The sequence below is a fragment of the Cebus imitator genome, unplaced genomic scaffold (assembly GCF_001604975.1).
Source record: "Cebus imitator isolate Cc_AM_T3 unplaced genomic scaffold, Cebus_imitator-1.0 Scaffold285, whole genome shotgun sequence".
NCBI classification, from domain to species: Eukaryota; Metazoa; Chordata; class Mammalia; order Primates; family Cebidae; genus Cebus; species Cebus imitator.
In genome coordinates, this window is record NW_016107600.1 from 1,546,360 (window position 1) to 1,683,536 (window position 137,177).

At 51.7% G+C, this 137,177-nt stretch overlaps 10 protein-coding genes and 1 long non-coding RNA gene across 12 annotated transcripts; 9 read left to right on the top strand and 2 right to left on the bottom strand.

Annotated features, from left to right (window-relative positions):
• Positions 1–668: 668 nt before the first annotated feature.
• On the top strand, positions 669–8,373 carry HOXC13 (homeobox C13). Its single transcript, XM_017501914.1, has 2 exons — positions 669–1,515; positions 6,849–8,373. Exons 1-2 carry the CDS (start codon positions 783–785, stop codon positions 7,103–7,105), a joined length of 990 nt encoding a protein of 329 aa, XP_017357403.1. The 5' UTR covers positions 669–782; the 3' UTR covers positions 7,106–8,373.
• Positions 8,374–16,684: 8,311 nt separating this feature from the next.
• On the top strand, positions 16,685–20,706 carry HOXC12 (homeobox C12). The gene is made up of 2 exons (XM_017501915.2): positions 16,685–17,309; positions 18,089–20,706. Exons 1-2 carry the CDS (start codon positions 16,706–16,708, stop codon positions 18,325–18,327), a joined length of 843 nt encoding a protein of 280 aa, XP_017357404.1. The 5' UTR covers positions 16,685–16,705; the 3' UTR covers positions 18,328–20,706.
• Positions 20,707–35,078: 14,372 nt separating this feature from the next.
• On the top strand, positions 35,079–38,474 carry HOXC11 (homeobox C11). Its single transcript, XM_017501858.2, has 2 exons — positions 35,079–35,952; positions 37,211–38,474. The coding sequence occupies exons 1-2, from the start codon at positions 35,271–35,273 to the stop codon at positions 37,441–37,443; spliced, it is 915 nt and encodes a 304-aa protein (XP_017357347.1). The 5' UTR covers positions 35,079–35,270; the 3' UTR covers positions 37,444–38,474.
• An 8,660-nt stretch (positions 38,475–47,134) lies between these two features.
• HOXC10 (homeobox C10) lies at positions 47,135–52,252 on the top strand. The gene is made up of 2 exons (XM_017501859.1): positions 47,135–48,001; positions 51,147–52,252. Exons 1-2 carry the CDS (start codon positions 47,251–47,253, stop codon positions 51,422–51,424), a joined length of 1,029 nt encoding a protein of 342 aa, XP_017357348.1. The 5' UTR covers positions 47,135–47,250; the 3' UTR covers positions 51,425–52,252.
• A 3,512-nt stretch (positions 52,253–55,764) lies between these two features.
• On the bottom strand, positions 55,765–57,910 carry LOC108284902 (atherin-like). Its single transcript, XM_017501868.2, has one exon. It carries the CDS (start codon positions 56,612–56,614, stop codon positions 56,048–56,050), a length of 567 nt encoding a protein of 188 aa, XP_017357357.1. The 5' UTR covers positions 56,615–57,910; the 3' UTR covers positions 55,765–56,047.
• A 3,037-nt stretch (positions 57,911–60,947) lies between these two features.
• LOC108284903 lies at positions 60,948–61,990 on the bottom strand. Its single transcript, XR_001817380.2, has 2 exons — positions 61,637–61,990; positions 60,948–61,196 (listed from the first exon to the last, which is right to left on the bottom strand). It is a non-coding gene; the product is annotated as an uncharacterized LOC108284903 (long non-coding RNA).
• A 7-nt stretch (positions 61,991–61,997) lies between these two features.
• On the top strand, positions 61,998–65,279 carry HOXC9 (homeobox C9). Its single transcript, XM_017501863.2, has 2 exons — positions 61,998–62,655; positions 64,367–65,279. The coding sequence occupies exons 1-2, from the start codon at positions 62,118–62,120 to the stop codon at positions 64,609–64,611; spliced, it is 783 nt and encodes a 260-aa protein (XP_017357352.1). The 5' UTR covers positions 61,998–62,117; the 3' UTR covers positions 64,612–65,279.
• Positions 65,280–70,907: 5,628 nt separating this feature from the next.
• HOXC8 (homeobox C8) lies at positions 70,908–74,263 on the top strand. Its single transcript, XM_017501864.2, has 2 exons — positions 70,908–71,626; positions 72,996–74,263. Exons 1-2 carry the CDS (start codon positions 71,191–71,193, stop codon positions 73,286–73,288), a joined length of 729 nt encoding a protein of 242 aa, XP_017357353.1. The 5' UTR covers positions 70,908–71,190; the 3' UTR covers positions 73,289–74,263.
• Positions 74,264–89,171: 14,908 nt separating this feature from the next.
• On the top strand, positions 89,172–92,595 carry HOXC6 (homeobox C6). The gene is made up of 2 exons (XM_017501865.2): positions 89,172–90,834; positions 91,564–92,595. Exons 1-2 carry the CDS (start codon positions 90,435–90,437, stop codon positions 91,869–91,871), a joined length of 708 nt encoding a protein of 235 aa, XP_017357354.1. The 5' UTR covers positions 89,172–90,434; the 3' UTR covers positions 91,872–92,595.
• Positions 92,596–94,810: 2,215 nt separating this feature from the next.
• HOXC5 (homeobox C5) lies at positions 94,811–97,330 on the top strand. Its single transcript, XM_017501867.2, has 2 exons — positions 94,811–95,528; positions 96,237–97,330. The coding sequence occupies exons 1-2, from the start codon at positions 95,075–95,077 to the stop codon at positions 96,449–96,451; spliced, it is 669 nt and encodes a 222-aa protein (XP_017357356.1). The 5' UTR covers positions 94,811–95,074; the 3' UTR covers positions 96,452–97,330.
• A 2,534-nt stretch (positions 97,331–99,864) lies between these two features.
• HOXC4 (homeobox C4) lies at positions 99,865–117,645 on the top strand. 2 transcript variants are annotated; one of them, XM_017501861.2, is made up of 4 exons: positions 99,865–99,953; positions 114,786–114,902; positions 115,019–115,981; positions 116,474–117,645. In XM_017501861.2, the coding sequence occupies exons 3-4, from the start codon at positions 115,543–115,545 to the stop codon at positions 116,827–116,829; spliced, it is 795 nt and encodes a 264-aa protein (XP_017357350.1). In that variant the 5' UTR covers positions 99,865–99,953; positions 114,786–114,902; positions 115,019–115,542; the 3' UTR covers positions 116,830–117,645. The 2 variants fall into 2 exon arrangements, with proteins under 2 accessions (XP_017357350.1, XP_017357351.1); XM_017501862.2 differs by having other exon boundaries at positions 115,049–115,981.
• The last annotated feature ends 19,532 nt before the right edge of the window (positions 117,646–137,177 follow it).

The following is a 137,177-nucleotide window of genomic DNA, read 5'->3' on the forward strand; positions in this document are numbered from 1 at the left end:
CATCTGGGATTTTGGGTACAGTGGCTGAAGGTAGGAACTGGAAACACAATCCCGGCATCAAAGGCTTGCTACGCGGCATCGGGTTCTTTCCATCCGCTAGCTGAGGGGAGCTGCCAGGGCCGGAGCGCTTCTGCCTGTTTTCTATTATCTTCATTTATTATTTTTTAAAATCTGGTTTCTTTCCCACCCCTAGCTTCAAGCCCCAATCCAGAGACTTGGGCAGTCATAGTGATCGGTTTGGGGGTAGGGGTCTGTCTCCCTCGTGCACATCCTTTGCCTAGGGAGAGGCGCCCAGTTACAGCCCTCTCCTCCCCGACCCCTTTGCGTCGGCCAAATTCAGCATCGCCCCCCTCCTCCTTTTTTCTCTCTGGGGCCTGCCAGGGGGGCGTCTCCCTGTCCCTTTAAATTTCCCAGCTCACGCCTCCTTTAGCTCAATCATCAGAGACCTGATCCAACCATCAGAGACCTTTTTCTTTTCGCCCCGCCCCACCTCGAGGGGAGGGAACCCCAGGAGACCTGGCAGGGGCATCACGTGCGCAGAGCGCGTCACGTGGGCGCGGGAGGGGTGCTCAGGGGTGGAGGGCGGGAGTCGGCGGATTTCTTAATGAAGTATCTCCGCATGCGTAGATGGAATGTAGGGAGGGAGGTGGAAGCACCAGGAGGAGGGGAGGGGTGGAGAGAAAAGGGGGGAGGGATGGGGGAGGGGAAACAGGAGCGAGGTGTCTCCCTAGCTCGCTGCCTCTGGCAAGTGGAGTTTTTAAAAAGCTCCAACAGATCATGTCATGACGACTTCGCTGCTCCTGCATCCACGCTGGCCGGAGAGCCTTATGTACGTCTATGAGGACAGCGCGGCGGAGAGCGGCAGCGGCGGCGGCGGAGGAGGAGGCGGCGGCGCGGGCGGAGCGGGGGGCGGCTGCAGCGGAGCGAGCCCCGGCAAAGCCCCGAGCATGGATGGTCTGGGCAGCAGCTGCCCGGCCAGCCACTGCCGCGATCTGCTTTCGCACCCCGTGCTGGGCCGCCCGCCGGCTCCCCTGGGCGCCCCTCAGGGCGCCGTCTACACGGACATCCCGGCCCCCGAGGCGGCGCGCCAGTGTGCCCCGCCGCCCGCGCCCCCCACCTCGTCCAGCGCCACCCTGGGCTACGGCTACCCCTTCGGGGGCAGCTACTACGGCTGCCGCCTGTCGCACAACGTGAACCTGCAGCAGAAGCCTTGCGCCTACCACCCGGGTGATAAATACCCGGAGCCGTCGGGCGCCCTGCCCGGTGACGACCTGTCCTCCAGGGCCAAGGAGTTCGCCTTCTACCCCAGCTTCGCCAGCTCGTACCAGGCGATGCCCGGCTACCTGGACGTGTCGGTGGTGCCCGGGATCAGCGGGCACCCGGAGCCGCGACACGACGCGCTCATCCCCGTCGAAGGCTACCAGCACTGGGCTCTCTCCAATGGCTGGGACAGTCAGGTGTACTGCTCCAAGGAGCAGTCGCAGTCCGCCCACCTCTGGAAGTCTCCCTTCCCAGGTAAGGAAGGGACCCGAGCGCCGCCGCCGCCGGGGACTCCTCCCTGCCCTGCCTGCCCCGGGGTTCCGCGCCCCAGCCACCCCCGCCGTCTGGCCCCGGCGCGCCCGCTCGGCTGGGCTGCCTAAGGAGCCGGCCGGGCAAGCTGCACTGAGGAATGCGCCGGGGAAGAAATCTGCTCCGACACGTTCTCTGTAGCTGCCCGTCAGAGAATGAAGCAATCACAGGCGCCCAAACGCCGGGCCGCGGGCCCTGCTTAGTTCAGTAGCTCGCCTCCGCCTCCCCTCGCCGGCTCCAGCCTCCTGCCGGGCTCCTGGCCCCTAATCCCGCTTCTGGCCAGGGATGGAGGCAGAGTGGGCCTATAGTGCCTTAGAATCCAGGACAAAACCCCCAACCCACCGAATAACTGGGGGGCGGGGAATAAGAACCCCCACTTTCTTTGAATTTGCAGGATAGTTCAGGCACTAGACAGTATTTTTAAAATAGGGGACTAATTTGCTGGGGTCTACAGAAACGTGGAATTTCTTTTTTTCCTTTCTTGACTTATTTAAAAAATCTGGCCATGAATTTCCTGACTGTTGAGAGAAGAGAAAATCCAAAATCTCTGGAGAGGGAATGGAGAGGAGGCTCGAATCCCTCCCCAGCGATGTAAAATTTTCCTTGCCCCTCTGGTATATTGAGCTCAAACCTACAGACATTTCCACTGCCAACTCCCCCAAATGTGGTTGAGAGAGTTAGTTATTGGTGCTCCAAACACAGAAAGAGGGGCGTGGGGATGAGACATGGAAGAGGAAGACCTGTTCAGGGGCATCTGGGGTCCAGGCCCAGGCTGGGGACCCGCTGGTCTTGTCTGGCTAAGTATGGGAAGGGAGAATTCATTCCCCTCTTGTTCCGTCTCCAGTTGAAGAGAGAAAGGATCCTGCAAGTCCCACCACTCTCCGTGGGGGAAAGACCAGTCCCAGGTTTCCCAAAACCACATCAAGAGCTTTGGATCCTGCCTTGTGCTGAGAAATCAGGATTCGGTCTAAGGAGTCCAGCATTTGAGTCTGTTCTCCCTGTAAGCAGAGCTCGGTGGGAGAGCGTTCTTCCTTCTGATGCCTACAGAGATGTTTGGGGTGGGGGTCCTGGGCAGCCACAGATGTCTTCCGACACTGGCCAGCTTCCCTGCCAGCTCCACATGCCAAGCTCAGGGATGTTTTCCTTGGAAAGCATAGACCTGGAGACCTCCTAAGGGCGGGTCTGAAATTCCTCTGCATCCGGGATTGGAATTAGAGGTAGGTGGTAAAAAAAAATTACTGAATGATGTTAGAGAGTGTAGCAAATAACATTCTTGTGAATATTATGAAATATTATTAAATACTTAGTATGACACACTCAGTACCAGGGTATGACCTACACTAGGCACCCTGACTTCTGATTACCAGAATTAAGGATGGTACAATTTTATTATGCATCATCTACCCTGCATTGGCTATAATATTTTTATATAATGTGATTTATTTTATTAACTACCTAATATGTAATATACAATAATACATTTTTAGAAGATAGGCAATTCACATGTTCATGATACAGCAATGTATTTTTAGGGAGATGGCCCTTTAATTCTCTATCTCACCAAAACACGAAGCTTCTTAGGATATTGGGGTCCATCAGGAATTCCTGGGGCAGGGGAGCCAATGGGCCATGCCAAGGGGTGAAGGGGTAAGGGAGCAAGTGCCCACCAAACCCACTGTGGCTGGGGGCACAGACCCAGAGCAATGGGCAATGGGTTTACAGAGAAGAGGTAGAAGAGAAGGAGCTGTTCTGTGTAGGCATGTGATGTGGAGTAGGGGTGAAGGATTGGAGAGAAGCTGAGAAATCTTTGAACAAAATAAACATCTCAAAGATTCCCAGAAAAAAAAAAAAAAAAAAAAAAAAACACGCCTCCACTAAAAATAAATACATTTTTGATCACAGCCTCCTAGAGAAAAATATCTTTGAAATAAAAAATACAGCCCAATTGAGATTTAATACACTTGCAAATTATGGCATGGAAATGGATATAAAACCCAGCATGCCTCAGCAGATATGTGCTCCCACAATCCCCGTGTGGAAATAGAATTGGGCTGATGTATCTCAGTGAGTGCAGAGGTACAGGCAAGAGGCAGGCAGACGAGCAAGAAATTATCTTCAGACACCCTCCATCTTTCTACCCACTCAGAGATCTTTTAGAAGTAGTGAGATTTCAAGATAACTCTGTCTATGCAATTGTGGTTTGTTCGGCAACATGTAGGTATAAACACTGCTGTCTCTCTTCAGTGCCTCTGGCTCTGAGAAACCTCATCTGTGGCAGTCTGGGCTGGTGTGGGAGATGGAGGCAATTGTTCAGCAAGATCCAGATAATTAGGGCCAAGATGTGTTGTGGCTTCTTCCTTCTCCCAATTATACAGACCCTTGCTTTATTGTTATGTTTTTTTTTTCTTCCTCCCTGTGGTGAGCATAGACTTTTTTTTTTTTTTTTTTTTTTTGAGGCAGAAATTCCAGGAGAGAATCAGAAAGGGAGAAAAAGAGAGATGGGGTTCAGGAGAAAGAGGGAGAAAGAAACAGTGGGCTCTTTGAGCCATACTAGAAGTCCGTACTGACAAGCCTTTGGATTTGGGTTGGGAAGAGTAGCAAACTAGATTTCTAGCTGGACAAGGTGCTCTTCAGAGCCCAGAGCTCACTCATAAGGGGCGGGTGGTCAAGAGTGGGTGGGCTGTGGGAAGCTGTTCACAGGGGTCCCCAAGCCCAAAGAGAAAGCCATAGCTGAGCATTGATATGATTTTTATTTGCTCCTCCAAGGTGTCTATTAGGTTCCCAGGTATGAAGTCATTTGTGTATGTGATCTGGAGGGAGACTAGGGAAGGGCTGATTGTAAAACTAATAAGTAAGTCCCACTCACTTTAGGCAGTGTACATACATCTCGAGGTCTAAGCTACCAGATGTTTCTACATCTCTGCATACCACTTCCTTTCCAGATAAGGCAGCAGACAAAGAAAGGGGGCTTATTTGAGAAGGTAAGACTGGAGTTATTTCCCCAGGAGGCCGAAACAACCTACAGTTGGTCTGATCCAGGACAAATTGGCTAAATCAATCCTGTTATCCTGTAGAGAAAAATAACCAGTTTAAACCAGTTGTCTACTTTTTAAACATTTTTTTTTAGGGTTGCTTAAATCTCACTGGAAATTTGGAGCTAGAGTTTAGGAAACCAAAATTGGATAGGTCATTGTGAGAGTTTAAAGAAAGTGAAGTAAAAAATTAAGGACAATTATCTGGGTAATTCAGAAAGGAAACCCTACCTTTACCCTACTTTGCTCTCCAGGGGAAAGGAGGTGTTTTAAAGCTAGATTGTACCAGATGGCCTATTTCCATTTTAAAAACTTACTGTATCATTTTAAGAGTCAGAAAGTCTGGCTTTAAAATCTGGTTCTGCCATTTAAGTTATTTTACCCACTCTGAGCCTCAGATTCCTGACCTTATAAAATGGATTTAACAAAGTAAGCCTGAAAAAATGTTCTGAGGATTTAAAAACAACCACTACAAATTCATGGTATCACTACTTACCCTCTTCATTGTATTCTTGTCCACAAATCATCAATTTCCCAAATCATGGTTACATCTATAAGAGTAAAACAAATTTAATAACTGAGAGATTTAAAAACAAAGGTCTTGTTCAAAAACAAATCCTTTTTAATCTAAAGGATCCGTACTATTTAAATAAAGTTATTTTGTTTTCCAGATTTTTTTTTTTAAAAATCTTGGTTTATTCACACAGAGGCAGAGAAAAATGCCAGGTCCGACATTGGACCAAAAATGCCTGAGAAATTGTCACCAGAAGACAGTCAAATGAGGCCATTGGACCCCCTGTCTCTCATTTTCTTCCTGAACATTTTCTCTTCCTCTGCATCTCACTGTGACCACTACTTTCCCATTGTGTATAGATACTCTGAAAGAAAGCAGACCCAATAGGGATGGGTGCAGGAAAAGTGTTTTGGGGGGGTGGGATGGGAACAAACATTTGAGGAAGAAATTTGTGTCCTCCCTCTGGGTTGTGTCTATAGTTTCAAAAGGCTGTAAGAATGAAGGGGAGACCCAAATATTCAGTCCTCCCCATTAGCTTTCACCTGAAGAAGTCTAATAATTCATGGGAAAAAAAAAATGAGGGCTGAGCTATCCAGATAATCTCCCTAGCTCCCCCACTTCCCCTTGAAAGTGTTGCTATGACCTTTATTGACAGGGATGAGGGTGGAGTAGAAAATGAAGTTCTAAGTGTTATATATTAGTTGCAGTTTTTGTGAAATTCTCAGAGCCTGAAGAAACTGAACTGGTGGTAGTGGCTTGGATGACAGGTATTGGCTAGGGTTTAGGGTTATAGTTGGCGCTTGGGATGTAGACAGTTTCCTTCAACTGTGAAGGAATGGAGAGGGAAGGGGGTTGGAATAGAATTTGCCGCGATTTGGTGGGACTGCGGTGTGGAACCCCTACTTCCGGGGACACCTGATTCCCTATATCTCAGGATCAGGACCTCCCACCTTGGGTGTTGTTAAGTGATTCACAACATTGGACCTCAATTCCTAGAATGGACCCCAATTCCTACAGTGTGGACCTCCAAGCAGGCTGGCTTCACCTGAACACTTCTCTTCTATCTATGCTTCACATCCCTAGCGTAGGGCCAGTGTCTCAAGGCAGGAAAAGCCATCTGGTAGTCTGGGCCCACTGAAGCTGACCCCCTGCCTGCTGCACCATATATGTCCCTGAAACATATAACAGAACGCCTTCCTCTGACAATGGGGCAGAATATAAACTAATAAGCACCCAAATGATCTAACTGCAGGAAGGAGGGATTTTTCTGAATATCTGAAATTCTGCAAGCATGGCAGGCCAGGCTGGAATTTGGAGGGCCCCCTCTAATCAGACAAGGATCCTAATATTGAGTGCTGTGCAGAGCCATATTGAGGCCTGAAACAAAAGGGAAAATCGGTAATACTGATCCCATGTTTATTTTTTTAATTGATATTTTGTTCATCATGAATGTTTTTGTATTGTTTTGCTTTTTTAAACATTGCTTTCGAATATTGTCTTGATTACTGAGTTTTTGGCGCCCCCTCCCTTAAACTTCGAGCCCAGTGGTCTCACCCTAGTTGTGGTCTTGCTAAAATAACAGAAATGAAAAGCATTAAGGGGCTTCACTATGCAGAGCAATCCTCTGGCCCCGGTGAGCCCCTGCCAGAACTCTGTGCCTAGGCAGCCTCGGGTCTCCTAGCCCAGCCCAGCTGCGCGCCTCACTTCTTCCCTCTTTCCTTATCTTCCCGCAGACGTGGTTCCCCTGCAGCCCGAGGTGAGCAGCTACCGGCGCGGGCGCAAGAAACGCGTGCCCTACACTAAGTTACAGCTGAAGGAGCTAGAGAAGGAATACGCGGCTAGCAAGTTCATCACCAAAGAGAAGCGCCGGCGCATCTCCGCCACCACGAACCTCTCTGAGCGCCAGGTAACCATCTGGTTCCAGAACCGGCGGGTCAAAGAGAAGAAAGTGGTCAGCAAATCGAAAGCGCCTCATCTCCATTCCACCTGACCACCCACCCGCTGCTTGCCCCATCTATTTATGTCACCGCTTTGTACCATAACCGAACCCACGGAAAGACGCTGCGCGGGTGCAGAAGAGTATTTAATGTTAACGAGAAAGAAGAACCGCGCTGCCCGGAGGCAGAGGCTCCAAGGCCGAGCTAGGCCGCCCCCAACTCCCTATTCCATCCCCAGCCTCCACCCCCAGCCAGAGGAAACTCACCCGACTTCAGCGGCTTTGGAAATGGGTCCGGGTGGGCCATGGGAGGAAGGCTGGCGGCCTGTACTCCTCCTTATGCTCACCCTGCCAGAAAGTCCAGTGGCAGCGGAGAGCCCAATCATACCAACCAAAGCAGGGTTGGGGAATCCCAAATGGCCCCAATTCTTGCCTCATCCTATGACCAGGCTGGTAGAGGACCCTCCCTAAGGGTGCAGCTTCGGTGCAGGATCTGGCCAGCTCATATTTTCCTTCCCTGTCCCTCCTTCTCGCACTCCTTAAGCAAGATTTCCCAGTAAAGATTTTCTGTGCATATTTTAAAAGTCGTGTTAATATTCATGATAATTATTAGGGATCTGGCAGCGTGATTGGAGTACGGATGTTTCAGTAAAAGCTGGAATCAGCACAGCCCCTTACCTCCCATCCCAACTAAGAAACTGCATTTCTTCGAGCTGGATCGGGGCTGCCTTTGCCCCACGGGCTCCCCTGTTCTGCTCTCTCAGTCAACATGTGGAAATCAAAGGAGGACAAAGACTCCAGCCACGCTGCTAAATAGGGCTTCTCTCTCCTCTCTCTTTCTCTCTCTAGGTGGTAAGGTTGGGGATTAGGCTAGGCACAGAAGCAGAACTTTTTTTCTGAGGATAAACATCTCTTCCAAGGAGAGGGAGAGTCAGTTCCTCAACAAAGTCCCTTTCCTCAAGGCACTAGCCCAGGAGGGACTCCTCACACTTTCACTTTTACTGACTTCCAGAGGAAAGCTAGAGGGTCTAGTGCAGAAGGCAAGAATATCTGGCCCTCAATTAGGTAAATGTAGATGCTGCCTAACATTGTCCTCCTCAAAGGCCACCTTGGTGCTGTGGGGGCCCTTTGCCTCTTCCCTTCCCACTGGTGCATTACAAAACAGTGTTCTTTTCAAATGTTCATCAGAAATAGGCTCTTTTTTTTAAATGTTATGTATCTGTATATAGTATTGTGATGTCTGAATGACAATGTACTGAATGCAAAAAGGAAAAAAACCCACAAACATGTTTTTAAAATAAAATATCTTTTTTTTGCCTTGATTTTATTGCTCAGATTCTTTCTGAAATCTTTTCTGTCCACTGGCTCCTCAGGACAGTCTAGTATGCCCTGACTTGGCCGGAATATATCAGGTGGAAGAGTATACACATCACTCCCAGCTGAGTTGATTCCAAACCCTCATTTTGCTCCACTTAAGTCTTTAAGTTATCTATACCGTCTAGATAGGAGAAAACTTCCCATCCTGATGCCCAACTCGGTTGAGTGTATGTTGAGGAAGGAAAGATGTAATCAGCGCCTGAAAGGTCTGGAAGCAGGTGAGTGATAAAAACACACCAGTGGCCACTTCAGTTAATAATTGGGGCTCAGCTCTGGTTCTGGGTACTGAGAAAGTAGCATCCCCACTGGGAACTAGGTGAGGTAAACGTGGTGGTGGCTGGTGGCAGTGGGAAACTAACCTTCAGTTCCTGGTGCCCTATTGCCCCCAGAGGGCCCCAAATACATTCAGCTAGTTCAGGACTGGAGGTGGGGCTGGGATGGGGTCAGCACAGCCTGCCAGGGGAGCTTCAAGCTCAGCTTTTCCTGGCTGCACTCTCTTCTTTCCCCCACTTAACCTATGCAGAGAGGCTGAGCTGCTAGGATCCCTTTGGCTCCCAGTCTGCTAAACCAACACTACTTTTACTCTCTAGCATTCCTGGGATCCTCAGTCTTCCAGGCAGCGAGAAGCCTGTGTAGATGCTGCCACTAATTTGTTTTCCTTGTCGTGTCAGTGCCTATCTCCCTATCTGGCAGAGTTAATGAGATCGTTAAGTTGTCAGGTTAAGAGACTTTTTAAAAGCAATACAGCCTAAAACAATGTTATCTCAGATTAAATCTTTACTGCAGCAATTTTTATTTATATATAATATTTTTCCTCTCCTGAGACGCAGAAACACTGGAGATGTCAGATTGGAAATCAGAGTTCTTCGTTCTCCCTTTACTTGATGGGGCTGACACTTTAAAATTTTGATTTAAATAAATGTTCCTGGGGATTAAACCCATGTGAGCACGCGTGTGAGCACGCGCGCTCGCACACGCACGCACACACACACACACACACACACACACACACACGGAGTCTGAGAAACAAAGAGCCTGAAGAATTTGCCCTTTGCGGAGGTTCTGCTACTGATGTGGCTGCCAGTGCTGTTCTTCTGGGTCTCAACTTTACGTTAACTACCAGAGAGCTGCACACAGGGCAGTGGAGATTTGAGGGAGAATAGGTGAATTTCCAGGAATAAGGTTCATTCTTAGTTCCATCTCTCCTTTTTCTCTCCACCCACTGCCCCAACCTCTCTCCCAAAATTCCTGGGTTTCCCCTGAGATGAAAGGAGTTGGAGACTGAGTGTGTGTGTTTGGTCAGAAACAAACAAAGAAAAAACTGAGTGGACAAGAGGCCTAGGGCTCCCTTATTATGACCCCATTCTTTCTGACTGCTTTGGGTAGTCCCAAGCACAGCTGTAGGCAAACTGGAAATTGGGGACTCTGTGATCAAAGAGAAGTCTGGAGTTCTCCGAGGAATCCCTCTGCTTCTGCACACAAGCCCACACATAATCATATGAGGTAGTTATCCCACACTGAGGGAACCACTCTAAGGCCCCAGAAGGGAATAACGAAAAAAAGAAGAGGAGCCAGGCACGGTGGCTCATGCCTGTAATCGCAACATTTTGGGAAGCTGAAGCAGGTGGATCGCTTGAGCTCAAGAATTCAAGACCAGCCTGGACAACATGGTGAAACCCTGTCTACCAAAAATAGAAAAACTTAGCCTGGCATGGTGGTAAGTATCTGTAAAGGCTGAGGTAAGAGGATTTCTTGAGCCCCAGTAGTGGGTGGGGGGTGGAGGTTGCAAGGAGCTGATGTCGCCAGAGAAGAGGAAGGTCTGTGCAGGCTGTCACTACTGGTGCATCCGGACACTGGTAAGCCTGACAAGGACTGTAGTTCCTCTGAGCACCTGTAAGCCCTCACGCGGTGCATTAAATACACCCAGATTTATTTTGGAGGAGTATCATGCCTGAATTTATTTGAAAATGTCTTTCCCATAAGAGTAAGCAAACACTGTGAGTGTGTGTGAGCATGTGTTTTGAGGAGGCACATTGGGAAGATGTATTATTCTTTCCCTGAATAAGGATTTCTTCTTCAACACAACATGGTGATTGTGTTGATTTCTTACCTTTCCTTCTCCCAAGAATTGGCATAGCCTTTGGGGACTCTATGAGGTAGTTCACCTCTTACTTGCATTTCTGATGTGTCTTTCTCTCCAAGGCCAGTCTCCTAGTGTTTGTGTTAAAAGTAAGACCGAATGTGAAGGCAAATATGAGGTACCAGGGGTACAGGGTGATCTGAAGAGCTGGGGAAACCTCTGTGTGGAAACACAGACACACAGAGGGACTGAGATTCCTGCTATCTTTCTCATAATCTGATGGCACTCCCACTCCCCCTATCTCCCTAGGCCAGAGCTGGGAGGCCCAGACAGCCTAGGGCCTCACAGGACTCTCCATCTGGTGGTCACTCTCTGGGGCTGCCAGAGAGGGCTTAGCGAGGTCCTTTGCTGAGCTTGGGGGAAAAACCCTTCCCCACCCACATCTTAGTCTCCAGACCTAGGCCCGCCAGAACGGGTCTTTCAGCCAGCAGCCCCACAGCCCAAACCCACCTGAGAGAACAGCACAGCAGTTCTTTCTGCAGACCCCTCCATGACAGTCTGCTCCTGAAACCATCTGCTCCTGGGGTTGATCCACAGGCGGCTGGGTCAGCAGTGTGGGGACAGCAGGCCAGTGTGGGTGCCAGGAAGGGGCAGGCCCTTGGGGCAGCCGCTAGCTCTCTGAACAGCCTTCCCATTGGAGCTGGGGTGCATGCAGCAGGCAGCCCCCTCAGTGGCTCCGTCTGTTCAAAAGAGAACTCCCCACCCTAGGATCTGCCTGGTTGGGTCTTGGATGATATTGGAGCCCACCCCCAAGAAAACTCCAAGAGTGGTTCAGGCAGATGTGTATCTAGACCTGCACTGGTGGAGAATTGAGGGGCCCTGGGGAGCCAGGGGCTTCTGGGAGGAGGAGGAGGGGGCCAGAGCCTTTTCACAACCAACCAGGCGCTTCCTCTTTTAGCCTTGACCGTGACTAGGTCTTTCTGACCTTGACATCACAGGGAGCACAGAGGAGGGGGGAGGGTGGAAAAGGCCTTGATCTTCCGGTGGCCATCGAAGGGGAGGGCTGCTTGCCCCCTTGACGCGCCGTCCCCCTTCCCGCCGGAGCCCGCCGCCTCTGTTTACACACAGAGGAGGTGTCGTCTCCAGTCTAGACAAGGGCGCTAATAACGCCCATAAAAGGCGGCCTCTCCAGAGATGCTCTGGCAACTCCGCTCCCGCGCGCCTGCCGCTGGCCGCTTTCTCCACCACCCCCCGCCCCGCCCTCCTCTGATACCTTGGCGAGGTCGGCGCGCGGCCTTGGGGTGGGGGAATCCAGAAGGCTTCTAGAGGCTGAGAACTCCTGTCCTTCACCCTTCTGAACCTCTTCTGTCTCCAAAGGTAAGTGGAACCCTCGGTTCTGTCCTCGCTTACCCAGCGCGGGGAGCCCCGGGGTTATAGTCCATTCCCCACCCCACCCGCCTCCCGGGCCGGTTGCTCCCACCCCAACCTGCTCGGCCCCCCTCCTCTGCCTGGAACTGGGGTCCCGGGTTTGGAAAGCAGTTGTGTATGGGTGCTGAGCAGACCCTAAGCAGATCTCAGCTCCTCCTCAGAGCTAGGCCTGGCCAGGGGACAGTGTCAGAGCCAGAAAAGGAGGCCGAGGGACAAGGGCACACGGAGTAGTCCTCACCCCGACCCAGCTTAGATAGAGGTCGGTGGAGACATCTCTCCGTTGCGTTGCAAGCGGCTGTGGGTGTGGCATTTGATGCAATTTTTTTTTAACTTGGTTCCCACACCTTGCCTGACACTCAGTAATTCACTAGGTGGAGGAGATCCTCTGCTGGTGGAGGGGAAAAATGTCAGAGCTGCGGCCCTATTTAACTGTTAGCGCACCACCAAAGGAACAGACAAAACGGGGGAAGGTGGTCCATTTAGGGATGCTCAGGTTGGAGTGGAGATATGGTTTTCTAGATGTCCTTGCCTGGGGGCTCTCACCTCCCCCGCATTTTCTGAGAGGTGATCGGGCTGGGATCTTCTGGTAACAGAGGACTAGAGGAGCCGCAGGAGAATTGGAGGAGGTAGGGGCTCCGTTGGCCCCAGGCTATTTGCCTGAGCCTAAAAGCCTGACTGGGCTCCATCACCTAGTCTTCCTACAGGCCCCTCTCCTCCAGGCTGCAAATCCCTAGAAGGCAGTACCTGGAAAAGGGATTTCCCAATCTGCTCCTTACCTCCCGGGCACCCGCAGGGAGGGCTGGGAGACAGTTGGGCTCCAATCCCTGAAGGAGCCTGGAGGCCACGAAATAGGAGACTGATCTCCCTCCTCAACCTTCCAGCCTTGTTTGAACTCTGCAAAAGTCAGGTCCCAAGCCCAAGTTGCCCCAAAAGGGCAAGATAGGGAGGGCTGCAGGGTTGGGCGGGGGCCCAGGCACTCCCACTCAGCCCCCCTTTCCTCTTCCCTTCTCTCCGCCGGCCAAACCTCAGCTCACACCCCTTCTAGGGCTGAGGCCCGGCCTAATTTGCATACGAGGCAGAACCGCTTTCTGCATACTAGACAGTGACCTTGAACTGGGCCACTGCGGTCTCTGGACAGACCAGGGAGAAGGCAGCACTGCGTGGTATCATCACCGACCCTGGGTCGGCGGAGGAGCCAGAATACAGTAGCTCACAGCTGACTCCCCGCGGCCTAAGCCGCCAGCAGCCGCGTTGCCTCTGTCACCAGAATCGGCGTAGATTTTATAATTAACTCCTTTCGCCGGGCTCAGCCGCAGTGGAGGCCGCTAAGATGCGGGAGGGATGGAGGCACAGAGAAGGTGTGAGAGAGGCAGCAGGGCAACCAGCTGGCGGACGAGCAGGCTGCCTTGGTCTTCAAGGAAAGCCTTGGACCGCATCCTTGCCTTCAGCTTTAATTAACCCCCGAGTTAATGAGCGAGGCTTAGTTGAGCCCGGCCAGCTGCGGCGGGAACCAGTGGCTCAGGGGCCAGAAGGCAGGCCACCGCTCTAGCCTTGTGATTTGATAAATGTGTGGAAGAGTTCGCACCAATCGCTCCACGGTTCGGCTGCCTCGGCCCGACCACCTATAGTTTTGTGTGTGGTCAGCGAAGTGCCGGCGGGTTAAGCCTGGCTGTACACGGCTGCCCAACGCCTTGGGCTGCGAGTTCCTCCCAGTCTTCTAACCTAGCCCCAGCCTGCTCCCAGCGAGCAGTTCTCGCTGAGACTGCATTTAGATTTGAAGCGTTTCACCCGAGCCTCCTGCCGGCCCCGGGGACCCAGGTTGGGAGCGGCGTTTTTGTCCAAGCCCGGTTAAAAAACGGGTGCCTGAGCTGCGTGTGTCGCGGGGTTCCTCAACCGCAAACAGAGCCTCGGTGGCGCACCGGAAGGCTGGACGCTTAGATTGCTTGGGTCCTTGCCAGGGTCCTGAAAACCCCTAGGTTCACAGTGGGTCTCGGGGAGCAGGACACTGGGGATGCGAATTTTGCTAGTGGTTGTCGGCAGCTCTCCCTGAGAGGAATCGGGGTCAGCTGCACGGAAGGAAGAGGGGTTTGTGAGTGCCTCTTTGAATCCAAAACCTGGGGGAAATGGCCCGCTTTGGTGGGGCTAAATCAGGCTAGGAGAAATGCATGTCTGGAAGAAGGAAGTCTTCACCCAATCTTCATTTCTCCTGCGTTGCACCCGCCGCCCTGTGGCCGCTGCTCCTCCAGCTCAGCGGCCTGGCCCTGGAGGGCAGCGAGCAGAGCTCCAGGCCTGGGATTTGCCTGCTGGGGTGCAGGGAATGGGAAGAGGCTGAGACCTTCCACCTGGGGTCTCCCTTCTAGGAGATTGGAGTTATCTGGAAAGGGAAAAGAGAATAGGGAGAATTCTCTACCCCACAAAGGCTAGTGATTATTGGGCATAGCCCAAGCTCGGCATCCCTCACACCAACAACAGCATCTGAGTGCAGAGGCCTGGAGAGCCTGGGCAGAAACCTCGCTGCCGGCACAGTGTTCTAATTGAAATCAGCAGCAATATTAAAGTCACACCCTGTTTATTTTTATGACCAAAAAAAACCACCAAATAAAATGTTTTTAAAAAACTAGAATTTCAGTGGCACTCATCAATGCAGCTTGAAAAGGAAAAATAAGATGTTAGAGATGTTGTGACATGGAATTTGCAGCGGAGGGATGCTTCTCTCCGCAGCCTCGCGGCTCCTTGTCAATTAGACACAAAAAGGCCAATCCAGGCTGAATCTCCTGCTCATTCCTTGGCGCCACCGGCTCTAACTGAAGGTGACCGCTTCAATTTGCAGCCCACCGCTTGCCCTGGGTACCAGCCTAATGCGGGGCTGGCTCCTGGGCGCAGGAGGGGCCGGGCCAGGCCCGGCAGCTAGGAGAGCAGGGGCGGGGAATGGGAACCGGCCAAGCGGGGCGAGGGGCAGGCGCCGAGTTGCGAGCTTCGTATTGCTTCGGGCAGGGCGGCGCCCGCGGGGACACATTTCTGTCGGAGTGAGCAGCTACGTTTGGGATAAGAAATCGCCCGGGGAGCGGTGGAATTCAAAGAATCTGCGTTTCTCTTTGCTGCGTCCTGCAGAGGAGAGAGGGGAGGGAGAGGAAAAAAAGAGAATCTTCTCTGCTTCGGTCTGCTTGGTAGCTTAGGCTTATTCTCAAGCTGTCTCTGATATTTAACTTTGACCTAAATGGGTCTCTTTCGCATTCTTTCCGGCTCTCTGTCTCCAATTTTCTTTCAATATTCTGGTATTTTTTCGTATTTAGACGTTCACTAAACTATTTACCCAACCCTGTACTACTTAAGGCGTGCATTGGTTAGCAGCTCGAAATAATCACATGGAAATAGTGTTTTCTCTGTTAGACCCCAAAAGGATACATCTGGTTTGGGGGAGTTTAATTTTGCCTTCCTTTTTAATACGCTTGGCTGTATTCTGTGGACCTAGTTGAGATCTGATTGTGGTTTTGCAGATGTTGATTATCTCACCAATGGCCAGCGTTGGCTTCTGGCCTTCTCTGGAGGGAGCTTCTGAGTTTGCACCATAAATATAATTTCACCCCCAATAAGATAATTCTTCAAGGATTTTTTCCCTTGAAGAATTATCCCTCAGGAGGCAACCTACTGCTGGCTTCTGCACTGCTATCTGATGGTCCCGGGGCAGGCTAGGCGGGTTATGGGGTGCGGGCGTCTCCTCCGCAGTGAGAATTAGGCCCCTCTCAGGCCAGTCAAGCCCTGTTAGGGGTCCAAAGCTTCCGGCTGCAAAGACTCCAGGAGGCCCCCAGAAGCTTCTCAGTGTCCCGGAAATGACAGCGGAAGAGTAGGTCGAGCCCCCAGATGTTCAGGAGCAGGCAGACAGGTCCATGCGGAGCTAGGCACCTCCTTTTGCTGCATTCTCTGCCTCCCTTCTGCATCTTTCCTCTAACCGTAAGTGGAGGTGTGAGGCTGGATGGCTCCCGGCTCCGGAGGAAAACCCGGCATTATCAATTATCCTTGAGTATTTCTTGGCGAAGAGGACTCCAAATGTCTCTCCAAATTCCTGAGGATAAAGAGCTGATAAAGAAGCGTGTGGCAGCAGCTGGGGCTGGGAGAGATAACGGCAGGGAAACCTGTCCTTACCCCCACTTCGCCTCTACTGTAAATAAACCCCGAGCCAAAGGGCTCATCCGTCTCCTTAAACAGCCAGTAAACTTTATATGACACAATATCTAATAGTAATTTATTGGGGAGATATTGTAAATTCCAACGGTTTTAGTTAATAAAGAAGCTAATTAAAGAGGGACGGGCCGTGCTTGGCCAGCTGTTGGCGATAGGATAATACTGGGGTGGGGGCGAAATGCACGTTATAGTGGTGTATATATGCGGGCATTTTTTGGTGTGTTTTTTTCCCTTTTGCCCCGTGTTGGGCAATTGCTTTACTCTCTGCGTTAGGTTATGTGTATATATATATATATATATATGTGTGTGTGTGTGTGTGTGTGTGTATTTTAAATCAGAATTCGGCAAATAAACCTGCTCCCGCCATTTGTTCCCCCCGCCCCAGGACTGGGGAAGGGGGAAGTTGGAGTTGGTGCGGGATGGTGGCAGGGGCGGGGGTCGGGGGGGGGGGAGTCGGTAGTCCCCACCCCTCCCCCTGGCGGCGGCGCCCACGTGAGCGGGGCGGCCAATGGGTGGCCGGTGCAGGTTTAACTATGTTTAATGTCAGATAGCAATAAAGTAGAAGCTGCCGGTCGGGCCCCGCGGAAATGGGCGAGCATAATCTCCTGAATCCCGGGTTTGTGGGGCCGCTGGTAAACATCCACACGGGAGACACCTTCTACTTCCCCAACTTCCGCGCGTCCGGGGCGCAGCTTCCCGGGCTGCCTTCGCTGTCCTACCCACGCCGCGACAACGTGTGCTCCCTGCCCTGGCCGTCGGCGGAGCCGTGCAATGGCTACCCGCAGCCCTACCTCGGCAGCCCAGTGTCTCTCAACCCTCCTTTCGGCCGCACGTGCGAGCTGGCGCGCGTGGAGGACAGCAAGGGTTACTACCGGGAGCCGTGCGCCGAGGGTGGCGGCGGGGGCCTGAAGCGCGAGGAGCGCGGGCGCGACCCAGGAGCCGGGCCCGGGGCAGCGCTGCTCCCGCTGGAGCCGTCGGGGCCGCCTGCGCTCGGCTTCAAGTACGACTACGCGGCGGGCGGCGGCGGTGGGGACGGCGGCGCGGGACCTCCGCACGACCCACCCTCCTGCCAGTCGCTGGAATCCGACTCCAGTTCGTCCCTTCTCAACGAGGGCAACAAGGGCGCCGGCGCGGGCGACCCTGGCAGCTTGGTATCGCCGTTGAACCCCGGCGGCGGGCTCTCGGCCAGCGGTAAGGACCCCCGCCACTCGCGCGGCGGACTCAAACCAGACATCTTACCAGGTCGGGCAGAGCAGGACTGAGTTAGGGCCGCCTGGGGTGACAGAATGTGTGGTGAGGAAGAGCTTCTTTTAAAATGAAGTGCGGGTGGGGGGAGCCTATAAACATGTAAATATCCCTATAAAGGAACTAGAGAAATTTCCTTTTTTGTCCGCCAGGGCCGGAGGCGGCGGGGAATCGGGAGTTGGGAGATCGTGACCAGGACTCCCCAGGCCTGGGGGTGAGAAGGTGGGGACAGAGAGCCCGGCCCTAGTTCTCCCAGGCGCCTGTCCCTCCACCTTCCCACAGGCCCCCTTTACCTACATTTCAAAAGAAATGCCAGTGGACACGTTTACTCTTTGCCACTCGCCCATGTCTATTCTGACTGATACGGGATGCAGTCCTGAAGGACGTGAGAGGAAGGGACCAGGAAATAGGGAAGAAGAAAACTGGAAAGAGGTCTGGGGAGAAAAGAGGGGACGCCGACATAGAAGGGTCGTGAATTCTGCAGCAGGAGGTAGGGTTGAGAAGGTAAGGGCAAGGAATGAAAGGAAAAAAAGAGTAATGAAGTAGGTGGGGATGGGGTCTGGGTAGGAAAGGCTATTCAGGTGACTGGCCGCAAGGAGAAGGGAGAGGAAGAGCCTGGAGTTCAGGCGTAAGGCCAAGGTGAAAGGGTCTGGGGAAGGGCCTAGGGCACTGGACTGGTCACCCTTTGATCCTCTGGCCAACCCCTGCCATTCATCTCCACCCAGGCGCGCCCTGGTACCCGATCCACAGCCGCTCTCGGAAGAAGCGCAAGCCCTATTCGAAGTTGCAACTGGCAGAGCTGGAGGGCGAGTTTCTGGTCAACGAGTTCATCACACGCCAGCGCCGGAGGGAACTCTCAGACCGCTTGAATCTTAGTGACCAGCAGGTCAAGATCTGGTTTCAGAACCGGAGAATGAAAAAGAAAAGACTTCTGTTGAGGGAGCAAGCTCTCTCCTTCTTTTAAGGGGCAGGACATGAGCACCAGCCCCAGACTGAGCCTGTCCCTGGCAGAGAGCAAAAGAGGGCGCCGCCTAGAACACAGTCCCCGCTTAGAACGCCAGTCGTCTCTGGCAGGCCCTCTTTGGACATCCTCTTGTCTGTTTTGTTCGTGGTTCCCTCCCATACACCCCTAAAAGACCCTGCCAGGTCCCAGAGAGAAGGGAAGAAACCTAGCCAGGGAGAGCAAAAGCCCGCAGCTGCCCGAGTGTGGCAGGGACAGGAAGGCTGAGGTGGTCCAGGCTAGTTTATCTGAGGCGGGACTGGGGCGCTGCGCCTCCGCGGAGGATCTGGAGAAGCCTCGGCCCAGATGTCCCCTTCCTCTACTTCCCTTCCATGGTCTTAAGTCTCTTTGCCTGCAGGAGCAGAGAGCAGGGCCAGTGGAACCAAGGCGCCCTGAACTTGGTGGGATTAGAAGAGGCTGGGAGGAGAGAGGAAGGGTGGAGAGTCAGCTGAGAGAGCTGAGGGAGTCAGGTGGCTCTGGCAGGACTGGAGGAAGTGGGGAACCAAGGAGGAAGGGTGGTTTGTGAGAAAATGATCAGCAAGACCCAGAGTTTGCTTGGGTCTGGGTTCCCCAGGACATCCAGTGGGCCAAAGCTTGGGCATTTGGCTGGCTGGGCTGTGGACAAGGACCATCAGCCTCATGTTCCCTCTAGGATGGGTGGCCAGAACAGTCTCCTGGTCCCCAGCCCTCTCCCGAGTCCCCTGCCTGCCCCAAGTGAACGTCCATTCACAGATGTGCTGCCATCCACTCTTCCGCCGCCTAGGCAGCTGTGGGCCTGGTGCAGCAAGCAGGGACCTGAGAGCCCAGCCGACACAGCCTCAGGCTCGGTAGCCACCCCAGAGGTCCCCACCTGGCTCTCCAGAAAGAAAGTCTAAGAGGCTATAGATGGGGCTACGGAGCACCACACTGATTGGCCGGGAGAGTTTCTGGCAGCCACAGCTGAGGCCTCTGATTCTCCCTTCCCTGCTGGCACTGGCGTTCATGGTCACGGCCGGCCAGAGGCTGGACCAGCGTAATTTATGAGGCAGGAGGAGAATTCGCCCTTAAAGGGGCTACCAGCCATTGAGGCCCCACTCAGCCCCAGTTTCCCAGGCTGGTGACAATGAAGGAGGGGGGATACTGCAGCCCCCCACCCAACTCCCTTCTCTCTTTTCCCTGCCCACCCCCCAACATTGCCTTTTGTCTCCAGACCGGTTGCCTCCGCCTACCGTCCAGCACAAGGACCAGAGCAGAGGGAGGGGCACAGTCCTAGAACCCACTGGAGGTCTGAGAGTTGCTTCTCTGAGCGGGAAGGCCTTTCATCCAGACTTCTTCAGACCCCAGCCTCAGCCCAGTAGATCCTGGGCTGACTTTGGAGAGAAGCAGTGAGAGAACCCACCAACCTTTCTGCACTTCATTTTTATCCTTCTCCCCAAGAGTCCTGCAGCCTCCCATCTGCTGTCCCGCCCTTTCCAGGAGCAAGAAGCGTGAGAAGCAGGGCACTGATGGGAGTTCACTGCAGCCTAGACAGTGTGAAACTGGCCTGCTGGCTTGGAGTGTTTCCCACATGGGGAGAGTCTCCTCTAACAAGCTCTCCAAAGGCCATCCACAGAGCTCTTTACTCTCCCACCAGCACACAGCTTCAAGTTTCTGTACAGGCAGAGGCATGGGCAAACACATACACACAGCTGGACACAGCACAGCACTGGGCCCACCCCAGTCTCCCTAGTGCACTTGCAGGCAGGGAAGTGTCTATAGTCCCCATAGAACCCAGCAGAGTGGAGACACAATCACATGCCTCCATCCCCACTGGGTATCTGACACCTGACACTTCCCCATCCACACATACTTGTTTCACCCATGTACAAGTTCTCCCAAATTACCACCATTCCAGCTGTCTGCAGTCTCCTGTGGGCTTGTCCTAGGCATGAAGCACTCCCCACCTTGCCTAGTCACCCACTGTGCCCCCTTTATGCAGCCCTTCCTGTGATCTCTGGGCTCTAGGGTGCTGGATTTGAGCTCCACCATTCCTAACTAACCTGATTCCCAGCCTAATACAGAAGAGAGACCAGAACGCTCCAAAAGGAGTGGGGGGACAAAGATATGCAATATTCTCTTTCCATTTGCTTTAAACTTGACTTCTGTGAGCTTCTCTGTCAATCTGTGTCTTGTTCTCTGTGTCTGTCGCTGGTACCTAGTGTAGTCCCCGTGGATAGTTGCCCTTCCCCTACCTGCCTCCCCAGCTCTCTGTAGTGTACCCTCCTATTCAAACATCTGTCTTTAGCACGTTTTCCCTTTATATAGTCCTTGTACAGAGTTGCTTCATCATATTAATATTGATAATAATAATAATTAAAACATGAATTATGATTGTGATTTTTTGAAAACAACAATTCTACCCCAAAAGAATGGGAGTCCCAGCCTCCTAGCTGTTCTCCACTTTTTTTTCTCCAGCTCAGGTGAATAATAAAAATAATAAATGTATAATAATAATCAAGGAAGAGTGGTTGCAGGGGCAACAAAAATATACAAGCAACCAAGATCTGTTGATGAGCTACCATCTGCGGTACAAAGCAATTATAGCAGAGAGAAAATTGGGGGGTGGTAGACTTGGGGAAGGAGAGGGAGATTTGAGGAGTCATGGGGCCATAAAAATAACGTGGGCAGACTAAACGAGGTTGAAACCAGCTTCAGAATAGGAGGTCTGTGCTGCAGGAACTTGACAAATAGAAGCTGGGAGAGGGGCACTGGTGGTCTGTACTGGGATACTGGGGCAGTAAGAGTAACCAGTAATCCAGGGACTGAGATGGAGCAGGGTTGGTGGGCTTAGAGCTTCAACCCTGTGATCTTAATCCTGTGGCTTCACTCTGAGATGAAACTTGTGTATTGCAAGATGTTGAGAGGGGGCTAAAGACCCCTTGGAACTAGCAAAATAGGCTCCACCTTTTGAAGCCAGCGACCCCCTCCAGGCCAAGCCAGAGGTAAACTCAGGCCCAGGCCAGTGGTAGAGTACAGATGTGCCCATGAGCCCTCTGCACATCCAACAACCCCTACCTTCTGTAAGAAATGCCCTCTCTCTTTCTCTCTCTTTTGCCTCTTCCTTCCTCTCTCCCCAGTTACCTTTTCTAGCTGTTTGGCTCCCATCAAAGGAGTCTCCTCCAAATTCCCCTTCCACTCTCAGGAATACGAGGGGTCCCCACCAAGTCCAGCCTCTGAGCCACACCTCCTGCCCTGAAATCTTCCTTTCTCTCTTTCCCTCCCTTTCTTTATTCCTATAATTAGAGAAACTAGCAAATTTAGATCAAATACCATTTTTTAAAACCCTAGTCCTAGCTGCTTGTGAAGCTGAGGGGTATGGACAGAAAGGAGACCCAAAGTCTTAGGGTGCTCGCATAAATGCCCCACAGAGTGCAGCATCGATCGAAGACGGGCAGCTTGGGCAGCCATGAGCTGGGGGAGGGGCTTAGTGGTTGAGCCTGGGTCTGAATAAAGGAGGATAGGAGGAGTCTGAGTTCCAGGGAACCCAGGCAAAAGACTATCTGATTCTCAAGACGCGTCTTCACAGGAAGGGTCAACAATAGGGACATCTCTGGCAAAAGAAAAAGAGGGATTTAGGAAGGCCGCAAATAACTGGCCTTTAAATTTATTCCCAGAGACTCTCCCAATTTGAGAGAGAAGACACCTAGTTGGGTGATGTCTCTGCAGATCCAAAGACTCAACGCAAACACTGGGGATGTTGCCAGAGAAGGAAAGACACTAGCCTCCTCCTTATGACTGAAAAACAAATCGCTGGGTCTCCTGGCCAAAGAGGAGGTCATGGCTGGAACCGCGATCCAAATACTTAGGGCGCAGCTGAGCCCTGGATCTGGGTGAGGATTTCCTCTATGTTGCAACTATTTGCCCAGTTTAAGCCCCCAAACTACAATCGACTCTACTAACTTTAAGACAAAGCACTCCGTGTCTCTAGCCGGGTTTTGAGGAGCAAGAAAAGGTAGGAAATAATCCGGATAATTTAGGTAGACAACAATTCTGCTGTTGTGCGTGTATAGTCTTATATCGCCGAATGAGTTCTGTATTTGGACCTGGTTATTCTCGCAGTTATTCTGCTCCACTCTGAACGTGCACAGATGAAACTGGGTATTTCAAGCCACTAAGCCGCTATCGAGCGGGCAGGAGATGGGTCTGGCAGTCTGGGTTCTGTGGATGCTAATGCAGCCGGAAATCCGGCGCGATCGATGGCTCAGACCCAGAGCGGAGCAGGGACCGCTGGCCCCGATCCGAGAACAAAGCAAACCCCGGGGACTTGGGGTTCCGGCCAGGCCGGAGCCCCTACCCATCCTCCCCGCTATATCCAGGAAAGCAGGAGAGGTTTTTTCGGCCCCAGGCCGCGCGGGAAACGCACTCTGGAGCCGCCAATCCTCTCCGCACCGCACCTGGAGGCGCGGAAAGTTCCGGTGCAATTCAGAGGGAGGTGGAAGGCAGGCCCGATCCCACAGCGCGCCTATGCCGAGCCTCGGTCCGAGCGGCCGCCTTTCTGCGTGTGCCTGGGTCGAGACTGCGCTGCTGGTTTAGCGCAGAGAGGCCGTGGCCGGCGCCCGCCGCTGCAGGACTCCCCAGCTTCGCCCTCCGCTCCGCGCTGCAGCCCTGCGCGGTGCTCGCCGTTGCCACTTTAGGAGAGGCCCCGAAACAAAGACGCGCCGGCCACTGGTGGACGACGCGGGCGCCTGGGCCACTCCCTGACTCGCGCCTGAAGTCCACAGCGCCCAGCCCTATAGCGAGGGCTGTGAGACCTAGGTCCAATTCCCCGGCCGTCGCGGCTCCGGCTGCGGTCATCTCCAGGGTCCAGGGAGAGGAAACCCTGCGCGCCCGCAGCCCCGGCTGACCCAAGCAGCTCCAGCGCCCGACAGCGCCGGCAGCGCTGGTCTCCTCCCGAGGGTTGCTGGGCCCCCGCGAAGGACGAGATGACCCCTGCTGGCCGGAGCTGTGGAGGCTGCCTCGCCGAGATCCGGACCTGTCCAGTCGCCTGTTCCTGAGCACCCGAGGCCTGGCGGGGGACGCCCTGTGAGTGTAATAGACCTCCAAGAGCAGCCAGAGTCTGTTGCACTGCCCGGGTTGCGGGAACCAGACCTTTCTCCTAAGCGCCTTCCCTCTGCTGGGCGCGCGGTGTCTCCACGGCGGCGGCAGCGGCGGCCCGCCCTCCTCCCTGGCTTCTCATCGCTGGAGGCTCTGCCCTGGAGGCTCCTAAGACCTGTGCTGCCCGCTGGAGCCTGGCACAGGAGCCAAGAAACTGGGCCTCGACAAGACCAAACACAGCTGGACCTTTAGCCAATCTAAACCAGCCCGTTGCCAGCAGGTGATTTCTCCTCTTCCAGCCAGAGCCGCTTAGGAGGCAAGTCTTCACTTTGTCAGTTTACCTGGCCCAGAGTGGAGAGTTTTCTTCAAAGACAGGTCTGTGAGGATGGAACCCACCAGCAGCCCTTGCTTGGGAAGCTCTCTTTGAAAGGTGCATAGTCCCCATGCATAGCATGGAAACGATATTCCATAAAGCACACACTTGGTCATAGTGCTGCTAATAAATTGAAACACAGTCTAAAATGTACAGATATCTATACTACAGGTACACTCTAGGCATAGAAAATATTTTCTCTATAAAATATAAACACAGAGGCACTTTTATCTACTGTATGTGAAAGCAACCCACTGGGAAAGGATTACATACAGCACGTATATTCACCACATGTAAAACTTTATTTACACATATAACCACTACACACACATCCTACACAAGGAATGTGCAGTCCTGAGTCTATTTAGCGACATGTGAGTATATACTCCATAAGGCATATAAAACCAATAGATAGAAAATGCACCTAGATATTAATATGTCTACATTTTAAAACTGCACGGGAAATACTATATATACAGAAGGTGCATATCTACCCAATGTATGGAAAATACATTCTGAGTTATGTTTATAAATATGCTGTGTGTGTGCTAAATACATTGAAAGTGCATTCCTCTGGGTTTGTGAACTGTTTAAGACACATTTCTCTAGCAATCTTACTAGCAGGAGGAAGTTCAGGCATTGGCAATGGTAATCTCCATCTGCTGGGTCTTTTTTTTTCTGTTCTTCTGTACTTCCATTATTTCTGTCTTTTAAATCCCCCTTCTATGTCTACATGCGTTACTTACATAAGTGTTCTCCTATGTCTATTTCTCTGTTGCAACTTTTGTCCCAAGCTGGGGTCTATATTTAGAGTGCAAAGTCCCTTTTGCACCAGGGTCCCACTGCATAATCATGCCTGTATGGAATAAGCATGATATAATTAGGTTACCCATGTGTCTCAAGATGCATTCTTCTAGACCTAATATAAGTATATTATAGTTTCTCTGCACTACCTGTTAGAAAAGGGTGGCACCGTGGCTTGGCAAGGCATGTAACAGGCAGATGGATTCCTGAGTGGGTGCTGAGCCTTCAAGGGCTTCCAAAGTCTAGGGCTGGTTTCATTTTTATTTTTTATTTATTTTATTTTTCATTGTTTTCTGAGACTGAGTCTCACTCTGTCACCAGGCTGGGGTGCAGTAGCGCAATCTCAGCTCACTACAACCTTTGCCTCCCAGGTTCTAGCTATTCTCCTTCCTCAGCCTCCCCAGTAGCTAGGACTATAGGCGCACACCACACCCAGCTAATTTTTGTATTTTTAGTTTTTGTATTTTTAGTAGAGACGGGGCTTCACCAAGTTGGCCAGGATGGTCTCGATCTTTTGACCTCGTGATCCGCCCCCTCGGCCTCCCGAAGCGCTGGTATTACAGGCATGAGCCACTGCACCCTGCCTGGTTTCATTTTTTATAAATTATTTTTGAATCATGAGCATAGAAAGCAGCATGAAGCAAAGGCTGGACCTCTGCTTCTATGTCCCTCTCACATCCCAGACGGAGCAGCTCAAGTCCCCCGCATCCAGCTGGGACAGAGAGGTTTCTGGGTCACACAGCCCCTTAGCTTCCTTGTAATTCTTAAACTGGCCTGGGTCTTCACAAGTAGCAGGGAAGGCTTTCCTATAACCCAAGCTTTTTTCCAACAAAACACGCTCCCAACCCCTTTGGGGAAGCATTTTCTGGCACTGAACGAACTGTTTTGGCCCCCTAAAATTAGTCCCATTTGGGTCTCTCCTTAGCAACTAAAAATCCGGAACCCTCTGACACATGCCTATGGAAAAATTCTTTGAGAGACAGTGCACTCACGCCCAACAGAGATATTGTTTATGAGTCCTTGGGTTCGGTGTAGACGCCGCCATATTTTACAGTCCAAAGGAATCAATTAATTAGCGCCTCCCAGTCCCCCCGCCGGCCCGCTGCTCAACTGAGCGGGCGCGGCTGAGATAGATGTGCGTGGCCAGCTCGCTGGTCTTGTTAACAAGCCTCGTCATAAAGATGGAGATGATAAGACCAAGGAAGCCCGGGTGGCCGCGAGGGGGGGCTTCGTGGGTCCTGCCCGGCAGCGTAAGGGCCAGCGGCTGACTGGAGCCGGGTGCTGTCCCGACACCCGCTCAGGTTTTTCCAGCGCTCCCTCCTTCTGGGCGTTCATGTGGTGAGCTAGGACCCGGATAATTCCCTCTGTATTCCCGTTCCCGAGATTTTCCCTTTTTCTCATAGAACACCAAATCAGATTTTTTTAAAAATAAAAATACATAAACCTCTGTCTGTGAGTGCCCGTGTTGCCCTCTGCCACGTTTGTTCGGGGAACTGCCGCCTTGCTCCCTTGCCTGCATTCCTCTGCGTGGTTCACTTTCACCTCCGTCTGGCGCTCTCTTCCCTCGTCTGGCTCTCTTTAGTTTCGCGGTTGCTTTCTCTACCATGTCGGCGCTGGCTCAGGCCCCAACGAGCTTGTAAAAAAATACAAATACCCCCTGGTTATCTCTTGCCAAAGTGAACATCCCCAGATAAGCCAGATCCAATGAAAATAAAAAACACACACACGAAAAAAACCTTGGGTATAATTGCTGGTTTGGGTTGCAGCACTTAATTCTGTTTATTCTCGCCTATGTGCATACTTAACGGAAAGATATTGATATTAAAGGGCAGGGGGGAATTAATTTTACTTTTATAGTCATCTATTAAGAGCAGATGATCTGAATCTCCTTTAAAGGGACTCAAAAAAGGGGGATGGGGAAGCGAAAGAAAGGGAGGGGGAAGGGAGAAATATGACTGAAGGCGAACAAAGATCTTTGCCTGAAGAAACAATGTAACACTAGACAGAACTATAAAGTCTGGGAATGTAAGAACGCAGGACTCTCTCAGCTTCCCCCATTTGGAATTCTGTCCCCTGCACTTCCTGCTGAAATCCTGACCCTGACTGCACAGTGGTATTCCAGGAAGAATTCATGCAATTATTTAGATAATTGTAGGGGGAGAGAGAGAAAGCATTTCTCTTTTATTGTCTGACCCTCTCTGATGTCTGTGCAGAGGAGGAGGGGCCAGGGGTTGTATGGGATGTAGAGGAAAAGGAGATGGTAGGGTCTCCCAACATCACCCTAAACCCTACAAAATGGCTACTCCTAAATCCAGCAGGCCCTATGCAGGAGCTTATAGATTTTGGAACATACTTAAAAACACACAAGAGATCACTTTTGAATGCTCCGATCCAGTTTCATTTTCCAGGATATTTGCTTGGCTTTACTTTGTCCGCATAGACCTACCTCCCTAGTATTATAATCATTACAAGTAAGGGGATAATAGATAATTATAGGGGTGTCAATAATATTACTTTATAGCCACACAAGATACGATTAGAGTTAATGTCGGAGGCTCTGCTGGAGCCTGGGAGGCAGCAAGAGACAAGGTAGAGGGCCCTCATAGTCTTTCTCTATCCTATTTTTACATGTGTGTGAATCTCTATAAATCCCTAATTCTCTAAGTCTCCTCTCCAGGTGTCTTAAGGGAAAGTTCTAGGATTTTAGGGGTTGAAAGCCAGAGAAGGGTGAGCCACAATTTGGTATTTGAACTCCACTCCCCTCCCCATAGTTTCAGGAGCTGTGGGATCTGCTCTCCCCATGCCCCCACAGCCTGAGGCTTTGCTGTCAGTCCAACCCCACTAGGGTCACAGAGACTTTGCAGGGGGGGCCAATGTGAGGAAGACAGGGTCTTATCATCCCCAAGCGGGCCCTGGGCCCAAAGTGAAACCCCTTTTGATCCCCTTTTGGCCTTCCCCCTCTCCCCCAGGAAAACCTGGGTGGGGCAAAGGCCAGGCTGGGGCTGTGAAGGTCAGTTCAGAGTGGGGATGAAGGAAGGACTGAAAATATTTTTGTCGTTGTTGTTTCTGGGATTTGAGACCAGAAGGGACCAGAAGGTTGTGGAAGAGAGAGAAAGATCAAGGAAGTGCCTGAGAGCAAGGCAAGAGAGAACTCAGGGAAGCTATGAAACAGCCGGGCAAGGGTAAAAGGAATGAGTGAAAGAAAGGGAGCGAGGAGAACAGCAGGAGAAAAAGAAGAAAGAAAGAAAATGAAAAAGGAAAGACACAAAAAAGAGGAAGAAAAAGACAGAAGGAAGGAAATGAAAGTAAGAAAAAAGAGAGAGAAAGATTGAAAGAGAAAAAGAGGCGGGAGGGAGGCAGAAACAAGGGTCGGCAGTTGCTCTTCCTCGCCCGGTCGCCTGCAGCAGTCTGGGTGGGCGGGGGCGCCAAGACAAAGTGAAGGTCAAGTTAGCATCGTACCTTATAAGGAAGGCGCCGGTCCTCCATTTCAGCCTTTTCTCTGCCAGGACGCGGCGGTGGCATTTCTGGTCTTGTAAACATCGGGTTCTTTGGGGCCTTAAAAAAATAACACCCCCCCCCCTTTTTTTACTGGGGATGAACCGGCAGGGGAAAGCGGTGGGCAGAGAAATCAACTAATGAAGACTCCGGGAAACTTTTCTCTCTTTTTCTCTCTCTCTGGCTCCGCTCCTTGCCAGCTGGGGACCCCTCCCTCCCTCCTTCCTCCTCCACCCTCCCCTCCCCCCCCCTCTCTTTTTCTCAGTATCTCCCGGTCTTCCGTACCTCTCGCGGCTGTCTGTAACTCTGGGCTCCCTCTCTCCACTCCCTCCTCCCCTACTGCAGGCTTCTAAATCCGTTCCATTCCACTGCGAAGCGGAGGAGGACCTAAGAACTGGAGAGAAAATTAAACATCATAAAGAAAAGTTCATTTACAGCTTAAATGTCTGAATGTTACGGTTTCCTTCAGAAAACAAGGCGGTACACTCGGTAAGGAGCAGAAGTGAGGCAGCAGGGGTGGGGAGGGCTGGTGCGGTAGGAGACTTGATTTTATTTATTTCTCAGATCCAGAGGCGGAAAGAAAGGGGGAGAGGCAGGAAAGTGCGACAGAAGCGTTTTACCCGGGCAGCTAGCAAAGAAGGAGGCTGCAGTCGGTGGGATTGGAAGCAGAACGCGTAAGGACCCAGTGCGGGGGCCGCGACTCCCGAGCGCGGAGCCGGCTGCGCGGAGGCCCGGGGTGCGGAGAAACAAGCATTTTGTATATTTGTTGGTCTAGGGGGAGGGAGAAGGCAAGAATGGAGGGACCCAGGGAGACCCGGAGCGTAGGGCAGCGCCGCAGCCTTCCGGCGAGATGGAAAGAGCTCCGGATCCGCCGCGGCAGCCTTCGGCGGTGGGCCACGCACAGGCTCTGGGAGGAAGGATCCCGAACTGAGATCTTTGATCCTTTTCCTCCAGGGTAGCTCCGGGGGTGTACAGAGAGAAAGAAGGAGAGAAAATTAATTGGTGTGGGATATCTGCGGAGGATTTACCTTTTCCCTGGACCTCACAGCTCGCTTTCCCCTCCTCTGGGCTCTTGGAACCATTTTAAGGCCTTCTTAAATTGGAATTATAATTGCAAGGAAGGGAAGAATGCACAGAAAACAATGATGGGAAATTCTGGTTCAATCCGAAGCTCCCAAAGCCTCTAATTTTTGTCACCTCCACCCTCCCCAACTAGAAAGCTGGCCTCTGGGATCTGCCCCCTCCCACTTTACCTTTCTGGTTGAGAGCACCTCAGGGATATTAGGGACATGAGGGTCTAGGTCCCGGGTGGGAGCCCACAGGAGCAGGGGGGTTGGTTGGTGGAACTCCCAGGCCTTCTCCTACCCTTGTATTCTCATCACCCAAACACAAAGGGGGAGGATTTGATTATTTCTGGTGATGTTAAATGATCCTGGCTTTCAAAGCAGCTCTGCCCCCAAGATCTAAGGTGATAAGTGTCCCTGCCATAGATGTTTAATCTGGGCAAAGTGCCACTTATGTTACAAAATGCCTGGGCTCAAGGGGCTGAAGGAGTAGCCAGGAAGCCCCAGGGAGGGAACAGCAGGCTCTCTTTGGCAGTATCTAGAGCTCCGTGGATAGTATTTTAAACAGTTGAAATGGACTGGGTAGGCCCTATCTTATGTTCCCTCAGCCTGGGAAGGGGAGTCCCAGATAGTGAGGTGGCTTATGAGCGGGACCCTTCCTCCTAGTGTGGGAAAGATAGAGATAGCCAGACCTCACCCTGCAAAAAATGTGCTTCACGTCTGTGACATAAAATTGGCAGGCACTTTGGAGATTTAGGGACTTGCAGAGAGCGGGGTAGGGCCAGACACCCTGGTGGAGGCAGAAGCTGAGGTGTGACTCAGGGTGGGTGGGGGAATCTGAGGGAGTAAGACTGGGAAGGTATCACCCAAAACCATTTCCTGAGAGAAGCCAAATACACACAATGCACTCCAATATTGAAAAACACCAGATGATCTGCTTGGAAGGGACATAAACAGGCCAAGCGGATGCAAGTTAATAAAACCCGAAAAAGCCCAGGCAGGAACACTTAAAATGCCCCAGAAACAAAGCATACCGTGACAAATTCTCACCCAACACACAAGTACACGCACCGGAATGTTCCCAGACACAGAGAAAAAGCAACTTCCCTACCTTGGGCCTCCACTCGAGAACACTCAGGCGTACCTGCCCAGCTCCAAGAGCGTACACAAATTTGTGCACTCTCATAAACTGACCCAAAGAAACCCTTGGGGCCTGGGGCAGGCACTGGCTGCATGCACACCCCACAGAGCCAGCCCCATATCTCCTGAGCCTCACTAATGCACGATCCATACCCAGAGATAAAAGTCTAGACAATAGACGGCTGTTTATGACAACCAGGCTCTCCAAGTTTGGGGCCAGGCGATAAATCTCTGGCGAATCTTCCTGTAGCTCAACTTCTGGCTACAGTGAGGAGAAAACCACTGAGCCCGCAGAGAGGAAAGCAGCGAAATGGGGGAGACTTGTAAATCCTGAGCAGAAGGCACCTTCCCTGCTGGGGTAAGGAGGCATAGGCCACCACACTCACCCCACGCAGCAGTCCTCACTGTGGAATCTTTCGGAGCAAGCTTCAGAGCTCAGGCGAGTCAGAGTTCCCCACTGCCCGCCCAGGCTTCCAGGTTCCGGAAATCAGGGCAGAATGTGCAGGCAGAAGGCAGGGCCTGGAGGCTGGAACAAATCCACAAACAAATGATTCTTGCTGGAGCCAAAGAATCTTTTTTTGTTTTTGGTGACAGGACACTTTTTGCTCTGTGTCACCTGAATTTTTTCACCCCATGCCTCCTCAATCCCCCCCCCCTTTTTTTTCCTTTTCCTTTTTGGATTGATTAGCTGTTTGTTCCCTTTTGCATTTTCAACCTAGGCATCTGATTGCTAGTAAAGAGCCACTGAGGTTGATCTCATAAAAATGCCGCGAGCTCACTTTGATCAGCACGGACTAGGTCCGAGCCTTAAAGTAGGAGCTAAATCCAGAGAATCAGGGCTCTGGCCAACTGGCCTCTGCTCTGAGGCGAGGCGGGAGATCTGGGTGGCCCAACAGAGTAATCCCATCCAGAAAAGGTATTTTCTGTGCCACGGCCACTGGCTTAGGAAACTAAAGCCCAATAGCAGCGGCTCCATTTCCAGACTGCTTTTAAGACATTTCCTTCATTTTGGAGCATTTGGTGAGGGGGCCAGTGAAACGGGCTCGTAAAATGGGGCTTTTATGGGAAGAAATAGGGTCGGGTTGCTAGCCTCCTGGGACAATCTCTCCACAGAGGAAGCTGGGTGGGGCCTGTGGGGGCAAGGAAGCTGCCCTTCTCCCTCCCCACTACCTCCTCCAAAGGTCCCAGGAAGCTCTGAGCAGCGTCCAGCAGCTTAGGTGGCCTGACTTGGGGACTCAGGCTTGGGGCAATGGCCAAGTCTGAGAAGAGGTGGAAGCCAGGAACTAGCAGTCCCACCCCCTTCTTTTTCCCTGGCTGGGGCTGGGGTATCCCGGGTGCATGATAAACTGCTGACCTGAAAATCCCAAAGCATACTAAAGGGATTATTGCAGGCAGTGGTATTACTCTAAGGGAGAGAAATATAGGCAAGAAGGTGAAAGCCAATTTCTAATGAGTGTTCCTTGCTGGCCCAGCATGTGAACAAATGAAGGTGTCTATCCATGGGACTCTCTCTGCTTATCTTTTTATTGACTCCACACAGGCTGAATTTATAATCCAAGCCCACTGGAGCTCATGCAGGCCCCATTTCTCCTTTCAGCATTTTCCTTCCCAGCTCATGGTCTGTGGGATGGATCTTTCCCTACCAAGATCTGCTCTCTAGAACCCAGATCAGCAGGAGGAAATAGACAAGCTACCAGGAGGCTCCAACACTGTATGCAGGAGTTTGATCTGGGAGCCACCCAGGCCAGAATTTGGGAGACACTGCTGCCTCCTTCTGAAGCCGCCCCTGTTGTCCGTGTGTGGGAGGGAAGGGTGCTGGAGTCTGCCTTAGCCAGGGTCAGGCTACCGGGAGAGCCGCCCAAACCGCAGCCGCCTGCTAATGGCCAGGCTGACTGGTGGCGCTGACTGAGGACACCAACATCCAGTGGGGAGGGCGGGATGGCCCTGCTGCAGAGAATTTCAGATGAATTTCGGAATTTCAGGACTCAAAGCAGTTGGAGAGGCCACAGGTACCCACCAGATAAGGTACAAATAAGCAACCTGGAGCGGGCTTGACAAGGAAGGGATTGGGGGCCAGGGATGGGTCTTGTGTGGGGAGACATTGAGGCTTTGGCCAGACTCAGCAGGCAGAGAGGGTGTAGCCTGGAGCAAGCAGCTCAGCTGAAGCTTCCAGGTAGCCTGGACCCAGGGCTGGGCAGGGAGGCTATTTCACACCGTGGGCATTTTTGCCCACAAATGTCTAGCTGACCTCAGTGGCCAGGGCCTTCTTTCCTTTACCCTAGCAGCAACTTCCAGTTGCTAGCGGTTTTTTGAGTTGTTGAAAAACTAAGTCTTATCAACACCAGAGAACATTTTAAACTTCATGCCTTCCTTTTATTATTTTCCAGATGTCTCTGTTGGGAGACCCCAGAGTTTCCTAGACATCAACTCTTTGACATTCTTTTTTGCCTTTCTTTTTTGTTTCAAGGAAATAGGGCCGCCAGCAGCTCCTTGTTGCCGCCTGGCTCACTTTTATGGTGGCCCGGGAATAAACTTTGGTGGTCAAATTCAAGTGCTCAGGCCAGCAGCTGTCTCTTCACAGGAAGCAGCCCCTACCCCCACTGCAGCCCGGGCTGTGCTGAATCTGCCTTGGGGGATTGGGCCCCACTTCACCCTGGAGGGCCACGAGCGGGAAGGAAGCAGAGCCTTGGGTGGAAGTGGAGAAAGGAGGAGCTGAGACTTGAGCCCTCATTCACACCTCTGCAAGGATAGGGGTACCTCTCCCTTCCCTCTTGCTGGTTCCTATCATTGTTTGGGGAGCATTTTGCCTCCAATAAACTCGAATTTAATGAGGTCAGTGCAAACCCCATTAAAAGCCACAGTCCATAGTTCCCCACCATTGTAATTAAAAATGCTGGCCCAGCTCACCCTATAAAAAGGGCTGGGGAAAAAGGAAACAACAGATTTTCTTTTTGTGGTCCCTTCCCGACAGAGAAGCCTCACACTTTAGCAAAGCCCAAATCTAGTTCTTCTTTGCTTCAGTTTAAGATCTGACCAGAACTAAAGAAGAAGCGCCCAGCATTGAGTAGGTAGGCGGGCGCCTGAGTCCTATCCCTGAATATTCCAGAACCACCCCGAGAATGGGACCCATGGTGGAGGCAGACTCCACCCAGGTGTCGCTGTAAATGCTGGGGAGGCAGGAGGGCTGAGGAGGAATGGATTTTAGAGGTTACATATGGAGATAAGCTACATTTTTTTGTGTCCTTACTATCTGGTTTGGGAGCCACAGCACCTGATCATGTTCCATGAAAACAAATCCAGTCTAATTTTTTTAAGTGGACACTAATTTTAAGTAAGGGTTATGGGTGTAAAGAGAGTTTGGGCTATTTTTTGTTTTCCCTGAGTGTGCATTGGGCTGAGCCCTTAGGGGCTTTGGTTCTTCCCCTCCTTCCCAAGCAAATCATGCCCTGGCAGCTCCTCTTTGGGTCTAAGGTTGCTTTCAGCTCATGCTGGTTGCTTTTGGCCCCTTGGACCGTTCAGTAAAGTGATTTTCAGCCACATGTGTCCTGTGGTGCTCGGAGGGATGGAAGGCAAGGGGTTGGGGATGCAGAATCTGGAACTTACTTCTTGGGCTACAGCTACCAAGGAGGCTGACAGACTTGAAGGAGAGCAGGGAAGGACTGAGAAATAGGAAGGAGGCACTAAGATCTGGTCACAGCCCCAGGGACAGCAGCAGGGGGCTTTGACTAGGGAGTGGCCCCTGGCCCTGCCCTGATGCCATAGCATCCACTGCTCCTTTCCACTGTCCTGCTAGTCTCTTCTGGAGACCCATACCTGGCCCCACCACCCACCTTACATTCCTTGCAATCATCCAAGGATAAGAACCCCAAACCTAGTCCCCCCACCATATTCTTCCTGGACCCCGACACTAGGCTTCTTTTCAACCCACTAGCTGAGGCTGAGTCGCTAAGCCAAAAGGCCCTGACATAGAAGATACATGGCTCTCATTCCAATCCTTTTCTTTGGGGTTTGGGATTTGAAAATCCACAGTGGATGTAGCTTTCTTCACATTGATTGACAATAAAGGCAGGCATGAAATATTCACCCAGCGCCACTCTCTCATACTAAATATTTAACACAACATTAGAGAAGGTTTTTCCCAGACTTCGCCAGGCACCGGCTGGGCGGCTGGCGCACTGCTCACCACTCGTTTATGACTAATCCGACTCCCTAGCCAACGGCAGCACAGCAAGCCAGACAAAGTTGGGACACTGGCTTGCAGCTGGGCTGCCTCACCTTTGGGAAACTTCAGATACTCTTCCAGGAGTCTCTCTAAGGACTCCAAAAAGGTAGTCTTGACACCCAGCTCTGGCCAGGAAAAGAGCGGACTTCTTCAAACTCTTGTGAACAGGCGATGATTCTGCAGGTTGGAGGGGTAAGAGTCCCTGAGATTTAAGGGAAAGGATTCACTTCTCTGGGGAAATCAGGCAGTGGGAAAGAAGTCCTCACTCCCACCCTTCTGGTGCTGATCACAGGGAGGAGGCAAGACCCCCATACGTGAGAGCCCTCCTCCTTCCCCCAATCCTGGGGGAAAAAAGAGCAGCAGCTAGAAAAAAATACAGTTACCCCCTCCCAGCCACCACCCTCGCCCATCCCACCGCCCACCCCACCCCAACCCTCTCTCTCCTCCTTTGCTCGGGCTGTGGTATGGAGAGAAGGGGAGTGACGAGAGAAAAACGAATACAAATCTGCAATTGATTTTCATAATGTTTCTGCGGTGTTTGCAAACCAATCGCCTGAACGTCCCCGATCTTACCTAAGAGAGAACCCCTCCTACGTCTGCGAAGTGCTCCGAACTGATATATGACAATATCTACTTTGGATCACGTGCTCGGGGAGAGAGACTAAGACGGATAACGCGTCATCTCGCCTTCCCAAATTTTCCCCCCTCGCTACACCGGTCCAAAACCTCCATCCGGAGCCGGCAGGAGAGGAGAACGATGTTTAACTCGGTCAACCTGGGCAACTTCTGCTCGCCGTCGCGCAAGGAGAGGGGCGCTGATTTCGGCGAGCGAGGGAGCTGCGCCTCCAACCTCTATCTGCCCAGTTGCACTTACTACATGCCCGAGTTCTCCACGGTCTCCTCCTTCCTGCCCCAGGCCCCCTCTCGTCAGATCTCCTATCCCTACTCTGCCCAAGTGCCCCCGGTCCGGGAGGTCTCCTACGGCCTGGAGCCATCCAGCAAGTGGCACCATCGGAACAGCTACTCCTCCTGCTATGCGGCGGCCGACGAGCTTATGCACCGGGAGTGCCTGCCTCCTTCCACCGTCACCGAGATCCTCATGAAAAACGAAGGCTCCTACGGCGGCCACCACCACCCCAGCGCCCCGCATGCAGCCCCCGCCGGCTTCTACTCCTCAGTCAACAAGAACAGCGTCCTGCCTCAAGCCTTCGACCGTTTCTTCGACAACGCCTACTGCGGTGGCGGCGACGCGCCCGCCGAGCCCCCCTGCTCCGGCAAGGGCGAGGCCAAGGGGGAGCCCGAGGCGCCCCCGGCCTCGGGACTGGCGTCCCAGGCTGAGGCGGGTGCCGAGGCGGAGGCTGAGGAGGAGAACACAAATCCCAGCTCGTCCGGTTCATCCCACTCTGCGGCCAAGGAGCCGGCCAAAGGAGCCGCCCCCAGTAGGTAGCAGCGGCCGGGAACGGGCGGGCAGCGAGGGAGGGAGCGAGGGAGGGAGGGCGAGAGCAGGGGGGAGGCCAGGGGAGCAGGAATGGCCTCGTGTTTTGGGTCAGTCCGATTTTATGTGGAGTTTTATAAGCATTCAAAGGATTTTATTATAACCTACAAAGCCCTCTCTCCCAACGACTCGACTTTTTACGATGGAGAAGGGGTGGGGAGGGAGGGAAAAGGGCTCTTTGGAAAAGCCGGGTGAACCCCCCTCCCCCGTTATCTCCCTCGGTCTGTGAAATTTTTAAAAGCGCCACCATTGCGGGCGATATTAACTTTGATCGTGAACTTAGAGGAGCATTTAAAGAAGGATGGGGAGCCGGGCTGCCGGGGAGTGGGAGGGAGGGGAGGGGTGGAGGGGGAGAAAGGGGAGGGCGAGGGAAAGACAGGGAGAGATCCACAGAGGGGGAGAGGTGGGGGAGAGGAGCAATGGAGCAGAACCTGAGACCGGGGAGGCAAGCCAGGGCCCCTCCGATCCTTTTAAAAACTATTTTTGAAAATGCTGAAACTATGTGCTTGCGGGTCCTCGAGCAGAAACCCAAGTAACCTTGGGGTCAGCGGCGACAGGAGAACGGGGAGAGGCGGCTCAGGGCTCCACTGCACTCCAGGCGGGGGTCTAGGCGTTTCTCCTGGGTCCGCGGCCTCCATGCCGGCCTAGAACTGCGACGTGGAAGGCGCGGCCCCGCGGGCGTCCCGGGGCGCTAGGGCCCCGGAAGCGGCTCTCTGGAGTCCCGGTGCCTGCTGTCCGGCTTCTTCCCCGCCTCTCCACTGCTCTCGCCAGATCTCACCGCTTCGCGCCAGTTCTCGGCTTTCCCCCACAGATTTCTGAGGGAGGGGGTGGTGGGCTTTCCGAACCTCTAGAAGAGCTGCGCAGGAAGGGCCTGAGGGCCGTGGGGAGCAGGCAGGGGGTCCCCGAGGGGACGCACGTGGCCCCGGCAGCTTTCCTCCCCTTCTATACCCTGTCAGCGGCGGCTCTGGCCTGAGGACCGGGGACGCTGTCGCTCAGTGGCCTGGGGTCGGGACCCGCTAGACCTGGCAGGGGGTCGAGGCTTGCCCGGGCGCCGGGGCCGCAGGAGAGGCGGCCGCCTGGCGGGAGGGCTGCCAGCGGGGGCTGGGAGAAGGGCCGCGGAGCGCTGAGCGGGCTTGGGTCGCCCGGGTCTCACGTGTCTCTCTCCCCCCTCTCCTCGAACTTGCCCCCTCCCCTCCCTCCAGACGCCCCTCGCACCCGCAAGAAGCGCTGCCCTTATTCGAAATTCCAGATCCGGGAACTGGAGCGAGAGTTTTTCTTCAACGTGTATATCAACAAAGAGAAGCGGCTGCAGCTGTCCCGGATGCTGAACCTGACGGACCGACAAGTGAAAATTTGGTTTCAGAACAGAAGGATGAAAGAAAAAAAACTGAGCAGAGACCGGCTGCAGTATTTCTCGGGAAATCCGCTGCTGTAACCCGCAGACCGGGCCCTTTTGGGGGCAGGGGGAGGGGAAAATTATTTTATTTTATCTTTATTTTTTATTTTCTAAGTCGTCTTCTTTCCGCTGGTGGAAAACTGGACTGGGCCAGGGCTGGCCCCCACCGCCGTGGCCGGCACTCCATTCCGGAACCTCCTGGACCCTCGGCCTGACTCGCGCTGTGGGACAGGGACCGGGCCTGGAAAGGGGGTGAAGGGAAGTGTCTGATGCACGGCGAGTGAACACCGTTGGCGCCGAGGCCAAGACTTTTATTTAAAAGAAAACACACCTCGGCGACAAGGTCTTGCTGCTCGGATTGGGTGGGGGAGGGGCGACAGTAGTAAGCGCCTGAGCCGAACAATCCTCAAACTAAAAGCCTTCCCTTGCCCAAGTGAAAAGATCCGCTAAGACAGCCTGTCTGCCAGCGGAAATTTCTCGGGCTCCCCACTCCCACCCCACCTTGCCCCACTCCTTAGGGGGCAGCTAAATGTGATCCTGCCTTGCTGTGAAATTTCCGTACCTTCGACCTGGTGTTAGGTGTGCAAAGTCCGTGTCCTACCTCCGTCTTCGCCAAGGCCCCGCCCGAGCCTAGTTGTTCTCCCTGTGAATGTGTAGAACCTTCCTTTGAAATTTCTTAATCGGTGCATTGAGGTTTCCAAACCTTTTTCGAAGCAGTGCCCCACTTCATGGATTTATAGCTATAGTCTATGCAGTTGTTACCGCTTTTTTTTTTTTTTTTTTTTTTTTTTCTTTTTTAAGAAAAAAGATTGGGGTGGTGGAGGCAGTAGGGAGATGGGATTGGGCGCCTCCCCCGTGCTGGGGCCTGGATTTTTGTAAATAAGTTTCCCAAGCGTTTCTTTCCATCTGGAGGGGAAGGGGGGATGCCCCAATGAGATTCGAGTCACCCATCTCTCTCCCTGTGCGTGAGTGCATGTGTCCATGTGCACTCCCCACCCTGCTCCCATCCCAGAGGGATTGCTGTGAACATTTTTTTGGTGGCAAATAAAGATAAATTTCATTCTGTTCAATATTATGATTTTATTTAATCCTTTTATTAACCCCTCTCCTCTTAAAATCCTCCATCCTCCCAAGGCAGCTGCGGAGGAGGAGGCAGGCGGGCAGAGCCCAGCGGGTGAGAACAGGCACACTGAGGTGAGGTAGGCCAGTGCTGGCCGCACGGGCCTGGAGCTCCTGTCTGCTGGCAGGGCCAAGAGTATGGCCATAGTTTCCTCAAGCTCTCAAGCTGAGGACATTCCACAGCTACTCTTAAGCTCTCCTTTCTCACGTGCAGCTCGAGCTGTGTCCAAACGCCCAGCAACGGCTTTCCGTTTAAGTACACGTTTGTTGTGGAGTTAATTGTAACCATCATCGAATTTAAATTTATAGGAATTTTTTTGGCTCCACCACCCTTCTGCCAGATGTCTCCGTCTGTCGCAGTTAAATGTGTAGTGTTGAGGGTAGGGCTTTTTTTTTTTTTTTTCCTCTATGAGAAGTCTGTATTGGAATTTTTATATACTGTTTTTAAGGAAGGAGGGGACAGAAGGGGAAACCAGCCCCCTCCCTCTCCTCTCCACAGCTCCTGGGGGTGGGAAGGTGGGGCCTGGCTGCTTTCCCTCTGGCACAAATGGCCAGGCTTTCCCAGACACAACAAGACGCCTAGGCTGGGGCCACCCTGATGTTTATACATTGGGTATCCCACAGTAGAAAGCCCCAGAGATTTGTTTTGTAGGCGTTGGCACTGGGGATGGAGATGACCTGTGGGGATGGTCACCATAACCATCTATATTTGCGCATGTTTCTTCTGTGTAAAGATAATCATGGCCCTTGTAGTGCTTTCAGTGAGGGCACTTCATTGGTCTCTGTTTCAAATTCGTTATTTGGGGGCAGACATTCGGGACCAATTATCTCATCTTTTCCCCCTCTTTCTGTCTTTGTATAATTCAAAGAAAATATTTTTGTTGATACAATTTTGTTGGATGAAAGGAAAAAGCATCATGACTATCAAATCTAGGTTCTGTCATTTTTGATGGTAGGAATCCCTGCAGCTTAGGCATCTGAATCTTAATTTGTAAACGTGGATCGTGAGACAAGGTTTGCAAACTAGGATGTATATGCAGCCCACAATCCTCCCATGTGCTCATACACCCACATTTTATTTGACTCAGTGCGCCTATAGGCACAGATGAGAAGGAATATTATTGGTATGCTTTGTCTGTTTTATGGAGTAAACCTGACCACATGCACATCTAGAGCTTGTGTCTCTGTGGTTTGTGATCACTGGCAGTCTTTGCTGATTGTGAGCACAAATGCAACTGAGGGACCTCTGTATGTTTGTGTGTGTGTGACACTTCTTAGGATGATGTTTATCCACTGGCCACATTAGGAAACATTAGCCTGCTGGTCATGTTTCCTGGAAAATTAGGATAGAAGAACCTATTTATAAAGCAAAATATTAACCTCAAAATGCCTCCTGATTTTGGAGAAAAATAGTTAAAACCCGCAGGTAGTACTTTCTCTGCAATGTGCAGTCCAGAAAATGTCCTCAACTCCAGAAGAGATTTCTGGTAGATGAGAGGAGAAGGTCATCATGAAAGAAAAACAAAGGCTTCTGTGACCCAAGCCAGGAACCTGCCAGTCCTTGGTGACCCTCTAAAAAGGGGGGAAATGGGGTTTTTGGCCCCCAAACAAACCCACCTTCGGACTCCCAAGATGCCCCACCCCCCTTGCAGGTCAGGGGCACTCTGGGCGCAACCTCTTGGGGTAATCCCCTCCAGCCACAGCACTGCCCAGGAACAAAAGATCCTCGTCTAGACGCTGCCATAAAGCACCCCCCCCCCAACCACCCGCGTCTCTAAACTCAGTTTCATTTCGACCTTAACGACCCAGTCTGGCCTGTATTAGAATCCGCTTCCGCCCTAAATAGTAAACAAACCTGTAGTGGAGGGTCTTGGCTCTCCCCACACCCCAGATCCCCACCTCCTCAGTCTCTTGCCCCACATTTTTCCTCTTTTCTCCAGCCTTTCTCAGTTCCCAGCTCCCCAGTTCCTTTCCTCCCCACCCTCCCCCCCCCACAGTAAATAAACCTGAGGCCGAGTTCAAAGTTTCCCGGAGCTAAGGAGGAATGTTGGTTGTAAAAATCCAAGTTTATAGCGCACGTGGGAGTTTACAAGGGTATTAAGTGGTGTGGGCTGAGAGAGCACTCTGGGCTCCTCCCCCTCCCACCATGGGCTTTAGGGGTGCAGGAGGAATCAAGGGCACTCAAAATGAGAAATGGGTTTGGGAGTAGCCTTGAGTTTGGGATTTCTTTGTCACTCAGACTCTTAGATTGCTGAGCAATGGCGATGCAAGGGCCCTTTGTAAGAAGGCTCAAAATCCCTGCCAAGCACCTCTAATAGAAAGCCCCCTGGCTCTAGGTGTCCCAGATGGAAACATTGGGCAGCCCTGTTGGGGGAGAGCAAAAAGGTGCAAACCAGGTATCTGAAAGGTGAACAGAGTTGGGGATACTAGAGCCAGTTCTTAACCAGAGTGGGGAGAAACTACCTTGGGCTAATTTCTCGAGTGGGCTGAGAGCAGAGAGGGCTCTTCTCTTAAGGGCAAAGAAGAACTTTGAACTTCAAGGGAGTCAAGGGCACCACCCCTTCGCTTTCCCCGCCTCTCTCAGGAATCCGTAGGGCAATTGTTTCTGGGCCACTGTTCCCTGAAGGGGGCAGCCACTGGGGTTTTCTGGTGCCCCAAGGTTGGATAACGCTGTTTGCTAACCCCTCCCTACTCAGAGCCCGCCAGAACCAGTGCACGCGACTACACTCTTTATTATTCATATAAACCTTTAGAAAAGGCAACGCCCGGGAAGTTTTTATAACTTTGTTTGGCATAAAAATTTTACAAGATTCTCCATCCCTTTAAAAAAAAAAAAAAACTTAAAAGTTTTGGTCTTGCCATAGGATGAAATCTCAAGTCTTTGAGAGGCAAGGGAGAGAGGGGCTGAGGGGGGTGTTACAGTGTAGGGAAGGGAGCGGATGGAGCTGTCTTTCTCTGTCTAAGGCAAAAAGCCTTGAAGGTCTGAGTCAGTCCTACCTGAGGCCCATATTGGACTCAGCTTTGAGGCATCTTTGTACAGAGTCCTGTCCACTCTGCTCTTGAGTCACACTCTTACAGACTCCAAAAGTTGGGACAATATCGCATGTCAAGATCTTCCCTCATTACACCCTGTCGTTCTCCTGCAGGCACTTTCTCTCTCTCTGTCTCTCTCTCTCTCTCTCCACACACACACACACACACACACACACACACACACACACACGCATTTCTGCACGCTCCCCCTTCTAACCCACTGCACAAAGCAGAGACCCATAACCTTGACTCAGACTGCTGACTGGGGAGGGTCTCTGCACACGCAGCCCTGCATGCCTGCCTGCCGCCTGTGAAGTCAACAATGGGTTTGAAGAAAGAACCCAAAACACCAAGAAACTCCTGCCAGAGGCTGGAGTGGTTGCAGGACCAAAGGAGACAGAGGGCCCGCAGGGCTGCAGTCCAGGAACAGAGAACAAAGGCAGCCATGTGGGAGATGGCCTTGCCCATGGATGACCCCCGGATCTGCCCCTCAGCCTAGGACTGACAGAATCCCACTCGCTCATTTCTCCTGACTCCAGCCTTGGGAGCACCAACTGGGCTCACCTTTGGAGCCATTTTAATGTTTCAGCTCCGGAGGTCAGGACGGCTTCTCCAAAGGTAGGCCTGGTAGACAAGGCTCCTTTGGGGTGATGGAAGTGAAGATGTACGATCCCTGAATCCTGGCACTTCAAGAAGCCATCAGCATTAGTGTGAATGTGCCCCAGAATCCGATTTTTCCTCCCGTAATGACAACTGCTGGGGCCTGGCCGCTGGTGGCTGGCAGCCCTACACTTCGCCTTGTGAGGTGGAGCTGAACTAAGGCTGTAGGCGGGAGAAGGTCAACTCCAAGCCTTAGCAGCTAGGCTGGGGAGGCATGCGACGGAGCCTGATGCTGTCCCCTTCACTAAGCCCAGGACGCCAGAGAAAAATAAGAAAGCTTAGGAAAGAAAGTCAAGGGGAAGGAAATAATTGGCGAGAAAAAAAGAGCAAAGATTGAATTGTATAATAAAGAAGGAAACGAGGAAATGTGGAAAGTAAGGAAGACAATTGAAAAAGGATTGGAAAAAGAAGGAAATAATGTATTACAGGGAGAAAGGAAGAAAGAGAAAAACAGAAAGACGCAAATCAAGAGGAAAAAGGACAAAACAAGAAGGAAAGAAAGAAGAAAGACAGAAAAGGGGGAAAAAAAAAGAAGGGAAAGGAAAGCAAACAGAGATCTTTGAGAAGGAAATTAACCGGTAAGAAAGGATCGGTATTTTTCTCCGGAGCAAGCCAGCCCAACCACAGCCCTGACTCGCTAGAAACCTGACACACTGGGGCAACTTAGAAGCAAACCATTAAAGTGGGGAGCAGGGCCTGCCCCCTCAGGCATCTTTCCACCTGCCTCCTTCCCCCAAGGCTTCCCTCGGAGGTGTCTGCAGTCTGGTTTCAATTCAGGGGACAAAAATTAAATAACTGGCTAGCTTCAGCAGGGCCAGGAAGCAGTCAGGTTGGCGCGGGGTATCAGGCTTTGGGATTCGGAGATCTCAGACAGTGCTTTGGGTAAAAGTGAATATTTGTGGCTGTGTACACACATTTAAGTGCAAGTTAGACATGTGTATAGATGCTGAGCTCCGTAGTATCTGTGTGCAAGTGTGTACAATGTCAAGATGTGAGAGATTCTGTTGGCCGAGCTGTCCCAGAGGCTGTGAGGACCAGAGCAGACCAGAGGCCCCGCTAAGCGTCCTCAGCCTCCTACCTCTCTCTAGTACCTGTTTGTAAATATTTTACTTTTCTGGGTCTCTGGGCATTCTGAATTTTGCCTGGAATTTCCCTGCTTTCAATTCAGCTGGGGCAGAGCCTGGTGCTAGTGAAGAAGAAAAGCAAATCTTTTCCACAAGTTTTAGGAAGAGAAGGCTTTATCTTGGCCTCCAAAGTGAGAGGAAAAATCCTGCAATCTCTGGTGTGATTCTGTTTTCTCTGCTTAAAAAGATTTCAACACACACACTTTATTTTTCTTTTATTATTTAACCCCAAAGGGAAAGACCTTTTTCCTTTTTCGCTTCATCCTCAAAATTTCCCAGGTGACTTTCTTAACCTCTTGGGGAAATTCTGATCATTTTTGCTGGTGAATCCAGGGTGCTCCTGGGGTGTGTTGAGGGCTACAGCCAGGAAAGTAACCAAAGTCCCTTTTTGTTCATTAAGCATATTTTCCTTCTGCTTTCATGTGGGGACCCCTAGCGCCCCAGCCCTTGGGCTGCCCTGTGGAACCCGCTGGATCCTCCCGGAGTATTCACGGAGCTCCTGAACCCTCCTCCTCTGCATTGCTCACAGCCCCACAGGCGGAAGGAGGCCCAGCCCCGTCCTTGCTGCCTTTCCAGGATCTGGGTACCCAGGAAGGGTGAAAGGGGCCAGGGCACTGGGGTGGGTGGGATTTGTCAGGAGGAAAGCAAAGTCTGAGCCCCATTGTGGCCTGCAGCCCTGAATTTTCATGTTCCCAAGTTGAGGTAAGAAGGGGGAGCCCCAGACCTAGGCGTAGGCACAGGTCTCTCGGCACTCTGGGAAAGTTGGGGAAATGGATTAATAACAGTCCATATGTGGGTGATTCTAGCAACACAGACTTCCCCTGGATCCCAATTCAGTTGCCAAGGGCACAGGCCGAAGGGTCTTGGCCCTGTGGGGCAGGGAGGTGGGTGCCTGGCAGTGGCGGCAGGCGGGGTGGCTGTGGCGGCCCGCATGCCTTTGAACGCCAGGCCCGGACAATAGGACAGGAACAGCCTTTGCTCGTGGCCTCAGGAAAGACCGAGCCCAAGGGGGCAGGGCTGGGACTCAGACCCGCACAAATGCTCCCTTCGCCAAGTTCCAACACTCACTTTTTCCTTCCTTTTACCTCCACTGAAGCAGAATCCCAAAGTCTGTGAAAACCCAACAAGTTATTCAGGTCTGCGTCCGAGCGGGCTCTAGTTTAACAGCTCCGGGTTTTCGTTTATCTTGCGTAATTAGAGGCAAACATTTGTCCCACCGGGGGTCCCACTTAGGCTGATGAATTTGATTTCTTTTTTCATTAATGAGCCGTGTTTATCATACTTCTAATTATTTCAACTTTAAACACTATTCGTTCTTGTGAGGAGGTGGGAGTCGAGGCGGGAGGCTCCTTCTCCCGGGAGTATTATTTTCATTAATAATGGCAAGGATTCCGAAGCGACTCCGTCCTCTCCCTTGACTAAGGTGAGAGGTGGGCTTGGAGAGAAGTTGGGCTGGTGGGCCCCCGAGGCCGACGGCTCTGCTCCCTTTCTGCTGGTTCCCCAGGTTACGCCTTGGGGCTTGTCTGAAATTTATCTCCTTCACCCCCTCCCCAGACTTAGCTCAGACCCTTTGACGCTCTTCCCTGCAAACCTTTCTCTGATCCCAGCCTGGCCTGGCTGGCCTGGGCAGAGGCTCTGGCAGCTGCCCTGGCCCCCAGCTACTAACATTCAGAGGAAAAAAAGGAAAGGCTGAGGTGGCAGAGGGGCACTTGGCCGTGGGGAAAAGGTCCCACCAGACTCCAAAATGGGGGGTAAGGGTAGAGAACTGGGACACTAAACTCCTGGGAAAAGCACACCAGGCAGGAAAATAAAGAAGCCGTGAAAGAGGGGGGAGGGAACCCCCAAAGCCATATAATTCTCAATTGCTTTGGTATTTAATTTCATCGTCCCATAAATGAGGAAATATCAGTTCCCATACTAAATTTTTATTCCTGGCTGATAAATATGACGGGAAATTTTCGTTGGGTCCTCGTAAAAGGGAACGGTTTCGATCAAACTGGTGGGGAAAGACTTATGCAGATAATACAAACAGAGTGGCCATAAAGTCTCGCCCGTTTCCCGCGGGATGGGCGGTGGGACAAATGGCTCCCTGGATTGACTGCTGCCCGGACTGTCCCAAGTCTCGTCTGGGGCCTAAACAGCCTAACCTTGCCCTGGATAACCCCCATGCTGAGGCCACGGTGACCCTGCAAATGAAAATACAAAACCATTCCATATCTCCGCTGGCCGGTCCTGCAAGCAAATCACACACTCTACATTTCCTTCCTGTTTTCCCGAGGTTCAGGAACCCCTGCGTCTTCTCTCTCCACCCCTGATTGGGGGGATTCCGCAGATTTCTTTCCACAGTCTTTTAGCAGCAGCGGGCTTGGGCCTCCCTGGAAGCTGTCTAGCCTCCTCACTCCTCCATGCCAGGGCGCTGGGCTCCAGTCCTTTCCCCGCCAGCCTCCAGCGCTTCGGAAAGTCTGAACCCCAGGATCTGTCCAGGGAAAAATGTGGGGCGACCGGAAAGACAAGTTGTTCTGCAGATTCCGTTTCCTGAGGAAGGGGTGGAGAGTTTAGTTCGCTTTGGAAGAAGGCGATGGAGAAACGGAAAGAGCTGTTTGAAACATACGGTTCCCCTGATTTCTTCCTTTTATTTAAAAACAACCACAAAAATAAACTGGTCTGTCTTCTTTCAAACATGCTCCCAGCCCATTCGCTCTGTAAAAGACACTTCTCTGGGTCGGGTTTTGTTGCGTCTTGTATGCTGGTTTCCCGTGTGATACGTGACTCCTCCAAACTGGCCGAGGTTCCGCGGGTTCCCTCTTTCTTCCCCGGAAGATTCCCTGTTTTAGTGGGGGCAAGGTCAAGCGGAAAGCGAGGGCCGCCAGGGCCTGAAGTAAAGCAGCCGAACCGACTCCAAGGCCAAAGCCTTGCGGGGCCCTGAGATGGTGACCCAGGAGCCGCCACCCTGCCAGGCCCAGGCTGCAGCTCCCGGGTCGGGGATCGGGTGCCTCTGGTCTCTGGCTTCCTCCTCCCCCTACCCCGCGTCCATGCGGAACCTCCTTTCCCTAGCAGCCATGAAGTGACCGTGACCCCCTCCCTGGCCCTCCCCGCAACCCCCACAGGGAACTTGCAACTCCACCAACCTCCAGCGCCTCGGCCCCCAAGCTTCCAGCCCCGAGGGCCAAGCCCGAGGAATGAGGAGGCGGGAGAGCAGAAACTTTAGTCCTGTTTGGGATTCCTTAACTTTTTTCCCCTTTCTCTGCTCATCCGATTCCCCACCGCTCCCCCCCAAAAAACTTCACCCCACTCCCACCCCCAAGGGAAGAAGCGGGGGCAGGGGCCGGGGAGATGAAAAAGGGAGATGAAGAGGGGGGAGAAGTACCTGGTACGTGTCTCGACCTTTTAATTTGAATTTGACTGTTTTGAGCCCGGTTGCCTCGCTCTCTCCCTCTCTCCCGCATTTTCCCCCTCTCCGCCCCCTTCTCCCCAGGAGTTACAGGCTGGTTCCCGGGTAAACAAACCCCACTCTCCCCAGAACCCCCACCCCCAACCCTTTCCACCCCTCTACCGCCCCTGCCGCCCGGGGGACGCTTCCTTTGTTCGCGGGGAAGGGCTCCGATGCCCCTACCCCGAGGCAGCTGCTAGGTGGCGCTGTTACTCCACTCTGCGCGCTCCGCCTGCCGACAACTTGACCCCGCTGACGTCACGGCCGTCTGAATCATCAAGGCCATTTTCAAATCCCATTGGTCTAGCCGTCACATGGTGAGAACCGAATGCACGGATAATTATGGAGCTGATATTTCCCCCCTCCCCTTCTTCTTCCTCCCTCCCCTCCAACCGCGCCCCCCCCTCCCGGATGGGGGAAAAAAAAAGATGTCAGCTCCTCCGCTGTAGTATTGCTCCTTAAAAACCCCTCTCTCTGAAAATGACATGCCCTCGCAATGTAACTCCGAACTCGTACGCGGAGCCCTTGGCTGCGCCGGGCGGAGGAGAGCGCTATAGCCGGAGCGCAGGCATGTATATGCAATCTGGGAGTGACTTCAACTGCGGGGTGATGAGGGGCTGCGGGCTCGCGCCCTCGCTCTCCAAGAGGGACGAGGGCGGCAGCCCCAGCCTCGCCCTCAACACCTATCCGTCCTACCTCTCGCAGCTGGACTCCTGGGGCGACCCTAAAGCCGCCTATCGCCTGGAACAACCTGTTGGCAGGCCGCTGTCCTCCTGCTCCTACCCACCTAGTGTCAAGGAGGAGAATGTCTGCTGCATGTACAGCGCAGAGAAGCGGGCGAAAAGTGGCCCCGAGGCAGCTCTCTACTCCCACCCCCTGCCGGAGTCCTGCCTCGGGGAGCACGAGGTACCCGTGCCCAGCTACTACCGCGCCAGCCCGAGCTACTCGCCGCTGGACAAGACGCCCCACTGTGCCGGGGCCAACGACTTTGAAGCCCCTTTCGAGCAGCGGGCCAGTCTCAACCCGCGCGCCGAACATCTGGAATCGCCTCAGCTGGGGGGCAAAGTGAGTTTCCCTGAGACCCCCAAGTCCGACAGCCAGGCCCCCAGCCCCAATGAGATCAAGACGGAGCAGAGCCTAGCCGGCCCAAAAGGCAGCCCCTCGGAGAACGAAAAGGAGAGGGCCAAAACTGCCGACTCCAGCCCAGACACCTCGGATAACGAAGCGAAAGGTAAGGCTGCCTGGGCCGCGGGCGCCACTGGGACGTTCGGGCACTTGGTCTTCGCGGCCGGGGAGGGGGGCAGGGGAGAGGGTTGGGCCCAGGAGGCCCCTGACGATTTCGGGAATGCGACCCGGCTTGAGACTAGTGTCTGCTGAGCTCCAGGCTGGTGGCGCGTCACTTAGCTGGGGAAGGTAAGCGGCGACTTGGAGGTGCCGGCCCGGCCCCGGCCGGGGGTGCTAAGGCGCAGGCGGTGCGCACCGCGGGCAGCCTGCAGTCGCAGTGTGCTGCCCGGGAAGGGTGGCTGCTTCTGGGCGCGTGCTGACTGTGCTTTGCTTTCTCAGTGCTGGTGTCCTGGGGAGCTGATGTCCCCCAGCTCAGGTCAGAGGCTTGCAAAAAGCTTAAAATGGCGATCTTGGGCCAGGGACTAGAAAAGGCTGGGGAGATGAAGGGTTCCTCTTTACTGCGTTTTCCCAGTTGAAAATTGTTTCCTGCGAAACGAGATTTGTTGTTTGTGGGTCTGAATTGTGCGTGCGGTTTGGGCTCCTGCGGCTTTTGGCTCCGCCGGGGGCCTTGGGCAGCGAGGCTGGGGCCGGAAGAGGTGGAGGTGAAGGGCTGCCTGCCACGTCCCTCCCTCCTCCAGATGCCTGGCTTGGATGGCGTTGGAACAGGGCATTTGGAATGTTGTAAGTTTTCTGTTTCCTCTTTTAATTTTTTTCTAGTTAAATTATCTTTTTTCATTGGTTTCCAAAAACAGCTTACAAATGAGTGGTTGGGAAATTTCTGTGTGCGTGGTAAGAGGTTTTCTCCTGAAAGAGAATGTGGCTTTGGTTGGATTTCATTGTAATTTTGGTTGGAGGGAGAAAGCCCAGCCAGAGTTCAAGCTCAGGGTTCAAGATTCATTTCTGCTGTAGGAGCTGGGGGCCTCCAAGATCTTTCTCTGACACTTGGGGAAAGAATGTGGAGGAAACGGGGGCAGGGGAGGGAAGACGACGGGAAACGACTTTTCCTGAAAAGTTGGAGAAAAGAGAATCAGAAAAAGGCCCAACCAACGGGGAAGAATAAACCTGTTCCCCACAACACTGGCTACTGGCGACAATATATGAGGGGCTCATTGGGTGTAAAGGTAGATGAAATATGGAGAGCAGAGCAGGCTGGGGGCGGCCTGGATCTCCTGGTGCTTTGTATATGGATGCGACGCACACGCATGCCTACGGGCGACCTGTGTCACACTCACACACACCCATATTGCATGCTCCTCGCACACTCACGCATGCCCGCTCACACATGCACAAGCACTCTTTTGGCGGGCAAGGGCAGAGCGTCATCCTCTTGAGTCTGCAAAGGTGGCCTTGGCAAATCAGCCCCGTAGAGACACTGACTGAAGATGAGCACGGGTGTGTTCCTGAGGATGAGGGGGACAGTGAGGTGCCCACAGCCTCAAAGGCTTTTCTGTGGCACGTGTACAATGTGAAGGTTTTCATCTTATACCCTCTCTACAGACCCTGAGCTTGGTTAGGGAGCAGATTTGGGGCAGGAAAAGCTGCATTCTAGCCCTACCAAAAGCAAAGTCAAGGTTAACAAGTTCACCTCTTAACTCGACCTGCACCCATTCCCACATGTTCTCCTTTTCCTCTAGCTGTCCCCACAACAACCTAATCCCTCCCACCCCAAGGAATCCCTCTTGCCCTGTACCCTGTCTGTACCCTTCTTTCCCCTCCTCGTGTTTTGGTGTCTCCACCAGGCCAAAGGCAAGAGAGCTTTTGGCTAAACTTCTCCATTTATAATTTCTCTTGCCCCCCCCACCTCCAAATCTAACAACCCCACTAAGAAATTAAACAGGACATAGTTAGATGTGGAGAGCCTGTAAACAATCTGGCAAGAAGCTGCAGGTGCAGAGGCAGGAGAGAAAATTAAGGATATTCAGATTCTTTAGACTGCAGCCTCAAGTTTGCATTTTTGGTGTGTTTTCTGGTTCCTCTTAGGCCACTGCCCCCAAACCACCCCCATCAAGATAAGATCCAAGAACCTGACAGCCTCATTTGGCATAGGGAGGAGAGAGAGCTCAGAGCCATCAGGAGGGTCCTTTGCTGGGTGCCCTCTTGGGTTTTTGGACTCTGTGTTTTACCCTTAAAAAGATGATCAGGTTCCCTTCTGCTGCTTGAGAAGCAAGGCTGGTCCATTTCAGCAAGAATGTGTGTCAGGGAGAGGGGCTGTCAAGATCATGGGAAATACACAGTATTCTATAGTATCTCCTTAATAAATAGACACGTGTACATATCTATGGGTGTGTACTTACGTGTATAGGTGTGTGTATCTCCACAGGTACACATATGTACTTGCAGGCATACATATCTATGTATGCACAGACTGGGCAGGGGGTTTCTAGGAGGCTGCATTTCCTCAGGATATGTCTCTCCCTTGACCTTAGATCCCTTGGCCAGGAAAGTTGTTTGAGAACCCCTCGGGATACCCCAGCTCTGTTTCCCCTGACCTCTGCTGCTCTCACAAGCTCCCCTGCCTCAGCTACACATACCTGGGGAAAATTATTAAGAGAGGAAGAGATGGCAGTGAGAGACTTAAGGAAGCAGAGTCACACTGTGGCAGCTCAGGTTGGGGTCAGAGCTGGGGTCCCAGTGTAGGGACCACTGCAGTGGCCTCTGGCCACAGATTCTGGAACAAAGTCCCTCCAGTGAGTTGAAACAGGTCAAAGCTCCCTGGGAATTTCTCTGTGCTGTAGGTGGACTCTGCTCTGGTCTGGGGCCTGGAGAATGCTTTTCCATCTGGTTGGATTTTTCCAGACCTGGAATGGAGCAGAGAGAAGGGGTGACCTGGCAAGATTTAGGGAATCCGCCAGGGTCAGCCAGCTGGGGGAAAATGAGGGTACTCAGGATCTTTTAGGTTAAGGTGAACTTGGGTAATTTAAATATAATAAACACTTGGAGGCAAGAACTTCCTCGCTTTATCTCCCTACGTCTAAACCCCAAAGCAATTGTAAGAACCCTGAGCCTAAGAGGACCCCACAGCCAGGCCCCTGGGGCAAGAGCAGCTCCCCTGTGCTCCCTCAGCCACCCCACAGCAGGCTGGCAAAGGCTGCAGCACTAAGAGGGTTTTCGTCTTCGAGGGATACTTATGTAAATAATGTTATTTTTAACAGAGGAGATAAAGGCAGAAAACACCACAGGAAATTGGCTGACAGCAAAGAGCGGAAGGAAGAAGAGGTGCCCCTATACTAAACACCAGACGCTGGAATTGGAGAAAGAATTTCTGTTCAATATGTATTTGACGCGAGAGCGCCGCCTGGAGATTAGCAAGACCATTAACCTTACAGACAGACAAGTCAAAATCTGGTTTCAAAATCGCAGAATGAAACTCAAGAAAATGAACCGAGAGAATCGGATCCGGGAACTGACCTCCAATTTTAATTTCACCTGAGCGCGCGGCCTCTCCTCCTCCCTTCCCCCTCCTTCCTTTCCCCGCCCCTCCTCCCTTTGTGCCTGGTGATATTTTTTTTTCCTCCCTGAGTATAAATGCAACGCGCCTGCAAAAAAGGCAAAGACCTCAGACTCTCCTTCCAAGGGACCTATGGTTCGTGCTTCGAAGATGCTTCCACTTAAAGCATGAGAAATGGGGTGCCGGGGTGTGGGGTGTGGGGTGTGCCCTCATAGATGGGGGTGGGAGTGTGGCTGGTGTGTGTGTCAAACCCTCACTCACCCACGCACTCACACACAGCATTCTGTTCTCCATGCAAAGTTAAGATCGAATCCACCCGCTTGAGGGGAAAAGAGAAAAAAAATTAACCAGAGAGGGTCTGTAATCTCGCAGAGCACAGGCAGAATTGTTCCTTCCTTGCTGCATTTCCTCCTTAGAATAATAGACGTTTTGGAGAGTTCGGCTAGTGTTCCTGTGTTTGTCGTAGCACCCAGAGCCTCCGCCAAACCCTCTCCATATCTTTACCTCCCAGTCGCTCTGAGAATCTGCTTGAAGTCTCGTATTTGTACTGCTTTCTGCTTTTCTCCCACCCCTCCCAGCACCCCACGTCCTCCATCTACTAACATCTCAGAAATTTCATCCAGAGGAACAAAAAAATTAAAAATAGAACATAGCAAAGCAAAGACAGAATGCCCCCCCCCCCAATATTGCCCCGTCCCTGTCTGGGAGTTGTGTTATTTAAAGATATTCTGTATGTTGTATCTTTTGCATGTAACTTCCTTAATGGAGAAAAAAAAATCCTAATAAATTTCCAGAATCATAATCCTCAAATGGGTGGTTTTTTGTTTTTAGTGTTTTTAGCGACACCCCCTCCCCCGAAGAGGCTGAGTGTGTGGATGTGTGTGTTTTGTGTTTGACTCATCTCCTAGAGCCTTTCTAGAACGTCTCTTGGCGGGTTTAATGTAAGTGAGAGACCATAACGTTGATTTAAATATTATCCAGGTGACCACAATAAGTCAAGGTCATAAAACAGTAATGTCAGGACGGTCTTGGTGCGCGCGAGAGGTGGATTTTATGATCTGCAAATATAATGTGGTGCTGCAGTAAAAGATGCATTTAAAGGTGACTGGAGGAGGGAAGAGGCAGAGAGCAAACTGCAATCTTGAGGAGCAGACGGATCTGATTGCCCGGGGTGCTGTGCAGGGCACACCCCACTGCTGCTGGGGGGCACCCCAAGAACCCCCACCCATCCAAGGAGAGGAATAAACTTAACCGCTGGAGGGGCAGGAGGAGCTCAACCCCCCCAACCTCGACAGCAGCTAACAGAAACGCCAGCAGCAGCAGGAGGAGGAGGCAGCGGCAAGGTAAGAGAATCGGTTTCTTGTTCTTCTCTTGGCGGCGGAGTGGGGACGAGCGGTGTCCCCAGGTGCCCGGCGTGCAGCGGACAGAGCCTGGAGCAAGGTGTTTAGGGCATCCGTGCTTGCCGAGAGCCCAGGCTTTCCTTGTGGCCGCTGGCAGTTGAGGGCAGCGACTGGGAGCTCCCTCTCCTCCCCTCCCTGGCCCATTGCCGTGGGGGTTCCACAGTTAAAGGGATAAATTGATGGTTTTTGGCTTCTTTATCTTTTCGGGCACTTTGGGTCTCCTCGAGGTCGACATTCCGGTCTAGGTGTTGCTCAGTCTGGTCGTCTGTTGGTGGGGGAGGGGGAGTACAGAGGATTGAAGCTTGAAGCTTAGGTTTTCCTGCTTTTTGCTGGTTTGGGTGTGAGCCTCGTCCAGGCTCTTGTTCCCTGTGCTCCCTGGCTGCAGGGCTTTGCCAGGCAAGTGGCCTGATTGGAAGTGGCTCCAGAGCACAGGGCTGTGATTCAGTCGCCCATATTCGCTGAGAAGCCTAAACCGAGCTGAGAGAGAGCGGATCAGAGGAGTCTAGGAGGGAAGCGCAGGAGAGCCAGATGGACAAGACAGGGGACCCAGCTCCAGAGTGGGAGGAAGATCCAGCTTCCCCCAGGGCCAGGGCCAGATGCAGGGGAATAACTCCACTGCGGTGCTGGGGGTGGGGCAGGGATTTGGCAGCTATCAGTCCCATTTTACCAGATTTTTCCTGAGCGATTTGCTTAGACCAGAAACTAATGAAGGCAGTCAGACCCCCTACCCACCCAGCAATCCAAAGTCTACTCTCGAGTCCTTAGGGAGGTTGTGGGGGCGGAAAGGGGGACGGGGCTGAATTTCTTCCTTCCCCAACCCCCTTCCCTTCTCCTCCGGATAGATGCAAAGCTGAATCTCCCGCCCTGCTTGCTCAGCTGATCTGTGGCTTAGGTAGTTTCATGTTGTTGGGATTGAGTTTTGAACTCGGCAACAAGAAACTGCCTGAGTTACATCAGTCGGTTTTCGTCGAGGGCCCCAACCCACCTCTCCCGCTCCTATCCTCCCCAGTGGGACTGCCCCACTGCCCCCTCCCAGGTAGGGCAAAGTGGGTGCAGACCAAGGAGGGCAAGCTGAGTGGGGCCGCAGAACAAGTCTGGAGAACCCTGCTTTATTCGATCCTCTCCTCAACCTGTCCCAATCCCTGTGACTAAGGGAGAGGAGTTTTCCTGCAGCTATTGTCTCCTGGGCCCAGCTGATGGAGACAGACAAAGAGGGTCCAGCCAATTCCAAGGAAATTCAGGAGTTTGAGTAAGAGGTGGCCTGGTGGGCCAGCTCAGTTGGGCAGCAGGGTGGGGCAGAGTCATTAGCAGAGAGAGGAGCACAAAAAGAGAAGAGGGTCTCTGGCATGGCTAGCTTCTCCCACCTACTACCTCCAGGCGACTGGAGATTCCCCTTAGAAAAGTGGGGTACCTGGAGGTCCCAAGAGTTGGGGAACTCCGAGTGCCTGCCCAGCCATTTTCCTTTCCCCTTCTATAGCTCCATCTCCAGGGGAAAGATCTATTTGGGGTGTTAGTAGGTTAGAGGAAAGCCATCAAGTCCAAATAGAACCCCTCATACACGAACATGCAACTGGGAAACATCAGGGCAAAAACCTGACTCTGGTCTCTGTTGAGTCATCTGTGGCCCGTAGGCCTCAGTCTCTGTGTCTGTGACTGTCAGGCAGCTGCCTGTCTTTGCACTCTGTGGAAACGTCTGGGTGAACTGAGGCTGCCCGTGCCCACCATTGCCATGTTGGTGGAAAGGTTGTTGGCTGATGCCAGGGCGAGGAGGGGAGGAGAATGGGGTAGAGGAAAATCTGAGCAGTGAGAAACTTTGCAAAGCTTCTTCTAATCCTTTCTGCCTCTGGTTCTTCAATTCTGGCCCTGGTTGCTACACAGAAAGTTCTCAAAAGAGGTTTCTTTGCCTTCGGGAGAGGGGGGAATAAATGGGGGAAGGGTTAGGAAGACTGAGGAGACACACCCCTGTTCACAGAGATACTGGGGAAAAGAAGCCAAAAGAAAGAGGTCAGGTTCTTGGTTCTATTACTTTGAAATTATTATGATTATTAAAACATTATAAACTTCTAAACAGGGAAACAAAATTATGTCCCTGTAACAAAATATATACATGGAGTTCTATATTCTCACAGTCCTCTGCTGGGAGGGATATATGTGACCTTGTATTAGTATAGGGCTCTGTGCCTATCTGTCTGCCCTAGGCTCTCTTAAATACCCTATATATATTTATATGCGTACACATTTATTTTTTCTCTCTCTCTTATGCAAACATTTATTTTGACTCTCAAAGAAGCTGGAGGAGAAAATGGGAATAGAGCTTCTCAGTCTCCCTAGCTGAATTGTTGGTCTGTCTGTCCCCCATCCCTTTGTGGGAGAAAAAATTTCTTCTCTTGGAGAGAAGTATTCAAACCTCTCTATGGCTCCCAGGGAAATGGGGAAGTTTCCAGAGAGTCAGGCCAGCCAGTGGGAGGTAAGCAAGGGGCTCCCCTGGTTTGGGAGCTCCTAGAAGCCTCTGAGTCTTCAGGCTGCCCCAGGCACCCAGTCAGTCGGGGTGAAGGGTGGCCCAGGCAGGGACTGGGTGCTCAGGAGCATTTGGCTTGGAGATAGTGTCCCTGATGGGCCGAAATTCACCAATGAACGACGTCTGTGCTTTGGGTCTCTGTGTCCCCATTTCGGTTTCAGAGCTGTTGGGCTTATGGGTAGGAGGTTATAGAGCCAGGGGTTGAGGTGTCTCCTCCCCAAATCCGGAGAAATGGAGCGAGGTCTCACAGGGCCAAGGTGAGGGCCAGTCTGGTGGTCAGAGTCCACCTCCGGCCGTGGATCACGGCGAAGGCGATGGTAATTATTTATTCGCTTCGCTAGAAGGGAGTCTTCAGAAGGAACAGCCTGAGGAAAAGGGAAAAAATTATCTCTCTCGTCTGCGGATATTAAGATGGATTTTTATTTCTTAAAGGACCCTCCCCACCGAGAGCGCATAAGCGTAAACTTAATATATGCTCCGCAGCCCAACTCCAGAAATCGCAATAAAAGTTAAAACCTCCCCTACTGGTTTTTTTTAATTATGATATGGGAAAGAGGAGCAGGATTTATAGAGCTGAACTCTCGGTGTGTGAGTGTTTGAGACTTGCGGGAGAAGGAGGAAAAGGCAAGAGCTCGCCAAGGCAAGCCTTGGTCTCTGAGATCTCTAGTCGGCTGCTGGGGCTCGGGCTTAGCCCGGAAGATCCGCTGTGGCCTCTGTGGGACCTGGCACCAGCCCACCGCCTAGCTCCGGCTCGGAGATGCTGCACTTCCCGAGAACAGGTGAAGGAGGCGGCGGCAGCAGGGACTGGGGGCTGCGGGTGGGAATGCCAGGGCTCAGGGCTTTGTGTGGGTCGTGCAAGGGGCGAGGTTCGAAGTCCTGGGCCGGGCCGCAGCCCGCGTGTGGCCCGGAGGGCGGCGTGGCCAGGAGGGGTGTCCGAGCCGGGCGCGAGAGCACCGGCAAGGTGGATTGTGTATGGACTTTGGCCGCAGACAGAGCAGAGCGGGCTCCCGGGCTGTGGCCGGGGGCGAGGCGGGCAACCGGATGTTGAGTCTGTAGGAAGGACCTTGAGGTCTGCTGGGTGTTTGGGCTGCGCTGGGGGACGGCGGCCCAGAGTGTGGAGCACGCGGCGCGTGGGGCGCGGCGGTCAGCGTGGGCGAGGCAGCAGGCCCCGCGCACCTCTGCAACTGCCTGGCCTTGTCCGGGGCGTCTGAACTGAGGCCGACCAATAGTCAGAGCATGAAAAATAAATGCCATAGAAGGTCTTTCTTTCTTTTCTTTTCCACTTAAGAGGTCCTTTCTTTTTTCTACCTTTCGGAGATACCTGGATTTGGTCCAGAGCAGGTTGCCCGCGGGAGGGCCCCGCGAGCGGCAGCGCGCGAGGGAGGGAGAGAGAGGGAGGGCGAGAAGGAGGGAGGGAGGGAGGGAAGGAGGGCGGGCGGCGGCGGCCGTGGTGGCCCGGGCTTCCCTCCCCAGGCGGGAGGCGGCTGCCCTGCAACTGTGGCCGTGGGGAGCGGAGGAGCAGGTAACGAAGGAGCTTCCGAAGCGGGATTGGACCAAGCCAGAGGGACCGAGTCTTCTGGGTCTCTCTGCCTGAGGCCTTGGAGGGAGAGAAGGTAGGGAGATCGGCGCTCGCCGGGCCTGGCAAAGAGGCTTCGGGAAATGTTGAACCTGTCTGTGATCTCAGGCTCACACTCATGTTGTGGGTCTGTCTGCCTCAGGAGATGCTGTTTGCCTTTCTGTCTGAGACGCCCCAAACCCTGGGCTCTCCTTCCCAAGGCTGGAAAAAATCGGGAAAATACGGCGGAATTTGCACTTTCATTCATTGGATTCGCTGCAACTCAGCAGGGCTGGTTAAGTCGCCCCCAAGTTGGAAGGGCGCTTTGCTTCTGTTTTCTGGATGCAGAGTCCTCTGACTCCCTCCGCCACGGGGTGAGTTTCCGGCTCCAGGTTCGCGTGTCGCCCAGAGGTTTGAGGCCAGACAGCTCGCAGTCGGGCAGGGAGGGCGGGGGAGAGACGAGCGGCTCTGGCCCCTTAATTGTACTTCGGACCCGTATTGTCTCTCCTTTCGCCACCTCCGCTTCCTCAGTCTGGGCTCCAAAGTCACTGCAAATTTCCTTGCGACACATACATCACACAAAAGATCAGGTAACAAGGCGCTCAGGGCCATTGGGGCTCCGGGCAGGGCAGGGAGCGGCTGTAGCTCTGGGGCGGCTCCCCCTCCAGCCACTCCCCAGGCTGGAAAGCCAGATCGTGTAGGGGGAGCCGGAAATAGCCCCGTTTGCTGTGGAGTGGCAGGGCGGGGGCGCCGGCGGGAATGCAGGGCCGGCAGGCCGTGGCGTTGAGAGGGCCACGTTCACAGGCCCTAGGGATTTCACTCCTGCTGGGCTTGGGGACCTGACTCCTGGTGTGTAGGGATCCCGGATACCCACCTGGGGTGGGGGCAGGACGCGGGTCTCCTCGCCGCGGGCCAGGAGAACTCAGTTTCTGCTTCCAGCGCAGGCCTTAGCTAGGAGGAGTTGTGTGTGGGTGTGTTTTTCCCAACAAAGAGGGATCAGGAGAGAGAAGGGGGGAAAGTAGAGGGGAACCGGGGAGGGGGCGGGGAGGGGGAAAGGGCAGTGGAGAGGTGAAATGAGCCCATTTCAGGGGGAGAAGGAAAATGAAAGCAAATGGAGTACGGCCTTCTCCGCGCAGGGCGGGTGCTGACGAGCCGGGAGCGGGCTCCCTGCCTGAGGCAGCCGGGATGGCCAGCTGGGGGCACCGGGAAAAGCCTGTTTTAAATTTAATCCGAACTTGACGGTGTGGATTGAACCGGAGGGAATTTAAATCACTAAAAGGAAGGCGCGGGGCAGGGGGAGGGGACGACTCTAACCTGTCTGTCTTTCTGTCTGTCCTTCCCACGGTGCTAGTTTGGTTGTGGCCGCAGCTGCCCAGGTTTCAGGTGATGGAGTAAGGGTGCCCCTCCCTCTCAGGGGTCTCTCCGGTGCCCAGTGAAGTCTTCTGGGGGCGGGAGGGTACTCTAGGAACCAGAGTGACTGCACAGCTGCGAGCTAAAGCTGGGGTTTCCCCCTCCCCAACAAGAACTCCCAGGGGCCTTCAGTTTCTCAGTTTGCCCCAGCGGCGCTGAGGAAAAAATTGAAGTGAGTGGTGTGGGTGAGGGGGAGTCTGGCGTATGGCAGAAGATTCAGAAGTAACTGAACCCCAGGAAGACAGAACTTCCTTCTTGGTACCCCAATATCCTTTGTGCCCCGCCCCCCACCTACAAACCTGGATTTGAGGGAAATCTGCAGGTCCGCTTCAAAGCCCTGGTCTGCCACCCCCCCTGCAAATGTGGAGAATGGGGGCTACAGGCCACATGCAGTTGTGGACCTGGGAGACCTCCGCCCAGTGGACTCCGGGACTCCCAGCCTCTTCTAGCCCCCCTTCCCAAGGCTGCCTCTCTCTGCAAGGCACAGGGAAAATGAGGCATTGGCTGGGAGGGGGCTGTGGGCGAGGCCTGCTTCCTGATCCACAGCCGTGCCTGCCTCTGAGTGGGAAGGGTTCGGAGTTCCTACTCCCGGAAAAAAAAAAAAGAAAGCGACAATCTCCTCCTTGGTTTCACAGGGGATTTGATGGCAGCAGGGATCCTTACTGCCCGCTGCTGCCGCCTCCGCAGAGTGGGCAGGCAGGGTGCGCAGGCAGCTCGAGAGTTGAAAAGAAGGCGATGTTCCAAGGGGTAGGAGAGAAGGGGGCATCTCTTTACGGCCCCAATGTCTTCTTGAGGAACTCTCCCAAATAGCAGAGGCCCATAGGAGAGGCTCCTTAGGGACTGTTTCCCCCAGGAAAGCTGAGGCTGGGGCAGCTGGCCCTGTCGCCTGGAGAAGACGTGAAGGAGGAGCAGGCGTGAAACCTCTTTCCTCTTCTGTTTCTTCGCTCCTTGACTAGAGCATGGCTCAGCCCCCAGCCGCCTGGGTGGCTGTCTGGGCCAACACGGGGTTCTATATCCCGCAGGCTTAGTGTACCCACCAGAGCAGGTCTCTTGGGAGGGGCCGGAGAGGAGGCCTCTTCCGCCTTTGTGTCCAGACAGAAGTGGCCGCCGCGCCCGGAGCCGGTCCCGCGGCAAAGGCCCGGCAAGCCAGAGGACTGCACAATGCCACGGCTGCTCCGCCAGCTCGCCCCCTGCCCCGTCCTGCCTGCGTACGGCCGCCCTTCCTCCGCCTCCCCCTCTGCACGCCTGCCTTTCTGGCCTCTCCTATCTCTTTTCATCTTGCCTTCCTTCTTTTCTTTAATTCGCTCCCCTTTTTCTTTCTATTCTGATGCTCCGTTTCCTTCTTTCCTCTCTTGGGCCTGCCTCCGCGTTTCAGTTGGTCTGTCTCAGGCTGTCTCGGGTTCAGTCTCTCTCAGGCTCTGTCCCTTGATGTCCTCTTGGTCGCAGTCTGGCCCCGGGCCCCGCTGAGGGCTAAACGTCTCTGCTCAACGCTGCCAGCAGCCGCCCAAGAGCCGGCCAGGTCCTCAGCTGCCCTGGGCTGGGGGAGGTGCTGGCTGCACTGGGGATTTGGAGAAAGCCTCGGCAGGGGGACTGGAACCTCCTGTCTTTTCCTTGAACTAGTGAGGAAGATTTTTTGATTGACAGCTAACCCAACTCCATCAAGGCCAAAGAGATATTCTGTTTCTTGTTGTAAGTTGGGTTTCCCAGCTCAGTCCAGCTCAAGGGAGGGGAAGACAGTGGCGCCAAGGATCTGAACCCCCAAGTCGCCTCTCCCCAACCAAACACATCCCTCATGCTCCCCCATGCGTTGAAATCCCAGCCCCGTTAAACCACCCGGTTAGACCGAAAAGGAAAAGGAAAGAACGGGCCAGGGGGAGGAGCAGGGACTTGGGAGGGGGCCTATGGAGCTGAGGTCGGTGCTGCCAGCTGCAGCTGTCTCCCCCCAACTTTCCTCCCGCAAACACACATACTATGCACACTCTCCCCAGCCCTTCTCCACCCCAGAGGAGAAAGATCCACAGAGATGCAGGAGAAAACTAGCCCCCACCCCCACCCCCACCCCTGGCATTTGGTCCCCTCCTGGGGACAGGAGGGGGAAAGAAGGGCAGGCGTGGCCGGGTCTGGGAAGCCTCCTACCCTGCTTGCTCAGAGCCTGCATCTCAGTCCCAGCCTATTTTCCCTGGCCACAGACTGGGACTCTTCCTTTCTGACCCTGAAATTGCACCCCTCCTTCAAACTCACTCTGCCCTGCCTAAATGCACCATATCTCTGGGGACATCACCTGTTCCCCCCCCAGTCAACCTCCCATGCCCCTCTTCTGCATCCACACTGAGAATTTCCTGCTTGGCTAAAGCCCCCCTTTACTATACCACCATGGGGCAGTCTGATGGAAAGCAAAGGGCTGGGCACAAACTCCCAGTTGAAGGAGGAGGGTAGCAACCAACTTATTGGGGGGAGGAATCCAAGTTGTCTGATATTCCTCTACAATCACACTGCCCCCTCTGGAATTCCTGCATCCGACCCCAAAGAAATTGCTTTCTCCGGTCCCTCCGTTGCTTTTTTCCCGTTCCAAAAACAGCCTACAATTTTATTTAATGAAAGACACATTTATGAACAATCAAATGATCCTCATAAAAATTTTATTGAAGGATGTAAAAACAAGCTACTTGCCCACGACCGAGGTCGCTCTCTCGCCTTGCCCGCTCTCACCCTGGCTCTCTGTAGACAGAGCCCGGGAGTGACTTCTTTTTTGGGGGGTTGGGGTGGGGGAAGTGTCGCAGAGATGGAGCTGGGGGCAAAGGAGACTGAGCAGGAAGATGGAATGGGGACACCCCACTCAAGTTGTGTAGATCTCTCCTCCACTTCTTCAAGCTGGCAAAGAAAGATAAATAGATATAGACAATAAATTTAAAATACAGGCGCCTGTGTATCTGTGCCAAAGCAAAGAGAAGACTTCTGAGGCTGCTGTAAAGGTGTATGAGATCCTGAGGTTCTACCCCTCCCACCCAGGAGCCACCTTCCCCAGGCTTCCCCTGCCCCAGATTTGGGGGGCTGAGTTGGCCAGTGGCAGAAGAACGCTCCCCTTCCCTCCTTCCCTCCCTCCATTCCAGCTTCCCCAGTCCCCTCCCACCCTCCCTCCCTCACCGCTGCTGCTGCTCCTGAAAGAAATACATACATACACGCTATTTAAAAACGCATTTTTAAAAGCCACGTTCCGAACTGACAATCGCTGATCTCGGCTCGCGCAGAGACTGCGGGAGCGTCGGGGCCGACAGAGACAGATTACGTCAAGAAATAGTTCCTCCACCTACCTCGGTCGGCCTCCCCGCCCCTGCGGGGCTCCAGCGCCCAGCTCGGCCCTGGGGGTCCGGGAACCCTGGCTTCTGGGACTGGCATTTTCACCCCATTAAAAAATCCTCATGGTTGGGGGGAGGCCAACTGCTTATGGGTGGGCATGGGCACAGGGGCTTCCCAGATGAGCTACGAGCCGTCCTGAGGGGGTGACTGGTGCCTTGGGTCCAGAGTTCCGGACCCCCAGGAAATCGTAGGTCGCGGGGAGCAGCGGAGAGAAGGGGGTGGGAGAGGGGGAAAAAAAAACCAGGGGAAAAAAAGCCCCTGCGCATTGATCCGCGCCGTATTTTTGGGTAAATACGATCACGTGGGGGCCGGGGAGCCAATGAGCTGCGGGGAAAAGGCTGGAAAAATAATTACCTGCCTTGATTGTTCTGTGAGCAGATAAAAAGTACATATACAGTTCATACAATAATCTTATGTATGTAAAACCCCGTTACGATGTCGGCGACGGGGCCCATCAGTAACTATTACGTGGACTCGCTCATCTCTCACGACAATGAAGACCTCCTAGCGTCCAGGTTTCCGGCCACGGGGGCTCACCCCGCCGCCGCCAGACCCAGCGGTTTGGTGCCGGACTGTAGCGATTTTCCGTCCTGTAGCTTCGCGCCCAAGCCGGCAGTGTTCAGCACGTCGTGGGCGCCCGTGCCCTCGCAGTCGTCCGTGGTATATCACCCGTACGGCCCCCAGCCCCACCTCGGCGCCGACACGCGCTACATGCGGACTTGGCTCGAGCCGCTGTCCGGCGCCGTCTCCTTCCCCAGCTTCCCGGCCGGGGGCCGTCACTACGCCCTGAAGCCGGACGCCTACCCCGGGCGCCGCGCGGACTGCGGCCCGGGCGACGGCCGCAGCTACCCGGACTACATGTACGGCTCGCCCGGGGAGCTGCGCGACCGCGCCCCGCAGACACTGCCCTCGCCCGAGGCGGACGCGCTCGCCGGCAGCAAGCACAAAGAGGAGAAGGCCGACCTGGACCCCAGTAAGTTGGGAGCAATTTTCCTTTACAACCGGCGCGGGAGGGGGGGGGAGGACGGGCGGGGGCAGCCGGATTACAGCCCTCCCGAAACGTGCAGGGAGCGCGGGAGAGGGGCGAGGGCGAGGGGGCGAGAACTCAATAAAAGCGAATTACCTTGGGGAGCTTTCAGGAGCAGGAAGGTCTGAGAAGGGGGCCCAGAGAGACAGGTTGGGAGAGGGCTGAAGGGAGCTCCTCTCTCAGGAGCTGGCTTTGATGAGAGACCCCTGCCCCCTCCTCCCAGCCCAGGCTTTTTGGCTCAGTCACCACTTTCGAAGAAATGCAGGCAGGGCCAGGGAATGGGGCTGGGGGCGAGGTTCAGTTTCTGATTTGAGATGGGATGGGGAAGAGGTGAGGAGGACACTGGGGGCACAGAGGAGATACCCCCAGCGAAAAGAAGTACCCCTGCTTCCCAGTCAGCATGGAGGTCCTCACCCCACTAGAGAGTCATAAAACAGAAGGTCCATGGACTTCTTCCCCAGGAGGACTGGGTGAGGGGTCTGGGGTATTTCGAAGCCTGGGAACTTGGAGAGATCAGGACTTTCAGGGAGAAGTGGGGACAAAAGTGGGGTCTGAGTCTCCTTAAACTTGAGAACCCTCTTCTGAGGGTCTTGGAGGGGAAGGGTTGAGAATGGGGGTCAGGGATGAGGAGTGGGCATCTCCCCAGATTGGAAAATTCTTCACACACACACACACACACACACACACACACACACAGACACTCCAATCAGGGAGACAGGCACCTTCTAAGGGTTGCACAGGAGGGCTAGGGTTGGGGGCAGGTGGGAGCTGCAGGGCCAGAAAAAAGGGAAAGAAGGAGAAACAGCAGGAGAGGGGGTGCAGCCCCCGGGTGTGAGGAAGTGTCTAGGGGAGTCTCAGGAGGGGGCTGCAGGAAATCTTTTCCTCCAGCCCCATCAGGGGCCAGGGCCTAATTATACCCCTCAGAAGGCTTCCCTGCTTGCCCTCAGCAACTCCCATAAACCTGAAATTGGAGGCTTGGCTCCTGCAGAGCCTGTCCTGGGGCTGGCAGGAGGGGGCACTTGAGGCCAAACAGGAAAACTAAGATATAGGGGAGCCTGTCCCCAAGGCCAGCAGCTCTCTGGGGAGAGGAGAAAGACTTTTCCCTTGTCAGCATCACCCTGAGAATTCGCCTCAGCAGGGTTGAACTCCGAGCGAGCGGGAGGAGGGTGCTGCACAGGGTGGTGAGGGGCTTAGGGACTCTCAGGGTCAGGAAGCAGAACTGCTAAAATTTCAGGACTTGGTCGTGGGCTGGGAAGATGGGAGGGGGCAGAGGAGGAGGGAGGTGGGGAGGAGAGAGACCTTGCTATAAAAATAAAAAACAAGAGAGAAGCGTTTATGGGCCTATGAAACGGTTGGGAATTTGGACTTTTTATGAGGATATTCTCAAATTACTACTCTTGAAGCTGAGGACCAGACTGGAGGGGCTTTGATAGCTTCGGATTTCCTACAGTTTTAGGTGCTGGAAACTGAAAAGGGGGAAGCTGGGGAGGGGACAGAATGCAAAATGAGGAAGGAGGAAAATTCCTAAAGCAAAATGTGTCCAAATTCAGGTTCAGTTGTTGCGTTTGGGGAGCCTGGTTAAGTCTGGGGGTAGAGCAGCAGAAGTCTTGGGCTGGAAAGGGGCCCCACTGACCCCTGCTTGTGTTTGGCCCTCCAGGCAACCCCGTGGCCAACTGGATTCACGCCCGTTCCACGAGGAAGAAGCGCTGCCCCTATACCAAGTACCAGACGCTGGAACTGGAGAAGGAGTTTCTCTTCAATATGTATTTAACCAGGGACCGTCGGTATGAGGTGGCCCGGGTTCTCAATCTCACTGAGCGGCAGGTCAAAATCTGGTTTCAGAACCGAAGGATGAAGATGAAAAAGATGAATAAAGAGAAAACCGACAAGGAGCAGTCCTAAACCCTGCCCAGCCTGCTGCCTCAGCACAGCCAAGGGAAAAACAAAAACCCCACAAAATACCCCAACCCAGGCGGGAGAGAGACGAAAAAGAAAAGGAAAGAAAAAAATAAAAAAAAAACAGAAAAAAAAAAAAAAAAAAAAAAAAAAAAAAGGAAGGGGAAAAGAAAACTCTTGCGATTTGGGAGGGTTCAGTGTTGAGATATTGGTGTTTTAGAGTTAGTTCTACCCAGCAGGGAGGAGGCAGGGAGAGAAACTGCGTTCTCTTTCCCCAGCGCAACCGAAATAAATGACACACACAAATGTGATTTTTTTTCTCCTTTCTTCAGAGAAGCCAGTACTTGAATCGCTATATTTCTATTTTTCCCCCTGTATCGTGTTTGGTCCAGGCCATCCCTCCACGGGCCTGGGGCGCTCTGCGTGCAGATTTNAAAAAAAAAAAAAAAAAAAAAAAGACACACACATACATAATAATGATTCCCAGCCCAGGAGCTGAGGGGCAGGGCTGGGGACCGTGCCGCGGGCTGGGTCGGGCGTGCAGGCCGGCGCCTTGGGCTGTACATAGCAGTGTTTCCTCTCACCCTCAGCGTTCGTCCCCAGCGTCCATCCTGTAACGTGCTTCTGTTTGTTATGGTAGAACAGCCCTGTGTTAATATATCGAAGTCACTTAAAAAAACAGAAACGCAACTGTATCCAGTTCTCGTTATTTCTCTTCCCTTTGGTTCCCAGTCTGCTGCTGTGGAGGAGGCAAGTGCTCAGGTCTACCGGAGGCTGGAGCCAGAGAATGGGCTCCCTCTACTTTGGAAGGGCAGATGCCTGCTGCTTCTCTCCAGTCAGGGAGGGGTGGGGGGGTCCTGGGGGCGGGGTGGAGGCTGCTGAGGCCCAGGCCCAGCTAGTGCTTGCCCCGGCTGGCTGCCTACAAGTTTCCTGGTGGCTAGATGGAGTGCGGGGGAGAGGCACGGCATGAATGGCTTTCCCTGGCTGTAATTAATTGTAATAATTTATGAGTACATGAGATCGGAGGGAAGAGATAGGTGAAGATGAAAGTTGGGTGCTGGGTGAGGGCCCAGGCTGGCTTCTTGCCTGGCTGCATTGGTGCTTTGGTGCTTCCAGTGATGGCTGGGAATGAAGGCTGGGAGGGGGTGTGGGACTAGGAGGAAGGCCAGGCAGGCCTCAGGGAGCAGGACAGGCACTGGGGACTGTGGTGGGAGAAGAAGAAAAACAGAGTGAGTGAGAAGAGAAGGGACATGGAAGGAGACAGGAAAGAATAGTATGAAAGGAAAGAAGGAAGGAAGGGAGGAAGGAGAAAGATGGCAAAACCAATACAATCAGAATAAGATGCAGTTTCTCCTTCATGCAGTCTCAGCTCCTCACTCCTTCTCCTAGTTCTTTACTTCCCAATCTATCTCCCCTACTCTGGTATTTAGTTTGAATATTTGTCTGGGGGTGACTGGGTCACGCTGTGCAGTTACAGCATTTCTGGGGGATTGTGCGCCCAAGGCCCAAGAAAACTGGCCAGACATTAGCCAGGAGTGGGGTGCTGCCTGGTGGTTTTGGGACCTGAAGCACAAATGTATGGGGATGTGTGTGTGTAACAGCCCGGTGGGGCTGATCGGCTGCACTGCACCCCAGAGCGCCTTTCTAGAACCAGCAGTTTTCATCTGCTAATCAGAAGCAGACACAAGCTGCCGGGTATGCCTCGGCCCGGCGCCCCCTTTCTCGGAAATCCCCCAATCTGGAAACTATTAAAATCAGACTGCTTGAAATATAGTCCTTTAATATCTCAAGCTGCCCATTCTGCCAAGGGTGCAGGGTGTCGCTCTAAATACTTGGGGGATACCTTCGTGAAAGAAAATAATTGGGGACCCCAGCTGATCCCCCATAGCATCACCTTACAGGGCGGTGAGACACTTGTAGGGACCAGCCCCTTCCCCATCATTTGAATCTCCTACCCTCTACTTCTATTAAACACTCCCATTTAGGGGGGTGGAGGAAGGTAGGAACGGGTGAAATTTTTGTTTCGATAATATTGGGGGGCAGTCAAGTCGAAACAAGGGACTTCACAGTCGCTGAAGCACCAGCTCCTCTTTCGAGCTTTGGAGACCTCTTCCCCGTTTCCAGGAGCATTGTTTTTTTGATCCGTTTGAAAGGTGCTTTGCTTCTAGTTTTATCTCCTTCCTGACGACTCTCTGGCTATTTTGCTCTTCTGGAACCCTGACTCCTGTTTCCCACCCAGTGGAGGCCAAGATACCCCTCTCTTCCCTGGTCCGGAGCGCCGGGATGCGGGCTTCTTTCCCAGCCCCAGAGCGGTGTTTCCGGGCTTCCACCCCGCCCCTGCTCCCAGGCCCTGTCGCCTCCCCTCAGCGTCCATCAGCGCGGCCTGCTTCCTGCAGCCGGCCTGAGCCGGCCTCACTGCGGGCAGGAAGGAGGGCCGCGGGCTTGGAGGACCCTGAGGAGACCATGGGATGCAGAGCAGGCCCACCCGGCCCGGCCCACTGTTCAATCCCAGCCCAGCCTGCAGGTCAGGATTGGAACCAATTTTTAGTCGCTTTCATTTACGAATTAAAACAGCACAACACCCATCTGGGGAAAGAAATGAAAGCTAGGGGTACAGAGGGGCTAGCAAACGCCCTCCTACCCTAATCTTCCCCTCCCACCTCTCCTCTGCTCCTTTGTCAGAATCACAAAACCCTAAAGGTTGTTCCACTTGGGAAGGCAGCGGATAGGTACATTTCCGCAGCCCCGAAATGCCACTTTTATGGCGCTGTTTGTCTCCCTGTTCTGGGTTCTGAATGGGGCCGAACAAAACAGCAGCGCGGAGCTGGCTAGACGTCTGGGCTTAATTGTTTTATGGTTTAAATAAGGTGGACACTCTTTCCTTTGAAATCGGATTATAGGAATGTTTTGTCTATGGCCCACGGAGAACAGGACCTCACTGGCTGAGAGGGAGAGGTGGAGAGCGCGCGCGCGAGAGGGATGGGCTACAAACCAGGGGTCAAACAGCCTGGAGAAGTCAGAGTCCCACCCCAAAGTCCTGCAGGCGGCGGCGGAATAGGCGGTGCGGGGCCAGCATCAGGGTAAGAGGAGCGAGGACTTTAGGGTGCGCGCCGCGGGCAGGCGGTCGTGGGAGCCTTGGAGCTTGCATCCGCTTTTGCGGAGAGGTTTCAAGCCCAGAAATGCGCCTGAATGGGGGGAGGAGATCGCGGCAGTTGCTTTGCTTAGTGTCTCTTAATTGTTGAAGGGAGGGTAACAAAAAAAGAAAACAGTGTGGAACCTTTCAAAGCTTTTATTTCAAAGAACTTAGAAAACAAAAGAACAGCAGTCCTGGGGCAACTCCCTTCCAGGGAATCTCTCTCCTGCGCACCCCTTTGGAGGCTCCTTCCTCCCACTTCCCACCTTTGGGCCAGGCCGGGGACCTCTGTTAGCTTTTTCCCAGCCGGACTGCATTGGAGCAAATGGACGCGAGGTGGCGCTGTTGCTCAATGTTAGAGGCGGCGGTTCCCCAGGCCGCCCTGGCAGCATTGACATTTGAGGCCCGGCCCGCAGCGGCTGCGAGAAGGCCCCACGCCTCGGCCGGCCCGGCCCCACTGGCTCTGAGCAAATCAATTCTCTCACCTGCGAGGTGTAAATAATTCGCGAGTGGCAGCGGGAGATGGGCCCTCGCTCTGGCAGCGGGCTCGGAAGGCTCAGGAGGGCAGGCGTCAAAAATAATCGCTTTGTGGAGGAGATAAGTGCGAAGCAGGCAGCGCGTAATTAACACAAAAAGGCAGAATGACCCGGACAAACGAACATAAATCCGTGGTACCTATGAGGGCGGTGCAGGCCTCGGGGAGAGGGACAGAGACGGCCTCGGCGAGGATGGCTGCTTTCGGTTCCTTTATTTCCAGGCTCAGGGAGCGGAATAAACCAGATAACGTGTAAAAGAAGACAAACAAACAAATGAAAGAAGGGCGAGCGACCCCCCAAAGGGGAAACCAAGTCCGGCCTGGGTTGAGGGACTGGTGGGCTTTCCGGGCAGGCGGTGGTGGCAGCACACTCGGGACAGTCGCATTCCAAGACACAAAGGCCCGGAAGAATAGCTCTGTGGCAGGGTTTTCGCTGGACCATAAAATGTCTAAATATCCCCCCCACCCCACCCCCTAAATGATAAGGCGCAGGCCCCACAGCGGATCCAGCCCTCTGGGCCTCCTCTTTCCAGGCTGGGAAGAGAAAGTATTTACGACAGTCCCCAGTGACCCAGATGCTGGAAGCCCAGAGTCCACTCTGCTCACCGCGGCACCCGAAGAGCAGGCTCAGAAAAGGCAGGGCTGGAGCCAAGGCTGAAGCAGGCTGTGGTAGGGGTACAGACGCCCTGTCCTGACCTCCACTGTTCTGGACCCTGGGGAGGCCTGCAGCCCTGGCACAGCCCTCTTCTGACCCTTCCCTCCTGCTGCTCCAGTGCCAGAGTTCTGGATGTCTAAGAGTTTGGGCAGCTCCTGAGATGGTGAGATTCCCCAAATGCAGGGGATCCTGGAAGGAGCTCTTGCTGCCTGCACCAGTGAATCTCCTTTGGGAATTTGACAGAAAGTGGCCATTTCCCCGGCAATTATTTAGATAACAGAGGGACTGGGGGGTGTGGGGGAGGCGTTCATTCTCTCTCAACCATCCTTCCCTGAACCGCCGTTCCTTCTTCCATCTCCAGAGCTGGGATCCGGATGGGGAAGGAGAATATCTGGTTGTCTAACCACCTCCTTCCTCCAACCCTGAAATCCCCAGGATGTGGAAGAAAAGCAGGTAGCATTTTTTTCATAATGCAAAGACCTAAAGATGCGTCTGTGTTTGTCAGACATCATGTGCCTGTGTGCCTGGGTGTGCACATGGGTGTACAGTGTGTGTGAGGGGGCAGGATGCTTCCAGGCATGTGTGCACTAGTTCACACTGAGCATGGACTTGATGGGTCTCAGGGTGAGAAGTAGCAGGCACAGTGTGTGTGCATCCTGAGTGTGCGCCAGGATTGCCTGGGTATAACAACCTCACACCCTGGTGAGGAAGAGGACTGGAAAAATCATTCTTACTCGTCTTTTTCATTTGTATGCACACCGCACGCATATACTCTCACTTTCTCCCTTTTCTCTCTGTCTGTGTTAATCACTGTACACACTTATGGCCAGAGAAGGGTGCTGATGGACTAAGGTTCTTTAATTCATTAGAATTAAGTTGAATGTATTCGGCCTTGGGGCTAGGGGGAACCCCCCCAGAGAAAACGTGGATAAATATTTAAAGAGTGTCTGTTGACAGTTTTCATCCACATCCTGGCCTGGGCAGCCTGCCTGGGGAAGAGGGGGCTGCAGTGAAGCCAGGAACCCCACCAGGTTGAGCTGGCATTTCCTATGGGATGGGAGTATGTGGGGACAAGTAAGAGGCCTGCTCCAGTCCCCTCTAAGTCAGATGCAAACAGTCTCCTACGAAGAAATGTCCTGAATCAGCCCAGACAGAAGCCAGGCACACACAGCCGCCCTTTCCTTTTAGTCTCCATAAGCAGCTTTGCTCTCAGAGCCCCTAGCCAAGCTTGTGGCCATTGCCTGGACTTCCCGCTCCATGCAAGGGTTGGTGTATGAAGGGGCAGTGTGGCCCTGACTGGGTGTCTGGAGTTTTCCCCAGCCCCACCACCTCCGACCCTCTCCTCTCCCCTAGCAGGCAGCAAGCCAGTCTCCAGGATCTAAGGAAGACAGGACAGCTTTGGACCCTGGGGAAGGGCCAGGGGATGGAGGGTCTGATGCCTGAAGTGTTTGGGGATAGGTATACTTGTTCCTCTTCAAAGTCTCCAGACTTAGGGACCCCCCTAGGGAGCCCATCTTTTGGGTTGGGGGCCCTGCCTTGGCTTGCAGGCATTCATCCCCTTGGAGGTCTTATACCTGTTGAGGTAACCTGGGTTGACCTGCTGGCTCAGGTGTCTCTCTCTCTCTCTCTGAGAGGAAGGAAAAGAGAAGCAAGATTGGGGGCGAGAGGCACCTTCACATCTAAATTCCTACCCTGGAAAAGCTGATCCCAGCCATTAGCTGGGGCTGGCTCACCACCCCCTACACACACCACACACCCCCATCCCTCCCCCTCTCCTCCCCTCCCTTTCCTCCAGGTCCCCCCAGCCCTGTACCCCTCAACCCCCCGCCATCTCCCATCTCTCTCTCTCTCTCTCTCTCTCTCTCTCTCTCTCTCTCTCGCCTGTCTTCATGTCGTGGATTGATGAACGCGAATCGCGTGTAAGCGCCGCCACCGCCGGGAGTCTGAGGAATTCGCCTGGGCTGTTAAAGGAAAGAGCTAAGTGAGAGCGCGAGCTCTACCTACCGACAGTGAGGAGCGCCGCCGCCGCCCGCTCGCCGCCCGCCGCCGCCCGCGCCTCAGCCCCGGGAGCTCTGCTGAGCCGGCCGAGCTCAGCACCGAGGCGCCCCCCAACCTGCCCAGCCCCCAGCCCACCAGCCCAGCCCAGTCCCGGGGAGCCAGCCGGCCTGGGGTTCGGTCCCGGGGGGAGGGGAGTTTCGGGGGTACCGGGCGGGGGAGTCCTGAGCCAGAGGGGAGGGGGCCGCGGGTTTTCATGTACCCAGCATGAGCTCCTACTTCGTCAACCCCCTGTTCTCCAAATACAAAGGCGGCGAGTCCCTGGAACCGGCCTATTACGACTGCCGGTTCCCTCAGAGCGTGGGCAGGAGCCATGCGCTGGTGTACGGGCCCGGCGGCTCGGCGCCCGGCTTCCAGCACGCTTCGCACCACGTCCAAGACTTCTTCCACCACGGCACCTCCGGCATCTCCAACTCAGGCTACCAGCAGAACCCGTGCTCGCTTAGCTGCCACGGAGACGCCTCCAAATTCTATGGCTACGAGGCGCTCCCCAGACAGTCCCTTTATGGGGCTCAGCAAGAGGCGAGCGTGGTGCAATATCCCGACTGTAAATCCTCCGCCAACACTAACAGTAGCGAAGGACAAGGCCACTTAAATCAAAACTCGTCTCCCAGCCTCATGTTTCCATGGATGAGACCCCACGGTGAGAAGCCTTTTCTCTTTCCCCCTTGGTCTCCCGCGCTCCGGGGTCTTTCCCCCCTCCCTGGCCTCCTTTTTGTCTGCCCTCGCTTTTTCTCCCGGCTTTGGGGTCTCTCCCGCCCCACCCCCCGTGCCTGGGTGGGTTTCTCGAGGTTGGGAAGGCTCCGCTGGGGTGGGGCGGGGAGGGGGTGCCTAGAACATTTAGGGGATTGGGGTGAAGGTGGGGGAAAGCTGCTGTGTGGCTGCAAAGGGTTAAAGATCATTTTCTCCATCTCTGTCTGTCTGTCTCTCTCTGACTCTCCCACTCCCCATCTCTAAAGTCAAAGTTGGGGAGGTGGTTGGGAATGGTACCCTGAGTACCCTGAGGGTTGTCAGCCTTTGGAACAAACCAGTTTCTGCAGAGGCAGAGAGCCTGGGGTCCAGGACAGTGGCCAGGCTGTCTTAAGGCAAAGGGAGACCCCTGTTTCTCTGCGCTAGCCAGAGAGTGGTGAGACTCTAAGGGCAGGCTCTCTGTCTCTCTAGGGCACCCACAGCCTCCTCTCAGAGAGCCAGCCTGAGGGCCACTACCCCAACTTTTCTGTACTTCCCCCAGTTGGGAGAAGACAGGGGAGCCTAAGAGGAGGGGGAAAAGAGTGCTCAAAAGGAGAGGAGCCAGGCAGATTAGGGATCTCTGAGGTCCAGAAGACCCTAGCCAGTTTCCCCAATGGAGGACTTGTGGGGTCTCCCTGAGACCTGCAGAGTAGCTCAGGTCAAGAGCCCCTCCAAGGGTGGCCCCTCATGGCCCAATTTCGAAGTACAGGGGGAAGCAATAAAGCGACAAGTTCCGGCGGGGATGGCCCATGATTTATTTGCTGGTCTCCAGTTAGCAATCAGGCGGAGCGGTGATACATTCCAGCAGATCAATTATTTTTCTTATTGGAAAAGCATTAGGCAGAGGGATGCAAGGAGGGGGCAGTGGGCAGAGCCTCTCTTTTTTGCCCCCAGCTTTTTTTCCTTTCTTTTGGAAACAGACTGTCCCCAGCCTTGCTCACTAAATGCCAAGCTGCACTTGTAAACAAAGCTGCAAAGGCCAGTTCCTAGGATTACAGGCCTCGTTGGGGGGGGGGGCAGGATTCTTCAGGGCTCCCCCAGTCCCTGAAGGGCCCCAGTTTCCAGACAGACCCCAGCCTCCACCCCCACCCCATCTCTCAAGGTGAAGCCAAACCAAAACAGTCCCCCAACTTTCCTGCCCCTGTCTACCTTCAGCTCTAGCCTTTTCCACAGAAGGGAGGGGAACTGAGGAGATCAGAGAGGGGACTTTAGGGGAGGAAGAGTGGCAAGGGAAAACCAGCCCTCACCCAAACATAACCAGACTGGGGTTTTCTTCTGTCCAGCTCCAGGGAGGCGCAGTGGACGGCAAACTTACAGCCGGTATCAGACCTTGGAACTAGAAAAGGAGTTTCTCTTTAATCCTTATTTGACACGAAAGCGTCGGATTGAAGTCTCTCATGCCCTGGGACTGACCGAGAGACAAGTGAAGATCTGGTTCCAGAACCGAAGGATGAAGTGGAAAAAGGAGAACAACAAGGATAAACTGCCTGGAGCGCGAGATGAGGAGAAGGTGGAGGAAGAAGGAAATGAGGAAGAGGAGAAAGAAGAGGAGGAAAAGGAAGAAAACAAGGACTAAGCAAAAAAGAGAGGCCCCCCCTTTTAGCAACTCCCTTGAAGTTTCGTTTTATGGTAGCAGATAAATTGAGAAGTTTACGACTGTCATTTGCTTTTATAGAGAATAGAATGACACTCACAACTCTAACTACCTGTCAGATACTTGCAGCTCTGGTTTTATTACCTTTGGACTTCCCCCGCTCTTTATTTGTTTGAGGGCTGGAGGGGGGAGACCGAGACACAGCGGAAAGTTCGGACTCTCCGTCTCACTCCCTGCCCCAACACACACTTGTCCCTGCCCCCACCCTTCTGTGTTCCTCCTGGATTTTAAGGTCTGAGACCTGGCCTCCGTGCTCCTCCGTCTGTCTCTCACCACACTCCCACCTCCCTACTTCTCTGGTATTTATTTTAGAGTGGAGCCCCCTAGAAATGCAGAAGAGGACTTGTGGTTTTGTTGTTATGCTAAGACTAGTGGACTAGATGTACTTTTGTTTTAAAAGGAAAGGACAGAAAAAAATGAAGAAAGGAAAGGAAGGGAAGGAAGACAAATTTAAAGAAATAAGGAAAAAAAGCAAGGAATGTCTTCTCCCCTCCCCCTCCCCCACCCCGGGGCTCCCTGCTTAGAAAAACCCCCTTGACTTTCTCTAGGAACCTGATGGAAACCTGAAGGAGATGTGGGTCTCTCCCCTCCCCCATCTCCATAAGGGTAGATAGGAGCCTGCAGACGCCTCTAAAATCCTACCTAGCCATCCCATGGTCACTCGGGCCCATGCCTTCCTCTCCTTCGCTATTTGATTTCTGTTCTGTTGGGCCCGGGTTCCTCTGAGCTGCATTAGTGTTCGTGCTCAGAAATTACCATAATCATGAAAATAATAATAATACTGATAATAAATCTTTAACATACTACCTAAAGGGAACCTGCAATAATTTTGAAAAAGAAAAAGAGAAAAAAAATTAAAATCCTGCTATAGGAGAAAAAAAGCGAAAAAAATTAAAAATCAAAAAAAGAAAGAAACCTCCAGCGTATTTTATCACTACCTATAGAGAGAAATCCTGCTTTGAGAGTATTCGTAATGCGGTTTTGTTGTCGTTTGTTGCTGCTTCTTTCACTAAGAAAACCCAACAACTGAGACTGCCTAGCCCGCCGGTCCTGTGCGCTTTTATTGTGCTTCTAACCCCAGTAGAGTAGAACTAAATTGCACTGAATGTATAGTTAACTCTGTCTTGAATTCTCTGTTTATGCAACGTGCTCGAAAGAAAAAAAAACGTTAAAAATATATCTATAATAATAATTTTTGGTCATTTGTCTTTATGTCCAGCTATGAATGTAGATTTTGTGTCCCTACAGCCCTGTTCCTGGTCCAAGTACTTTGTATTGTATACGTGAGTCATAATAAAAAAAAAAAGAAGAAGAAAAATAATTGAAGCTGGAATGACTTGCTTTTTCTCCACAGCTCTTCCCTATTCTCTCCCCTTTCCCTTCTTATCCCCCTCTCCAACTCTCTGGAAAAGGTCTGCTCCACTGGTCTGGCTTTGGGGTGGAGAAACTCACATGGAGATAAGCCTGGGAGTTGAGAAGGCAGGCTGGCCTGGGAAGGCAGGTGAAGGGGGTGAGGGGCTGAGAGGAGGGAGAAGAGGAACAGTCCATTGGTTAAGAGAGGAAGGAATGTATAGGTATGCCCTTGGGGGAATCTTGGCTCCAAACAAAGTTGGTTTCTAGATGCCAGGATCCCAATGGGAAGAAAGATTTCCTCACTCATCCACCCTTCTCCTCCTCAGCTCTGGGCTGGGCCCAGACAAAGAATCTGCCCTGTTCCCCCCCACACACACACCTTCCTCCCCCGAAACTATGACTTTTTCTTCCAGGGTCTGGATCTGGGGGTGAGATGGTGGGGTTCCTTCTGATCTCCACATGCCCCTTGTGGCCAAACCTTGGCCCCCAGCACCCAGCACCCAGCACTAGAATAATGAACCGAGTGGGGACGTGTGAGGCTCGAGGCATCTGGCTGGCCTGTCTGCAGGGCTTGCCTGAAGATGCCTAAGGATGGGGGATGCTAAAAATGAAGGATGAGGAAGCTTAAGCCTGAAGGAAAGGAAAAGGGAATGGAAAGTAAGTGAGCTCATAGGTGACCAGCCTGAGCCCACATCCTGAAATTCAAATTCAATCCTCTGTGCAGGAGGATTGTCATCACTGTCACTCAGCCCAATTGCATCCACTCCAACTTGTGTTCAGGCTGTTTAAAGTCCGCTCCCCACTTCACCTTGGCAATTGGGCAGTTTACCCAGCCCCCACAGTGTGGGCCATGGGCCCGGGGGGATGGGCCTGCTGAGTGGACAGCCTGCCACCCCAGCCATGGAGGGTTGAGAGGATTGTATTGGCATCTTCATCCCCTAAAATGAAGAATTCTTCAGTTCAAGGCTCAGGGACCCAAGGGTAAAGAGGTCTCTCACTACTCTCTGGAGAGTCCTGGACTAAAAAATCTGTTTATGCCAATAAGATTCTGGTCAAATAATCCCAAATTCCAGAGATGCAAGTCTTCTGACTCAGTCAGGAGAAGAGAAAAGGGAGGGGAAGGATCTTCTGGTCTTAAAAACCAGACCCCCAAAGGCTGAAATATTTTTGAGGCCAGATTTTCTTTCTTTCTTTCTTTCTTTTTTCTTCTCTCTCTCTTTCTGTCTCTCTCTCTCTCTCTCTCTCTTCCTCCCCACTTCTCATCTATCCCTCTCCTGGTCATTGATTTCCCCAGACCTAGGCCCAGGCCAACTCTTGTTTTGTGTAATTTCACCTGCGTCCCAGTCACTCACTGGCCCCCACGAAAAACGGGCCTGAAAATCGGGCCTGAGTACAGAATTGAGTCGGGCTTCCTAGGGATCTCCTGCAGCCCGAGAAAGGCTGTGGATTGGAAGCACAGGCTGCAGGCAGCTGCGACAGCTTTGAGCAGAAGCTCCGGGAAATCTACCGGAACCTGGGGTCCCTGCTGTGAGCAGGGGCACCAGCCAGGTAACCCTGTTCTCAGTGGGAGACGCCGGCTACCCACCAGGGAGGCCAGAAAAGAGCGTTTCGCTCTGACCTCGGGCCTTCCCACAGGCGTGTCCTCCATGCTCCAAGGGACGGCCGAGGTCGCCGAGGTCCGTTTCATTTTTAAACGTGGAATTATGATTGCTATTAATAAAAATATCTGGCCCAGTGGCCTAGCAGGATGAACCCACAATAAATGGCTCCGAAGGGCCTCGCCGCCTTTTCCCCACACCAAATGTCTCATTCATCCCTGGTCCTGCTCAGCAACGTCCGTGGCCCCAAGCCCGGCGCGTCGGAGGGCGGGGTGCGTCTGGCGCCCGGCTTTACTCGAGATGCCAGGCATGGGGAGGGCTAAACCGAGGGAGTCCCAGCCACCCCTTCGTGTAGTACCCGCTCCCCCACCCCTTCTGCCCATCGCCTCTGTTTTCTCGTTTGGAAAGAAAAGGAGGTAAAAACCCGTTTTATGGGGGAACGTAATTGCGAGCGGGATGCGCTCTCTTTAGAATCGCGTCCTCCCAAATGCTCCCGCCGTCCCATTACCAGAATGGGGACCATTCGGCTGCTGCAGATAGGACTTTCTCTCCCATTCTTTACTTTTTTATTAGCCAATGAAAGTGGCTTCCGAAAGCTATTTGTGATTTGTGAAAAATAGTGTCTTTCAAAATGCTGAGTTGAAGCATCTCGCTCATTGCGCCTAGAATTTATTATTCTAATCTCAACCGTAGAGATGGAATAATGCAGCTATTAAGTTGGGGGGCAAATTCGTTTCTCTGGATTAATTTTTTTTCCTCTCCACTCACTCATTGCATAAGCCTGGGAAGGTGCGGACCTGCATGAGATCTGGGATCGCGGGGTGGGTGAGAAAGGTGATGAGCGTCCTGAAGGGCTCCTTGGGGCACTCTAGGTTAGGGGAATGGGTTTGGTGTCCCCAGTCTTATCTTCCCCAGATGAGATGCCCCAGTGACTGCCTGCTGGCTGGGAAAGTTACCCCTCCCCAATTAAAGAGAACAGGATAGGTTGTGCCACAGTCTAGAAGTAAAATTTCCGGTGAGCTGCCCGCAGCGCCGTCCCATTCTCCCTGCTGCCCATTGTGAAAAGCTGGGCCAGAGCTTCCTCGTCGTAATTTTTAACTACCTGTTATAAAATTTATGGGTCGGTTTGTAAAAGAAACGAGATCCCTGCATCTGGCCTAGGGAACTGCTTTGCTTACTGCGGAGGAAGTTTGGGGAAGGCATGAGGTATCCCCGCTTGGTCAGGGTTGAGGCACCCAGCTATTGAGATTCCCATGCCAGCTTGACTCGGGACCAAGTGGAGAGCTGCCGGCCTTCAAATCTCCGGCCCGGCAGGCCCGTGGGGAGAGTGACCTGGCTGCAACCCCCTCCCCCCGGCAAATAGTCTCTATAGGGGAATTTACTCTGGACTCACCTTCAAAATTAGGGGTCTGGAAAAATAGGCTGCTAGAAATTTTAGCACAGAAGGTGGAATTCGGGGCAGTAAAATGTTATTTTTTCAGACCTCAGCAGTACATCCCAGCTGCACATTCAGTGAATCAGAAAATTTTTCTGAGAAAGGCAGGTGGGTGTGGGCAATCTGACAGGATCCAAAAGGCTTCCTGCCTTGTACCCCTCCACCAGAAGATGAACTAGAGACCAAGATCTTGGGCTTTAATTTTATTTTTAATTGTAAAAAGATTTCAAGGAAGCCGCCATTCGAACTAGAAAGTGAGAAGACCTGATACTAGGGATGGTCTTGGGGGAAAATGTCATTCTCTCTAAGAAAGGGACCCCGGGGATGAGGGTCGTTTTGAGGGTCCTAGAAGTTGCCCCCAATTCTCACCTCTCCTGCTGCACTGCGGGATTGCCCAGGGGGGGTCTAGCCCCCTAGGTTCTTCAGACCACTCCAGGTCAGGTTTGGTTGGGTGGTTGCCAGTGGTCTTCGACTACTGTTCCTGTCTAGGGTGGAGTGGGGGTTTTCAGGGGTACCCCATATAGAGGATGTTGCTCTCTTCCTTTAAAAAAAAAAAAAAAAGTAGGCGTAGGGAAGCACCCCTTTCAATCCCTGCAACTCACCAACCACCACTGCCCCAAGGCCACAAATCTTTGCAAAGCTTTGAATTCCCCCTGATGCAACCTTAATGCCCCATTTATTAAGGACAATATTTAAAACTCGGCAAACCAGGAGAGGCAGCCGACCCTCAGTGCTTGAAGCTTTCTTTCGTCTGGGCGTCCGCCCTCAGCTCTATCCGCGCTCCTGCAGCAGCCCGGCCCGTGGGGAGTAGGCGGTGGGTGGGGGTAGGGGTGGGGTTGGGGTCCGGGGATGCTCCCTCTATGAGAGAATTGGGTAAACATGGCGACCGCGGCGCCCATTTGCACACGCTACACAAATGCATCGCATTCCCGGTTGTTTGCAGAAAATTTACAGCTGAGTAATAAAAGTTTACGATCGACTCACAAGTTGGATTGGCCACAAGAAGTCATGTGGATTCCATCCATGAACGTGAACTTTTTATTGTGGTTTGTCCGTTCCGAGCGCTCCGCAGAACAGTCCTCCCTGTAAGAGCCTAACCATTGCCAGGGAAACCTGCGCTGGGCGCTCCCATCATTAGCAGTATTTTTTTTATTAATCTGATTAATAATTATTTTCTCCCCCGTTTAATTTTTTTTCCTCCCAGGTGGAGTTGCCGAAGCTGGGGGCAGCTGGGGAGGATGAGGATGGGAGGGGAGAGACAGAAGTTGAGAGCATCTCTCTCTCCCTTCCCGACCCTCTGGCCCCCAAGGGGCAGGAGGAATGCAGGAGCTGGAGTTGAGCTAGGGAGCTGCAGAAGCCTCCGCCCCTCCCCTCTCCCAGGCTCTTCCTCCTGTCCCCTTCTTTCAACTCTCCTTAATTTTATTTGGCTTTTTGATGATTATCATCATTTTTATTTTTGAATTATATAAAGTATATGTGTGTGTGTGGAGCTAAGACAGGCTCGGCAGCGGCACAGAATGAGGGAAGACGAGAAAGAGTGGGAGAGAGAGAGGCAGAGAGAGAGGGAGAGAGGGAGAGTGACAGCAGCGCTCGGTAAGTGTTTCCTTATTGGTTCAAATATGTAACTAATGGTCCGTAGCTGGGTGGCGGTTTCAAGATAAGGACAGCAGCGGCTTGTCTTGGTTAGAGAGGAGAGGGGGCTGGAAAGAGGGTGGGCGCGTGGGTAATTATGGGGAGGAAAAGTGTAGGGGGCAGAAATGGGGTTAAACTGAAATACTGGTAGCTGGTACTGGGGCGATTGTGTTGTCCTGATGTCACTGGGTGCCAAAGTTGGCGGTGGGGGGCAAGGGGACAGCACCTGTGGTGCTCAAGCAGGCGGTCGAGGGCGCCAGCTCTCTGATGCCCACTGTGTCAGTACCTGTTTATTATAGACCTTCGGCCTCTTGGCTAATGGAACTGGGTCGGAGGGGAACTGGAAGCTCAGGCTCCAGGCAGGAGAGAGAACCTAGAGGCTGTGCCCATTGCCCTCGAAGCAAAGTCAGCCCCCCAACCCCCAAACAAACTTTTCAGCGCCCCCTCCCTGTCTGGCATCCCCCTCCCTCCCAGAGAGCGAGACTGCCAGAGCTCACACATGCGCACTGTGGGCCCAGGGCCGGGCCGCCGAGCAGGAAGCGGGCGCAGCTAGGCGGGCGGCGGGGCCTGTTAATTGGCAATTAGGGGGGAGGCTGGTGGCTGGTGCGCGTCAGCCGAAAGGAGAGCGTCTGCCCACCCTCTGCTCCCGCCCCCACTCGGGCGTATGGAAGGGTGGGAGGTGCCCTGCGTTGGGTGGAGGGTGGAGGGTGGGGGTGGGGGATGCAGTACTCAAAAGCCATCTTGTGCTCGGAGAAAAGAGGCCTACCGGCTTTTCCTTCCCAGGTCCTGCGCCCCTTACCCCCAACCGCGGCCATCCCAATCGGGGTGCCCAATGGACCGGGATGCCCGCCCGCCACGCCTGGCTGCTCTGGGCTAGGACCTGCCTCGCCTGGGGCAGAGATGGGAATAGGGAAGGCTCTAGGCTGGGCGGGGACAGGCCCAGTCCTCCTGGCAGGGTCTCCTAGGTGCTGTGGAGGCAGTGCGGATTCCGGGGGCTGCTGGCTCAAGGGGTAGGGGCGTCAGCCTCGGGCGGCGGGAGGGTCCTGGGGACTCGATATCTCTCTAATAATTGGTGCTAATGGCCTGTTGTATAGTCTTAACCCGACGCATATGGTTTCATAACACAGTGGCTTAATTTCTTCCAAATGTACGTGGCCCTGAATGTGTCGCAGTTTGATATATGACTGCAAGGGCCTGCTGCCCGGCCTGGGTCCGAGGCTCCGAGGCGGCCCCTGTAAGTGTGAATTTCTGTTTATAAAGGGCGACGCACACGCAAACGCCTGCACACCCAGGCAGACACACCCGGAGGCGGGGAGGGGGGCGCATATTCCAGGCGAGGTCCGAGAGAGTCTGGAGGCCAGACTCACCTTCAGTCTAAGCCAAGACACCCCTCTACCCCCACCCTCTCCCAGAGGCGCGACTGGGATTCTGCGCCAAGCCCGAGTGGGGGAGGGGATCGCTCCACGATTTCCTGTTTAAACCCTGACCCGTCGCCTGGTGGGGGGGCAGTGGATGGGGAAGAAACCCGTTTTTATCAAATTCTTAAAAATATAGTTTGCATTCAGATCAAACCGCTTGGGCCGGAGCTGACGGTGAATTTTATCTCCCCTCCCCCCACAATCCCCTTCCCTTCCTTTTCTGCCCCCCCAAAATTCCCCTTTCGCAGCCAACATAAAGGCCTCTGAGGTATTCTCCCGGGGGAAGAAATGGCATTTTCTCTCCCCCTCCCCCCCCAGTAGGACTTGTGTGTCGGCAGAGGCGTCTGACGAGGGGCTAATTTCGCGTTCCTTGTTTACGATCGAGAAAAGCGCTTGACTCTCCCCAAATGGGCCCAGCCCGCCGCCTGCTCCGGCTGCCGCGCGCTCTCCCGCCGCTCGGGCACGGCCCGGGGGCTGACGCCCCGGGGATCCAGCCTGCGGCAGGCCGGGACTCGGAGTCTGTGGGACCTGAAAAGGGCAAAGGGAGTGCGGAGGGACACTGGAGGGGCCCGAGAGGCCCGAAAATGGGAGCCTTTCTCCTCGCGTAATGTGGGAACCGCCGACCGGTGAGGCCTCTATTTACTCTCTTTCGCCTGTATGTTGTCGCCCCCGCCCCTGTGGATGGCCGCTGATGGGGGCAACACAAGTGCCCTTTGTTCGGCCCCCGAAAGAAAACCTTTTCCAAAGAAGGCCATTCAGGCCAGTGGAGATTCACCTGGAATATTAGAAGGGCCCCCTCCCACCCGAGGGGCGGGCCTGGGCGAGGCTGGGGTATTTCTCTTAATCCTAGAACGACCTCATTGAGGGTGCGGACAGTGAGATTTGGAGGTGCTAGAGTTCGAGGTTGACCGCTTAACAGCATCATCCTGAGGTGTCTTAATTATATAATATTTTAATTGATTTTCTGTCCCTTCCTGACTAGAGCCCTGCAGGCCCCCCTTATCCTGTGCCCTTCACCCCTAGACCCATCCTCACAAGACAGAGGCAAGCAGAGAAAGCATGGCAGCAGCGACTGGCCCTCTGTTTTCATTTTCCACTCTGGTCAGGGGATAAACTAGACCCCAGTGGACTCCAGCACCAGCTCTCTGCTTCCCAGTTACTTTCGATTTTCTTTCCCTTCTTCTTTCTCTCCCTCTCTGGCATTCAAACAGAAGCACGAGAGGAGCCACCAGTGGCAACCCTCAGCTTCCTTACAGGCCACATTCCCTGCTGATGTGGTCCTTACTGCAGGACAGCCCTTCTGTGATTATCTAATAATAGCCAGGGTGGCTGAGAATAGAATCTGGCTCAAGGACTCCGCGCACCCGTGGCAGAGACACTGAATCTGTGGGTCAGGGCCTGGCAACATTCCTTGGAGCCTCCCCCTTTGAGCCCACTCTTTGGGTACCCTTAGGCTTGCCTGCCCCCCTTACAAGGGGCTTTGTCAGCCCTGCCATCCGCTGTATTTCGTGTGCCAGTTCCTAAGGAGAAATGGGCAGAGCAAACCCTTTCTCTCCCTGGTCGTACAGTTGTGATTCCGACAGAGAATGCGACCTTGTTTGGAGAAGGTGACCTTGTTGGGTTGGCTGTTGTGTTCTGAAACCCGGCTTGGGAGTGTTATTATTTATTTTATGCAGGCTCAAATGTACAGACGCAGGCTTATGCATGAATATATACAGACTCATATTTCCTTGGTGGTTAATTGTATGTTACCATGCCTATATTCGCTCAAACACCGTTTTATGTGCATGCAAAATTTTGTTAGCCCTCACTAGAGGAGAGGGGGCTCATGGAGGCACAGGACCAAGCAGGCCCTCTGTGCATGCTCTGCTGGAAATATGTGTGCACTGGAATCAGAGTATGCAGGTTCCAGTAACCAATGAATGCTGTAAAGGCTTTCTCAGACCTCATTGCTTCCGCTGCCGGAGCAGCTGGACTAGGAAAATACTAAATCCCTTCTGCTTTCTCTCCACACCTCCTGGCAAACTCTCCCAATTTAGAAACTATTTTACAAGGGGGAACCCAGTTGTCTTGAAATTGAGTTCTGTGGGACTCTTCACAGAGTCGGCGTGGTGGGCCTGCGAACAGTTCTGAGCCGTCAGGACCCTGGTGTTGGAAGCCTCACTGGGGTGATGAAGGGATCAGCGTGGTTAATAAGTTGGCCTCTGGACCTTAATAAGGTGGCTGCTGGCCAGGGTGCTTGGGGAAGCTGGTGGAAAAGGCAAGAAAGGGTAGGGGTGCAGCGAATATCTGTTTCTCCTCCTGCTTGCCCCGGCCAGCCACTCACCCTGCCCCAGCCGGATTTGCCTGCATCCGTGGCAGCAGATTGGGAGTTCTCTAAGGTCCCCCAAATACCCAGATCGGGTTACTGGCTGAACTGTGTTTTAATCCTCGCTGCTATCTGAGCCAGGGCAAGACCTGGCCAGGGAGAAGGCTGGTTCAGGTAGCACAGGAGAGGATGCTAGGCCTGTGGGCCTGGATCACCGAGTATGGGCGACCAAGGCTGAGAATTAATGGGCCTCCTTTGCCAGCCTTTCTCCCTTCCAGAGGCACAAAAAGACAGAGCAGAGGGGAAATTTCAATGTCGGTGGAAAACCCCATAAAAGAAAACAGGGACCAGAGTGGGGCTGGAGGGGTTTTCCGCCACTCTCTAGGTGATCGGGTTTCTCCCAAGACTCTTGTCCAGACAGGCTGCACCAAGAGGTGTGCAGCTTTCTTCCACCTTCCTTCCGCCCTTCATGGAAAGCAGCCTCAGGCTTTCTGGGCCTTGGTCACCCCAGGTGCTGGGGTGACATTACTCCAGGACTGTACCCCTTGCCCAGCCCACGGCCTCTGCCACGGCGCCGCGGCCGCTCCTGTTTATTGTGTCTGTGAGTTGTTTACTTGTTTTGTCTGCTGCCACCCTGTGTCAGAAACCCGCCAAACCAGCGAACTCGCCCAGGAGAACAAAGTGCAGCGCAATCCCCGAACTCCCTCCCCTTTCCAGCAACCCCCTCCTGCCCTCACAAGCTCCTGCATTCTCTCTTTTGGAGGGGAGGAAGGAGAAATCGTCTTAAAACAGGGCAGCTGTTTATAGGGTCAGGGGAATTATGGGGACACCATAAACCTCCGGGTGTCCCTGTGGTGGAGAGACTTCCCAGTAGCCCTCCCCTTGCCTAGGCTTTTCTTCCTTCCCCTGGTAACCACTTGGTTAAGGGGGCCACACTCACTGAGAAAATTGAGCCCACCCCCTTCAACCCAGTCCCCCACCAGCCCACTCCTTTCTGCAGGAGTTTCCCTGAGACACAAGTTGTTGGGTTTTAAATCAGGGTAATGCTGATGGATTCATAAAGCTAGATATAGCATGTCATTCTCCTCCCACACTCCCTTCTTCTCAGCCCCCCAAACTTGCAGTGAATTTAAGCAAATCCTACAAAATGAAATGCCCCTTTGCTAAAGATCCTATATGTCTCCAATCCCGCCTCCTGCCAAGTGTAGAGTCGGATAGGCAGCTGTTTGCCTTTAAATTTGCTCCTGGCTATCAAATTTAAAAGAGTATCATTGAAGTAAGTAATATTCTCATTTCTGAAATTAATTTTCCCCTCCCAGTCTCTCTCTCTCTTTTTGCCAGCACAGATTAAATGGTTCTTTCAGATCTGCAAACAATAAAGGATAAAATTATTTATAGGGAAATGAGGATGCTGTTTTATTGCTGGCTTATTGTTCCAGAACATAACAACATTTTATTTTCAAGCAGGAGAAGCTAGACCATGGGGAGAAAAGGGGGAGGAAGGAACAAAAACGTGAAGGGAGGGCAGGAACACACACACAAAACTCCTGCCATGTGTAACTGGTAGGACATTTACAATTTCTGTATGACAACTCACTGTGACGTCATAAATACTGAGTTCATGAATTTTATAATTCTAGTGAACTTCCCAAATGGGCCCAAGCAATATGCTTCATGTGGAGGGGCATAAAAGAAGCCAGAAGGTTGGAGATCCTTTGACCCAGCACAGAGCCCCACACCCCCTATTGCAGCTTCTTCCTCATGTGACATCTTCTTGAGGCCCTATTCAGGGGGCTGAAAATATTCGGGATATTCTGGATTTTAATCTTTCTCCTAGGCCAAACAGGGTCACTTGCTTTGCCCCCCTCAAGTGTCCTTAGGCATCTAAGCTCTCTCCCCATTCCCAGCTCACAGAGAGCTGTGTCCCCAGGTTCTCCCTAAGCCCCCTCCTCAGCTGATACTCAGCTGCTTGGAATAGAGGTGGGAGGCTTGGGTGCCAGCCCCCCAAAAGCCAGAAATGACATTTTCCAGGTGGAGCCGGAAGGGGGCTCAGGGCTGAGCGTGTTGGGGTAGAGATGTTTGGGGCCTATTTTACGTTTTAACCTTAAGTCAGAGAAGTGAATTGAGAAGCCAAACAAATGCCGATGTGAGAGTTTGTGTCTGCTGATGGTACAGCAATAAGTGACGTGCTGGTAAGGAAACGTCAGGCAGAAACCTGGAAAGAAAGAGGACGGAGGGGAAATGTGACATGAGTTAGCAGAGCCCCCCATATACCTTTCTTCTCTGTTTAATTGCAATAAAGCAAGAGCAGCGCGGGTAGGCTCTCAGCCTCTCCTTAGCTCAAAAGAGGAGTCACCAGTGCAGGCCTCCTAGGTGTTTGGGGGCAGTTCTCAGCAGCTTGACATGCCCCATCTGGCCTCTTCCTCCTTTCCCTCTCCCTGCTGACCCCCAGCTCCCTTCAACTGGCCAGCCTGGGCCCTGTCCCCAAAATATTAGCACCCCCAAATGGGATTCATTTTCGTGTTAGGTGTGTCAAATTTCACTTTTCTCCGTGCCTGAACTTTGAAAGGAGGAGTGTTCCTTTTAGGAATGTGGTGTGGGGGGGGGGGCAGGGGCAGGTATGTGCTCAGACAGCTTCCCCCATCATATCTATGGGAAACTGGAAGCCCCTTAGGTGAGCCATGCTTTGGTGTTTCCAAGCAGCATTCCCTGCATTCAGGGTCTCTGGCAGACCAGGAGGCTCTCTCTGCGATCTGATCCCTTGACTAGGAGTTCCATGGAGATCAAAGGAGCTTATTTACACACACAACACCAGGCATTTGGAGTAGAATTTTTTTTTTAATTTCTAAATTAAAAATTCTAATCCTAGACCAGTCGGACCAACTGAGCAGTCGCTCTAGAACAGCAAAGCCTTAACCAAATAGTGTGATTGTGAGGGGAGCTGAGTAATTATTGAAACTCGGCTTTCTCCGTAAGAGGGATTTTAGCCCTCGCCCAGTGGCACAAAAGGGGCCAGCGGGGCAACCGCTCTTCTCTCGCCCGGGAAAGTGAGAATTGGGGGTGGTGGGGGCAGGGTCGGGCAGCTGCGGGGTCGCCTCCAGGCAGCTGAGCACCCAGGCCAAGCGCTGAGGCCGAGCACTGAGTCCTGCGGCTCCAGTGCGTGGGTCCCTGAGCAGCCTCCGGAGGCACGGAGCTGTAGTTGCGGCGCGTCAGCCAGGAATGGAGTATGTGTATCTGTGTACAGGCTGGGTGAGTCACAAACATCCGCGCAGAGCTGGGGGATCTGGGGAGAGAGAGGAGACCCAGAGGACACAACTAAGGAGGACCTCTGGAAAATATTGTCCCCAAATAAAAATCCCAGATCTCATCCCACTCACTTCAAATATCCCTCCCCAAGACATTAATATATTTCCCAGAGCTGAGTGGAAAGCAAAAGCCAGCAAGGTGAGGCCTGTCCACGAACCTCTCCAGGCTGGGTCCAGTCCCACCCACCCTTTCCCCAGTTCAGAGCTCACAGGCCCCCCGGCCTTTCCCTGGCCCAAAGTAAGGCTGAAATGGGAGCTTTCAACTTGCTCAGGGAAATCCCCAAGTGCCCAGGCTGCAATGCCACCCTTATCCTTGGGGACTCCAGGCCAGTGACTCTACCCAACTCAGGTCCAAGGCGCAGGCAGTCAATTTCTCTCCTATAATTAGCACTATGAAAAGCTTGTGTTTTGCGTTGGGGAGGACTGGAGAAGCAAGTGGCAACTTTCCCCTTATATTCTTTTTTTGTGTTTTTTAAATTCTGTTTTTGAATCCACCAATTAAAGCTCCTCCGAAAGTGAAAATCTGCTGTTGACACCAAGCCCCTTCCGAATGCCTGATTCTGGAGGCCAAGGGGCCAGAGCAGAAGCAAGGAGACCTGCCAGCCTGATGAGGTTGGGGGGTAGTGTTTTCTGATTTCTCTAGGCTCGTTTTATAGAAACAAAGAACAAGTTCTCTCCCCTCCTTCCCAAGACTTGTGCATATTTACAGAGCACAACTGCAGTTTTAATAAAACATCTGTTCTTGCTTCTGCTGATGAGTTTCCATAATTGTTTTCAGACAAATTTAACAGGAAAATATAAATATATTTAGAAAAATCTAAGTCCCAGCTTTCTCCCTGTAGACAGCCCTTCTTTTGCCAAAAAAATAAAATTAGCATGAAATGGGAAAAGGAAAATATAATCCAATGTAGGGAAGATCGGGTTCATCTGACCTGCTCTCCCCCCTTGGAGCGAATCCTTTCAGCAAATTTCAGCTGCATTATTAAAGATCTAACTGAAAGAAGAGGGCTTCTTTCCTCAGGAATGAAAGGTAATGTGGAGGGAGTGTGCTGAAAATTAATTTTGCCAAAAGTCTTTAAGCAGTGGAAGAATTTATTTGTATTTGTTTCTCCTTCTCTCTCCCCTCCAGCATTTCTGCCTTTTTCACCCAGCAGCTGGTTTCTGTTCATTATAAATCGGCGAGACCTTTCAGTCTCTGCCCTCTGTTTAGGGACGTCATAAAACACTTAACTTTCCGGGACTGAGGCTCACATTCTGCCTCTCAGGTTGCCAGTCCCCCCCACTGCCTTTAGGCCCCAATAGAGAATCTCCCAACTTTGGGGCCCCTTTTCTCTCCAGACATGGTAGAGGAGGGGCTCAAGGAAACCTAGGCATCCTCGCTCTCGAGGGCTGTAGTCCATACTGCTCCAGAAGCCCCTTCTTCCTTCTAAGGTCCTTCCCTCCCCCACCTAGCCATAAAAAAGATTTTTAAATACATAGAAAATCAACACTCATTGAAAGCGAAACCTCATTAAGACATCCTATCTTCCATCATTCAATTTGTTGTACATTGCAACAATTTAATATCTTGAAGGAAATATCACTGGCATGATTTATCCCTCTAGCAATCTCTCTCTCTCTCTCTCTCTCTCTCTGAAATGGGGGGCAAGATTTTACTCTCTCTTCCCACCTCTTCTACTTGTTACACCACTACCCTCAGGGCAGAAAGGAGGCTGGGAACTCTGAGAGAGGCTACTTGTGTCCAAGGGTGCACTGACTTGTTCCCTAGCTCATCCCCCAGAGTACTCGTGCTGCTGTCTCTCCCCCACCTCTTGCCCTCCAGGGGGCCTGAAGCCTCAGCCAGCTGTTGGAAACCTCTGCTCAGGCACGCCATGAATTTGAAGACAGCTGGATTCCAGGGCAAAAAGCAACTCACATTGGTGTCTATGTTTGTGTACCTGCCAAGTCACCCCAAGATGAGATAACTCATCTCAAAAATTTTTTCTTCATTTAAAAATCCTCTACCCTTTCCCCTTCATTTCCTTGGGGAGAAGAAAGTGTGGTCTTTGAAGAGGAACCTTTATAATTATAGGAGTCTTTCCCCAGCCCTTCCAAATACCGACAAATTTCCATCCTTTCTGGAGGATTGGGGCTGTATTTCTAAAAACCAACACAAATTGTCTGGCAGGAAGACTCTTCAACCCCCTAACGAGGCTCATGTATTAACTAACATGTTGTCTCCACCAGCTCCTGCACACTGTCTGCTTTTGGGTTAGAAACTTTATTTTTCCCCCCTAGCGACACTCCAGGGAAACCTTAACGTTACAGAAGATGAATAAACGAGTTTTTTCCCAGCGTAGTCCCGTTTATGGCTTTATTGCTACCCATTGATTACTCCGCTTTGTTACACAGAAGGAAAAGATCATAAAATCCGGCGACATCCGGGTTCTTGTTATAGCCAGTTCCCCCCCCAACCCACCCAAAAATGGTGGGGGGAAATATGAGCTTTCACTGCTCCTTACGCACTCCCCATCACCCCTCTTTGTCAACTCAAAGCATTTTCAGCCTATATCACGATATTAAATTAAGTTTGGACTAATCAGGAGAAAACCCCCATCTGCACACTTTCCGCTGTTTCAGTTCGCTACTGCGGCTCCCTCACAAGCCTCGGATTTAGCTGCCTTTTTGTAACAGTATCTTCCTTTTTTTTTTTTTTTTTTTTTACCCCCAAGGTGGGAAAAAATAGGGATTGAGGCTGTTGGGAGGCCCATCCCCACCAGGAGTAACTAGCACTTGGGCTAGCTAGAGCTCCCTAGAACCCCTTTCTGAAGTCTCCAAGCCACATAGCTCAGGTCCAGGGGCGCCTCCACTGGCAGTGCCCTGAGTCTGGAGGGGGCAGGGGGCTTCTGACCCTTGCAGGGGCTTGAGGCTACAGGAAGCTAACTGTCCATCAGAGCCCCAGCAGCCTTCTCTTTCTGGCTGGATCCTATGTGAATTAACCCACCGGCCCTCGCTGGCTCCAAATCATAAATTCTCACCAACATAAACAGGAGTTGATGTCTCTAGAAAGATTCTCAGAGTTTTCGTTCTTCTTCCTTTCTCTCTCTCTCTCTGTGTCTCTCTCCACTCCGGTTCCACCTCCCTACATTTTGCTTCTTTTTCTCCTTTTTCTATTGGATTTTTATACATTTTCCCTTTTAGGTAAAAATGCTGGAAGAGTTTTCCCAAAAGAGGGGTCCTGAGGAGGAGGCAGAAGAGGGCCAGGATGCAGAGGAAAGCAGATGCATGGGCCCTTTGCCCACTTAAGCTCTGCCACTGTACCCTGAAGTCTTGCCCCTTTAGACCTAGCTGTTCCCCACATCCCTCCTGCATTCAAGACTCTGGGCCACACTCTACTTACTCAGGGGAACAGGTTTAAGGAAACTCCTTTCTACTTTTGATTTTTTTTAATTTTTGGAGAAAAAAATACTAGTTTAGTGATGGGACTCACTCTATGAAGCATCAAACCAGAATTTCCTGCAGGATTTCTAGGGACCTCCTACTGTGCTGGGAGGGAGTTCCTCCCATGGAGAAATCAGGATGTAATTTTAGAAGGGGGCAGATATAAAAGATGAAACCAGATTGCAAATACAGGGATTTCTCTAGCCCTGGCTCTGGCCACATCACAGCAAAGTTAGCTGGGGCTGAGAGCTTTCCCGGGAGGACAGCTCTCCTTCCTGTGTCCCAAGGCCCTGCTCAGGGACATGCACCCCTCCTTCACCACCAAACCAGTTCCCTTATATATATATATTTAAAAGAAATCCAAGTCTTACTTTCAAAGCACACACTTAGTCTCAACTAGGGAATCAACAGAAGCAGAGCGATTTTTTTTCCCCCTTCTTGACATCTGGCTTGCGATTGGCTGGGAGGGGGTCAGCTGACTTTGTCATTTTGTCTGTCCTGGATTGGAGCCGTCCCTATAACCATCTAGTTCCGAGTACAAACTGGAGACAGAAATAAATATTAAAGAAATCATAGCCCGACCAGGTAAAGGCAAAGGGATGAATTCCTACTTCACTAACCCTTCCTTATCCTGCCACCTCGCCGGGGGCCAGGACGTCCTCCCCAACGTCGCCCTCAATTCCACCGCCTATGATCCAGTGAGGCATTTCTCGACCTATGGAGCGGCCGTTGCCCAGAACCGGATCTACTCGACTCCCTTTTATTCGCCACAGGAGAATGTCGTGTTCAGTTCCAGCCGGGGGCCGTATGACTATGGATCTAATTCCTTTTACCAGGAGAAAGACATGCTCTCAAACTGCAGACAAAACACCTTAGGACATAACACACAGACCTCAATCGCTCAGGATTTTAGTTCTGAGCAGGGCAGGACTGCGCCCCAGGACCAGAAAGCCAGTATCCAGATTTACCCCTGGATGCAGCGAATGAATTCGCACAGTGGTGAGTTTTACAGCTCCGAGATATAAATTAAATAAACTGAACTGGCTTTATGACCGGCTTCCCTAGAAGAACGGGCGGAGAGAGTTTTTTATGGCCCCATAAAAACAATCACGCTCGTCTCCTCGCCGAGACAGGGCCCCCTCTTCTGCCCTCTCAGCTAGCCTCCCGCTCGCTTGCAGGGGCCTGGCCCCCTTGGCCCCTGACGGATTGGAGGGCTCCCAGGCGAGCTGAGGGGGCAGGAACAGGGCAGGGGATAAGGGGGTGAGGAGAAGATGGGGGAGTCCCCCAAAGTGGAGTCAGGCTGAAGAGAAGGGAGGGGGAGAGGAGAGGCAGAAAAGTGGGGAGAAGTTTCCAAGGCGCTAGGATGCTTGGGGAGATGGGAGAGCCCTGTCCTTAAGAAAGGGGGCCCTCATTCCCATTATTTGGGATTTTTCAAAAATCAGCTTTTAGACTTGCAGCTTTCTGTTTGCCTTTTGCCCCGCCCCCCAACCCACCCCACACACCTTTCTTTGGGACACACACTTCCCACCTTATGGGAGGTCTGAATGAAGTTGGGGTCCTGGCGGTACCCCCAGTGGGGGTGGGGCAAGGCAAAAGGGAGAAGGCTAGAGCCCTAGGGGCCCGTGAGCTGCTGGCCAGGTTGAGAGGGTGAGGACTTTGCTAGGGGAAATAGTCTGCGGAGGACGCCTAGCTGATTGTTTTTAGTGTGTTTTGTGCCCGGATCTTTAGGGGTCGGCTATGGAGCGGACCGGAGGCGCGGCCGCCAGATCTACTCGCGGTACCAGACCCTGGAACTGGAGAAGGAATTTCACTTCAATCGCTACCTAACGCGGCGCCGGCGCATCGAGATCGCCAACGCGCTCTGCCTGACCGAGCGACAGATCAAAATCTGGTTCCAGAACCGCCGAATGAAGTGGAAAAAAGAATCTAATCTCACGTCCACTCTCTCGGGGGGCGGCGGAGGGGCCACCGCCGACAGCCTGGGCGGAAAAGAGGAAAAGCGGGAAGAAACAGAAGAGGAGAAGCAGAAAGAGTGACCAGGACTGTTCCTGCCACCACTCCCCCTTTCTCCCTCGCTCCCCACCCCAACTCTCCCCTAATCACACACTCTGTATTTATCACTGGCACAACTGATGTGTTTTGAGACCCTAAAACAAAATTAGGGAGTCAAACGCGGACCTGAAAGTCAGCTCTGGACCCCCTCCCTCACCGCACAACTCTCTTTCACCACGAGCCTCCTCCTCCTCGATCCCTTGCTAGCTCGTTCTCGGCTTGTCTGCAGGCCCCTTTCCCCGCCCAGGCCTTGGGGACTCGGTCCCTGAACTCAGACTCTACAGATTGCCCTCCAAGTGAGGACTTGGCTCCCCTCACTCCCTCAACGCCCCCACCCCCGACCCCCGTGCAGAGGGCCGGCTCCCGAGCCTGGGGCCTCTGCTCCGGGGCCTCAGGGCCCAGCCTCGCAGCCGGGGAGGGCTGGAGACCCAAGGAGGGCACGCCTTGGCCCCACACCGACCCCCAGGGCCTCCCCGCAGTCCCTGCCCAGCCCCTCTGCCCCAGCAAATGCCCAGTCCAGGCAAATTGTATTTAAAGAATCCTGGGGGTCATTATGGCATTTTACAAACTGTGACCGTTTCTGTGTGAATACTTTTAGCTGTATTTGTGGTCTCTGTATTTATATTTATGTTTAGCACCGTCAGTGTTCCTATCCCATTTCAAAAAGGAAAAAAAAAAAAAAGAGGGAAAATTACAAAAAAAAAAAAAAAAAAAAAAAAAAGAGGGAAAATTACAAAAAGAGAGAAAAAAAAGTGAATGACGTTTGTTTAGCCAGTAGGAGAAAATAAATAAATAAATCCCCTCGTGTTACCCTCCTGTATAAATCCAACCTCTGGATCCGTTCTCGTATATTTAATAAAACTGATATTATTTTTAAAAGTTTATACCGGGAATTCTGTTCATTCGCTCGCCCGCCGGCCTCAGGCTGAGAGCTGGAGCAGGCTCCAAGCGCTCCCGCGCCTCCTCGCCGCCTGCAAGTCCCCAGCCCTCAGCACTCGCCATCCCCGGAGCCAGGCGCCTGGCCCCGGCCTCCTGTTCGTTCTCGCGATCGCACTGACGGGCTGGGAGGCCTCTCTGCGCTCCCTGCGCGGAGCAACACACACGACCTGCGAAAAAAGCCGCGTAGGATTTTGTTGCGGGGAAAAACGGGATCAGTCGGCTTGGGCACGAGCCCCACGCAGGCCTCCCTGCCTGTGGCAGCCGGGGTCCTCAGCGTCCGAACCCCGAGGCCCCCCGAAAGACCAGTAAAGAAGCACTATCCAGGCACCAGGGTCGCCTCCGCCCACTCCCGGGAGCTGGAGGCGGGGGGCGCCGTGAGAGCAAGCCCCAGGCCCGCGCCAGGCTGGCTGTTGCGAAACGTGGCGGAGGCGGAGAGCGGAGGGAAAGAGAAGACCGAGGGACTGGAGCCCTGTCGGCAGGGATTGAGCGATTCAAGGACATCTCGAAAGAGAAAGCCTGGAAACTGAGCTCCAGCCTGATCTGGGACTCCTGACGTGGCCGGGACAAAATTCCTCCTTCATTACAGCTCCAGCCGAGCTGGTTCCTGACTCTTCTCTCCTCTATCGGGCAAAGAGGCGGGTGAGGAGCGCAGCCGGACCCTAACTATTTATCAGCCCTGGCCTTCTCTCCCCAAGCCTGGCCAGAGAAACCTGAGTGGGCCTACGGGGAGAGGTGTTGAGAGGGGTCTCCGGGGGGAAAAAAATCCACCAGAGTTTTCCAGGCCTTTCAATTCCCTCCAGCGCCCCCCACCCCTCGCCTCTAGTGCCTCCACCAGTGAGGAGGGGGCCTTCTCCTGGCAGGGGCGGAGATTTCCTGGGAAGAAGCAGGCAAGAAAGTCTGAGACTTGGGGCTACAGGGGGAAAGGAAGGGGCCGAATGGCTGCAGACACCCTGTGAAGGCTGCCCAGGCGCTTGCCCTGCCCACCCCCAGGTCCGCCCCATTACTCCTAGTAGCTCAGAAATTCCTCTCCTGGAACTTAGGATTCAGGTTCCTGGAAAGGCTGGCCCAGAGACCTTTTCCCCAAATGGCACAAAACAGGCCTTTTCCTCTGCCCTTTTCCTCTGCCGTGCTCACGTAATATTTGTGGAGGCTTGAATCTTGTTTTTCCATGCCCTCAATTTAGACATCTATTTTCTAAAACCTCTGGCATAGGTACCACATAAGGATTCCACGCAGGGAGACAGAGTAGTCCTCTAGACCATCGTCTGGCTCTGTCCGTGTACACACACACACACTTGAAAATTGCCTTGTTGCCACTCTGGGGACCCTAGCATGGTGAGGTCTAGTCAACTCCACCTGGCCCCTCACCTCCAGATCCATCCCTGACGGCCTGCAGCACCCTCAGCCTCATCACCCCCATATCTTGTTCTAACCACTCAGGATCCCTCCTCCTGGGCGTCTTGTCTATCTTGTCTACCTCTCTAGAGGCGAATTCTACTTTCTCATGATGGGCACCTCTTCAGCAGTGGTGGGGCCTTAGGGCCTGCGAGGCAAGGGACTTCTGCCTTTGGTTTAGGGAACCTAAGTTTAAACCCCATTGGTTCTCCAGTCTGGGCATGGGCCGCCCTACCTAACTAAATCCCTTTTCCTCAGCCATTTTTGAAGATTGGAAGACCATGGAGGTTGGGAGAACGGGGCTATCCATTACAAAAAGCACTCTGTACACAACAAGTGGCGCCTCATCTTTCCCAATTTTAAATAGAATTTTAACGGCTAGCTCAGGGGTTGCCCCAACAGCCAGCTTCTCCTTGCAGGGTAGGAAATCCAGCCACAGGAAAACGAGCTGGCGCTCCAGGATGCAATTCCCCCATATAGGCACCAGGTGTCGCTGTGGGCTTGTTGTCCCGGCTACCCCCAATTCCAAGAACCATTTTTTTTTCCTCCCCCTTCCCTCTCTCTCTCACTCCCTCTCCCCCTTGGTTGGGCTTTGCCAACATATCGAGATGCGTTTCGCCGGCTTCCATCACTAACCTCCCGGAGGTCATCAAGCCAAATTTATGAGTGGTCGCTTGAGTCACGTGACTCTATTTAAGGCTCCCTTATTTGGGAAGAGCGCATAGGATAAAGAAAGAGATATCTCCACCTATAAATTGTGCACTTTGGAGAACAAAAAACCCCTCAACTTCAAAGAGTCACAAATCACCCTTAATCAAAAAGGGTGCAGAAATTTTTTTGGGCCCTCCCCGCCATGAGCTCCTACGTAGCCAATTCATTCTATAAGCAGAGCCCCAATATCCCTGCCTATAACATGCAAACTTGTGGGAACTATGGATCGGCCTCAGAGGTGCAGGCATCCAGGTACTGCTACGGCGGATTGGACTTAAGCATCACTTTCCCACCGCCTGCGCCTTCCAACTCTCTCCACGGGGTAGACATGGCTGCCAACCCCCGGGCTCACCCCGACCGCCCCGCCTGCAGCGCCACGGCCGCTCCGGGACACGCTCTGGGCAGAGACGAAGCGGCTCCTCTGAACCCCGGGATGTACAGTCAGAAGGCGGCTCGCCCGGCGCTGGAGGAGCGAGCTAAGAGCAGTGGGGAGATCAAAGAGGAGCAGGCGCAGACAGGGCAGCCCGCCGGACTGAGCCAGCCACCGGCCCCGCCACAGATTTACCCGTGGATGACCAAACTGCACATGAGCCACGGTAAACTTTAGGACTTCATTTTGCGCGCTCGGGTCCGCCTGGGTTTTATAGGCCATGCGGGGCAAATAAAGAAAAAAAACCTGCGGCCATAAATTTTACGATCCAGGCATCAATGGCTCGTAAAACTGTCCACTAAAAGGCTTAGAGGCTGTGTGCGCCCAAATTTACGACGACATAATTGGATCATAGGAACAAAACGTGTATAAAAGGCAATATTCAATTTTTGGGGGAGAGGGAGGGAGTTAAAAAAATAGAGGGATCTGAAGGGTGAGGAGCGCGGGGCTCCAGAGCGGGGATCCCCCCGCAGCTCCCTCCCTCCCTCCCCTGCGGAGCCGGCTCTGCCGGTGCTCGCGGCTCCGGAGGATTCCAGCGACTCGGGAGGGGTGGGAGGGGGGTCCCCGGTGCTCGGATCTCGAGGGTGCTTATTGTTCGGTCCGAGCCTGGGTCTCCCTCTTCCCCCCAACCCCACCTCAGCCCCTCCGGCTGCAGAGTGAAGGCTGCGGTGGAAAGTTTCCTGCCTGGGCGGAGGCGCCTCTCCCGGGGTTGGGCTGGGCTGGGCCCGCCCGCCTGCGGCCAGCGCGGCCTGTCTTGCGGCTTTCGCCTCCTCTTCCTCCGGCCGCTGGTGGGGGCCTGGGGCTGGAGTGGGAACGGGGGAAACGCTGCACGCTATTCACCCCTTCCTGGGTTGGGGTGGGGTTTATGTTCCAGAGACGGACGGCAAGCGGTCCCGAACCAGTTACACGCGCTACCAGACTCTGGAACTCGAGAAAGAATTCCACTTTAACCGCTACCTCACTCGCCGCAGGCGCATAGAGATCGCCAACAACTTGTGTCTCAATGAGAGACAGATCAAGATCTGGTTCCAGAACCGCAGGATGAAGTGGAAGAAAGATTCCAAAATGAAAAGCAAAGAGGCTCTTTAGAGGCAGCGGGGGAGGCCCGCATAGAGCGCCCCTAGCCGGCTCCGGTCCCTGCGCCTTTCCTTTTCGCCTTTCCTTTCTATATTTCGGGGCGGGGGCAGGTGCTGGAGCACTGGGCTTCCGGGCCTCACAGACAAAAGCGCTTTTCCTTGGCATTCCGCATCCCCACCGACCCAGGGTTCCCGCAGGGCTGCCCACGCTGCCCCGTCTCCCCTCATCTCGGCTCAGCTTCGTACCCGGGGCCCAGGGCAAGATCCGCAGGGCTTCCCCGGAGGGCTGCGACGTACAGGCTGGCGCTGAACGAACCTTGGCCTGGGCCATCTCTCCCGGCTCCCAGCCCCAGCGCGGCCCTCCCAAGTTAAGGTGGGCCCGGCCGGCGCCACAGGACCCTCGCCCGACCCTCCAGCTTCGCCCTCTCCTTTGTTCCCGGCTGGGCGGGTTAGGCAGCCGCAGGCTGATGAGAGTCTGGCCCCAGACTCGGGGTGCTTTCTTGTAGCAACTAAACTAGATTTTCACTTATTAATTATTTGCATATGAAAAAAGAACTGAACATCGGCCTAGGGCCGCCTGGGTTGCTCTATGCATTCCAAACCTTATCCCCACAACCGCACCCTCCCAAAACCCGGGAACCTCCCCAGCCTGCGCCTGCTGCATGCCCTCTCAGGCCGGCAGCCCCAGCCTGCTAGCTAGCTCAACGTTTGGGGTTTCCTGACACTGGACCCCAGCAAGTGGTCCTAGAGGCCCTTTGCTGTCCCATAGTCCCTGCCACGACTTTCTGTGCCCTCCTGACCCATTGCTGTTGTTCAACTATTTATTGACTCTGGGTCCTTCCTGAAACTATATTTTGTCATATCAAATAAAGACGAAGAGAACAGGACTAAAGATGCAGTAGCTCCTGTCTGTTTGGGGCATGTACTGGGTAAAAATTGTCTAAATGGGCCGTGAGGTGTAGACAGAGACCTACAATCTTTAAGCCTCCCCTTTAAAATTTTTTTTAGCTTCTAGGGGCAGTGAGTAGAGAGAGGTGAAATTGAGTTCTTTTCCTGACCCTTGGCTCCAAGAAGAGCCTCTGGGAAAAAAGGAGGGCACCTAGGCCTCGGGTACTGGCTTTTCCAGTGCTATCGCTGTCCAAGGCTTCAGGCCTCTGCACTCCATGAGGCCTCTGGACTGGCAGCAGCCCCCACTGTATGCCAAAGCTCCTCTGCAGAGACCAGTGGCTCCGCCACCATGCTCAGCCTCAGGCCCTTCTGGGCCTCTGAAGATCTTTTCTGGGTGTAAGTGGTCCCTCAGAGGCCTCGCTGACATAGAGGGAGAGGGACCCATTTGGTCCCAGAAGGGCCTCTAGAGAGAGTTGGCGTTGCTTGGTAAGGGGATATTGGAAAAGTTGGAGGGGCTGTGCTTCAGTATCTAAGAATCTGGGGATGAGGGAGCAGGGAGGACAATCAGCCTGGCAGGAAATGTTCAGACTGTTTCCTCCACCTTCTAGGGCCTAGGGCTATGCAGCACAATTAACTGAGAAAGGAGCTGCATAGACCAGTGCTAGAGTCACGTCTGTTTGCCATCATTTATCTCAGTCTCTGGGATTTTGTGTGGAGGGGAGGATGGGTTAAAGGTGGGGGCGGGGGGAGGCAGATTATTCAGGTAGTGTCGGAGGCTCAGGTCCTTCCCCAGGCTCCTGGGATGGGCTGGGGGAGGAAGCACTTTGCAGTAGAAACAAATGTGGGAAGGGTCCATAAAACTTTACTGCATTTCCTCTCCCACCTCCCACAATGGGGTGATTTCCTGGAGCCAAGCCTAGGCCCCCCACACTGGTGGCGTGGGGGTCTAGAGCTGGGCTAAAGGATTGCACCAGCAGCCAAGAAGAAAGTGAAGCAGAGAGGCTCTGGGGAGGGGCAAGGGAATATTTATGATTATTAATGCTGATGCTCCCTGGATTTATTATAAGGACTAACTTCGCTGCATCCCACTGCCTAAGCTACCCGTCTGTCCATCATTTTTTAAAAGACTCAAGAGCCTTTCCTCACCCCATGCCTGGCATGTAGGAGGTCTCAGCAAATGTTTATTGGGCAGTGCCCGCAACTACCACCCTTCCCCTTCGCACTGCACTCCGCCAGGTTAGGGCGCCTGCTGTCTCCTCAACTTGCACACCGCAGGCAGCTCAGACCAGCACTCATTCTCTTCCCTTCTCTCCCTCTGAAATAAAATGTGTAATTTTCTTCAGGGAGTTATTTTAATTTTTTCTCCATGCTGAGTAAAACTATTGGGCGAGCAGTGAAGCGTGGAGAAGCATTGGCGTCTCTGGTGGGTAACAGTTAACTAAGAAAGAGGCTGTGGCGCCCACACTCACCCGCTCCAGCCTCCCAGCTGCCCAGGCCCACTGCCTCCTCTCCAGGGGTCTGGTGTACCACTGTTGGAGGAAAACCCAGGGCTTTGCCATGGATAGGGGCTACGTGGGTTAGAGCTGCCAGGCAGGGCACACCAGCCCCACGGTGCACTGACTGCCTCCTCCCGGCAGGGTTTGGGCCTTCCCTGGAGGGGCTGAAAGTCTGACTCATTTTGGCCAGCCTTGGGTAGACACAGCGTGCCTGCTTGCTCTCCCCGTTCCTGTCACAATCTGCAGGTCTCTCCAGGCCCCAGCCTCGGCTTCTGCAGCAACAGCGGGCAGCAACCAAGCCAGAGGCCTCGGACCTACTCCCCTGCTCTGGGGGTGCGTCAGGCCCAGATCCTTGCTTTCTCCCTGAACAGGGGCTTCTGCTATGTGGCCTGGGGTAGTTTCCCCACCAGCCAGCCTCCTAGAACAATCTCCAGGTACCAGGGACTGGCGTTGCTCTGGGAGGGGCATGGAGGGGGCTTCTGGGTTCCAAACGGAGACCATGGAGCCTGCCTCTCCACTTTGCCCTGGAACCCACCCCCTCTGGCAGCGAGAAAGAAGGGGAAGAAGCGTGACTTACCTTCCCGGGGGAGTGGGAAGAGGGGGACACGGCCCACTCTGAGCAATTAGAGGAGAGAGGAGGAAAAAATAAGAGGACAAAAATATCAACACGACCTCGAAGGCGACAGGTCCTTATGGAAATAAGTAAGTAAATAAATAAATAAGGATCCACCCTCTCCCCCCTCTCCACCCTGCAATGGGGGTGTGGGGGTGGGGCAAAGGAACAGCACGAGGGCTTTTTAGTGTAACTGAGCATTAGAGAAATAGGCATGGCTTCTATGTGAATTTAGGAGTTTGAAACTTTTGGAGGTTATTTATGTGAATGGCCCGAAGGCAAGCCCGTGAGTGGCTCTTGGGGGACCACGTGATGTCATTAAACCAAGTTTTATGGTGTAGGGAGAGCTGACAAACCCACAATATATTTACATCATATATAATCTTAACTGTCCAGCCACGCAGCTGCTGGTGAGGTTTAATGCTAGGACAGAGGGCCTGGCAGTTAGAGGGGATTACGGCGCTGGGAACGATGGTGAGAGAGGTTACATCTTCGCAATTGAATCCCAGGCTAACGCTGTGAGTTAATTCTCTCTTTCTCTCTCTCAGACCCTTTCTCCCATTTACCTAACCACCCCCCCCTTTCACTTGATAGAAGGCAGCTCCCACTCATTAAGGGGAGGGGGAAAAAGGCCTTCCCAAGCTGGGGTGGGAGAGGAGAGGAGAAGAAGCCGAAGAAGCCGCTGGGAAGTAGGAAGATGGGGGAGCTTGTCTACCCAGAGCAGCCCTTCCCTCCCCACTCCTTATTCTCTCTGACTGCAAGTCAACTGGGGTAGAGAGGCCTTGGTTGTTTGGAGTTTTCCCAGGTCTTCCTGACCCCTTTCAGCTGAGAAGAAAGCAAGCGGCAGGACAAGGGTGCTTGGTGTCTGTGCGGGTGTGTAAACTCTAGAAACAAGCGCAAAATGCCTCTAGGGCCCCCTGTTCCAGGGAGGGGTGACTTCAGCCCTTGGCCAGTGGCCCAGAATCCAGGCAGGGTGGAAAGCTGGGGAGAAAGGGAGGGATGAAGGGTTTTGTGGCTTCTGAACCCACAGGCTACCGCTGCCTGAACTGGCAGAAGCATCTCAAAGGTGGCTGTTTGAACCCAGAGGTCCCAGAGTGCCCCCTCCCTCCCTCAACACCCGGCTTGGATGTGCAGCTGTCTCAGCCTCCGTAGTCTGGCATCTTAGTCTGTCTGGAGCCAGTGTGGTTTCATGCTTCCTCCTCTCCCTCTAGCTGCTTTGGTCTTCCTGGCACTCCCAGCCCTTGCCTCAGATAAAACTAGGCCCTAAGAGGCCTAGAGGTTCCTGCTGTGAGTAGAGTGTAATTGTGTGTTGAATGGGTGAGGGAGCAGAGGCAATGTCTTTGCTAGGCTGGGAAAGTAAGTCCCCCAACCTTAAGGAGAGAGTCGCCCCCTCCCCCCATGGAGCTAGCAGGACCCAATCTGAGCACTGCACCCTGGGGTCAATCGTCAGGCTAGGGCACCCTTCAGGCTTCTAGGAAGGAGCAGCAGAAGTGTTGGGCATGGGAGGCACGTGTCTTCCACACCTGCGAGTGCTACCCCTCCCTGTGCGTCGCTGGGAGCTAAGCCAGGAAAGTGACAACATGTGAATTCAGGCTCCTCTACCGGCCAGCCACGAATAGCCAGGGGTTTAGAAGCAGGGCAGAAGGCCAGTGGACCCATAAGGGCAATTCCTTTAGGCTGGGAGAATGGGGTGGGGAACAGAGGGAGTGAGCCAGGTCTGCACCTTCCAGAAGAGGGGTACGCCTGGGGAGCTGGGGTGTCTGGACACCTGCTTTGTGGAGAGGTGCTGTTGGGGGATGGGGAGGGAATGCTGTTAGCCTCACTTCTGCTGCCCAAGGGACTGAGGAAGAAGCGAAAAGCAGATAGAGAAGGAAAACCCAGGCAGACTCTGGGAAAATAAAGGGGGCACAGAGGCCCCCCAAAATGGGGAGTTTTAGCCGAGCCTCATCCTTCCCTCTAGCCATCTTTCACTTGCAAGAGGAGCTTGAGTACCCGACGTGGAGGATTCACTTGAGGCCATCCCTCAGGACCTCCATCTCGGGTTAAGATTCAGCCTCCCCCACCCTCCTCCCTGACACCTTTATTTCCCTAGGATCCCAGGGAATTATCTCCAGCAGCGCACTGGAAAAACTAATTATCAGTTTCCCCCTTCCTCATTACCCGTCCTTCTTGGCTCTTTTCTTCCCTCAAGTCTGTGATTTTGAAGGTTTCTGGAAACTTTCCGATCCAAGCAGCAGGGAGATGGGAGTTTCTCTTGGTCTACAACTTGACTCTTCCCCTCCGTCCAGCCTCCCCAGGGCACTAGGGAGCGAGTGCAGTGGTCTTTAACCGGGAATTTAGCCAGAGCCGAAAACCCACACCCAGGCAAGATTCTACCGCCTACGCTGACTCCTGGCCAAATCTCAGTCCCATTCCCTTCTTCTCTGTGTAGACCGGCACTCGAGGGTGTTTACAGATTTTACACAGCGTCTCTTGAGCCCTTTGACGACTTCTTCACTCCCTCTTCTGTTCTTTAGGCTCAGAAGTTCTATTTAAATATCACCTCTCTTCCTGTGATAATTGATCCTCCTTCCCCTCAAATAGTTTGCCTTAGTCAGTTTTTTCCTATTGTGTAAAAACAGTTTCTAGTTCCACCTGGAAACAGGGCTGACACAAAAGGGGCCTGAAATTCTTGGTCCCCCACCCCGCTCCCCTTCCCCAACCCGAATTTAGAGTCTCCTTGGAGCGGAGGATGGGCAGGCAATCAGGTGCCAAGCTTTCCAGCCAACGCGGAAAGCTGGTAATCTTGTTCCTAGGTCTTTAACCCTAGGAGAGGTCAAGCCACCAATCCGAAATGCACTAAGCAGAGTCACATGGTCCCCACCAACCAATCAGCAAAAAGTACTTCTGTCTGTCTCACTCTTCACATCTGGCCCTCTTCCCTCCCTCCCTCCCTTCCCAGCGCCGCCTTAGCTACTGGGTCTACCCTATCTCAGATTTGGAAGGCTGGAGTGATACTGAGCATATTCTAGCCTCCTTTCTCAGTCCCTGAACCAGCTCTGAGGAGTCTTTGGCTTGTCTCCTCAGTTTCCAACAAAGTTGTAGGGGCCGGGCGCGGTGGCGCAAGCCTGTAATCCCAGCACTTTGGGAGGCCGAGGCGGGTGGATCACGAGGTCAAGAGATCGAGACCATCCTGGTCAACACGGTGAAACCCCGTCTCTACTAAAAATACAAAACATTAGCTGGGCATGGTGGCGCGTGCCTGTAATCCCAGCTACTCAGGAGGCTGAGGCAGGAGAATTGCCTGAACCCAGGAGGCGGAGGTTGCGGTGAGCCGAGATCGCACCATTGAACTCCAGCCTGGGTCACAAGAGCAAAACTCCGTCCCAAAAAAAAAAAAACAAAAACAAAAACAAAAAACAAAGTTGTATCTGGGAGTCAATTGCACAAGGATGTGAGGCTGTGGAGGTAACCTCTGAATTATTTCCACGTTCGCCAGCGTGATTCTACCCAATTTTTCAAGTGTTGTAGATGTAGACTCCAAATTAGGCTATAGAGCAAATGCGGATACGAACTTCAGCCCTGAATTCAAATTCTGGCTGTGATAATTCCCCATATACTTATTTTTACAAGTTTTCATTCTCTTCTGATTTTCGTCAGGGCAAGTGGGGTGATTAGAGGAGAGCCCTTTTGATTTATCTTTCTGGAAATGTTCCAACAGCCATTAGATTTATCAGACTACCTCAGGCATGGTTAGGGAAGGGAGCAAAAGTGGAGATTTTTTTGAAAGTTGGGTTTGGTACCTTTCACTTGTCAAATAAGTTTGAGCTAGTTAAGGGTTCTGGAAAGGAATGAGTACAGAATTGCAACTTTCCTTACTCTCCGTGTTAAATAGTTGATGAATTTGTTGAAACCCCTTCCCCTTCCATTCTTTTAACAGGATGTAATAATAGTAATATTATTATTAGACTAAGTGATGAGCCTGTGTCCTGGCCAATAGCCATCAAAAAGTACAGCTACTGAAGTTGTGGATTTCAGTGTGTGAATTTACATGGATTAGGCCAAGAACAAGCAATAGGCAAGAAACTCTTTCTGAGTAAGAGCATCTGATGGCACAGGGTGTGCACATGTGTGACAGAAACACTTGTGTTTCCTGAATACTTGCACTGGGCCCTGAGCCAGTTCACTGCTGGGTCCAGACCCAGACATTCTCCCCCAGCTCCTTCTCCAGAGTTTTGGTCCAGGGTGAATTTTCTGGTTGAGTTCTCCTCTCCTTCTTTTCCTGATCTCTTGCCCTCTTTGAGCTAAGGGGCAGGAGTTCTGATGGACTGCGCCACCTGGACCTCTAAGCCCTCCCCTGGGAGCATTAAAAGTGCAAGAATGGGAAGCATAGCCCAGACTGAGCTAGGCTTTGTCAACACCCCTACCCCTTGTTTGTCTTCTGGGTGGAGCTGGTTTGGGAACAATGCCACAAGCCAGGTGGGAAGAATAAGAAGCCAGAAAGAGCAGAGAGAACAACTCTTCTCAGAAACCATTGAGCCCTCCTTCCCAAGTTACCTTCAACCACACTGCTCCATTTGCCTCTTTTATGAGTTAGAGTTAAAGGACACACTCATTTTTTCCCAGTGAATGGTGTAGCAGCCTTGTTGGAGACCAACTTTCACCCTCAATGTGGGCTTCTCACACTGGGGTGCCAGATCCCATGAAGGGTTAGGAAATAAAGGTGGGGAGATTGGTTCTATCCACACAGGCACTGGGAAAAGAGATTTTATCAGTGTGCCTCAGCCCCTCCTAATATCCAAGTAAACTTTCTCTTTTTTACTATTTCCCTCTGTCTCTAACTGCTTTGGGCTGAGTTTTTGAGACGGGGAATGCTGAAACATCATTGTTCTAGGATTTAATTGGGTCCTTTTTGCTGAGAAGACAAACACCACCACTCTGAGCCTCTTCTTTAGTGGAACTAGGGCCCCTTTAGCCCTTTGAGGTGAAGAAGAAAGAAAATCTGAAATCAGGACGTCAAGCTAGGGTTTTGAGGTGAGGGATTCAATTTAAGAAGACTAGACTGAGAGCCAAGAAAGTCACATCCTTTCCCATCTCTCCCCACTTTTATTGGCTTCTTGTGACCCATAGTGGTGTGTCTGTTCTGATAATATCTCAGCTGCTTTGATGGGGCCACAGGAGCCCAGGGAATTAATTGCCAGACAAGGTCTGGGCTGAGGAACTTGGGTGATAGAGATCTCTTTGTTTTTGAGCCCTACACAACCCTTGTAATCATCTCCTTCTCCCAATCTTAAGACTCACTCAGGGGAAAGGGGGAACAGAGAAGCCCCAGAGGAAGGGGTATGGGTATGCCACGTGGAACTTGAGAAAGTTGAATTCAGTTATGCAGGACCTTGTTCAGCCTCTAAGGACCACATTTTAGAAGCTATGACAAGAGGCTCTGGGCATGCTGGGAAGCCAGTACGGGAGAAGACTGCTTCTCTACACCTGCACACATGTACAGAGAAAGTTCTACAGTGATGTGAACCCCATACAGGCTGGGTGGAATGTGTAGGCTGGTCACCTAGGATCATTTCAGTGCTGTACCACAGGTCTCAGAGAAGCAGTTCAAGCTTGGTTTTGCCCTCTAAAGATCCTCATTTCCCCCAGCCCCTGGCCCTGAACACCAGAATACCTGAACACACAGAATTACATATATGTGCCCAAGGATGGTATGGTAGAGGTCAGAAACCTGGGCTGGATATAGTAACCAGCATGGAACCAACTTCCCACTCTTCCCTCCCACCCCACCCTTCTCCAGTCAGCCCAGCTTGAAAACCATTTGTCCTCCCCACCCCACCCCCAATCCCACCCCTTAAGCCCTGAGCAGCTGTGGAGTTTCCTTCCTTCTGCCTTTCTGGAAAACCCAAACCCTAGAGCTGCCTCCAGGGATGGTGGCAGCCAGGCTTTCTGTGATCTTCAGTGTGGTGTTGGCCCAGATTGAGTTGTCGGGGGTTGGAGAGACAGGAAGGTCTAAAAGACCAGAATCTTACCTGATCTAATCCCCCTTTCCTGCTGTTCCAAGCTCAAACTCCAAACTCCTTAAGGCTCCCTTGCTCAGAAATTAGAGAGAAATCTCTTGTCTAGTAAATACTGCTTTAAAATGTCAACTTTCTGGCTGGAAAACACAGGGTGTGTGTGTGTGTGTGTGTGTGTGTGTGTGTGTGTGTGTGTGTGTGTGTGTAGGGAGTAATAAGGGTCAGGTCTTTCATTTTATGTTGTGTCTCTCTCCATCCCCAGAGTGGAGGATGGGAGCATGGGCTGAGGTTTTATTGAGGGTGCTTTTCCTGTTAGGAGTAAAGACAGGGTCATAAACGCCTAGAGGAGGGTGTTTTGATCTGGTGACTTCTCAGGAAGTAGCATCTGAGGTTTTGCTTTGTAAATCACTCTCTCCCAAAGCTGGCTTGGTAGATTGGATTGCACTTCCCCAAGCCCACCTGAGGCCCTTCCTTGCCTCCCTTCCCCAGTAAACTAAAAGGGGGAAAAAAAAGAGCATCTAGCATCTTTAAAATCCTCTGCCTCCAATTTCTTTTAAAAAAGGCTGAACACCAGAATTTTTTCCCCTCAAAGTTTTCCCCTAAAAAAATCATGCAACCTTTCATTTCATTTTGCCCATGCAGTCCCTGGTCCCCCAACCCCTCAATCACAAAGGAACTAACATTGAAGGCAAATAGCTTCAGAGCCTAGCTGTATCAGGGCTCTTCTGTTCTTGGGCTGATCTCTCCCTGTCAGTCTTTCCCCAAGCCCCAAAACCCCTTTGACAAGGTAGAACTTCAGATGTTTAAGAGAAAGAGTTCAAGGGAGCTAGGAAAAAGAAGAGATGGGAAGCAGGCATGGGGGACCCCAACAAATACAGCATGAATAGAGAAAACTCTGCAGACTGTGACTGGGTTTTTCGTAATTAAGATGGGTGCAAGGGTGTGTCTGTGCGTGTGTGTGCATGTGTGTGTGTGTGTGAACCCCCAGCCTTCTCACATTTCTGTCTACCAAACAAAATATTTTACCTAAATAGCTTCATTTCCTAATGATAATGAGTCTTCCCCTCCTAAGGATCCCCCACCCCTCCCTGGCAAGTCCCTCCCTTGAGCCTTGGAGCTGAAGGAAAAAGAAGTTAAGAGCTCTCTAACTCAGATTTAGTTCAGGCCAGATCAGGTGAGGAGGCTTTCAGGCCCAGGCATCAAGGCTTATATTCATTGTCAGTAAAATGCCCCTATATGCTAGAAATATGTCATAGATTTTATGAGTTCCTGGGCCGTCTTAGTACTTGTGAAGGCTCCAGTCCACCCTCATTTCTTTTTCAGAGAAGGCTGGGCTGGGATATCCCAAACCCACAAGCACTAGAGATTCCTCTTCATTCCTAGGACTCCATGCAAATAATCTTCATAGAGAGCTAAGCACTCCTATAGTTATATATGTGAAAATGTTATTTATCGATGGTTCTATGTCTATATCAGGATGTATATTTTATACTCCTTTCTGCTCCACATTTAAATGCAGATTTATAGGTCTTTAGATTTAAGATCTATAGTGAACATAACAGTCCTTTACCAATCTTTCTATAGTAGTTAGATGTATATGCTAGGATGTATTGGTACAGCTCTCTCAAAACACCTAGTTGAATATTTGGGAATTTTTCTTCTTAGATAGAAAGAACTGTGTGTGTGTTCAATGTCTGTTTTGAAAATTTTATCTGATTTATGCAAGGGTCCTAAGCCATAAAATAGCTACATATTGAAGCTACATATTTAGAGATTTTTAGTCTTTGTATTTTTGCTGAAAAACTTACGTGTTTGAATATTTGTTTGTTTAGAGATGGCTCCATAATGCATGTATCTGTGTATAGGGGCATAGATCTCCCTTCCAGGAGGACTTAAAGTTACTGCATCTCTCTGTCTGTCTCCCTAAGATATCAGGTCAATGGGAGTAGGGAACAAATATATTTTGGATATTTGGCTTATTAAAGCAAGTAATTCTGTCTCGATTTCCAAGGCCATCTCCAAATCTAGTCCCACTGAGTTATCTGTCCCCTGAAAACATACTCTAGGGGTCACAGCCTGCCTCCAGGTTGCCTCTGTGACCTGAGATCCAAGCCGAGGCTTCTTGCCTCTCAAGGTAGCCACTAAAAAGAATGGAGAGGGAAGCCCAGCTCTTCTTGGCTCCCCAGGGCGAGAGGCTGACAGGAGCTTATAGGTCTCCCTACATCCCCAACTGGGTCTTTGAAATGTGGGGGGAAAGGGGTTCAAGTTCCCAACTATTTTTGTACAGTGCCCAAATGATGCCAGAGTTACTGCCCAACCCATAGGCTCCTCCGTTCCAGTTGTTCTTGGTGCCCAGGCCCCAATTAAGTGGCTGCCTTGCTCCCAGCAGCCCCGCTCTTATCGGCTGGGATTGATGCCTCAGCGGCTCCTGTATATCATTTCCAAGATTTTTTCTGTCCAACTCCTCGGCTCCTTTGGCTTCCACGGCTTTGACTAATGATTGCTACAGATGCCAACGTCTCCAGAATCCTAATAGCCAGGCAGGCGGACTCTTATTTACCCCGAAACATTGCTATGGGAGAGGGGACCTGGGGGGCAAGTATAGGGGCGTCATAAGTCAGGGGACAGGGTGAAGGTTGTGACCAACTCAAGTTTCGCTGAACTTCTTCCCAGTCAGAAAGACATTCCCAATCTCCTTCTCTCCTTGAGGGAAAAAATATATGTGTGTGTGTGTGTGTGCGTGCGTGTGTGTGTAATCATAAAATACTGCTAATAGTAACTCATTGCTGCCTCGTTAGAAAATATCAAAGAATGAACACAACGTGGGAGAATAAGCAGAGCAATGTTTATTTGTTGCAAATAAATGAGAGATTAAGCGGAAAACCAGCAGTTTGGGGAGGAAAAAGAGAAAGGGAAAGAAGTCAGCCACGGTGGGAGAAGGGGCTCCTTTTCTTCATTTCTTGTCTTCCCCTTTCTCTCCCCACCCTAATCTACTCTTTCATCAATTTCTCCCCTCTTTCCCTTCCTTCGTCTCACCTTCAATCCCTCGGGTGGAGGGGGCTGAACAGCGTGTTCCCGGGCGGAGGTGCGCGCAGCCACCCCAGGCTGCTGCCGGGTGCCCGCTTGGGCTGCCAGGGCGAGGGGGGCTGTGGAGCGAAAGTCAGATCCACCGCCTGCTGCGAGGTAGGGGCCGCAGCGGGGACCTCCAGCCCTGGGGTCCCTCTCGCGCTGACTAGCGTAAAGTTGTGGCCCAATTCCTGTCTCATGTGGTGCTTCTCGCCCGCCAGCGCAGGGCCCAGGTATTTGGGGCGAAGGGGCTGGAGCTCCCCTCAAGCCAGGAGCCAGGCGTCGCGCTTCCTCCGGGCTCAATCAGACCTTCCAACACACACCTCATTCGGGGGAGGAGAAAAGCGCAGGATCGCAGAGAGCCCAGCTCCGAGGCCAGGCCTGAAGGGATAACCCACACAGGGAACGTTTTCCTATCAGAGAAAAATGGAGCACAAAATAATTCAGAAAGCGAATGGGCAGGACCACAGTCTGAGAGTCGCGCGCCGCGGGGCCGCTGCAGAGCCTGCCGCCCGAGCACCGCGGCAGGACCATTTCGTTGGAGTGTAGGGCAAGGCCGCAGCCCGCCCCCGACCCAGGCCGCGCGGTGCGCGCCGGCAGCTCAACGGGCCGCCTCTAAATTACAGCCCGCCTGGAGGACTCGGAAATACAAAAAGGGAGCCGAAAGATTTAAACAGTCGGAGACAGAGGCGTCCCGAGGCGGCCAAAGCGGAAATCAATCACGTAATTAAAACAGGGAGGGGCCGAGGCCCGAGGCTGGGGGTCCCGGGTTCGGAGGAGGCGGCCAAGGTGCGGGCCGAGGCTGGCGAGCAGCTTGGGGACGTGGCTCGCCCGCCAGGACCAGAGCGCGCGGAGGGACTGCGGGGAAGTTTATAACAGATCGCCATTGATTCCCGCTTGGCTGGGAAGAGCAGACTCTGGTGCCCTCTCCCAGGCCAGATCCTGAAGCCGCCGATGGCCCCTTCTCCGACTTTTCCATTTTTGTGGTGTTGAGACGCGCAGTTGCAGTAGAAGGCCGCTCCCCAGATCCCAGTGGTGCCACGATTTTGCCAAGGCAAGTTTGCGAACCCAAATGGCATCAAATGCTGCCTCTGGGTTTGAGGGGATGGAGGGAGGTGGCACCCCAGTTTCAGGCCCTTAGAAATATTTCTCGGCCTTAATTCCCCTAACCCAGGATTCAAGGCATGCCTGGAAAGACTCCGATCTATGGGCCGAGGCTTGGAGGGGTGCCCGAGGCGGATGGGCTTATTAAAGGGGGAACTTGGGGCTGAACAAACTAGACTCCTTTGGGCAGGAAAGGAGAAAGAACAGTTCCTGGGAGAGAAAAAGGGCACCCGAGGAGCTGTGTTTTGTGAGGGGAAGATGTTCTTATTATTGAGGTTAATCATGGTAAAGATCTGGTATGGCTGGGTCAGCCCAAGAGACCGCCCTCTCCAAAGTTCTTTCTCACAGAGGCTTCTCTGGAGGAGTCAAGGGTTCCCCAACTTGTCTGTGGTTGGGAAAAATAAAATAAAGACCTCCAATCCCTTCCTCTGCCTTTTCCTCTCCCTCCCTTAAAAACTCCAGAAAAAAGGGAAATCTTATTAAACCTCCATCACCCCGCTCCATTTTCCTCCGCTCTCTCCAGTTTACTAAAATGCACTCTTTGGGAAATGAGCTTTTCTGGAGTACCCTTCTTGTGAAGCAATAGAGGTGACCCGACCAAGTCCCCATGAATTCTGACGCCGACCCTGGAGAGGACCCAGGATTCCCTTGCCTACTGTAGAATTCTCTCTCTATCCCTAGCCTTTCCCAGTCGCTGCCTTCTTTGGTCTTGGGTGCCTAACCTCATGGGTCTCTGGCAGTTCAGAGGCCAAGAACAGATTAGGGGACTTTGAGATACCCTCGTCAACTCTTAAAAGTGTTTCCAGCTTCCTGTCATCTCTTTAATACTGGGAGTACCAGGCCAGGGAGCCCTCCATAAACTAACCTAAGGCCAGCCTGATTTCTAGATCTTTTCAAGCCACATTGAGGTTCCTTTAAAAATAAAAGTCCTCCTCCCCAGCAAGAAAGTTCAGGTTACAAACCTGCAAAAGAGCAAGGTTCCTGCATCCACACATCAGAATTCTCAGCAACAACAATTTTCGTAATAAGAATTAAAGCTTGCATCAAAGAGCAAGGGCCACCTCAAACCAAGTTTTAAAGGGGATATAATCCAGCAGTCTCTAGTGGGATGGGGGCCAATGAGGCCGGGATGAGGGAGGAAGGTGGTGGGGAACCCAACCTCTAACTAACAATTTCTCCAGCATAAAAATGAAACATCAAATTCGTTAGCCCAGGGCCTTCATTTTTCCCCTTCCACATTATAACTAGTTATTGAACTCGCTGGAAGATCTAAAGGCCATTTGCGAAGAGACAAATTTCAATGGAGTTTCCCCATCAATAACCCCATGGCAGTGACCTATTGGAACAAGTCAAACACCCGAGGTGAAATGCAGGTCACTCTGTCTAACCAATATTAAAATGCGGCCACTTTTTAAAAAGCCACTTTAAACGAGATTTGAGGAAAATTGAATTCCAAGGAAGGCAAGGCAAGGCGGGGGAAATCCATGAGAGAACCTTGCCTATGGTCTCTGAACAAACGAGAGAAATTCATCTTTAATATTTTAAAGGGGGGCAAATTAACATTCCAAGATTGCTTTTTTTTTTTTTTTTTTTTTTAAGACTATAAGCGATTCCAGGAGAAAAAAAGGTTGAGTATTTTCTGGTGACACATCCGGGTTATTAAAATCATTTTAGACCAATTCATTACTTTTACTGACAAGAGATTTAAGAAAAAATCAATTAAGTATTTGCATATTCTTTTGCATACATTAGCCCTGGCTGTTGGCATTAGAAAGGGACACACACACACACACACACACACACACACGCACAAAGGGATATGAGCCTTGATTTAGTTTGGGGTTTTCTCATTGCCCAGAGGAAAAAAAAAATCAAAGTGAAATGAATTGCCAGATTGCATACCATCTAAGAGTCAATCTACATGAGTGAAAGGAAACAAACATGTTGCAACTTTTAATTCCTAAAACAACAACAACAACACCACTCACACACAAAAACCCTGCATTTCGAAGAGGAGGGGAAGGAATGACCCTCATTTTCCTTTCCTTTGCTCTCCAAATCCTGAATTGGTTCTCCCATTTATTTTTCTCCCTTGGAAAAACCAGAGAGGGGTGAGATTTTAATGCAGCAGAGAATCTGTGGAGCCGCTGAGCTCTCTCAGCCAGCAGCTTGTTACTGGGGAGGGGAGGAATATGGGTTATCCAACGGTCAGTATGGTAATGCAGGCACAATAAGGCCTCACACACAATGAACACATATTTTTCTTCAGCGATGTCAGAAGGGAAGCGCTTTGTACTGCAACATGTTTCCGAAAGAAAAACCAAATCGAGATTTAGAAAGGAGATGGGCTGGAGGGACGATGTGCAGAGAGCATTTGGATGCTGGCAAAAGGTAGTCAGAAAAAAATAAAAATAAATAAAACTGGGGCAAAGCAAGGTGGAGGGCAGGGCAGAGGTGCGAGTCCCTGGGCTAGCAAGGCGGGAGGCGGGAGGGTGAAGCACAAAAGAAGACAGGACCAGATATAAGGATTCATCACAGATGAGAGCTGCTTTAGTACCCCCACCCCCTCCCAATTAAGCCATTGCTAAGTGCAAAAGCCCTTCGAAAGGATTTGGTTTCTGTGCTTGTAGTAATATGCAGGTGAAAATGTGTTTATGTATGTGTGTGGTATTTTACCCATGTGATAGGCGACTTCCTTGCCATTAAGCTATAGGAGCCCAAAGGGAGTGGCTGTTGTTGTTTTGTAAGTGATGTAGATGAGTGTGGGCACATTTGGGGGAATCTTGGAGATTTCACTTTCTGGATGTGCATGTTGATTGAATTAGCTGCACAAACCTGGAATGAGAACTCTACATATTTATAGCTGCATAAAGAGGCATTTAATATATTAATAAATATTAATAGTGTGCATGCATATATGTTAATCATAATAACCAATGACAGATTTGACATTCAGTTGGAGGTATCTGAACCCTCTGTGTCTACTACTTATACTGGCCCAAAGTCAGTCTCCTTGACCCACCTGCAGAAGCTCAGAAACCTGGCAGGGGTGGGGTGTGACAGGCAACATATTGGAGAGGACTCCTTAACAAGTCCAGGAGGGTGAAGATTGAAGAAAAGAGGTTTAGGGTTGGGGCAGGGGTGGTAGAAGGTGAGTGTGAGGGCTGCGAGAGGAAGAGCCAGGCTGACAGCTTGCCTTTCCAGGTGAGGCAGCCTTACCCAGGTACAGGCCTAGAAGGGGACTGGGAGTGGGGCCTGGAAGGTTTCCTCCCTCTTCATCAACCCTCTCCAAACCCTCCCAAAGTTTGCTGAGTTTTAGACCTCCCCATGGAGCCATCTGGGACTACAGTTCAGACTTAGTTACTGGGGATTCAGCACTGGTTTCCCTTTGCCCTCTTCCAGCAATTTATAATGAACCCCCCCCCACCACCAATGATTAAAATAAGAAAACCCTCACACAACCCAATCCACTATTCACCAAGTGGCAGCCTCCCTCCACCCCCTCACTCATACTCTCAAGTTCCTCTTCCAACTAAGCCAGCCCGTCCCCACATGCAGAGGGTTCCGGACAAGAGTGGGCAAAGGTTCTCATCCAACTCTGAGAATCTGGCAATCTCCATAAGAGGTGGTCAGCCTCTGGGGAACCCCTGTTCCTTCACCTGGCCTGGTGACAGTGGGGGTAGGCACTGTCCTCTTGGAGAGAGTATTCAGGGACCTCTGCGCAGCAGCTCTTCTGGAGCTAAGCCCTGGCCCTGCAGAGCCTGGGATGGGAGTGGGGATGTAAGCATGGGAAGAGGGAAGGCAGCCAGGGCCCAGGAGGGAATCCGCATCCTTTGGGCATGGGCCTGTGGTCCAGCTTCCCTCTCATTCCAGCCCTCTGGGGAAGCCCTAATTTAGAAATGGGGACCCTCTCCAACATCCCAAAGGTGATGAGAAAAGGATGGGAATCTCTTGCCTTCGGTCTCCCTCGCACAAGAGCTTTATTATTTTTTTTCCCTTTCCCCTCCTCATTCCCTTAATTGCAGATGTTCTAATTAAACCCTCAAATAGTTGTTATGCCATTTTAAAAGGTACTTATTCAAGTGTCAACCAGGCTGGGCTGGGAGGAGGCAGCGTAGGGCGGCGAATTAAAGGTAGATTGACTAATCACGGCGACGATCATAATAATAAAATCAGAGGGGAAAAAATCACATTACGACTTTTCGTGGAAAGGAGGGAGCAGGCAGCCAGCGGCCGCCAGCCCCGCGCCGCCGCCGACACAAAGAGTGCGGGCGATTCCGCGAGACTGATTTATGACGTTTTACAGCCCTATAAAAGCTGTAGCGACGAGGCAAGCGCTCCTACCACCGCTGGCAGATTTAGTCTAATAAATAAAACATAAACAGTTAACTTTATGTGTCACTTTTATTGTTATCAAGTAAAATATAGCCGAGCCCCGGCAAGCTATGATTTTAAACTATAATTGTTATCAAGTACAACAAGGGGACCCGGCTCCCTCCCTGGGCTCTCCCCTCCGCTACCCCCCCAACTCTGAGTTATGGGCGATCAGTTAATTGGAATCGGTGGCAAGACAGGGCCACCCCTAGCTGGTGGGGGGGGGTAGGAAAGCAGCTCTTCCTGGCCCCCTCCCTCTTCTATGTCCCTGCCACCCCCCTCTATCAGAGTATTACTGTGAGTGGGTGGCAGAGAGAGGGGAGGGGGTGTGAACCGGCTGGAGACCCCCAAGCCTGACCCTGCCTCCCCAGCTTGGTGAGCATAGCCTTCCGTTTTTGGAAAGCAGCCTAGAGCTTGCCCTTAGGAATTCGTGTTTACATGTAAACACACGTGTTACATGGATACAGCTCCTAGCCAGAAGTAAGCAGGCTCTACCCACACAGGCCTCCTTCTTAGCCAGGTCTGCCCTCTGTGGGGATAGAGAAAAAATTCTCAGGGCCCTGGCTGGGCACCATCACAGGGCACTGATTCCTGGCAGAAAGCTCTCCTCCTTGCCCCAGCTCCTTGGGAGCCAGCCTTGGAGATAATTGTCAGAAAACAGCAGGCCTGGCTGAATGGGGAGTGGAAACAGGAACCTTCAGTAGAAGAGACCCTCTGCCCTGGGGCTGGGGCAGGGAGGGTCAGTGGGTAGCAGGGGAGGGTGAGGCTTCTGAACTCTGCTTTTGCCAACCACTTCCTGTCTCTCTTCAGCGGGGGCTCAACCCCCAGACCTCCAGAAATGACGTCAGAATCATTTGCATCCCGCTGCCTCTACCTGCCTGGTCCAGCTGGGACCCTGCCTCGCCGGCCCCATGGCCAGAGGGTTGGGTGAGTGTGTATGGGGAAGGGGGGCTGGACTCTGGTATCCTTGGATGGGGGGCACTCTAGGCTCTCCAGCCTCCTCGGCTCAGCCTGGGCCCCTCCCCATCCAACCTCCACTCCAGTCCTCATTCAACTTCCTCTTCCTGCGAAAGAGGGGCGCTGCCCGGTGACCTACACAGACTGAGACACGATCGCCATGAATGGAGACCTCTGGAAAAGCTCAGGAGCCGAGGCCCACGGGGCCCAGCAGAGGCCTGAGGGGAGACCCTGGGCGAGGGCTGAATCGCTGCCTCCCGACAGCCCCCCAATGCCCAGGCTTTGGAGGGGAGCCGGGAGCTTTCCATCTCCTTTTGCAGGGGAGGGTTGTCAGTCTGACGGGATGTGCACTGGGTGCACCCCAGCCCCTGCCAGCTAACCCCACATCACCACCCACCCCCCAGCACCACCACCACTACACACACAAAAAAATTGGATACATTTTGAATAAAGCGATTCGGTTCCTTATCCGGGGACTGGGTTGCTCCGTGTGATTGGCCGGCGGAGTCACATGGTGAAAGTAACTTTACAGGGTCGCTAGCTAGTAGGAGGGCTTTATGGAGCAGAAAAACGACAAAGCGAGAAAAATTATTTTCCACTCCAGAAATTAATGATCATGAGCTCGTATTTGATGGACTCTAACTACATCGATCCGAAATTTCCTCCATGCGAAGAATATTCGCAAAATAGCTACATCCCTGAACACAGTCCGGAATATTACGGCCGGACCAGGGAATCGGGATTCCAGCATCACCACCAGGAGCTGTACCCACCACCGCCTCCGCGCCCTAGCTACCCTGAGCGCCAGTATAGCTGCACCAGTCTCCAGGGGCCAGGCAATTCGCGAGGCCACGGGCCGGCCCAGGCGGGCCACCACCACCCCGAGAAATCACAGTCTCTCTGCGAGCCGGCGCCTCTCTCAGGCGCCTCCGCCTCCCCGTCCCCAGCCCCGCCAGCCTGCAGCCAGCCAGCCCCCGACCATCCCTCCAGCGCCGCCAGCAAGCAACCCATAGTCTACCCATGGATGAAAAAAATTCACGTTAGCACGGGTAGGCAACTTTGCTTTTTCCTCCCCCCTCCCTCCCTTCTTCCCCAGCGCTCCCCACCCTCCTCGGCCCCCTCTGGCCCCGTCCTCCTTTCTCTCCTTCCCCCTCTCTCTCCAGGAGCGACTCTGGGTTAGCACAATTGAACTGGATTTACGAGCGAGAATGGGTAATTACATCCCCCATAAATTTTATGGCTTAGCTACTCTGGGCAGTCCGAGCCATGTGCTACGATCTGTTATGTATGTGTGAAAACTATGCTCGCTTTCTAAGGGCGCATAAATAATTCAGTGTCGTTACAATGAGGATTCCCCTCTTATTACACTACAAAGTCTTCAGCTTCCTTCAACTTCTTTATAACCCATTTAAGCTTGATGACTTTATTTCCAACACTCCCTCCTCCTGTTCCTCAGAGCTGAGGATGGGGTGAGGGTGGGGGGCGGGGAGCCTGCTGCCTCTGAACCCCACTATTTGCTTTTCCCCTCCCCCTCCCCCCAGTGAACCCCAATTATAACGGAGGGGAGCCCAAGCGCTCGAGGACAGCCTACACTCGGCAGCAAGTCCTGGAATTAGAGAAAGAGTTTCATTACAACCGCTACCTGACCCGAAGGAGAAGGATCGAGATCGCCCACTCGCTGTGCCTCTCTGAGAGGCAGATCAAGATCTGGTTCCAAAACCGTCGCATGAAATGGAAGAAGGACCACCGACTCCCCAACACCAAAGTCAGGTCAGCGCCCCCGACCGGCGCTGCGCCCAGCACCCTCTCGGCAGCTACCCCGGGCACTTCTGAAGACCACTCCCAGAGCGCCACGCCGCCGGAGCAGCAACGGGCAGAGGACATTACCAGGTTATAAAACATAACTCACACCCCTGCCCCCACCCCGTGCCCACACCCTCCCCTCACACACAAATTGACTCTTATTTATAGAATTTAATATATATATATATATATATATATATTGGTTCTTTCCTCTCTTCCTCTCACCTCGTTCCTTGTCAGTTCCAAACAGACAAAACAGATAAACAAACAAGCCCCCTGCCCTCCTCTCCCTTCCACTGTTAAGGACCCTTTTAAGCATGTGATGTTGTCTTAGCATGGTACCTGCTGGGTGTTTTTTTTTAAGGCCATTTGGGGGGGTTATTTATTTTTTAAGAAAAAAAAGCTGCAAAAATTATATATTGCAAGGTGTGATGGTCTGGTTTGGGTGGATTTCAGGGGAAATGAGGAAAAGAAAAAAGGAAAGAGATTTTAAAGCCAGTTCTCCTCCTTCACCTCCTCCTCCTTCCCCTCTCTTTCCTTAGGCCTTTTGCATTGAAAATGCACCAGGGGAGGTTAGTGAGGGGGAAGTCATTTTAAGGAGAACAAAGCTATGAAGTTCTTTTGTATTATTGTGGGGGGGGGAGGAGAGGGGGTGAAGACAGCAGACAAAGCTAAATGCATCTGGAGAGCCTCTCAGAGCTGTTCAGTTTGAGGAGCCAAAAGAAAATCGAAATGAACTTTCAGTTCAGAGAGGCAGTCTATAGGTAGAATCTCTCCCCACCCCCATCGTGGTTATTGTGTTTTTGGACTGAATTTACTTGATTATTGTAAAACTTGCAATAAAGAATTTTAGTGTCGATGTGAAATGCCCCGTGATCAATAATAAACCAGTGGATGTGAATTAGTTTTACGTCAATGTCTGATGGTTTCTTTTTATCCCCCTCCTCTCTCTGGCCTGGTAACATACCATCTTCTCTATAGTTGCCTAAGTTTACTTTAAACAAACACACAAATCTTAGCTCTCCATTAGTCTTCCAATGTCCTTGGAAGAACCAGCAAGGGGGTTGGGGTATGGGATCTTCAGAAGAGGGCATGTGGAGGATTAAGGCTGATTTCTCCAGTCCCCTTTCTTCCCCCTGAGTCTGCAGAGAGTCCAGACTCCTCTGGGGGTACTTCAGTGGACCTGAGGGTTGGGGGGTGTCTCACTTTTCTATAGTTAGGTACAGTTTTTTCTTTTTGTCTGTTCTCTCTCTTCCCTTCTCCCTCCTCTGTGCTGAGTAGGCCTGCCTAATTTGTAGACAAGAGGGCAAGTTTAGGGAGTGGGAAGGAGAAGAGTTTTCTCTCATCTTTTAGGGCTCTTTTGGGATGAGGGATTAAGGAAGACATCCCCTTAACATTGGAGTTCTTAAAAGAAGAAAGATTTTGAGCTGGTGATTCTGAAGCAGCAAAGTGACCTGTCAGGATGCCTTCTCTGTTTGTTTAGGCTTGGATAAAAGGGTAAGGTGGAGGCCAGAGGCCTGGGAGGTGCCCTGGTTATGGGTAGGCCTCAAAGACTGATGCCTGGAGATAATAAAAGACTTTTACCTTTTTATTCTCTAACTTTTATTATGGACCTGCCAGGTGTTGAGAAGAGACTCAGGGAGAATCAAGGACCATGCTCTCTTCCTATAACCTCCCAGATTCTGGCAGGGCATGGGGATAGCCTGAACAAGTCTCTCTGGCTGTAAAGAAATAAATTAATTAAACAAAATTGTTTCCTTGGGGCTAAAAAAGAAACAAAAAATCTTGCCTGGATTACCTGAATAATACATTCAAGCCAAAGGCTCCCAAATAATTCTGGTCCTGAGAACCAGGCCCTAGCGAGGCCTGCTTAATTTTTCACTTGTTTGTTAGGAAGTGGGAGGAGGGCTGCTGGTGAGCTTCTTCTCTGGCAATGTATCCATATTTCAGGAAGAAAGGCAATTAGAATTAGAAGAGAGGGAGAAAGAGATCTAGGGTATGCAGGGAAGCCAGGGATACCCCTTTTCTCCATCCCCAAACTCTGGAGTGAAAGACAACAGCAGGACTAAGTTGTGAAAATCACTTTGGTATGCTTTGAATTTATTTCCTTCTGAACCACTTGCTGGATGTTACTTGGAGCGTGTGTGTGTGTGTGTGTGTGTGTGTGTGTGTGTCCTCACATGTGTGTGTGCATGGGGGAATCTCTTAGTCCTTTTGGTCTACTTGTCCTCCCTTAATGGTACCCTGGAGGCAACAAAACAGGCTGCTACAGTGTTAGGAAGCAGGCCAACAATTATCACGAGTTATTTTATGTAATCAAGTGAATTAGGGGCCACATCTGACTGCAGCCCCTATTGTCTTGAGGCAATTGCCCTTGGAACAGGAAAAGGGGGTTCTAGCTGTGCTTGGGAAAAGGGAAGGAAGGTCTAAGGGCACCAGGGTGTCTTTTCAAGCCTGTAAAGAAGCTAAGATGGAAAGCAGGGAAGGGGTAAATTGAGATCCATGGTTCTTTCCTAAGTTTGCTCGTGTGGCTTTCAGGGAGTTTGTCCCTCTCCTCCCAAAAGTGGAAGAGATGAGAGTGAGCAAGGGGGAAATTACCACATTTTATTTCCTAAGTTTCTCCCTGAAATTACTGAAGGGACACTCTTTAGTTCAGGAAAAGCAGCAATAAAAGGGTCAGAACACTTATTTTATTTCACCTTCTTTACGTCTCCTGTTTCTTCTCCTTCCTCTTCCCTCATATACATAGTCATTCTCTGTGTGTCTCCTTCTTCCTTTCTGGTCTGAACAGGGGAAACATCAGAAATCCGTAAATGAACCCAAACTAAAATCCCTTACATTGGAGTTTGAAAATTTTGGCCTCTGGCCTTCCCTCCAGTGGGCTCCATTTTCTCCCCTTTCCCCAAAGCTCTCCTTTGCCTTGGACCTGGCCACCCAGAATGGCAGGGCAGGGTTGGGGTGTGGGGGGCCACTCTGGGCAGAGGGCCCCAAGCTCCAGCAGTCTTGGTCCCTGCTGCTCTGCCCGATGCTGCAACAGCCTCATTGGGAAGCTGAGGGCCGGGCTTTTATTTAAGTTGGGTTAAGCAGTGGGGAAAGGCTGGGGGGAGGACACAGCCCAGGTTCACGGGAAGGACACAGCATTTTCTCTCCCATTGCCTTTATATTCGGCAGCGCCTCTGACCTCTCCCCCACCCCCATCTCTGACCCTCCCAAGCCAGCCCTTGCTCGGCCCTGGTCTCCAGATAGGATGCCACTGCTTTTGTAGGACTGGAGATTTCTTGCCCAGAGTAATGGGAGAGGCAAGGCGCATGAATGCCTGTTAGTGCATTGTATCCCTCTCTCTTCAATGGCTAAGTAAAAAGAAGACGGGTGAAACGGCGACACCAATCTTCCAGGGTTCCTTCTCTCCAACCGCCAGGAGATCCCCACAGACCAAAAATCCCTTTGACATGTAAGTAGGTAGCACTCGATCTGCTCTGGGGATGAGGAGCACAAAATTATTAAACTCTATCTCTATTTGCCACTCAATTTTTGTCTCAACTCCCGGTCTTAGGGATGGCAGGCGGGAAATCCAGCTGTGAGTGGAGGGGTTCTGCTTGGGGAAAAAGACATTTCTGTGCCGAATCTGTGTACCTGGGGAGTAAAGAAATTGGCTCAAAAAACAGAGAGAGAGTCTGAAAAAGTGGGACTGAGGGAAAAGGACTAGGACACTTTGCTTTTCCGAGGGTCTCTTGCTGCTGTTTGTGCGAAGTTTCCTACAAAGTTTTCTCTGCAATCTGTGCTTCAGTTTTCTTTCTGCTTGGACTTGGCAGATTGAAATCCAGGGACAGCTTTCCACAGCTAGGTGTGTGTGTGTGTGTGTGTGTGTGTGTGTGTGTGTGTGTGTGTGTTGGGGGGAGTGGCAGGGAAATGAAAACAATTAAAAGGTTTGCTGGGAGCTTGGAGCCAGGGTGCCCTTCTGTGCTTTTCTAGGATTAGGGAGACTAATTCCGAAAGGGGCCCTTAAGATCAAGGGTGCTATGGCGGAGAGGAGCAGTGTACTGGGCAACTGTACCATCTTTGTCTCTGCTTTTTGCCCAAGCTGGGGGAGCCTGCTAGTGCACTCAAGAGCACCGCTCTGGGTTTTCCACAGCGTCTATCTGGCACCGCACCTATGGAGAACTCATTTTAATTTAAATGTTCCCCTTCCAAGAGACCCCTCTCAGGCTTGGAACAAGAGATGGAACATCCCGAACACCAGAACTCCAGTGGCCACCAGAGCACAGGGAATATTTATTACCTCTCTGGATGTCATTACCTAAGAATACAATTTTATGAACTTCCTAATCTGTTAGCTTGATTTATCTGGATGGGCAGGAGCCCAAAATAAACATTTGGGGGATTTGGTGGAAAAAAAAAGTCTTTGCCTCTTACCAATCTTTCTGATAGAGCTGACAACCCCTCTCAGCCTGCTTTTTCTGCATTTTGATTTTTCTCCTGCAGCGTGTGGCTGCTCCGGGTGTTGGGGTTTTAGCTGCCTCTTGAGAATTAAACATGGGGAGGGGTGTGAACTCTGAGCCAGAGGTCTGAGAGGAGCCGTTGGACATTTTAAAACCTTCGCAGCTCAAGGAGCTCAGACCCCTTTTGAACTTGGGAAGCAGATAGAAACTAAAGCCGATCCAGAGGTTTGCTTATCAGCCCTCCAAGGGCAGGAGCCCCTGGCTCTCCCTCCACTCCGAGGTGCTTTTCTTCTCTTCTCTCTGGGGTCAGTTCTGTAGCTCTTTGAACCCAGGGCCAATCCAGCAGAACGGACGTCCAGGCAGGCAGGGATAAGGGCCTCTGCAGCCCCATCTTCTTGCCTTCCTGTGTCTGCCAGGCCTAAGTGGATAAATCAGGAGGAAGGGAAGACAAGGATGGGTAGGGAATATCTGAGAGTATGTTTGAGGGTGAACAGGGTTACAGAGCCTAACAATGATGAAGGGACTATTTTAAATTTTTAGTCTGCATCCACAAATTTTCAGATTCCTGAATAGGCAGCATCCTCTAGGGTCAGCTCCGCCAGCCTTGATGTGGTATGAGTCAAACCAAAAAAGTGTCGCGTCTACTCACTCCCTTCTGACTCCCTCTCTTCCCAGCATCAAAGATTGAAAGAGGAAAGTATACAGTATTTTAATTTCTAGGCAGAAAAAAGCCTGGAACCGAGTGTGCAGGAGGCACTGCTAGATAGCCAAACCCTGGGTTCCACCCGGGGCTCTGGCTTCCCGGGAGGCCTGGCTGCGGGAGAATGGGACAAAATGTGACTATCTTCATGCAGTGGGGGTGTCCCAGTTCCCCTTCTCGCAGAGGCCGGGGTCTTGAGAATCGCAAAATGGGGCCAGGCCGGGCAAAGGAGAGGTTCCAGGGGCCAGCGGCAGCCCGGCTCCTCCTCCGGGTTCCACGCCGCGTCAGCCCTGGACGCGGTGTCGCCTTCTGCTGGGTCACGACCCCGGGCTTGGGAGGACAATAGGGCGCGGGGCGGGGAGCGCGGGCTGCGTGGCCGGCTGAGCGGGTTCACTGCGCGGTGAACTCCGCTCGGCCTGAGAGTCTTGCCCTTTAGATCTCAGCCTCTCCTTTCTCCCTCCATCTCATCTTCCACTTTTTCGTGGAAAATCGAGAGGACTCTCAATCGCTGCTTGACCAACACCCTACCGCTACCACCTCCAAATAATAAGATTTCATTTTCTTTAGAAATGAAAGAGTAGTTTTCTCCAAGTTACCAGAGCAGGAAATGGGACCCTCTCAGGATCTTCGTGGGGATGGAGAGGGGAGATCTAGTTATCAGTAAAAGCGTTCTCCACCGACCTGAGACTCAGGAAGGCCCTGAAGGATCCCAGACCACCAAACCAACAATCCCCTCCGCCAGAGGAATTCCGGGCGAAGAGTGTTCCCTTCTCGCCCAGTTGTAGGGAGAATTGCCCTCTTCGGTTTCCTGACCTTTGTCTGTGGATGTCAGGTTAGGCTGAGGGCTTTTGTAAAAGGGGAAACACTTCTCAAATCCGGCGGGCAGGGACAGGGCTGGGCTGAGTCATTGGGAGAAGTATTCCAAACTGGTCTGTTCTTGTTGGGGCGATCTCTCCCCAACACAGTGATAGCCTGGCTCTTGTTTGAGCCTCTGCCCTGTTGGTGGTACCGTTGTGTTTTATAACTTTGTACGTGTGGAGTCTTTCCATTCAGCTGGAATAGATTTTGGAAAATAAGATTACCAAATGGGGCTTGACTTTTAGCTGGAGGAACAAAAAGGCAGCTAGTTTAGAGAGAGGAAAAAACAAGGGAGGGAGTCAAGGAATATTCGTAAAGCACACTTGCTTGGGCCTCCCACCTCATCCCCATCCTACCTGACTAGGCTCAGGTGTGATGGGGCGATGCGGGCCTCCCAGCTGGAAACCTCCCCTCACAGATTCAGTCTCTGATAATTTCAAACCTCTCTGGAATGTGGCTGTCTCCAGCTCTGTCTGCCTTTTCTTGGCCATTTCAGAGCCTCTGCCTAGCATTTCTGCTGCTTTCTGAGTTCCATATTTCCTCCTGTCCTGGCTCTTCTCCCCTGCCATCCTGCAATAATCCTCTGGGACAATCCCTAGACCTGGTTCCAATCTTTGGACTCCCTTCCAACTGTAAAAGCAAAGGAAGAACCAAAAGGTGGTGGGTGGCAGTCTGGGAGGGACAGCTGAGGTTCAAAAGTTCCTGGCTGAGCCTCCAGTCCAGGCCACCTCAGGGGCTGATCTGACCCCTCCAGAGTGCCCCCTGGGCCAGCAGCAAATAGAACAAAATTTTATAGCCTGGGGCAGATGTTGGCTCAGCCATCTCACCCAGATTCCCCTTCATCTCTCTTCCACTGAGGAGGCTCCAATCTCCGCTATACCTTTGTTCTCTTTCCTTTTCCCCCCTCCTCTCCCTCCTCTTCCTGTTTGATCCTGCTCACCCCCCAAATTGTTTCTTTAGATCTGAAAGCATCTGTTCCTGTCTGACCCTCCCCCCACACCCTCCTTTTTTCCCCTCCCTCCACCTCAAGCAGTCAAAAAGCCCCCAAATGGAGGGCCTCTGGCCTCTGACCTATTCTGATACACCAACATCCAGATACCTTTGAGGCTGAACCTTTAGGCCCCTCCCCAGTTACTTTTCTTTCATTCTACCAGCTGCAGAAGGTCCTGGGATTGAACAATTTGAGTCTTAGCCCCTAGGGACCCGTCTCTTCTCTGTCTGGGACAATTATCCATTTTTCATGTAAAAGCAAGGAGTCCAAGGCTGAAGAGTTTGGAGTATTTAGCTGACTGCCCCAGTCCTCTGCTGGGCTTTTGGGGGCTGTAGATTTTGAACATATCCATATTCTGACCATAGACAGTAGGTGCCCTTTTCTAATCTCTACCTGGCCATTTCTTTTATCACCCCCTCTGACCCTTCTCTTAATTCCAAAGTCATTTGCTGAGCAATAAGAAAGCCCCTCCAAGCCCTCCCAGAATTCAGTAATCTAAACTAGGAAGATCAAGGCAGTTTCCATACTGTGCACACTGCAGGCCTCTTTTCTCTGTTTTTCAAAAAATAAAAAATAAACAAAAAGATGACTCCTTCACATCCTCCTTCCCTCCACTCGTATGGAATATAGAGAGAGGGTTGTAAACTCAATCAAGGTAGACAGCCTGTCTTTTCCCCCTTTTAGTCAATCCACTTGGGTCCAAGTTCAGATAATTCAGGCCCAAGGCCTTTGAACTCTGCTTGGTAGACCTATCTCTAGCAAAAACCTACTTTATATCTCCAGGACATCAGACTGGAATAATCCCAAGGTCCTTGTCCTGGTGCCCACAGTTGAAAACTGGTAGGTAAGAATAAACCTTCCTCATTCCCTTCCTGCCAGCTGCATCCTGAGATCCAGCCAGTGCCTGGGATCCTGCCTCCTCTTCTATCCCAGAAGAGCAGCAGTTGGCCAAGAGCCTCAGATTCATGCTCCCAGTGGCTTTGCCACCCAGTTTCCATGATGATGAGACAAATGAACTACCTACCACTCCCTCTCTCTCACACACAGAGAGAAACTCTCTCTCTCTCTCTCACACACAGCATTTGTGTGCGCACACACACACACACGCACACGAGTTGTGCAGGCCTGGACCAGCCTAGGATGTTGTTGTTGACTGGGGGAACCTTACCTAAGGAAGATACAGAGGGTAGGAGCCTGTATTTTGTGAGAGCATCTTTGCTAATTAGCCAGGAAAGAAGACTGAATTGAATCCTTCTCTCCGGTCTATAATTTCACACACTTACCTAGAGGCATATCCTCAAAATATACATGGCACACACATTCAAGGAGCTCAACATACTTATTTTTTACTTTTTCTGTTCACATGCGCATGGGTAGGTGACTTTGCTGAAGGTGATGGTGAAAGAGAGAGAGAGAGAGAGAGTGTGTGTGTGTATAGAGGTGACGAGTGACAGAAAATGATATCCCAACCACAGCATCTGTGAAGTGGGTTCTTTGACTTATCACTGACGTCACTGGTGCCAAAGTGTTTTGCTGTCCCCTCTTGCCCTTAAACTGCTCTACAAGGCCTGCCTCTTTGCTGAGACCATGTGGCCTAAGGTCTCACTCTTGATCCCATAACTTGGCTCCTTAGGCCTGGGGTGGCTAAAGAGGAATGAGGCAGGAGCCAGAAGACTCTCTGGAAGATCAGATCTCGCACTTAACACTCTCAATTCTGTGTCAAGGTTAATCAAAACCATGAACATTTATCTAACAACACTCCAATCTATCCTATTCTGCCCATAGGACCTAGAAAACAACCACTCCACAATGGCAGCAACTGCCGAGTAACTGTCTCCCAGGGTTGTTAACTGCCTTACAGCGGGTATTAGAGGATTAAATGGATTAATACATGATGAACACTTAGATTCTTGCTTGGAATAGAATAAGCTTTCAGTGAGTGCAATCTGTTATCATTAGTAACATCATCAGGCGTTTTCTTAAGTGCTTGCTATATACCAGGCACTGGACTAGATCCACTGTCTCATTCAAGCCTTATAATAGCACTGTGAGGAAATTATTATATTGCTATTTGACACAAAAGGAAGCTGAGTGAGCCTTGGGAGGTTAAGGATGTGCTCCACTGGCAAAGCCCAGCTCCAGTCAGATTTGCCTGTCCCCAGACAAACCTATCCAATTCTCATGATAGTCAGGGAGCACTGGTGAGGACATGGGGCAGTGTCAGCCCGAGGGCAAGCAGGACCTAGATTTGCTTGGGCTTTGCTACCTGACTTGGTCTCATCTAGGCAGATTCTTGTTCTCATCAATACCAGGCGCCAACCCAGTGGTTCTCAAACTTTTTGGTCTCAGGACTCTTAACACTCTTAAAAATTATTACAGTTTCGGGCCAGGCGCAGTGGCTTACACCTGTAATCCCAGCACTTTGGGAGCCTGAGGCGGGTGGATGACATGAGGTCAGGAGTTCGAAACCAGCCTGTCCAACAGGTGAAACCCTGTCTTTAAAAAAAAAAAAATTATTAGAGTTTCAAGGAGTTTTTGTTTATTTCTATGGGTTATACCTATCAATATCTACCTTATTAAAAATTAAAACTAAAACCATGTTTAAATAGTTTAAAAAGTAATAAATATTACAGGTTAAAATAACTTTTATGACAAAACTACATTTTCCCAAGCAAAAACAATTTAGTGTGAAGAATGTCATTATTACCCTTTTTTTTTTTTTTTTTTCTTGAGNTTTTGTTGGGTTAAAGATAAATCTCCATGACAAATTCAAACAACTTGTCATATTTCAGGTTTTCATTCTGTCTTCATTTTTTTATTTTTATGTTTTTTTTCTTGAGACAGAGTCTGGTTCTGTTGCCCAGGCTGGAGTGCAGTGGCATGATCTCAGCTCACTGCAACCTCTGCCTCTCGGATTCAAGCAATTCTCCAGCTTCAATCTCCCAAGTAGCTGGGATTACAGGCATGTGCCACCACGCCCAGCTAATTTTTGTATTTTTAGTAGAGATGGATTTTTACCATATTGGCCAAGCTGGTCTCAAACTCCTGGCCTCAAGCAATCTGCACACCTCGGTCTCCCAAAATGCTAGGATTACAGGTATGAGCCACTGTGCCTGGCCTATTTCACATTTTTGCAAATCTCTTCAATGTCTAGCTAAATAGAAGACGAATTGTCCTGTTTCTGCATTCAGCTTGTTTTGATATGCTGTTTTGGTTGAAGTATCTGAAGTACATAGCCTCACGTGCAGACATGTAACTGAGGAAGGAAGGACCTGCAGAGCTCCTCAAAGTGTCTCCAGGACCCCCAGGGACCTTAGACTACAGTTTAAGAACCACTGAGCCAACCAACTATGATAACCAGTAGAAGCCACTATAATAATATTATTGGACACCCTTTTAGCTCTTTAATGGTGCTTCTGACTACAAAACCCATCATCATTTCACTGTTTCATGCTGTATTTGAATTGTGTTACCTTAGGTAAGTTACTCAATATTTCTATCTCATAGATAGATAGATAAGTAGATACAGATAGACATGCTATGTGTGTCATAGGTACATTATTAGTTAGTTTTTAGCTTGAGTGTAAGAGTAAAATATAAATTTATAGATAAAATAGCTTTCATATGTTTAGCATTGTTAGAGGTGGGCAGTTTGACTATTAATATCAATCTTTTTTTTTCAGAAGGGAAAACTGAGCCAAAGAGGGTTGATGTGACTTGCTGAGGATGACACAATCAGCAACTGGTGGGCAGTAAGGCCAGAACGCCCATCCTCTGACTCCTAGACCTATGCTCACCCTCTCAGAATCCCTCTCTATGCAGGCATGCAGCATAACATGCATGTGGAGGGTGTGTGTGCCAAGCACAAACCATTTATGAGGCACATATAATGTTTGTACTTATCTGAACATATTTCTATCTGACAGAAAAAAATGTCTTCTACTTCTGCATGCAAGTTACAGCTTTGCTTGGTACAAGGCATCAGCCTGCCAGTGTTTTTCCCTCCTCACCCAATTATCCATGTGTCTGTAGTTCTGGGCTGGATATGTTCATTGTTAGGGATATTCCTTCCTTCCAGGTCTCCTGCTGGCACATTCCCACTGAGAGCAGGTAGATTGCCCAGCTTGTCACATGAGCACACACAACAGGCACACCTGCGGGTAACAGTCTCATCCCCTTCTTTTTCTTTTTCCTGTACATCATTTCTCACATACCTTTTCAAAATTAGTGGTCTACAAGTATACAACCAAAGAAAGCATTGTTGTATGAACTGAGGTGTAGATGTCTCTCTGCAGATGCAAATGTAGAACCTTGGGTGCCCATATACCTGTCTAGGTAAGCCCCATGTAAATGTATGAGCAACCGGAGTCTCAATTCTTTCATTAATCTGATAGGTATTTACTCACAAATTCTATATTTTATGGTTGTATGAGGCTCATGTTTATGCAGGATCCAATGAGAAGCAGCTTCAGTGGGAAGTCAGTCGACTAAATTTAGCCAGGCCTTCTGCTCCTAGTTGCCTTAAGCAAATCACTTACCCAGTGAGAGACTCCACTTCTTCATCCACATAATGGGGGGAAATAATGATAGTCTCAGCGACACCTCGGGATGAGGAGTCTGGTAGGGAAATAGTAGGAGATGTCTGAGTATGATTCTTTCTTTCTTTTCTTTCTTTCTTTCTTTCTTTCTTTCTTTCTTTCTTTCTTTCTTTCTTTCTTTCTTTCTTTCCCTCCTTCCTTCCTTCCTTCCTTCCTCCGTTCTGTTCCTTTCCTTTCCTTTCCTTTCCTTTCCTTTCCTTTCCTTTCCTTTCCTTTCCTTTCCTTTCCTTTCCTTCTTTCTTTTTATTGAGGGGTGGAGTCTCACTATGTTGCTCAGGCTGGCCTTAAACTCCTGGGCTCAAGAAATCCTCTAGCCTCAGCCTCCTGAGTAGCTGGGACTGCAGGCACTATGCCCAGCTTTAGGATTCTTTTCTTTTATGGAAAAGTCCAAACAAAATAGTAGAGAGAATAATATAATCAAACACTAATAATATAATCATTATTTCACTTCAACAATGATCAGCCCACAGCCAGTCTAATTTCATCTATTTCCTACCTAACAATACCTCTTACATTTTGGAGCAAATTCCAGACATATCTTTTTTGTTGTTGTTGTTGTTGAGACAGAGTCTCACTCTGTAGCCCGGGCTGGAATGCAGTGGCTTGATCTCAGCTCGCTGCAACCTCTGCCTCCTGGGTCCTGGTTCAAGCAATTCTCCTGCCTCAGCCTCCTGTGTAGCTGGGATTACAGGCATGCACCACCATGCCCAGCTGATTTTTGTATTTTTGAGACAGGGTTTCACCATGTTGTCCAGCCTGGTCTCGAACTCCTGACCTCGTGATCCATCTGCCTTGGCCTCCCAAAATGCTGGGATTACAGGCGTGAGCCACCACGCCCGGCCAACATATCATTTCTTATGTAGCAAACACTTCGATGGATATCTTTAAAAATTAAAGTTTATTAATAACATAACCACAATATAATTATAATACCTACCTAAAATTTTGTAGCAAAATTCTTTAGTTTTTAAAAAGTAAAAGAGATCTAAGAAATGTCAAGCAGCTAACTCCCCTGTGTCTCATGCTCAGGGCTGATGAATGTCAATAAGAGACTGTGATAATGGGGAGAAAAGGATGAACTTTCCTTTTTTATTTTTATTTTGTTTTATTTTTTTATTTTTTTATTTTTTTATTTTTTTTGAGACGGAGTTTCGCTCTTGTTACCCAGGCTGGAGTGCGATGGCGCAATCTCGGCTCACCGCAACCTCCGCCTCCTGGGTTCAGGCAATTCTCCTGCCTCAGCCTCCTAAGTAGCTGGGATTACAGGCACGTGCCACCATGCCCAGCTAATGTTTTGTAGTTTTAGTAGAGACGGGGTTTCACCATGTTGACCAGGATGGTCTCGATCTCTTGACCTCGTGATCCACCCGCCTTGGCCTCCCAAAGTGCTGGGATTACAGGCTTGAGCCACCACGCCCAGCCTCCTTTTTTATTTTTATCTTAAAATCCCAGGCTACCCCCAGCTCCTCCCCTCTACTCATTAGGTCCATTAATAATGTGCTCAGAGGGGACCCGGAGGTTGAATGTGGTGGAGGCAGCCAGAAGGCAGCCTCAGAAGACACTGCAGACCTCATCTTGGATGAAAATCGGAGTGAACCAGAAGGAATCTGAGCTGAGGGCCTGCCCAGCCATTCTCCAGCATCAGATTTCTTCCTCGGCTTGCCAGGCATTTGAAAGATGTCTGAAGTCTCTTTGGAGTTACTGAGCTCCAAGACATGCAGAAACATGTAATAGCATCGTCATACAGAAACCCAAAAGGAGATTGCATGGAGACACAAGTAAACCCACCTGCCCATACACCAGCCATGTACAAATATATGCAAACACTCAGGGGCATATGCAAATATACACGTACACATCAGCAAACTCGGGCATGCAGGAAAACAGAGATACAAACCCAAACACTCATACATGAACATACAGGGATACAAGCATGCAGGTTCTGGAACCAAATACAAAAACCCAGAGACGGGAAAATACACTTTGAGACATTCTTAACTACTGACCAGTTAACATGGCCAACCTCCAAGTCTAGCAACTCCTTCCCTCACATACCATCAAATAGGCCAAATATTGACCAAAACGACAAACTGAGTCACATTCACGCAAATGTATACCTAGGATAAGTCATCTCATGGCCTGCCCCCTGCTCTGGTGAGCACAAGTTCTCTATCATTAGGAATGTGTCTCCCCAAAAGGCAGGAATAAGAGTGGTGTGGTGTGGTACTGTGCATAGGTGTGCCTATGTCCATGTGAAGACACATTTCTTCATTCTGCCAAGTCTACTTGGTGAAAAGGGAAAGAACGCTAGCCATGCACAGACTTCAAGTCACTGCAGGCTGACGAGGGAACATTGCTTTGCTTGTCCTGTGCTATAGCTGAAGGTTGAACTGATTTTTCCCCAAATTGATTGACCCACATGGGTGTTTTGGCATCTTATAGACATGATCTAAGGATGTTTTCTCTGGGCTTGAGTGAGACTGTGTCAATTGTCTGGGGTTGATTTTTCTGAGGGAACTTACCAATCAAAAGAATAAAGGTGATGGAGCTGTCTGGATCAGGTTGTTGGCTAGGCATTACATGGCCACAGAGTGATACTGAGTCAAAAAGGATGGGCAGAATCTTGATAGTTTTAAAACAAGATGCGGCAACAGATGGAGATAAACCAGTGGGGCTATTTAGCATTGTGTTCAGGAAAACCAGTCAACTGACTAAAATGTTCTTATTTCGACCAATTTTTGTGAGATGCAGCAGAAGCAACAGCATCCGAGAGTCAGGTACCCGAGTGTGTTTACATTGAAAGCTGGATCTACACTGGCGTTTAGAGGCAGGGAAGGGTTGTATAAATGACTGTAGATTTGGAAGGATAAAATGTGAGTATGTATCAGGAACTTAAAACTATTATCTTTGGCAAGAAAGTAAAAGTTGTATAGCGAATTAAGGCTTTTTCTTTATATGGAATCACAGAATGTTAGATATTGAAGGGATCTTAGAGTTCATGTGGAAATTGAGGCTTGGAGACTTTTAAACGACTTGTCCAAGTCACACGGTGAGTAAATGGCTGAGACACATTTAGACACCTGAATTTGCTCAGGCTACCGTAACAAGTACCACAGCATGGACGGCTTAAACAACAGAAGTTTATTTTCTCACAGTTCTAGAGCCTAGAAGTCCAAGATCAAGGTGTTGACAGGGCTGGTTGCTTCTGAGGCCTCTCTCCTTGGCTTACAGATGGCTGTCATCTCCCTCTGCCTTGTCTTCTGTGTCCTAATCTTCTTTTTTGAGATGGAGTTTTGCTCTTGTTGCCCAGGCTGGAGTGCAATGACACAATCTTGGTTCACTGCAACCTCCACCTCCCAGGTTCAAGCGATTCTCCTGTCTCAGACTCCCAAGCGGCTGGGATTACAGGCATGCGTCACCATGCCCGGCTAATTTTTGTATTTTTTGTAGAGATGGCATTTCACCATGCTGGCCAGGCTGGTCTTGAACTCCTGACCTCGGGTGATCCATCCGCCTCAGCCTCCCAAAGTGCTTGGATTATAGGCGTGAGCCACTGCACCCCGCCTGCTAATCTCCTCTTATAAGGACACCAGTTATATTCAATTATAGCCTACCCATATAATCTTGTTTTAACTTAATTACCTCTTTAAAGGCCCTGTCTCTAAATGCAGTCACATTCTGAGTTACTGAGGGTTAGGACTTCAAGAAATGGAATTTGCAGAGACACAATTCAGCCCTTAACTGACACCATGGTTCTGGATTCCTAGTCCACTGCCATTGTGCCCATATCAGACTAAGTCATCTGGAGGCACCTATTCTTGAGCTGGCTCAGTTTTGTTTTGTTTCTTAGGGATGGGGAAGCTGTTTGGAGCCAATATGAAAACTGTTTCCTGGAGCCAAGGCCTATTAGGAAACTGAGTGAGCATGGGCTGGGAAATCCGGGGTTAGGCTGACCACCAAGCACTGGGAAAAGGAAGTTTCTAACCAGAATCTTGGAACTGGAAAGAACCCAGTGAGGTTAACTTGGCCGTCTCAGAACGAGGAGGATTTACCTGGTATACTTAGGGAACCCAAGTGTCTCAGAGTTCCCGTGGCTGATGCGTTCTTTCTTACGTGTGTGTGTTCAGATTCTTCAGGCCAAGCTCAAAACCCTGTCCCTTGCCTCCAGTCCTCAGAATTGGACAGCAAGATAAAACTCGTCCAATAAGAGAAGTTTTCTCCCTTGAAGCTTGAAGAAGGCTTGACAGGATCTTAAGGAATTTTTTTTTATTCAAGAGAGCCTCTTTCTCTCCTCCTCTGAGGCTGGAGGCAGGGAATTTAGAGGCAAAAAACTTCCCTTATCCCGTTGTTGTCTGCCCTGAGACCTTCAGCCCCTTCTTCGGGCCCTGGCCAGCTCTAGAAAATGGATTGAGGTGAGTTAATATGTAATGTGGTACAGAAACAGGGAGAGGGGAGAGGCCATCTAATATCACAGAGATCACAGATGGCTCCAGTGGAATTACTGAGCATGGTATAGATGAGGGCTTGTGCCAAAAAGTGGCCACGACTGGGAAGAAGAGCCCATCTTATTATGATGGTTGGTGACTCTCTCTGCCATGGAGAACAAGCTTGGGTTCTGGGGTTTTGGAGGGAGCAATTCCAAACATATCCAGCGGAAACACACAGAGCCAGAGTCAGCATAGTGCTGGGAAAAGTACTAGTTCAGGGATCAGAACACCTGGGTTCTGATCTCTGAGCCTCAATTTCCCTTCCTTCACAATGAAGTGTTTGATTAGGTTATCACTAGCCTAATCCTTCCAGCCCTGAGGCTCTAAGCAAAAACTGAAGGATGCTGGGGGGCGGGGAGAAGGAATACTCTTTGTAGCAAATCAAATGATGGACTATGTGTCTCTGTGAACCAAACCAGGCACAGAAAACTCTCCATCTTCATTCCAGAGTTGGTGGGGGGTGGGGGAGTAGGGGTGTTAGCTGTGGTGTCTCCTTATTTGACAACTCAACCTTTTCTACAGGGCCCCTGCAGACACACCATGGAGCTGTTTCCCTTAAGGACCCTGCCCCTGAGGGAAGAGAGGCAGAAACAAGATGGGGCAGGAAGTTGGAATGGGTGTCTGCATGATGCCAATAGCCAGGTGAAAAGAGAAATCAGCCCACTATCTGCTTAGTTTCAAATAGAATAAAGGGATCCAATTTTGTAGCTTTCATCTGATGTAATGGATAATGAGATGCAGGATCAGCCTTTTGCAGTGATTCAGTTTAAAGCCCCCTGGGAAGGATCTGTTTCCCCCTCCCCAATTATCCTGCCACAGAAATGCCTTAAGTTCCACCATTAAAGCACATGGTGTTAAGTACAGTCCTCTGCAGATCACATCCTTTAAAATACAAAAGCACCACTGGGATACTTCATCAAACAAGGATAGAGCCAGAAAAGTAGTGCTTAGGGGGGATGCTCAGGGAGATGAGGGGCTCTGAAGATTAATCTCTAGATACTTCTCAGCTTTGCATTACCTGACCCTTGTGGGAAAGCTAGATTCTGCCTGAGGAAGTGGGAACTCAAGGACTCCCCTAGAAACCAGATGCCTGCAATTATGAGTGTATTTCTAGTCTTGGGAAATGAGTGGACTCTAAGTGGTGAGGGTAGTTATCACACTGAAAACTCACAGAGGCTGCCAGTAAAACTGAGATTGGGCGATGGAAATTCTGATAATATACATGCATTTGGGTCAGCCACTATAGAAGCCAGTGTAGAAGTGCCTCACGGAGCCCCCTGTATGTCCAGAGGACATAAAACTATTCCAGAAGGGGAAAAATCCATTTCATTTCTATGATTATCTGCTGTATATCTAACCCATAAGTCATGATTTGAAAGTATTAAAACCTAGCAGATAGGGAAACACACTGCCAAGGTTCAAATCTGGTTATGCGACCTTGGGCAGGTGACTTAACCTTTCTGAGAATACATTTCCTCATCAAATTCGGTATAAAGCAACTGGCATGTAGTAATCTTCTACAAATGGAAACTATTATAGTTATGAGTACCGAGGGAGCTTCAGGACACCATTCATGAATTGGCACTAAGCCATACAATCAATGGCCACCATGGTCAGAGCAAATCAGAAGTCCAGACCCTGAAAAATGTACGCATAATCTTTTTCTTACCTGAGTGAATCTTGTTTCTTCCCAACTTAATCTTACCTTTCAGGATCTGCCAGTAAAAGAAGCAGAAAGAGTCCTGTACCCCTCCTAGCAGCCTGGAAACTACGTTTGGGGCAAGGTTGGCCTTACCCACAGACAGGATGGGCACCTGCCTTCATGACAAGATTTAAGAAAAATTATAAATCACATTCACCCAAATTTGTATTATGCTACCTGCCATATGGGTCTAAAACTCCATTATTATAGATATTTCCCTCCATCTGGGCGATGGCTTCTGAAGACCCCTACCGAAAAGCACACAGTTGCCTGGGAGAATGTGCAGGTCAACACATAGGTGAAAGTTCCCTAACCTGCAATCTAGCCTCTTCTTCAATAAAGAAGAATGGTCTGGTACTCAGGACAAGTAAGCTTTGATAGGACTAGAGATCTTAAAGGCCCAGAGCACAGGCCTCTTCCTTTCAGGAGGCATACAGTGGGAACGTATGGGCAGCAGAAAGACACCAAATGGGCATGGGACCTACTAAGAACGTCAGCTGGGCCATCTGTGATTTAGGGAGCTAAGACGTGGAGTCAATACTGACTTTCAGTTCACCTTGACATTGACTCTACCTGGCTCTTGTACCTTCCAGTGCAGACTTGCTTCCTCCCGAGAGCAATGACGTACTTGGGGAAGAGGTAGAGAGGCAATCCTAGTGTCTGGGTACTCTGAGCAGCGATGCCCAGGATCTCAATGACTGAGACCAAGCAGCTCTGTCTCTGACCAACACTATCATGACAGCAGCTACAAATCAGTAACTAAGAGTGTGCTCTGCAAATCGCTGGGACTCTAGAGGGTCTTTTAGCTGGTCCAAAAGTCCACCCAGAATTCATCATCCAAACACATGTGACTGGTGTGTGTGTGTGTGTGTGTGTGTGTGTGTGTGTGTGTGTGTTTTAATGGATGAGAGGTTTTTTTTTTTTTTTTTTATTGTTGCCCAGGCTGGCCTCAAACGCATAGCTTCACCTCCTCAAGAACCAGAGAAACAGACCTGAGCCACCGCAGCTCCCTGGTTTGTGTTTTAATTGTAATCTCTGAGGAGATATAAATATATATTTGAAAGTGCAAAGAAATGAATATTTGAAAAAGTATAACCATTGTCATGGTTATTTACTAAGGAAAAAAATGTGTGTGTGAAAATTGAATATGTATTTATGTGTGTACAGACACACACACTCACACCACACACGGACATATTCTTCCCTCCCTCCCTCCTTTCCTTCCTTCCTTTCTTTCATTGCCAAAAGAGGCCAATGAGATATGTGAGAATTGGCTTCTCTGAGATCTGACCAGAACAGGCTGAGGGCCACCAGCGTGGATGCTACATCTGCGGGACTGGACACTTTCCTACTGATGTTTTTTGACTCAGGATGTTTTGGCATCATGGCAGCACAAATTCTCTCTCTAATCCAGTCTGTACCTAAACCCTGTGTAGGCAGATTCTACCCTAAAAAGAGCAGCCAGAGAAGTGAGAACCTGGTTCCTCCTACATTACCCTAAATATTGCTGTGATATCAGGGAAATAATATTAATACTTACAACTACAACCAAGTGGGTCTCTCTGGGCCTTTACTAAACTTTCCTCCTCTGAATTATGGGGAAACTTCCTTAACAAGGTTGGAAAAACTGGGAGTGAGAGAGGAGAATTGGGAAGGGAGAGAATGTGTTAAGCAGGTGTAAAACACAGGAAGGGGTTCTGTAAACGCTCCATCTTGAGAGGGGGGCTTTGTGGATGGGAGGAGGAGAAGGAAATGAAAGGTGGTAATTAGCTTATTATTGTTTCCCCTGGGTGTTGTGAAAATTCCTTAGGAGACACTTGTAAAAAAGCAGAGGGAAGACAGTAAATACACATCTAATGATATGCTAAATAAATTATTATTGTTATTATTATGACTGTAATAGCAATTGCAACTTGCTTCCTGCTCCGAGTTTCCACTAAAGATGGGAATTGACCCCCTTACAGCCAGGCCTCTGCAGCTGCCAACAACCCCCAGCACCACCCCCCCACCGCCACCCGTAATCAGTCAAGTAATTGGGCAATATAGACTAGGCTTCAGTTAACAGCCATTCTCCTGCTTTCTGCAGAAGGAGAACCGAACAGCTCAACAGAAGCTCGCAAGGTCTCTGCCAGGTGCCTGCTCTAGCAAAGAAATGAAGCAAAGGAGCTCTGCCCAGAATAACGGGGGTTATACTTAGGAAATAACTTCTTGATTTCCAAGCAAGGGAATTTAGGGAGGGCAAAAGCAAAGGCAGACAATTAGGGAGAGGTTGGGTCACAGAAACAAAGGAGAAATACACAAAATAGGGATACTCCATCTAGATAGCATAGGTTTCTAGGACTCCTGCAATTGTCAAGGGCACTTCCAGCATTTTGCTAGGAAGTGAGCCAATTGTTTTTGTCAGTTTCTCAAAGGGGTCTGGGACCCAGAAACGGCTAAGAGCCATTCCACCCCAGGTAAAAGGGACCCAGGACTCTTTTGGCTGAGGGCAAACCAACAGACCCTGGCCACCATTGTAATCTGCTGTTTACAGCAACTGTAAGCAACCCCCTCCACCCCCCTACTTCTAGCCAGAGCCCAGGCACCTGCCCTGAGCCCTTCTTAGGCAAATATATGTAAATGTAGGACCATCGGTTTTCCCTCCCTGCATTTCTTTAGGGAAAGCAA

Coding starts and splice junctions, on each gene's coding strand:
- HOXC4 (XM_017501861.2), top strand. CDS start 115,543: ATGATCATGAGCTCGTATTTGATGGACTCTAACTACATCGATCCGAAA. Junction 115,982..116,473: donor AAAAATTCACGTTAGCACGG/GTAGGCAACTTT, acceptor CCCTCCCCCCAG/TGAACCCCAATTATAACGGA.
- HOXC12 (XM_017501915.2), top strand. CDS start 16,706: ATGGGCGAGCATAATCTCCTGAATCCCGGGTTTGTGGGGCCGCTGGTA. Junction 17,310..18,088: donor CGGCGGGCTCTCGGCCAGCG/GTAAGGACCCCC, acceptor ATCTCCACCCAG/GCGCGCCCTGGTACCCGATC.
- HOXC5 (XM_017501867.2), top strand. CDS start 95,075: ATGAGCTCCTACGTAGCCAATTCATTCTATAAGCAGAGCCCCAATATC. Junction 95,529..96,236: donor CAAACTGCACATGAGCCACG/GTAAACTTTAGG, acceptor TTTATGTTCCAG/AGACGGACGGCAAGCGGTCC.
- LOC108284902 (XM_017501868.2), bottom strand. CDS start 56,614: ATGGCATTTATTTTTCATGCTCTGACTATTGGTCGGCCTCAGTTCAGA.
- HOXC9 (XM_017501863.2), top strand. CDS start 62,118: ATGTCGGCGACGGGGCCCATCAGTAACTATTACGTGGACTCGCTCATC. Junction 62,656..64,366: donor GAAGGCCGACCTGGACCCCA/GTAAGTTGGGAG, acceptor TTGGCCCTCCAG/GCAACCCCGTGGCCAACTGG.
- HOXC13 (XM_017501914.1), top strand. CDS start 783: ATGACGACTTCGCTGCTCCTGCATCCACGCTGGCCGGAGAGCCTTATG. Junction 1,516..6,848: donor CTGGAAGTCTCCCTTCCCAG/GTAAGGAAGGGA, acceptor ATCTTCCCGCAG/ACGTGGTTCCCCTGCAGCCC.
- HOXC11 (XM_017501858.2), top strand. CDS start 35,271: ATGTTTAACTCGGTCAACCTGGGCAACTTCTGCTCGCCGTCGCGCAAG. Junction 35,953..37,210: donor GGCCAAAGGAGCCGCCCCCA/GTAGGTAGCAGC, acceptor CCCTCCCTCCAG/ACGCCCCTCGCACCCGCAAG.
- HOXC6 (XM_017501865.2), top strand. CDS start 90,435: ATGAATTCCTACTTCACTAACCCTTCCTTATCCTGCCACCTCGCCGGG. Junction 90,835..91,563: donor GCGAATGAATTCGCACAGTG/GTGAGTTTTACA, acceptor CCGGATCTTTAG/GGGTCGGCTATGGAGCGGAC.
- HOXC8 (XM_017501864.2), top strand. CDS start 71,191: ATGAGCTCCTACTTCGTCAACCCCCTGTTCTCCAAATACAAAGGCGGC. Junction 71,627..72,995: donor TCCATGGATGAGACCCCACG/GTGAGAAGCCTT, acceptor TCTTCTGTCCAG/CTCCAGGGAGGCGCAGTGGA.
- HOXC10 (XM_017501859.1), top strand. CDS start 47,251: ATGACATGCCCTCGCAATGTAACTCCGAACTCGTACGCGGAGCCCTTG. Junction 48,002..51,146: donor CTCGGATAACGAAGCGAAAG/GTAAGGCTGCCT, acceptor TATTTTTAACAG/AGGAGATAAAGGCAGAAAAC.